The sequence below is a fragment of the Acomys minous genome (assembly GCF_964271855.1).
Source record: "Acomys minous genome assembly, chromosome: 9".
Lineage (NCBI taxonomy): Eukaryota > Metazoa > Chordata > Mammalia > Rodentia > Muridae > Acomys > Acomys minous.
Genome location: NC_140490.1, coordinates 21,953,295 through 22,097,473, shown reverse-complemented (window position 1 = coordinate 22,097,473; position 144,179 = coordinate 21,953,295). Strand labels below are relative to the sequence as shown.

At 41.2% G+C, this 144,179-nt stretch overlaps 3 protein-coding genes and 1 long non-coding RNA gene across 18 annotated transcripts in view; 2 read left to right on the top strand and 2 right to left on the bottom strand.

The window, feature by feature from the left end:
• ARHGEF3 (Rho guanine nucleotide exchange factor 3) overlaps nt 1–22,381 on the top strand; it is a 274,736-nt gene extending 252,355 nt beyond the window's left edge. For 3 of the 4 annotated variants that reach the window (XM_084794850.1, XM_084794851.1, XM_084794852.1), the window contains 6 exons: nt 1,684–1,780; nt 1,947–2,023; nt 10,047–10,304; nt 15,461–15,631; nt 18,222–18,408; nt 20,100–22,381. In XM_084794850.1, coding sequence (XP_084650976.1) covers nt 1,684–1,780; nt 1,947–2,023; nt 10,047–10,304; nt 15,461–15,631; nt 18,222–18,408; nt 20,100–20,449 — 1,140 coding nt within the window. In that variant the 3' untranslated portion in view covers nt 20,450–22,381. The remainder of the gene's footprint in view (nt 1–1,683; nt 1,781–1,946; nt 2,024–10,046; nt 10,305–15,460; nt 15,632–18,221; nt 18,409–20,099) is intronic. The other variant, XM_084794853.1, reaches the window with a different exon arrangement.
• Nucleotides 22,382–40,371: 17,990 nt separating this feature from the next.
• LOC311604780 lies at nt 40,372–47,941 on the bottom strand. 3 transcript variants are annotated; one of them, XR_014781672.1, is made up of 4 exons: nt 46,665–47,941; nt 45,549–45,681; nt 44,560–44,745; nt 40,372–40,614 (listed from the first exon to the last, which is right to left on the bottom strand). It is a non-coding gene; the product is annotated as an uncharacterized lncRNA (long non-coding RNA). The 3 variants fall into 3 exon arrangements; XR_014781673.1 differs by lacking the exon at nt 40,372–40,614 and having other exon boundaries at nt 44,418–44,745; nt 46,665–46,884; nt 47,482–47,941; XR_014781674.1 differs by lacking the exon at nt 40,372–40,614 and having other exon boundaries at nt 44,420–44,745.
• A 188-nt stretch (nt 47,942–48,129) lies between these two features.
• Nucleotides 48,130–110,113, top strand: TASOR (transcription activation suppressor). 8 transcript variants are annotated; one of them, XR_014781661.1, is made up of 26 exons: nt 48,130–48,714; nt 59,377–59,522; nt 61,570–61,662; nt 63,089–63,161; nt 63,966–64,057; nt 64,596–64,757; nt 68,705–68,829; nt 70,850–70,881; nt 71,543–71,648; nt 73,657–73,760; nt 73,842–73,945; nt 81,088–81,160; nt 81,253–81,324; nt 82,609–83,310; nt 85,489–85,853; nt 87,977–88,121; nt 89,287–89,346; nt 93,598–94,520; nt 96,706–96,828; nt 97,703–97,862; nt 98,476–98,584; nt 99,794–99,972; nt 100,104–100,268; nt 100,842–101,042; nt 102,843–102,919; nt 107,791–110,113. XR_014781661.1 is itself a non-coding variant. In XM_084794826.1 (24 exons), the coding sequence occupies exons 1-24, from the start codon at nt 48,372–48,374 to the stop codon at nt 101,599–101,601; spliced, it is 4,938 nt and encodes a 1,645-aa protein (XP_084650952.1). In that variant the 5' UTR covers nt 48,130–48,371; the 3' UTR covers nt 101,602–103,785. The 8 variants fall into 8 exon arrangements, 3 of the variants coding, with proteins under 3 accessions (XP_084650952.1, XP_084650954.1, XP_084650953.1); XR_014781663.1 differs by lacking the exons at nt 100,842–101,042; nt 107,791–110,113 and adding an exon at nt 101,120–102,650 and having other exon boundaries at nt 102,843–103,785; XR_014781664.1 differs by lacking the exon at nt 107,791–110,113 and having other exon boundaries at nt 102,843–103,785.
• Nucleotides 102,756–134,822, bottom strand: CCDC66 (coiled-coil domain containing 66). Of its 3 annotated transcripts, XM_084794847.1 has the most exons (17): nt 134,745–134,820; nt 133,703–133,767; nt 133,046–133,071; nt 127,281–127,734; nt 124,036–124,201; nt 123,696–123,799; nt 122,608–122,720; nt 114,539–114,789; nt 114,275–114,359; nt 112,952–113,113; nt 111,501–111,645; nt 110,888–111,016; nt 106,972–107,453; nt 105,716–105,756; nt 104,440–104,687; nt 104,039–104,163; nt 102,756–102,891 (listed from the first exon to the last, which is right to left on the bottom strand). In XM_084794847.1, exons 1-17 carry the CDS (start codon nt 134,753–134,755, stop codon nt 102,805–102,807), a joined length of 2,694 nt encoding a protein of 897 aa, XP_084650973.1. In that variant the 5' UTR covers nt 134,756–134,820; the 3' UTR covers nt 102,756–102,804. The 3 variants fall into 3 exon arrangements, with proteins under 3 accessions (XP_084650973.1, XP_084650975.1, XP_084650974.1); XM_084794849.1 differs by lacking the exon at nt 112,952–113,113 and having other exon boundaries at nt 134,745–134,822; XM_084794848.1 differs by lacking the exons at nt 133,046–133,071; nt 134,745–134,820 and having other exon boundaries at nt 133,703–133,756.
• Nucleotides 134,823–144,179: the final 9,357 nt, after the last annotated feature.

Genomic DNA, 144,179 nt, shown 5'->3' with positions numbered 1-144,179 from the left:
CTCTGACTCACAAACCCTCCTCTTTCCTCTCATGCATACACTTCTACCTGTTGCACAGGCATCAGGTCCTCTCTGCTGGGGTATTTCCTGCCTCCTCTGTGACACACGGCTCATCTCCAGAACCTTCCTTGGATAGCTTACCTTTAATTTTCTGACCTGTTAGAACACTTTTTATGATTTGACCAATTTTTTGTTTTGTTTTTGTTTTGGGGTTTTTAGAGACAGGGTTTCTCTGTGTGATAGCCCTGGCTGTCCTGGACTCACTTTATAGACCAGGCTGGCCTTGAACTCACAGTGATTTGCCTGCCTCTGCCTCCCGAGTGCTGGGATTAAAGGTGTGTGCCACCACACCTGGCAGTTTTTAACTGTTTTTAAAACTTGCCTTAAGTTCCCATGTATTTTTTTTTTATCTCAATTAGCGTTATACAACTCCTTGAAGGCAAGAATTGCCATCTGTGTCTTATTTCACATTTGTCTTAATGTGTAGTATACAGCTATGTATGCATGTTCATGTGTGTGTGATCACTTCTGTGCTTGTGGGTGCCAGAGGTTAACGTCATGAGTCTTTTTCATTGGGTCTTATTAAGGCATTTTTCTCCAAAGCCCAATAGCATGGCCTGTCTACTTTGCTCAAGGACTCTCCTGTCTCTCCACCTTCCAAGTTCTGGGATCATAGATAGGCAAACATACCCACTAGCTTTTATGTGGAGATCTGAACTAACTAGGATTAGCAAATGTTTTTCTGTCTGTACTTAACATCAATAGTGAAAGGGTTCGACCACTTTTCTTTTAAGTATATACTTTGTTGAAAAGGCCTGCTAATTAGCAAATTTTGAATAAAGGGGGAGTTTTTCAAAGTGTAGGATCGTGTTTACTATTTTGTATTTTTTATTATAATTTATTCAGATTGCATTCCGATTGTTATCCCCTCAGTTGTATCTTCCCGTTCCTCCGTCCCTCCCTCTTCCACCCTATTCCCCTCCCCTAGACCTCTGACAGAAGGGGACCTCCTCCCCCACCATATGACCACAGCCTATCAGGTCTCATCTAGATAGCCTGCTTCTTTTTCCTCTGGGTGCTGCCAGCCCTCCCCCCCCCACCACCACCAAGGGGAAGTAATCAAATTGGGGCCATCAGAGTTCATGTCAGAGGCAGTCCCTGCTCTCCCCACAACCGTGGAAGATGAGCTGTCCATTGGCTAGATCTGAACAGGGGGTCTAGGTTAACTGCATGCATTGTCCTTGGTGGGTACAGCAATTTGTGCAGGCTGCCCTCCCCCCACCCCTCCCTGTCCAGATCTGGCAGCTTTGATGGTCTCCTTGTGGAGCTCCTGAATCCTCTGGGTCCTTCCATCCCTCCATTCTTCCATACCGCTCTCACCTGGAGTCCAGCAGTGAGTCCCAGCATCCCCTGCTGAATGGATATTTTAAAACCCTGTAACAATCAAGAGTGCTCTCCATATAGGATTTTTGCTTCTTCCTAGATGCATGGTAGACTAAAGTGCAGAAGGGTTTATCAGTAGCCACAAAAGGCTGAAGACAGGACTGGATCCTCTGTTCCTCCAGCCACACCTGTCTGCTGTTTCCACAGCACTGTGGGAGAGATTGTAGGAAGCCAGTCTTTATTTATACAGAGTTCTCTGAATTTCACTGTTTCTGTCCATCCATTGCCGGACTTTTACAGGCCTACCATGACCCCATGCTGAAGCTCTCGATAATGACAGAACAAGACCTGAATCAAATTTTTGGAACCCTGGACTCTCTCATTCCTCTACATGAAGGTACGGTCTTGGTCCCAGACGAGCCATGCCTTAACACCTTAACTGAGCTGTCTTATAGCACATCTGTGGTTATGTAACAACGTGAGTGCCCCAGACCCTCCCCCACCCCTGCTCCTATTTGAATGCCTAGCAAAATAAACATTCAATTTGTTTTTGTTTTTTCCAGAGCTCCTTAGTCAGCTTCGAGATGTTCGGAAACCCGATGGTTCAACTGAGCATGTTGGTCCCATCCTCGTGGGCTGGGTAAGCAATGTTCTCTGCTCTTGTTTGAGATAGATTTCACTTTACCTCACTTCTTCTCTGTTGGCAAATACTGGTTATCACATCAGATAAAAACTGAAACTTTTTTTTTCTTTTTCTTTTTCTTTTTGAGACAGGGTTTCTCTGTGTAGCCTTGGCTGTCCTAGACTCGCTATATAAACCAGGCTGGCCTCAGACTCAGAGAGATCTCCCTGCCTCTGCCTCCTGAATGCTGGGATTAAAGGAGTGTGCCATGGCACCCTGCTAAAAGTTAAACTCTTCGGTTTTTCAAGACAGGGTCTCTCTGTGTAGTCTTGGCTATCCTGGACTCGCTTTGTAGACCAGGCTGGCCTCGAACTCACAGTGATCCACCTGCCTCGGCCTCCCAGGTGCTGGGATTAAAGGTGTGTGCCACAACACCTGGCACTTAAATTCTTAATATATTGAAGCTTTATGTCTTCAAAGCATGAACATATTTCTTCTTATTGCAGATTTATTGCATTTAAAGACAACATGGCATTTTTGCAATAAAATAAAAGTATATTATTAGTTTCACATGAGATAAAATGACATTAGATTATATTGGATCTAGGCCAGTTAAATTTTTACCACTTCTCAGTTTAGAAGTAACATTTTTTTTCAGTGCATGCTATGTAAAAACTTTGCCACTGAGCTGTATCTTGTCACCCCAAACCCCTTTCTTTCTCCTTTTATTTTGAGGCACATTCTTAGTAAATTCGCCCACACTGTCCTTGAACTCACTTTGTAGCCCAGGTAGGTATTGGATTTGGGATACCTCTGCCTCAGCCTTCCAAGTTGCTGGGATTTATAGGCCTGTGCCACTAGGCCTGGTTTGACATTCTTCTTTATTCTCAAAAGTAACTTTTTGGGCTATTAAAAAAAAATAACTGGCTGTGGTATAACTTATGATGGTTTAGCTCTTGCTTAGAATGCACAAGGCCTTGGGTTTGAACTCCAGTACTGAGTTGGGGATGGAAGAGGATCCTATGGTCTAAATGTAGTTTCAAAAACAAGGAAATGAGTGCACATGACTTGTATTTTGAACCCTACATTTCTGGTCTTGCATACCTGCCGAGTATACAGACTTTCATCAGATATAACTTATTCCCTTTCTTAAGTACAAAGATGTGACCTTAGGTTGGGGCTCATAAATGTGTGGGCTCATACTGAGTTGTTGTTCAGTTGTGTCATTTGCTTAGACAAAGCATATGCTATTTCCAGCCACTCCCTGGTGTACACCTGTCTTTTCCTTCTGAGTCCTTGGATGCTCCGTTCCAATTCCAGATGATTGTATTTGTTATGAAACAGGCAGTGAACACAGGTAACTTTAGTGACTTCTGCCAGGCAAAATTAGATCTCCCGATCCCTCTGACTCACCCAGTTTTCCGGGAAGATAGGCCGGGAGTGTAGTGTTGCAGATGGTGTTGCAGAGCTTTAATTCTCCCAGCCACAAGCGTTCTCTCTTTCCAGGTAAATTGGCTTCTAACCTTCCTAAAGCCATCAGGTTGTCACGTGGATGTGTAAAAAAAAAAGTCTTAACCTTGGTGTCTGACCTGATGCCTCTCGGTTACTGCCTCGATCTGGGACCTTTGGAGGGCCCCATGACTTGGCTCTGGTTCGGAAGTCAATTTTAGTACTGAGGCTGAAAGATCTCAAGACTGTCTGAGAGACAAAGTAATGTTCTAAGCTGAATAATTCAGGCACTGTGCTTTCATATTTCAGGAGAGACCATTTATCTCAAAGTTCTGACTTTGTATTATAAGTCACGGTATCGCTTCTTCAGCCCGCAAAGACGTTCCTCTGAAGACAGTGGGTCCATTGCAGTCAGAAGCGGTTTAAGGAGAAGGTCGACATCAGTGTTCTTTAAACTTCCTCAGTCTGTGGACTTCTTCCTCCGCAGGGAGTGAGAGCGCTTGACAGTTAGCTAGGCTCCGGCTCTATTTTCTGTGACACAGCAATACAGAACGGCTCTGTGCCTTTAAGCACTGTGTGCAGATTACGACATTGTTTCAGACTTTGGCTTGAGGATTCTGACTTAGTCACTACTCTTTCCCCCCCCCCCCTTTTCCTGAAGTACACTTTTGTCACTTGTGTTACGAGGTTAGTTGTATCTGGGTGAGGCTTTAACAGTCATGTTCTATATACATAAGGAAAGGAAGTGTGACCATGCCGGTCAGTTGCTGTCTGGACCCTCCAGGCATCAGACGGAGACTGGAAGCCTGAAGCGCTGCCTGAAAGGAAACAAGAGGCCCCTTGTTGCCAGGTTTCAGGAGAAACGGCCCTTATTTTTCAGCCAAAATGCTGTTCCGTGGTTTTCCTCTTTGTAACTGCAGGTGTGTGGGTATGAGTGGGAACTGCAAACCGAGGGGTGAATCTGTTTGACTTCCACTCCTCTTAACAGAACAAAATAAACATCTTACTGGGCGCTGAAAGAGGAGAGTCAGAGCCCCATTCAATCCATAGAAAATTGATTTATTTTCCTGCAAAGGGGAAGGAAACCTTTTGAACGAGTGAGCTGTCCCCCAGGACAGCATCAGCTGGGCCTTTGACCCGCAAGTGAATCCATGACTTGTGCTTTGAAGACGTTAAACAGAGGACTTGCTTTTCTTCGGGGCGCAGCCCTGGTTACAGATGAGGGGAGTCCCCTTCCTAGTGGGTCATTCCTGTTTGAGCAAGCCTTCCCTGTCACAAAGAAACAATGTTCCACGTGACTGTTCTCAGTAACAAAATGGTTTATAAGCTCTCCAAGGCAGACAGTGAGTGCTCCTGTTAATTTAGGTCCTGGTTAATTTTTAATTCCAAAGAGAGAGGCAGGGTGCGCATAAGTAAAAATCCAGATTTGTTTTGACATGTTTCATGTTAAGGTGATAAACTTTCTAAAACAAAATATTAAAAAAAGAAAAAGTGTTTCCATATGTACTTATATACATATGGGCCTTTTTAATTTTTCATTTTTTATTCTTTGACGGTTTCATACATATAATGAATTTTGGTGGGTTTTACCCCATGTTCCTCTCTCTTATCCACCACCCTCTTCCTCTGAAACCCTCCTGCTTCCCAGCAAGTCCTCTCCTACTCTTGTGTCTCCTTTTTTTTAATGACCCACTGAATGTAATTATAGTTGCTTACACAAGTATGAGTGAGAGTTATTTACAAGAGCATGGCGATTTACCAATGCCTACACCATTAAAGAAAGTAGCACCCCACCCCCACCCCCACCCCCACCCCCCAACAGCCATTAACTGCCAATAGGCCCTCAGGGAGGGGCGGAGCCTCACGGCCCTCTTGGTCCATGGTGAAAGCTGATGGGCTCAGTCTTATGTAGATCTTGTATAGTCAGCCACACCTGCAGTGAGCTACTTGCTCATCTGTAGTCTAAGACCTGTTTTGGTCAGTTCCTCCTGGTAACTGTTAGATGACTTAACATCTCTTTAAACAAACTATCAAGAATTTATATGGTGTACGGAGGGCAATGGAAAGATGATCTGGCCGCCATGGGCACCAGCACGCATGTGCACATAGCCCCTCACATATGCATAATTAAAAGAATAAAATAAATCTTTCAACAAGGAATCTGTAAGGGAGAACCTCCCAAGATCAGGCTGGGCTACAAGATACCATTTCAAGAGACCCCCAGATACACAATGTATTTCACCTGCTCAAGGCTCAGGCAACATCACAAAAGGAGAAGAAGAGATGGAAGAGTAAGTGATGGAAGGATAGGAAACAAAATGACATCTTCTGACCATGGCACTCCTGTTTGCTCTGAGTTCCAAGTAGGCCTGAGCTACAGAGTGAGACTGTACCTTAAACAACAACACACAAAACAAACAAGAAAACGATTAATAATAATAATAATAATAATAATAATAATAATAATAATAATAATAATAATAATAATAGCTAGGAGTTAATGCTTCTTAACCAAAGGATAACCTCAGTGCTGTGTATTTTAGATGCCTCGACTCATAAAGGGGGGAAGGCCTTCATTATGCACATTTTGTGAGTGGAGTACCCAAGAGTCGCCCATAAACAGCTGCCCAAGTTTGTTTTTGAAACAGATACTGGATTTCCAGAGTCTTTTGGTTTTTGTTTGTTGTTTTCTTAAACCTCTGAGAGCTCTTACCTTGTTTTTTAAAGAGCGTGGCATAAGTATTTGGGAATCAGATTGTATACATTTTGAGTCCCGCCTAGGAAATGAGCACCCTGTCAGGTGTGAACAAAGGAGCAGGAGCTTAATTTGGTTGCCATGGTAGCAGGTGGCAGGATCAGAGGAAGCAATGGTCCATTGGATGCTGTGGCCAGAGTTCCTTGCTAGTTTGTATCTGATTGTTACTGGGGGCTTCCTTGTACTTAATGCAAACATGGGTCATTTCCAGGTCGTTAAAAAGGCGAGGAAGTGGAAACGAAATTAAGTGAGCCTGAGGTGCTTTTGAACTCACTCCGAAAATCTAAATTGCAAGCGTCACCGCTTGGGAAGGCGTATGCCAGTTATCATTACTTCAAATCATAAGGTTGAGAAGAGGATTTCTGCAGCTGCTTTTTTAACACTAGTCAAAAGGTTACTTTGTGTGCACGCTTGTTTTTAAGTGGAAGGAAGGAAGACATTTCCAAGGAACGTTAAACTCCCTAATGAATCTTTAAATACTACTTCTCTGGCAACTTTTTAAACCCATAAGGAAATAGTTTCAGTAAGAAGCGTAAAAGTAGCAGCAGAACATTTAAAATCCTCAAATGCTACCACTCATATTTTTATTGATTTTGTTCCTTTGGGTTTTTGTGGTGGTTGTTTTTACGTGTATTTGTGTTTGCATATGAGTGTGGACACACAAGGCGGCAGCTTGCAGGAGTCTGTTCTCCTGTGTGTGGGACTCAGAGCTTCACTCCTGAGAGGGGTTTCCTTCTTACCATCCGGGTCAGACTCAGGCCCTCGGCCTTGGCAGGAAGTGCTTTTTCTGCTTCTTTTGGTTTGTCTTTTGAGACAGGATCACATTGGGTAGTCCAGGCTGGTCTTGAACTCACTCAGAACCCGCTTGAACTTTTCTCAGTTCCTGCCTCAGCTTCCTGGGTGCTAAGATCATAGGTGTGAGCCACCACACTCAGCATTTTGTTTTGTTTTGGGCTTTTATGAGTGTTTGATTCTGCCATTCTCTTCGTGAAGCGCTGCTCCCAAACCATCAACTACTCTCTACTCTTATAATCCATCATCCTTTCATTTATTTGTTCATCTGGAGTATAGACCTTGTTGTTTAATGGGGACAACGTAAAAGCCTGAGGATGCAGAAACAAAAGACACCTTTGTCGCTGCCTCACGTTGAGCACTGCAGAGGGAATGTCGTGGTGAACAGTCTCCTCCTTGGTTTCCACTGGCTGTGTGTTACCACTGTGGGCAGCTTTGCACTAGCATGTCGGTCTAAGGCGCTGTTAAGAGGGAGGAGTAGCAGAAGGAGATGAAAGCTCTTTACTTGAGTCTCTGATGTGGTATTTACACAATGTGACTGATGGGCATGTCAGGGAAATTAGCATCTTGCTGGAGTGAAGGCAGCAGTATAGTTAGCATGCTCCAGCCTTTAAGCTGAAACTATTCTTGCACAGTAGTGCGATGTGATCCAGAAGGTAGTGCCAGAAACCTTTCCTGGCCTGTCAGAGCTCATTTAGAAGATTTTAATAAATAATTCTACAACTGTTTTTTTTCCCTAATCATACTGTTGCTTGAACTTCTTGAAGCCTTTGATAATTGGGCCACCTTGGAATCATGATTTTTGTTTTGTTTTGTGAGACAGTGTTTCTCTGTGTAACAGCCTTGGCTGTCCAGGACTTGATTTGTAGACCAGGCTGGCCTACCTCTGCCTCCACCTCCCAAGTGCTAGGATTAAAGGTATGCACCACCAAGCCCAACATCTGGAATCATGTATTGTTAAACAGTTGTGGAAATGCTTGCACTGAGCCACACAAAGCCTAGATTGTGAGTTTGATCCTTGCTTTCTATGTATGCCACCAAGCCCTCTAGATACCTGTTTCTTTAAGATAATCTTAAATTCTGCTTTCAAAAATAATAATAGGAGGTGGGCCGGAGATGTGGCAAAGCCATCAGGAGTGCTTCTTACTCTTCCAGAGGGCACAGTATAGGGGGTGGTTCACAACTGCATGTAACTACTCCAGTTCCAGGGGATCTGACGCCCTCTTCAGGCATCAGTGGGTTCCTACACATATATGATACACGTAGAAACAAGCAAACGCACACACATACACAAAAATAAACATTCTTAAAATTAAATCAACTTTTAAAAATGAAAAGGGGAAGCTGGGCGTGGTGGCACAGGCCTTTAATTCCAGCACTTGGGAGGCAGAGGCAGGAGGATCACTGTGAGTTCAAGGCCAGCCTGGTCTACAAAGAGTCCAGGACATCCATGGCTACACAGAGAAACCCTGTCTTGAAAAACCAAAAAAAAAAAGAAGGAAGGAAGGAAGAAAAAGAAAGAAAGAAATGAAAAGGGCTCTGAGGAGATGGTTCAGAAGGCAGGTGCTTGTGTAGCAGGATGAGGATCTGGGTTTAAATTCTTAGGATTCACGCAAAGCCACTCACAGTCTCCCGTGACCATAAATCCAGTGCTTTTAAAAAAAAAAAAAGGATGGGAGGTGGAGGTAGGAGGAGCCCCAGAGACTTCCAGACTAGCCAGTCTGGGGTTTTTCAGAACAGTAGCAATCAACAAAGAGCCCCTGTCTGAGATGAGGACCAATACCTCTGGTCTCTGTTACAGTTACTTTATAAAACTGTGTTTGTTTCTCAGTTTCTCTCTTAACCTGGCTATCACACAAATAACTGAGCTCTATTATATTTGCTTAATAATAAGCTTCACAACACAATAACTGAGCAGTTATTACTCTTTTTTGTTTCTGTTTTTTATTTTCTTCTAGGCAGGGTTTCTCTCTGTAGCCTTGGTTGTCCTGGACTCACTTTGTAGACCAGGCTGGCCTCGAACTCACATAGATCCACCTTCCTCTGCCTCTCGAGTCCTGGGATTAAAGGAATGTGCCACCATCACCTGGCTTTACTCTGTTCTTAACCCTCAAGCTAATCTGGTTTCCTCCCAGAGATACTTGCACTTTGCAGTTTTCCTTCTCTTGTACATCTCCTGTGGCTGAATCCCCTCTTTCCTCCCACTCCTCCTCCCCTACCTGGCAGGAAGTCCAGGCCTATTCTCTCCCCTGCTCAGCAATGGGCTTTAAGCTGTTTTATTGGGATATCAGGGGACAATTGGGGAGCAGTGTTTATACAACATTGAGATTGGAGATGCTTAGAACAAGGATGGCAAGGAGACATAGGGGGTACAGAAATCAGCATTTGAATTACTCAATAACCTTATGCCTACAGGTCTCCACATGTATGCTGTGACCCACATGCACACATTATCTACACACAGAGACATATATAGCATACAAAGAACTTAAAAACAAGGTGCACTGCACCTGAGGAATGACAGCCAAGGTTGCCTCTTGTCCTCCAAACATATGAACACCAAAAAATATACATGAAATGAAATTGGTGGGTAGCTTCTGCCTTACTGAGTACTTGGAAAGGGTTAAGAAAATTCTAAGACTGGGGTATAGCTCAGTGGTAGAACATCAAGCATGCATGCAGCCCTGGGTTCAATCCCCAGAACTAACACACACACACACACACACACACACACACACACACACACACCTGTTCTATATGCATCTGCAATCCAGATTCTTCTGTGTCCGTCTTAAGTCGCTAGAAAAAGCTAACGAGTTTTGATGGGGATCTTTAAAAAGTGAATATACAACTAATAAAGTTAAAATTTTGTGTCTTGTCTGTCATTTTGAAGATTCTAATAGTTTCCATCAGCCTCACAGATAAAAAACATTGGCTGAGTCTGGAGCCCAGTTTGATGTTTGCTCATCCCTGAGTGATGCCAACATATGGACCTTCAGAGCAATGCCACTGACACCCAGCCTTCTCTCTCTGTTTCCTTCCCAGCTGCCTTGTCTCAGCTCCTACGACAGCTACTGCAGCAATCAAGTTGCTGCCAAAGCCCTGCTGGACCACAAAAAGCAAGACCACAGAGTGCAGGATTTCCTCCAGCGCTGCTTAGAGTCCCCCTTCAGCCGCAAACTCGATCTCTGGAACTTCCTCGATATTCCCAGGAGCCGTCTAGTAAAATACCCTCTGCTCCTTCGAGAAATCTTGAGGCACACGCCAAATGACAATCCAGATCAGCAGCACTTGGAAGAAGCTGTGAGTTTGCCTGTTCCTTCCTGTGTCATTCTCCATAACGGCTAGGCTTGGGACAGTGGGTGCTGTGTGTGTGTGTGTGTGTGTGTGTGTGTGTGTGTGTGTGTGTGTGTGTCTGCCTGCCATTCTCAACCCTCCCAAATGCTAGGGTTTTAGGTGTGTGCCGCTACACCCAGCTCAGGTTTTTACATTTTTCTTGATGTTTTCTAGACCATTCTAGTCTCGTATTAGAACTGCTGACTGTGAGAACTGAGACCTTTGTGGAGATTTTTAAATGGAAACATCTTATTTAGTAAGAAAATGGGAAGTGGCATCTAGCTAGCCCATGCTCACTTGTGAAGAAGGGGCATCTGTTTAAGATCTAGCTCCCGTCTGTACCCAATGCGGCAGGGAGCCTGGTCAAACCTCTTAATGCCACACCCTCACTCAGCAGATGTTTATTGAGCATGGGCTGGGTGAGTGCCTGTACTCTCAGCACCTGAGAGGCAGGAGGATTCCAACTTTGAGGGCACTCTGCGACACACAGCTTTTCATGGCATCACAGGATCGCTGTACAGGGCTTACCAGCACCCCTCCTTGATTGGGTGTTTACAACTTCACACCTGGACATTTTCCCACCAGCTCCCCATCCCCTGAGTCTCTAGCCCGGTGGTTCTCAACCCTCCTGACGCCGTGACCCTTTAATATAGTTTCGCATATGTTGTGGAGAACCCCAACCATAAAGTTACTTTTATTGCTACTTCATAACTGTAATTTTGCTACTGTTATGAGCCATAATGCAAATATCCAGTGGGCAGCCTCTGTGAAAGGACCTGCCGACCTCCAAAGGGGTCGAGACCCCCAGGTTGAGAACTGCCCTTCTAGACCATCTCGGTCCTGTGTTTAGCAGAGAGCAATGTGTTCAAGATTATATAGCTTGTAAGTGATAGAGCTGGGACTGAACCCTGAATCCTATTTAGAAAACCTTAATTAGTTAACACATGAAAATGTTCTCGAGTTGATTTGAACCCAGGTCTGAAGCTGACCTGAACCCTGCCTCAAAAACATACAAAACGATACAGAAAAAAAAAAACCCAACAGCAAAAAGAGGGGCAGTAAAGTGGCCATATGAACCTGATGACCTACTTTAGGAGAAGAGACTCAACTCCTGAAAATTGTCCTCTGGCCTTCACTTGGGTACCATAGGCACACATGCACCTATCTACACACACACACATTTTTTAAAGAAAAGATAAGAAGTGGTGGTAGACTAATGGACTAATGAAGACTTAAGAGACCAACTGAAAAGGCTCATTTCTGACCTGGCACAATACTAGGAGCATTTATAAAGGTGATGTGGGAATCAGAAGCACAAACCTGCTTAATAAGCCAATTGCCTGTCATCTCCCAGAGAAGAGTTTAATTACTATTGGTAGCAACAGTAATAATAATCATCATCGGTATTTATGAAATAATCAGTAAATTGACTATATAATTACAGTCCTGTTCAGTGAAGTGGAAAGCTAGTCTTTGAACCCCTCTTAACCATGGGAATTACAGAGAGCTGTCTTGTTATGAATGAGCTTGCACAGCTGGCCCAGGAGCCTCCGCGTAAGTAAGGATGGAGAAGAATGAGGGCAGACTCCTGACTCAGGAGGCATGCAGTGTCTGGCAAGCCCGTCATTCAGAGACCAGGCCCTGTCCCCACCACAGAGAGGGATCACAGGCGCCAGGGATGAGGCCCATCGCGCTTTGCCATGTCTGTTTTTATCGCTGGCAAGAGTGTGATCTGGTTGGTTCCTCTCCGTATCTTTTCCCAGTGAGTGCAGTCTGCAAGCTTACAAACAGCAGGGAGCCCCGGCCACTGTAAATCATTACTCCTGTGAATCCTGTGAGCCTGCTGCGGTCAGTTTCAATGTGAAGATTTCTTCTTTTAAAAACACATCCTCTTTCATGTGAGCTGGCTTGAATTAAAAAAACAAATGGATGAGAATGATTGTGCCAGGCCAGGCGTGGTGGCTCATGCCTTTAATCCCAGCACTTGGGAAGCAGGGGCAGGTGGATCAACGTGAGTTCGAAGCCAGCCTGGTCTACAAAGCAAGTGCAGGAGAGCCAAGGCTAACACAGAGAAACCCTGTCTCAAAAAACAAAACAAAAGCAAAACCAAAAAAGAGAACGATTGTGCCAGTTACCCATCTCCTTGTGCATAAAGTGTGAAGCTTTCAAAAGTTGCACCGTGAAGCATGGTACACTTGCATTTGGAAGTGTCTGCGAAAGCAAGTCCTCTACACTTTCATTTACACAGTTGAGTGTGCATTTTGCCCTCTCCTTTTCACAACCCATGTAGCATAGCCCAGATGGAATTTCTTTGGCCCTGTGCAGTTGAGCAGGTTATGGATGTGTTTTATGAACACAAAAATCCAAAGCACCAGAGTGGCTTGGCCACACATTCCTGAATGAATTCCCCATCTATGCAGTGGGGGTTGGGGGCAGGGCAGACTACTGAGTAAGTCTCTTCTACACCAAGGAAGTTGACTCCATCCACAGCTGTGACTAGATCTAATAAGAGGGCTTGCTTTTAATGCAGGTAGAAACTACCTCCGCATTACTAGACTTTTCTTAATGGTGTTTTGATGAGGCGATGGGACTTTCCCTCAAGAAGAATGTTCTTATTTTATTGATTAATCGAGACCGGGCCTTGTGTGGCTGAGTATAGCTTTCAACTTCTGACCCTCCTGCCTTTGCCTCCCAAGTACTGGGATTAGAAATACACACTACCAAAGAGAATTTAAGATAGAAATTTGACCATCCACATATTAAAATGATTTAAAATCTAGGGATTGTCCCACCCAGAGAATGACCCTGCCAACCATGCCCTCATCAAACAGCCTTGCCTTTGACGCAGCTGCAGTGAGCACTGCTGTGCTTGCTTCGTGTAAGGAGCTGATGAGTGGGTGGCGTTGTCCCACAGGGGCCGAGATGGGCAGGTGGATTCCAGGCTGTGTTGGCTTCTTGCTGTTGTAATTCTCATTGTCTCCCTTTTCCAGAAATTTCCAGAAAGCTTTTGCCTTCAGTTTGAACCCTAGCAAGACATGCAACAACATGTTTAATTGAAATGCACAACTGCTGGGCAGTCTGCTTTATGTGCCATATTTTTCAGATCATAAGACGCACTCTTTCCCCTAAAAGGGGGGTGGGGTGGGGGAGGGGAGAAGCTAGGCGCACCTTATGGTCCAATGGCTGTTTTCACTGGTTTTCTTGTTTTACTGCTCTAAAACTGCTCTATCTCATGGTCAGGTGCATTTTACAGTTCCAAGGAATACAGTAGCTAGAACTCTCTAAAGTCATGCAGACTACATCTCCCTCAAGAATTGAGCCTGGGGTGCTGGTGTTTAGTAGGTTAAAGCAGACCCAGAGTGTGGGATGAAGACGTTGGTTTGTTTGCATTGTTTTGCCTGTCCATATTTTTTTTTCACATACCGGAGAAAGAAGCTGTGTGTGAAAGTAGTCGGGGCTGCCTGAGGAACCACTGTAGCATTTGTGTTTGTAACTCTGCATGACATGCGAGCTGTTGAGTTCCCTAGCGAGTTAGGAAGTGAGAACGTTATATCTGTGCTCCACCTGAGACTACTAAGAGGCTCAATTAAGCAGCCCTAAGTAGTTTCAAACCAGGGTGAGTCAAGCCATGCTCCTGCCTCAGCCTCCTCAGCAGCTAGGATTATGGGCATATACTACTGCATCCGGCTCTATGTGCCTCCTTGACTCCAGAGTGAGCCATACCAACACCTTTCTGGCTTTCTTGAGCACTCTCAAGAAACTCTGAAAACTAGCTCCAAGGGTTGATGTGTTCCCCTGTGCAGGTGCAACTAGTAAATAGTTCCTTGGTAAGAAGCCATTCCTGCTAAGGTCTTTTTTTTTTTTTTTTTTAAGGGATGCAAATATTCTACTGTCTGCTAAAAGTGTGGGAAGGTAAAGGAGTTAGGCATTAATTAAACAGCTGGTCGTCAGGTGCCTCTCATGTGATTTGGATCCACTCAGTTCTGCTCCATTTAGTTCGGTTCATTTTGCTTTTGGTGGGGAGTGAGTGTTTGCTTGGCACTGGTTTCTTGAAACAGAGTCTCATTGTAGACTGGCCTAGGAACTTGCCATGTAACCGAAGGTGGCCCCAAATGATTTATTTTCTCATTGTCCTTCTTCCTCAACATCCCAAGTGTTAGGATTATAGGCACTTGCTTTAGTATAAGTAAATTCTTAATCATACAAGACCAGCTTGTATTTCTCCCATTCAGGTAATGCTGTGCATCACTTTTAGATTTGTTTATGTCTTATTTGGGGTTTCTATTGCTGTGATAAAACACCATGACCAAAACCAACTTGGGAAGGGAAGGGTTTATTTGACCTTACAGCTTGTAAGTCTGTAACTGAGGAAAGCCAGGGTAGGAATCTGGAGGCAGGGACTGGAACAGAAGCCTTGGAGGGGTGCTGCTTACTGGCTTGCTCCCCATGGCTTGCTCAGCCTGCTTTCTTACACAACCCAAGACCTCCTGCCCCAAGGCGGCACCACCACAATGATCTAGGCTTTCTCATGTCAATCATTAATCAAGAAAGTGTCCCATAGGCTTGACCACAAGCCAGTCTAGCAAGGACATATATCCATTGAGGTTTCCTCTTCCCAAGGGACCTTAGCTTGTGTCAAATTGACAAAACACTATAGTATAAACTATAAATATATGTGTATATTTATACACACATGTGTGTGTGTGTAAACAAATCTGGTAACAGTATAGTAAACTTAGCTGGATACCGTGGTGCACAGTAAGCTGGTAGATCTCTGTGAGTTTGAGGCCAGCCTGGTCTACATAGTGAGTTTGAGGCCAGTCTGGTCTACATAGTGAGTTTGAGGCCAGTCTGGTCTACATAGTGAGTTTGGGGCCAGCCTGGTCTACATAGTGAGTTCCAGGTCAGCCAGGGCTACATAGTGTGAGAGACTCTGCCTCAGGAAAAAAAAAAAGTATATTAAAAGCTTTATTTTTTCCCCCTTTTTCCACAGTGGTCACATAGATCTCAGCTCTGAGCAGTAGATGCAGTAGATGTCTGGGTAGCCTAGAGGCTGGCTTCAAGCCTGTTGTGGGTGGTTGGCTTACTTCCTCCATTTATACTATTCTTCTTTGTTTCCATAGATAAACATCATTCAGGGAATTGTGGCAGAAATCAACACCAAGACTGGGGAGTCGGAATGCCGTTATTACAAAGAGCGTCTTCTTTACTTGGAAGAAGGCCAGAAGGATTCCCTGATTGACAGCTCAAGAGTCCTGTGTTGTCATGGAGAACTGAAAAATAACCGGGGTGTGGTAAGTAGTTACTTTCCTCAGGGCCTCACCCTGGTACTTCCCTGTCCCCAGTCTCTGCCCCCCAGCGTGGCTTGCGTTGGCTTTGTTTTGCTTTGCTAGTTACTGCCACCAGGCAAGCGCCCTACCACTGAATACATTCCTAGCCTTCTCTTTATTTTATTTTATTTATTTTTTTTTTTTAATTTTGAGACGGAGTCTCAATTAAGTTGCCCCAGTAAGTTTCAAACTAGGGTGAGTCAAACCATGCTCCTGCCTTAGCCTCCCTAGCAGCTGGGATTGTGGGCATATACCACTGCATCCAGCTGTAGGTCCCATTTTGACTCCAGAAAATGGTGAGCCAGACCTAATGGCACAGATCCAGAATCCTAGCTACTTGGGAGGCTGAAACAAGTTCAAGGCCTGTCAAGGCTTCAGAGAGAGCATGGAACCAGCCTGATCCGAACAATGGGTTGGGTCCAGGTCAGCCAGAGCTACAGAGTGAAAACCTGCCTCCAAAAAGGATTTAATTTAGAAGAGCTTGATTAAATTTAATAATTTAAGAGACGCCCTTCCAGCTTATGCGAGCAGGTCTGGGGACATCTCATTTTACGGAGTGTACTGCATAGCTTGTTATCAGGGCTACTGTTGATTCTGCCATACCATTTGTGAAGGGGTCACTGAGGCCGCCCAAAGCTGCTACCTGCATCTCTGTGACAGCTGACTGCCGTTAAGTTGTTTTCTGCTTCTTATTGATTTCCAGAAAGCCATAGGGGACTTACATGATGTAACTCTCAGTTCCTTGAAAGGTCTTTCTAGGTAGTCTTGAGGAACAGAAAGAGCCATTGCTTCCCGGGAGGTGGCCCCCTTCTTTCCTCATGCACCAGGCAAGGCCAGAGGCCTCTCTGATAGGATGTATCTATGTATCTATGGCAGAAAGATGAACTCTATAGGCAGCAGAGTTTTGAAAATAATGACAGTGGTTGGGGTGGGGAGGGTGTTGGGTTTGGCTCTTGCTGGAGGTGTGAACATTATTATGAACAAAGTTCTATGTGGGGAGGTGCAAGGGGGAGGGGGAGGGGGAGGATAGAAAGTGTAGCACCGGTGAGCAAAGTGGCTATTTTTAAAACATTGCCCAGACAATCCCAATTCAAACTGCCTGCCTCTACTAGAAGATTGATTGGCATAGAAATGAAAGTCCCTGATCATTTTAAGTTCTGAATACAATGGCCTGCCCCTCTTTCCCCCTTCCCCTAAAGGAATATTTTTAACACATTTCTACACCACTACCCTCTGGTTGGGAGAGCCTTTAACTTGGTTATTTTTTGCTTTGCTGTTTTATCATCTTGGAGCATTTATTTTTTTAAGTAAGTGTGTGTTTCTCTATTTTGAAACGGTCATCCCAGGCAGCCCAGGTTCAAGAACTCACTGTATAGCCCAAGCTAGCAGAGAACTTGCAGTTATCTTACCTGCACCTCCCACCTGGCAGCATTACGGCAGTGTAGCCAGCGATCTTCTAAGATAATGCCTTCTCAGCACCCAAGGTCTGATAGTTTCTGCTTCTGTGGTATGTTGAACATGTGTGGTAGCAGTCCTCCACAGTTCTGTTCTCTCACTTACAAACCACTGATAATGTGGAATGCGCTTCCTCTGCTCAAATCAAGATTCCGATCTTGAATTCCTCCCCCATCCCCTGCTAGCGGTCTCTTTTGAGAGTCCTGCCTTGGCAGCCCCACACGTTCCCACCACGAAGCCAGAACCAAGCATCAGCGCTGCAGTTGTTCCGCCTTAACTTCCTGAGCGTTTCCACGAGAGGGATCTGGGTCTCTGAGCTGAACGCCGTGGATATGCCTGAACTCTATATAGGAAGCCTGCTCTCGTGTGATTTGAGACATGCCTTCATTTCCTGAGATTTTCCTGCCCCAGCGCCACACTGACAGCTTGCTGGCATGATGTGGTTTGGGACATGCCTTCATCTTTTGAGATTTTCTTTTGGCCCATAACATGTGTCAGTGAGCTACCCTGTAAGCGCAAGCTCTCCAGAGGACCCAGGCGCTAATGAAAAGGACATGAGAGCCTTTCTCTGGCTCCAGCAGTGTGCCCAGGTTCCTCTCGGGCGAGCAGGGTCCCAGACAGAGTCGCTGGCTAAAGTTGATGATAAAAATGTTTATGGGTTTGGGAAGCCAGAGTTCTTTTTAGGCTAAGATGTACAGTCTCGTCTTTCGTAGGCTATTATTAGCGTGATCTCTTAGAATTGTGTTGAAGCCAGGAGAGTACTAATTCCTTTTCACTATCCTCTTCGTTCTATTCCCTTATTTTTTCTCTTAGTCAAGCTGGAGGTCGTTATGTATATGAACAGGTTGTAAACTGTAATGTAAGTAGGGTTCTGGCTAAGGAGGAACCTAAATAAAGGCAGTGGATATGTGGATATATGGATATATGGATATATGTATCAGGTCTGCCCAACTTCTATTTTCCCCAGAAACAGATTTGAGCATGCACTCATAATCCATCTTGAACCCAGGTCCTAGAGACTTCTTGCCACAGAGGGTCACAAATCCACCCCTTACTAGATTGCTGCTCAGGACAATCCTGTTGGGCTCTTTTCTTTTAGAAACTACATGTTTTCCTGTTCCAAGAAGTGCTCGTGATCACGCGCGCTGTCACTCACAATGAGCAGCTCTGCTACCAGCTGTACCGGCAGCCCATCCCCGTGAAGGACCTCATGCTGGAAGACCTGCAGGACGGAGAAGTGCGGCTGGGCGGCTCCCTGCGCGGGGCCTTCAGCAACAACGAGAGAAGTATGTGTGGGCAGCAGACCGCAGTGACGCATTGAACCATTTGATCATAGAAATATGGAAGCCGAGTGTGGTGGCGCACGCCTTTAATCCCAGCACTTGGGAGGCAGAGGCAGGCAGATTGCTGTGAGTTTGAGGCCAGCCTGGTCTACAAAGCCAGTCCAGGACAGCCAAGGCTGCACAGAGAGACCCTGTCTCGAAAAACAAAACAAAACAAAACCAAAAACAAACAAAAAATAAATATGGAAGGAGTGGCTGGCTGGGGAGGAGAGAAAAGCCCCAGCATTGAAGCCAAACTGTTCAGTCTCTGACTCTTCACTTACTGATGTACAATCAGGTTTGACCTCTATGAGCCTCAGTTTCCCTTTGAGAGCGCCGTGAGCATTAAGTAGCATAAAGTACCTAAGCTTGTCCACGTGCAACGGCAGACGGTGCACCTTTTGCTCCATGGCTCTCTTCTACTGCTACATGAACGTAGGCTTAAGTGCTAGCTTCGGTAGCACATACACTAAAATTGGAATGATACAGAAAAGATTAGCATGGCCCCTGCACAAGGATGACATGCAAATTCGTGAAGCGTTCCATATTTAAAAAGAAAGAAAGTAGGTTTAATACCATGTAGTCTCTGTGTGGGTATAGTTACTAGTATAAAGTTTTGTCGTTGTTGTGATAAGGCTGCTGAAGAAACTTAAGAAGGATCCACTTGAGCCAAGCTGCTATGGCTCAACATGGGGTTATGAGTTTGAGACCAACCTGGGCTACCTAGGGAAAGCCTACTTCAGAAGCAAACAGAAGCAAAGTGAACAGTGAACTGGGTGCATGCTTGCCTGCAGCATGACTTGGTGGGCACCTCTGACTCAAGACCTAGCTAACTAATGGAAGTAAGCATCACGAGAAGCCAGGACGGCAGTCTCTGTCGGGGATTGTTATGAGTGAGCCCCGTTTCAGGTGCCAAGGATCAGCCCAGGCACTACAGTTCTGTACGCTGGGCGGAACATTCCTAATGCTGGCTAGAAAACTAAAGCTCAGTCTGCTGCATGCCTAGGATCTTCGTCCCAGCACTTGGGAGGCAGAGGTTGGTGGATTTCTGGGACTTTGAGGGTAGATTGAACTACATAAGTGAGTTCAAGGGCAGCCAAAGCTACATAGTGAGACCCTGTCTCCAAACAACAACAACCATAATAGCAACCATAAAGGAACAGACAGATTGGCAGGCTTATTTCTCTTTGTTTCTAAGATAGGGTCTATATTTTTTATTAAGATATATTAAGATATAATTGCATCACTTCTCCCCTTCAATGTCCTCCCCCCATCCCTCTCGTGTGTCTTCCCTCCAACTCCTCTCCAAGGGCTTCTAATATTCAGGCAGGTGTAAGACCCAGTCTTTCAGAAAAACTGAGCTAGGACCATGTCACTCCAGTCAGTTAAGAGTGGCATGGAGTGGGGGTGGGGGGGCGCTAAGGGGGAAGTTGGTGGAGAGATGGCTCAGAGGTTAAAAGCAATGGCTATTCTTCCAAAGGTCCTGAGTTCAATTCCCAGGGACCACAGGGTGGCTCATAACCATCTATAACAGGCATTCTTTAATCAGCACTATCTGGTGTGGGCCCTGGGGCTTAGTGCCACCATGTGTGGCTTTGTCTCCTTTGGCAAATACCTACCTACTGACTCTCTTTTCATGTGTTCTTCACTTATAGTTAGAAACTTCTTCAGAGTCAGTTTCAAAAATGGATCCCAAAGTCAGACGCACTCCCTACAAGCCAATGACACCTTCAACAAACAGCAGTGGCTCAACTGTATCCGTCAAGCCAAGGAAACAGTTCTGTCCGCTGCTGGGCACGCTGGACTGCTTGACTCTGAGGGACTGTTCCTGGGTCCTGCCACTGAGAACAAAGAGCCACAGGGAGAAACAAAACTTGAGCAGATGGACCAATCGGACAGTGACTCGGACTGCAGTATGGACACCAGTGAGGTCAGCGTCGACTGTGAACGGATGGAACAGACAGACTCCTCCTGTACAAACAACAGGCCAGAGGAAAGCGTCTGACAGAAGCCGCTGACCGTGCCAGCAGCAGGCCCATGTCTTACCTGTACAGTATTCGCATTCCACACACCAACAGTCTGGAGAGGCACTTTGTGATACTTCTGTGCCCGTGTTGGCCTAGTCCCCCGTGTCTGTTCCTTGTCCCTAGTGCTGGACCTGCCAGCCGATCTGTGTCACCTGGAATTCTGCGGCAGCCCTTACCCCATTGCTGTATCTCACAGGTGTCTCGATGCGTGCGGAGGTAATCAACCACGTTACTTTGAGTTGTCCTACTTTCAAAACAGGAAGGATCTCTGAATTACTGCTCTTCGTGGGCTGCGTTGGCAAGTCCTTTGTCCCGTGCTTCTCTAGTGTCCTTCCGGCTCTTTGACATAGTAGCTGAAGTCCTGGAACTGAAAGTGCTTCCCGGAGTATTGAGATGGCGTTCAAGCGGAAGCCAGGGAAGTCCAGCCCTTGAAGTGAACTCAGGTTCCGTGTTCTTCAACCAGAAAACACGAAAACATCCCTGGGGGTTTCTGAGGTTTAATTTTGCGAACGATGAAGCCTTGTTTGAAGCCTGTGGTTTTCATCCAGTGCTAGAGTTGAATGTAACCATCTACGAAGATGTAAATCCGAGGGTGGCTTTCGAGGGGGCCAAGACTGGCCTGGCTGGTGGCCCGGGCCTACGGTCCCCGCACTTGGCTACATCCCAAGTTTCTAGGTCAAACCGAGTTCCGTAGTAAAAACAAAACAAAATAAAACAAAAGCTGAAAGTACCTGCCAGTTCTGAATATTCACCTGAAGTGGGGGAGGGGGTGGGTGTGGGAGGTATTTGTCCTGGCCAGTTAAGAGCCAGACAAATCTGTCTTGCCAGAAAGAGCCATTTCTGGCCCACACCAGAGATTCCCAAGGGCCAGGGAGGAACTGGCAGGATTGCGGGACCCCATCTGCATGTGTTCCATCGTGCCTCAGCCACTCCTATTTAGAGTGGTGCCGAGGGGACACGGAGACTGTGGCTGCATCAGTGACTGTTGACAAGCATGAGGGGAGGCCTTGGGGGTGAGAAACGTGTCACCATCACAGAAGCCTCCTGTGGGAAGCACGGAAGTTGAGGTTACTTTGGTGGGGTCTTGCTTCTGGACCTTGTATCTGCATCCCTGGCTCCTGGGCTGTAATCAGAATGGTCATTAACTCCCCTTGAGGCCAATCCCATTAGCTCCGGCGAACTAGGATCAGCTGGCCAAACTGGAAAGTTCTGTGCTCCAGTCCTGATTTCACAGAGCAAGGAGGGTACAAAGACCTTGGAGGGAAAAATGTTCACAAACTACATGGAGCAGCTCCTTGCAAGTGTAAATACTTAGGGGACTTGTACAAACTTATGCCCACACCAGCACTAGTAGTAGTGAGTCTAAATTATTGCCAAAAAGGTCTTTTTTGTTGTTAATTTCTGCATCTATCAAGTTTACGGAAAAGAAAGTAGCAAAATACAAAGGCATCCCTTTATCATGCACATGTGCCATGTGCACTAAAAGAAGCTGTGTGACAAGACTTCAGTAGAAAAGCAAGCTATATTACATTACTATTTTTCAAAAAAAAAAAAAAATGTGGTCAGCTCTACCCTGTAAGACATATTTCTGTATTTATAGAGTATAACCATGGTGATTTTTTTTTCTATAACAATTTTATTTAAAACCACTTTTCAAGTTGCTAATTAAGCAAATGTCCACTGCTGCAGACAGATGCAGTGGAAAGCTGAGACAGGACACTGGATGATGGAGAAAAGCCTGAACTGTTTTCTGTAGAGCCGCTGGCCACTCTAGCCACTGAGTTGAGAAAAGGTCTCTGTCAGGGTCAGCCTGTGGGAAAAGAGTGGACAAATGTTCTGGTGAAATGATACTTTTGTATAATGGCCTTAAACTTTTCTGGAAGCATTTCAAATAAATTGCATTAAAAATACCTTCTTCCCTTTTATACAGTGTGTGCTCAACCATCATTAGACCTCAGGTTGTCCTCTTGAAGGGCAAAAGTTTCTTTATGAAATTTTACCTGTGGTCCCCAACTACAACTTGGGGTCATAGAGCACAGGCTACAATAAATGGTGTGATTGATTGATTGATTGATTGATTGATTGATTGAAACTGTAATAGAACATTTCTAAAGCCTGTTTTCTCAAGCACACATATATATATTACATGTAATATATAATATTTTTATTATATGTATATATGTATGTATCTATTATGTGTAATATATAATCATATACTAATATATAAATATATACATGTTAGTGTGTGTGTGTGTGAGTGACATACACAAGTGCACAGGTACTACCACACCTGAGTGGAGATCTGAGGACAACTTGAAGTAGTCAGTTTTTTCCTTTCACTTTGTGGGTTCTGAACTCAGGCCATCAGGCTTGGCAATAAGCACCTTTACCCATTTTAGGCACCTTGCCACACACCCCATTTACTCATCTTTAGTAACAACCGTGACACACACCCTGTACAAAGCTGAGTACTAAGTCAGAGTTGTTACAGAAAAGAAGAGGTAACGCTTACTACTCATACAAGTGACTGGCGGTGACTGGCGGAGCTAACAGGTGTAGTGGTGGACTCCTGTTAGTCCAGCACGTAGGAAGCAGAGGCAGGAGGATCACCACAAGTTCAAGGCCAGTCTGGTCTATATGACTACATAGTGAAGCCATGTCTCATAACAGTAAAGAGAAGGAAGGGAAGAAGGAACATTTCATTTTTAAATTGTACTTGAATTTCAGTCTACTTGTTCATTAAATTGTTTTATTTTTTTTATTTTTATTTAATTTAATTAATTAATTTATTTATTTTTTGGTTTTTCGAGACAGAGTCTCTCTGTGTAGCCTTGGCTGTCCTGGACTCACTTTGTAGACCAGGCTGGCCTAGAACTCACAGTGATCCACCTGCCTCTGCCTCCCGAGTGCTGGGATTAAAGGCGTGCGCCACCACGCTTTTATTTTTAAGAAAGAATAATTGTTTATGAAAAGGCCGAACAGCTCTTAGCAACCAGTTCCAACCACTTGTTAGTCCCATAAAGCTAGTGGTTAGTTAGTTAGTTTGATTGTTTGTCTGTTTATTTATTTATTTATTATTTTGGTTTTTCAAGACAGGGTTTCTCTGTGACGTCTTGATTGTTCTGGACTCACTCTTTAAGTGAGGCTGACCTTGAACTCATAGCTTCTGCCTCCCTGAGCACTGGGATCAAAGGTATGTGCCACCACGCCAGGCTAGTTTTTTGTTTGTTTGTTTTTTTGTTTTTTTGTTTTTTGTTTTTTTGTCCTTATGATATGCTTCCTCTATGCTCTTTTTTTTTTAACTTTTCCTCATTTTAAATTTTATTATTATTTTTTGTTTTGTTTTGTTTTTGAGGCAGGGTTTCTCTGTGTAACCTTGGCTATCCTGAACTCGCTTTGTAGACCAGGCTGGCCTGAGATCCACCTGCCTCTGCCTCCCAAGTGCAGGGATTAAAAGCGTGCGCCACCACACCCAGCCATCTGTGTTCTTTAAGACAGTTAATTCCTAGATTTGGCATGACATTCACATAAATGGTAAATACCAATTCTTTTTCCTCAAGGGAAAACTCACGTTCTCTGCCTGTGATCCCTGCAACTCTAGAAGTTGAAGCAAGAGAATTGCTGTGATTTGAAGGCCATCCTGGGCTAGATAGTACCAGGTCAATCAGCTATATAGTCGAACATCACACACACATGCACACACCACACACGTGTGCACGCACACGAGAACACATGAGAGAGAGAGAGATGAAAGAATGAAAAGAGAGAGAGAAAAGAAAGGACACAGTCCCCTTTGTTCTCTGGTCTTCCTTCCTCCTGTCCTTCAGAGCACTTCAGATAGTCCCTCCATTTGCGTTCCTAGAGTGGCACTGGCTTGTTCACCTTAGGGGCTGTGTCTTTACTAGGACCTTACTTGTTTGTGCTGACATTTTGAGAGTTAGGACAAGTGACAGAGGCTACACGGCTTCCAGTCTGTTCTGAAGATGATATGGTACACACAACTCAATGTAATCCTTGTAGTCAGACACAATGAGATCAGCCAGATTTCGTGCAAAATTAGAATGTGGTTTCAGTTTCTGGGCTGTGGTCACTGTCACGGGCTGCTTCGGTTTCCATTCCCAGAAGCCTCCAGCAGCTAAGAACGCAAACTTCTCATAAGGACACTCTTGTTTCAGCGAAGGCTGCCTGGTTACAGGAAGCTACAGCCCGTCTCGGTGAGTAGCTGGCTCACCTTTACGTCCTCTCCGCATCCGTTTTTTGTTTTTGTTTTTGTTTTTGTTTTAATTTAATTTTTCCAAAGCCAGAGCGCCACCTGGAAGACTTGATTCTAGAAAATGGCCATGCAGAATTAGAAGAGGGTTCCCAAACCCAAAGCTATCTGTGGGAATCTTAAAGTAATGTATAACTCTGCACATGAGCAAGTACACAATGAGAAATGGTAATGGTATCCTTCAAGTCTATGTAGGCAGACAGTTTTAAAAGCAGCACAGGCCATTACGTCACACCTCTTTTCTTGAGGAGCGGTGCTTCTCCCAGCCAGCCACACAGGCCTACCTAGACAGAGGAAGGGATGCCCTAGCTTCTTTTGTTGCTTTGATAAATACCATGACCAAAAGCAACTTGGGGGAGCAAAGGGTTTGTTTCAACTTATAGTTCAGGTCACAGACCATCGCTGAGGGAAGTCAAGGCAGGAACTGAAACAGAAACTACGGAGGGATGCTGTTTACTGGCTCACTCCCCGACTCATGCTCAGCTGGCTTTCTATACAGCTGGGACCCATCTGTCAGAGGGGCATAGTGCTACCCGTACTGTAGTGGGCTGGGTCCCCTGCCCCCCTCTCCCGCCACATCAATTGCCAATGAAGACAGTCTATCATTCATATGGCCACAGACCAATCTGATGAAAGCTGTTCTTTAACTAAGGTTCCCTCTTCCCAGACAACTCTACAATATAAAGTTGCTGCATGGGAACACACACACACACACACACACACACACACACACACACACATAGGGGAAGGGGAAACAAAAGGGTAATAAAGTATGAGATGGTTAAAGTACATATCTATATCTATCTATAGATATATCTATATATATATATCTATAGATAGATATAGATATATAAATATAGATATAGTTTTGTTTTGTTTTTTCAAGACAGGGTTTCTCTGTGTAGCCTTGGCTGTTCTGGAGTCACTTTGTAGACCAGGCTGGCCTCGAACTCACAAAGATCCGCCTGCCTCTTGCGGTGGCCAGGAAGAAAAGAGAGGAGACAGGAAAAACCAGAGACAAAATACAGCCTTCAAAAGCATACACTCCCAGTGACCTGCTTCTGTCTCCCAAAGTGTCCCCCCGCTCTGATAGCATACTAGGGTCAGAATCTAAATATTTGTGGTAGAAGTGCATAAAAAGATCGGGGAAGGAGGCAAGTAAGAGGGTATGTGAAGAGAATGTAACCTTGCCTTAGTCTGAGCCCAAGGTGGAAACAGTCTTGGGATGCTTGGTCCCACTGAGACTTTGATAGACTCAGAAGAAGGAAGTATTAGCCCAAGACAAAAAAGACAGGGGCAGCGAAAACTACTATAGATTTGGAGGATGAAGGGGCGGGGGTTGAGGAACCAGAGAGGGACATCGGAGGGTCCTGTCCACGGGCACCCAGAGTTTCAAGGTTGGCAGTGGCGATCTCCGTGGAGACCTCCAAGTTCGGTCCATGGATGATGCAGCTTCTTCTGTCAGATAGATGATCTGCTAGACTCCTGAGAAAGATGCCATGGGAATCGCCCCACGGAACTGATAGAAGGTTCCACTCTTGTTCCCCTTCATCTCCTTTCCCTCCTAATTAGGGTTGTCGGGTTGTAAGGGAGGTATATGCCTTTATTGAACCCCTAATAAAATTCACAGGTGTGAAAGTGTCAGTACCCTGTATGCTAACTTAACAACAACAACAACAAAAAAAAATTCTGAATCCAAGCCAGGGTGATAGCAAAAGCCTGTGATCATGAAACCCTTAGGAGGTGGAGGCAGGAGAACTTCTGCGAGTTCAGGGCCAGCCTGGAATACATTTCAAGCCCCAAGTAAGCCAAGGCTATACAGAAAGAGCTTGCCTTGAGCAGGTGGAGACATGCCTCAGCAGTTAAGAGCACTTGCTGTGTTTGTTGTGTGATCACAAGGACTCAAGTTCAAATCCCAGCACCACATAACAAGCCAGGCATCCCACAAATGCTTGTAATTCCAGCTCTTGAGATTCAGTATCCTCTTCTGGCCTCTGTGTACTGATAGGAGCGTGCGCGGTGCACAGGCACAGGAGCTTAGCTACACACACAGGAGCATAGCTGCATACACACAGGAGCATGCATGTGCACAAACACAGGAACATGCACCTGCACACAGGACATATTCACACAGACACATACATACACGTAAGTAAATATATTTTAAAATTCTGAATCTATAAACCCATTCATGAGATCAGACCCCTTCCTTGTCCAGTCAAACTTCCCAAGACCTCACCTCTGAACAATACTGCATTGTAAACCAAACCTTTCACATAGGAGCTCTGAGCACCGTGTGGAGAGAGAACCTCCAAGGTCTCCCTCATAGACTCAGAAGAACATCGGCCAATGCAGTCATGTGCATAGACTCAATGCCGGAGAAAAACCACCAAAAAGGATTAGAAAGAACTCACAGTTCTGGAGTCATGTCTGTCCCCATAAACCAACCTAGAAACCCATCGTAGCCCAGAAGGCACTGTGCCGATTACTCAGAAGGCTTTCGGGTTTCAGAAGTAGAGGAATAATTAGCTCTAAATACTACTCTGATTCTGCTGTACCAGTCTTAAAGACCAAAAAGACTTTAACTGTTTCCAAGTTACTGCACCGCAAAGGAAGGCGTAAGAATATAAAAGTACAAAAGTGCCCAGCATCCCTCATTAAAATCCACAATGTCACCGATTCGCTCAGACTCCCAGGCACAGTGAGAAAAATACAAATACACCAGCAGATAAAGAGCATTAAAACAGCATAAAAAGCATTTGAAACACCTGAGCCCAGTCTCCAGCACCCACAATGGAAGGAGAAAACCGATTTGCACACCCCGTGCCCATAATAGTTTTTTAAAACTAGCTATTCCATATTTTTTGAGGAAGGTTATGATTCAAGACAGGGTTTCTCTGTGTAGCCCTGGCTGTCCTCGACTCGCTTTGTAGACCAGGCTGGCCTCAAACTCACAGCAATCCTCCTGCCTCTGCCTCCCAAGTGCTGGGATTAAAAGAAGAAGATATTGCAGAAGAAAATGTTAGTAGACAAGGCAACATAAACTATCAAAATACACAAGACAGGATTTCCATTTGTTTTTAATGAAAAGAGCTGAGTCACGGGCCAACTTTAAGTACCATAGTATGCATATGGAAAGAGTCTTCTCCAGGCATGGTGGCTATAGAGAAATTGTAGTCTGCGGGTTGTTCCTGGCAATGGTGTGGTCAGAGTAAGAAGATACAGATACTGTCTGCATCCAGGGACTAAGCTGACTGGAGTGGCAAGAGAATAAAGACAAGACACATGTACAGAGAAGCTGGGATCAGTGGGTCTGAAGTCTCTGATGGTGAAACTCAACTCCACCCCGCCCCGCCCCCACCCGAGGAGCTCAGCATACCTGCTACATACAGTTGAAAAGAGGGGCAGGACTATGACATCCAGCTTGACCAAGAAGGCAAGGTTATCACACAGAGACAAGCAAGGAAACAGGGTTTATAGGGTACAGCTGAACAAAGAGACAGGTTAGCTAATCTCAGTAGGAGCCATCTTTGGGGAGCGCTCTTCAGATTGTAAATACATAGGGTGAAAAGCTTTGGCCAATATGCTCTGCACACACTTGTCAATTTCCACATGTGGTCCAAGGGAAAGCTTTGGCACCCCTCTGAGCCCCAACTCTAGTGGAGGTTTTGCCATTTCTCTATGGGTCTGAAGTTAGACATGTCAATCAACTGCACACATCCACCCAGGACTTCATTCCCTCAGGTTCTCCACAGAAATTCCTCAAACAAACTAAAAATAGAGCCACCATTGTGCCCAACAAGCTCAATTCTGGGGATATAGCCAAAAGACTTGAAAGCAAGATTTCTTTTTCTTTTCTTTTTCTTTTTCTTTCTTTTTGTAGTTTTTTGAGACAGGGTCTCTGTGTTTCCTTGACTGTCCTGGACTTGCTTTGTAGACCAGGCTGGCCTCGAACTCACAGCAATCCACCTGCCTCTGCCTCTGCCTCTGCCTCTGCCTCCCAAATTCTGGGATCAAAGGCAAGCACCACCACCACCCCCAGAGACGGGTTTCTCTGTGTAGCTCTGTGTAGCTCTGTGTAACTCACAGAGAAAACTCACCTGCCTCTGCCTCCCAAGTGCTGGGATTAAAGTCATGAGCCAATACACCCCTGTGAAAGCAAGATTTCAAAAAGATATTTTGTACATTCCTGTTCATTGTAGCATTTTTCACAATGGAGAAGGGATAAAAACCCAGGTATTGCCGGGCAGTGGGTGGTGGTGGCACACGCCTTTAATCCCAGCACTCAGGAGGCAGAGGCAGGTGAATTGCTGTGAGTTTGAGGCCAGTGTGGTCTACAAAGTGAGTCCAGGACAGCCAAGGCTACACAAAGAAACCCTGTCTCAAAAAACAACAACAATAACAGCAACAACAAAACGATTGGATTAGACAGTAACTGTTAGGTGTTTATTGCCACAAGTAAAAATAAAATAGAAATAAAGCAGACTCCATTTCAGATATGATAGTGTGGACCCATTCTTCCCTGTCCACGAACCTTGAGAATAACACAAGATGCAACCACAGGAGGATTCTGGTGGTAGTGATAGAAGATGAGCTATTTGAGATCCCCGGATTAGAGAAACAACACAGTAACAGGGTACCTGACTGCCCTCCTGCCTAATGGAAGGTGGGCAGGCTCAGCATGGCCTGAGCTGGCAGCAGTCACCAGTCCAGCAGACCCCAAAGAGCAGTACAGGGATGCTAGTGGGACCCTCGACACAACAAACCTCTACCCTTCCCAGAAAAAGCAGGGACCTTCTATAAGAACTGAAGTCTGGAAGCACTTTTTGTCACCCAAAAGCAAGGCGATTCTGCTACAGCAAACACATCCAGGAAGCCTCTTACTGTCAACAGGCCTGACCCCAGCCCTCATCTCTCAGGCACTTGATGGTCAAGCCAGGGAAACCCACTCTGCTTTCTCAGGCAGCACCAGCAAGGACAGGCTGGGGGCCCCCAACAGTATCACTTAAACACTGATGGCACTCTGAAGAATGATCCAGAATATTTTTTATAAATCAGCTTTGTGTGGTGCTACATGCCTGTTGTCCAGCACTTGGAAGGCAGAAGCAGGAGGATGGGGAGTTCGAGGCCATCCTTGGCTATGTGGCAAGTTCAAAGTCAGCCTGAGCTACATAAGACCCTGTTTCAAACACCATTTAAAAAATTTTTAATTAAAAAAATCATACTGGGCTGGGTGTGGTGGCACATGCTTTTAATCCCAGCACTTGGGAGGCAGAGATAGCGGCTCACTATGAGTTTGAGGCCAGCCTGGTTTAAAACAAGTAAGTCTAGTACAGCCAAGGTAACACACAGAGAAACCTTGTCTCAAAAAACTAAAAAAAAAAAAAAAAATAATAATAATAATAAAAATCATACCTTAACCCTCAAAAATTACTTGAGTGAAAAAAGATGGTCAGTAATGCCAATGCCAAGATAAGTTCATAAACTAAACAAGATTTTAAGTCATGTCTTGTCCTAAAAATGCTATAAAATCCATAATAGCCTCTTTATGTTGTTGGCTCTAGGAACTGATTAGCTTCAGACCTTTGTACATGCTAGACAAGTGCTCTGAGCTATATTGACCTCCCATCTTATTTTATATTGATTTTAGAGACAGGGTCTTACTTATATAGCCCAGGCTATCCTCCATTTTGTGGTCCTGCTGATTCTGCGTCCTAGTAATGAGATTAAGGTAGTAATACACAATGCCCATACAAATTCTCTTGAAACAAAACCCAGAAATGTCCACTGGGCAATGAGTGGTGGTGCACGCCTTTAATCCCAGAGTCAGGTGGATCTCTGTGAGCTGGAGACCAGCCTGGTCTACAGAAAGAGTTCCCAGACAGCTAGGGCTACACAAAGAAACTCTGTCTTGAAAAACAAAAACAAAACAAAACAAAACAAAAAGTCAGTCAGTCAGTAAGACTTAAGTGCTGAATGGAAAGTGTGAGAAAAGGGCTGCTATAATAACTCAATGGTGGAGCACATGGGCAAGGCCCTAAATTCAATCCCAGTCACCATAAGAAAAACTAATAATAAACATGGACACAAAGGCAAGATTATTTGTGTAGACTCAATATTAAGGAATGATGAGAGGACAGAGAAACAGGGAATGTGATGACAGATCAACAGATTGAGCTGGGCATGGTGAGAGCAGACCTGTAACCCTAGTACTGGAGAAACTGAGGCAGGGGTATCATAAGTTAGTGACCAGCCTGGGTTGCATAAAGAGACCCCCTCACCTCAATAGGCACAGAGTCTGAACTACAAAGATAAAATAAACAAAGGGGGCGGGGAAACTCAGAACACTAAAGGAACCTTAATGTTGTTTTAAAAAAAAACAATATTCTTACAACAGTTCATCATTAAGGTGACACGCACTGCACCCAAAAATGTGTAAATGAGAGTGAAGGAATTGGAATAAGACTGGCAGATTACATCTCCGTTAACATTTGGATGTGATGTTTTGCAGATTGTTACCATTGGGAGAGATGGAGTGAAGGGCTTATAGGATCTGGATTTCTTTATGTTAATTATCACAGCTACCTGTTTACAACTATCTCAATAAAGTTATAGCAGGAGGACCCCAGGGCTCTGTATGGATGCTGGAATGTTGGATCAAGGGGAAGTTTGCTCTTGTCATACATGGAAGGCTATCCTCAGACATCAAGTTGAGTACGGGCTGTCCTAGGTGCCTACTCAATATTTGGTTTGTCAAACACTACAGAAGGCAAATATTTACTTTTAATTTTAAATAGTATAGAGGTATAATTCACACATGATTAAAGGAACTCTTATTAAATGACTACCCAGGAGCTTCGGAGAGATGTTTGGAATCGTGTGACTGTAACCACAGTCAAGACACTGAATGCTGCCATGGCATTGCCCTGCCCAATGCCCCCACTTACTCTTTCACTCCCACTCACTGCTGACACTGTAAGTTAGGATTGTTCTAGAGTTTAAAGAAATTGAAACAATCCAGTAAATAAACTCAATGCCTGGTCGTTCTCCCTCATCACATTTTTAGTATTTTTGGGAGTTGTCACCCGCATCAGCACTTATTGATAAATAACAGAGCACTGACTGCCTGTGGTACATGTTTGATCATTCCCTGTTGGGTGACTGACAAGTAAAACTGTCAAGAACATTTATAAGCAAATATTATCATAGACCTGCATTTTCACTCTCCTTGGGAAAACAGTCAGGAGTACAGTGGGTGGATTAGGTGAGCCAAGTGTGTGTTTGACAAGAAGTGTCTCTGAACTATTTCTAAGTGGCTATATCATTTTACACTTCCAACAGTACATCAAGCTGACCCCACTTTCGGCCTCCTTCCCTCCTCCCTCTATTCTGATGGACACGTAATCCTATCTCATAGGGTTTGTCTTTTGGCTAATGATGCTGAGAATGGCCTCACATACTTTTTGCCCATTTTATTTAGTGTTTGTTTGCTTGTTTTGTTTTTCCAGACAGGGTTTCTCTGTGTAGCCTTGGCTGTCCTGGACTCCCTTTGTAGACCAGGCTGGCCTTGAACTCACATCAATCCGCCCGCCTCTGCCTTCAAAGTGCTGGGTTAAAGGCATGCGCCACCACGCCCAGCTGCCCATTGTACTTACATTTATGGAATGTTCAAATATTTTACCATCTTTCTAGTGTTGTCCTCATCAGATTTTTATAAACAAGTGAAAATAGGGCTGTGGATACAGCACATGATAGAGTCGTAGCCTAGCACGCACAGGCCTTGTGTTCAGTCCTCAATACCACAAGACAACAAGAATCCTTGGGTCGGCCGGGCGTGGTGGCACACGCCTTTAATCCCAGCACTCGGGAGGCAGAGACAGGTGGATCACTGTGAGTTTGAGGCCAGCCTGGTCTACAAAGTGAGTCCAGGACAGCCAAGGCTACACAGAGAGACTCTGTCTTGAAAAACAAACAAACAAACAAACAAACAAACAAACAAAAAGACTCCTTGGGTCAGTGAGATGGCTCATTCGGTCAAGATGCTTGCTGCCAAGGCTGACAACCTTGGTTTGAACTTTGGAACACATGCGGTGGAAAGAGAGAATATACTCCTGCAAGTTGTCCTCTGAAGTCCACACACATATATACTCAAATAAATTTAATTTTTTAATTTTTAAAAGATTTATTATTTATTTGTATAGTATTCAGCTTACATGTATATGTGCACACCAGAAGAAGGCACCAGATCTCATTATAGCTGGTTATGAGCCATCCTGTGGTTGCTGGGAATTGAACTGAGGACCATTTGGAAGAACAGCCAGTGCTCTTAACCTCTGAGCCATCTCTCCAGCCCCACAAATGAGTTTTAAAAATAATTCCTTTGAGCCAGGCAGTAGTGGCACACGCCTTTAATCCCAGCACTGAGGAGGCAGAAGCAGGTGGATCATGAATTCGAGGCCAGCCTGGTCTACAAAGTGAGTCCAGGACAGCCGAGGATACACAAAGAAACCCTGTCTCAAAATATATATATATATATATATATATATATTTTACTTTGGACTCATTGTAAATATACAGATCATAAACAGCAGGCAAATGATTGTATGGAGATGCTGGGACTTAACATGTTTCCTTGCCATTGTTTCAGGTTCTATGCAAGAATTGCCTGCAACTCAGACCTCTGGGAAGAATTCTGCTCTAACTAAATGCAAGTGTTGTGATGGTAATAGCGAAATTACTATCATAAAAACATTACACACACATAGACACAAGTATGTGTACATACATTTATCATATGACTCTTCTGATGAATTTTTTTTTTGAAAAGGATTTCAGTATTTAGTCCTGGCTGGCCTATAACTCATTATGTAAATCAGGCTGTCTTTAAACTCCTACAGATCCGCCTGCCTCTACCTTCTGTGTACACTGGGATTAGAGTGTGCCACCGCAGCTGCCTTCCTGGGATATTTAAAAATGCTGTCCGCCAAGGGTGTATGAGACTCTGCTTCAAAAATATCACATATATTGTATATAATATATCATTATATAATATGTATCCCTTTATTGTGTATGTATATGCGCACTTGAAAAGCTAGTGTTTGAACCTGCTTGGTGACATGTTGCTGCCCTCTGCTGGAATATTTGTGCATGTGTTCTTGGGGATCCCTTAAGTATCAAAAGCCTCAAGTTTAGTGTGGACCACTCTAGTATTATTAGTGTCTCTTCTCAGACCCTAGGGCTTCAAGGAGTAGCTGGGGCGTTCTACAAGTGGCTATTTGTATTTTATTTTGGGGGGCGTTTAAACGATCTCTTCATAAACACAGGAGTGTGTGTCTAAAAGGTATATGGGTTAGAGGTGTAGCTCAGTGCCAGAGTAATGTACCACAAAACAAACAAATGTTAGGTAGGTAATTATGACCTAGTGTGATCCGGCAATTAAGAGCTCTTGCTGCTCGGTCAGAGAACCCAAGTTCAATTCGTGGAGCACACACTAAGTGGCTTACAAAGCACCTCGGGGATATCCTGGCCTCTTCAGGCCTCCACAGGCACCCACACTCACACAAACATATTTTTTAAAAACTCAAATACATTGGTTCATATGTAATGTAATTTATTTTTTAACCTTGAAAGCTGTAAACTAGGGATTTGAGATGTAGCTCATTGGTGGACTACTTAGATATCATGTGCACCAACGCTTCCGGTTCTAGCTGAAGAGCCTGTAATTGTGGGCACCTGTGCATGTGTGTGTGCATGGGCGCACGTGCATACACACACACACACACACACACACACACACACACACACACACACACTGGAAGGCAAGTAAGTAGTAAACGTCTATAATTCAAATACTCAGAAGGCAGAGGCAGGAGGACTGCCTGAGCTATCTAGGAAGTTCCAGACCAGCAAGGACTACATATTGAAACCCTGCCTCAACACTATTGCAGTGCTTTGTTTGCTTTCTTTTTCTTTTCTTTCCCTTTTTGGTTTTTCGAGACAGGGTCTCTCTGTGTAGCCCTGGCTGTCCTGGACTCGCATTGTAGACTAGGCTGGCCTCGAACTCACAGAGATCCCCTTGTCTCTGCCTCCCTGAGTGCTGAGAGCGCAGGTCTCAGCCCAGCTTATTGTTGTGTCTTTATAGCCAGAATTTGTTTGTTTTGTGTGTGGGGGGGAGGGTGGCTGTGTGTGTGTGGGGGGAGGGCGGCTGTGTGTGTGTGGGGGTGGGGGTAGGGCGGCTGTTGGGGGGCAGGTGGCAGCTGTGAGGGATGGAGAGATGGGTGCTCTTGTTTTGCTGAGCTGGAAAAGAAGTTTAGGGTCTTGCTCACACAAGGTAAGCATACAACTTCTGTTGACCCTGAAAGGATTTTTGGCTTATTTTAAAAATTATCTAACAGCCTTATTTTATGGTTTACTAAATAATGCTTTCAGAAAATTCTAAATTGCAGAAAGGAGGGTGGGGGAGACCAGCAATAGCTAAACTTCTCTTAGTAACATTTCCCCTGAGCTAGAGATCGACCCCAAGAACTCCAAGTCAGAGCTCTACCATTAATCTGTCCCCAGGCCATTAACTTTTTTGACCTCTTATCTTTTCCTTTTGTGGCTCAGCCCTAACACACACCTTTAATCCAAGAGCTTTCTGCTTGAATATTGTAAATAGGGTTAAATAAAGTCAATTGTAAATTAAGAGGCAGAGCAAGCTGCCTGTTGACAGGAAGTGAACGTAGAAAAAAGAACCATAGAGAGTGAGAAGAAATCAGGAGGTCAGATAGAGAGACACACAGGAAGTAGAAGGGAGGGACATTCAGCTTGAGGTTTTTTGAGAGGCCGGTGGAGGAGGAAGATCAGCTGGGTGCTTTTTCTGTCTCTCTGAGCTAAGCGGTTTTCACCCTAGCAACTAGCTCCTGAGTCTTTATTGGTAAAATCAAACAATTGAGATTTTGTTAAAAAACAACACACCTCTAAATAGCATAGCATCTGAGATTAAGTTGCAGCATATGAATTTTGAGGAGACAAAACATTCAGTGTCTGCCAATAGAAGAGTGAAATTTTTCTTGAATCATTTCTGAAGCTTAAATATTTAAATTACCTGTGTGCTGGCTAATTTTATGTCTATTTGACACAAGCTGTAGTCATGGGAAAGGAGGAAACCCGATTGATACAAAGAGCGGGTTGTAGACAAGCCTGAAGGTCGATTTCTTAATTAGTGACTGATGGAAGGCAGCCTGGCCCATTGTGGGTGGTGCCGTGCCTGAGCTGATGGTCCTGGGTTCTAGAAGAAATCAGGCTCAGGGCTGGAGAGATGGTCAGTGGCTAAGAGCACTGGTTTCTCTCCCAGAGGTCCTACGTTCAGTTCCCACAACCCATTGCGGCAGCTCACAACTGTTTATAACTCCAGATCTAGAGGGTCTGACACCCTCACACACAGCCTCGCCATGGCCTCTGCATCAGCTCCTGCCTCCAGGGTCGTGCCCTGCTTGAGTTCCTGCCCTGACTTCCTTCAATAATGGACTAGGATGTGGAAGTATAAGCCGAATAAACCCTTTCCTTCCCAACTTGCTTTTGGTCTTGATGTTTTATCATAATAAAAGTAACCTTGACTTACACACTTTATATGCAGTTCTATGAGGATCTGTCAGGTGTAGGCAACCAACCAGTTCGTGGCCTGCATATGACTGAGGAAAACTGAATTTTGCCCAATATAAACTCATGAACTTACTTGAAATACTGTGAGGCTTGTTTTGTTTTGTTTTGTTTTTTTATTTTTTGAAACAGGGTTTCTCTGTGTAGCCTTGACTGTCCTGCACTCACTTGTAGACCAGACTGGCCTCAAACTCACAAAGATCCACCTGCCTCTGCCTCCTGAGTGTTGGGATTAAAGGTGTGCGCCACCACTGCCTGGCTTTGTTTTGAATTATTATTATTATTATTATTATTATTATTATTAGTTTTTTTGAGACAGGGTCTCTCTGTGTAGCCTTGGCTGTCCTAGACTCACTTTGTAGACCAGGCTGGCCTTGAACTCACAGGGATCTGCCTGCCTCTGCTTGTCAAGTGCTGGAATTAAAGGCCTGAGCCACCACGCCTGGCCTTGAATTTTTAAAAAATAATTCCTTTGTGGGGTTTTCAAGCATTTGCCTTGTATAAAAAAAAAAAAATCTGTCGTAATTTTGGCAAAAGGTTGGTGTATCTGACTCTAGAGGTTCTCTAATGTATTTCTAGGAATACTATTATAGTTGGTACAATAAATTTTGGAACAAATTTTTATAATCTTCAGGGTCTTACATTGTATTTATAAGAAACTTATATTACTATATAGGCCATATGGTCTGTGACACCAATCCAGTTAAGACAGTGAATGACTCATTTGCACTGATGTGTGACTTACCCTGAGGGCATAGGAACAAACATTTATTTTTTTTATTCTCTCAGATTCTCTCTGCAGTTGCCCTCCCTCCCCTCCCCTCTCTCCCAATTCTACCTCCCCTCTCTGCCTCTTCTCAGAAAAAAGAAGTAAGCCTCCCAGGGACTTCAACCAAACGTGAACTGACAAGCTACTATAAAGCCAGGCACATACCATCACATCAAGGCTGGACAAGGCAGCCCAGTAGGAGGAAAAGAGTCCTACAGGCAGGCAAGAGAGTCGGGAACCTCCCCAGGTCACTGTTAGGAGTCCCACAAGAACACCAAGCTACTCAGCCATCACATATATTCAGAGGACCTCGGTCTATGAGCCCCTATGAGTCCTGGTCAGATGACTCTGTGTCAAGGGAAAGATCTTTTTATTGTAGATAGGGCACGGATAGAGCAAAGAAGCATTCTACTTAAGTTTAGCCTGGGGCACCAATAAGTTCATTGGGGTTACTTATGGGACCATGGGTGACTCAATGACAGCTGCATCATGGGAAAGCTGCGTCCCTGGAGCTCCCTGCTGACTTGCAGAGACAGCTCCTTGGAAGTTTCCTCTCTCTGAGCAGTCGCTTCCTGCTTAGATAACCTCAGGGAGGGCTGATGAGTCTTGTAAGACTTCTGAGCTTCCTGAGTCTTGGGCGCTTCCTTCCTCCCAATAGGAGGGAGTGTTTCAGCTCAGAGGAAATAGCTGTACAAGAAGCAGGGAGAAGGGTGGGACATCCTAGTGAGTCTACTCCGCACTGTTAGCAGGAATATGAGCAAGCGTCTAAAGGAAGGATAGGTTTGTGCGATGTTAACACCACCTATAACATATATGGATAGTATTTTGTATTTTTTGGTTTTAGCTTTTGCAAAGTAAAGCAAAACTGATTCTTCAAGCATTATTATCGTGTATTTCATCCCCAGAGGAACTCAGATTCTCCAGAGAGTGAATAACCACCAAATGGCACCAACCACAAATAGAATTCCTCAAGATAAGTAACTGAAAACCTCATTTTCCTCAATTAGAGAAATACCTGGTGTTAGGTTTCTATAATTTATGTAAATTGAAACCATAGACCTAACAACCACCTGATTTAAACTTGGCTAGCTCCCCAAAGACATCTTAGGAGGGAATTTATCATAATTAATTGTCTATATTTCCAAAACTTTGGGGAATACTAAAACTTGAGGTGATCTATCTAGCTACATGTCTCTTTTCTTTTTTAAAAAAATCTCTTTTTAAAAAACAGGACTTTTATATTACACTGAATGGAAAATAAACTGCTAATTTGTTTTTCACTTGGGAGTATTTTGGAAGCAGGCATTTGAAAACCAGATAACTTGGGCTGGACGTGTAGAGACCCTAGATTTGGTTCCCAGCACTGTATAACCCAGGCATAGTGACATATGCCTGTAATCTTGGCACTCAAATGAACATAGAGGCAGGAGCATTTGGAGTTTAAGGTCACTCTTGGATACATAGCAACTTTGAGGCTCTATCTCAGAAAAACCAAATCAGCTACAATTTTTGTTTTGTTTTGTTTTGTTTTTTCAAGACAGGGTTTCTCTGTGTAACAACTCTAGCTGTCCTGGAACTTGCTCTGTAGACCAGGATGGCCTCGAACTCACAGAGATCCACCTGCCTCTGCCTCCCAAGTGCTAAGATTAAAGGCCACCACCGCCCAGCCTAAAACTTTGTTTTTAAAAGTTTAAATGTTAGTACTTTGCGGGGGGGGGGGGGGGCGGGGGAATCTAGAATGTTTTAATTGTTAACTCACTGGATTTTACGTTCCATAGTATGTGTAGAAGAATTTTAATTCAGGACATGGCTGCTCTGGATAGAGATCACATCCAAAGATTTTCTCGGTCTATATGATCCAGCTGGAATACAAACACGCCTTTAATCCCAGGACACAGAGGCAAACAGATATCTAAATTCAAGGCCAGCCTGGTTATAAAGCAAGTTTTAGGTAAAGAAAAGCTTAAGTCCAAGCATGGTCGTGCATGCCTTTAATCCCAGCATTCAAGAGACAGAGGCATTCAGATCTCTGAGTTCTAATCAGTTCTGTTCAGGCAGTTTGGTTGAGTCAGTAAAAGGAGAAAGCAGCACAGAGGGAGAAAGAGAGAGAGAGAGAGAGAGAGAGAGAGAGAGAGAGAGAGAGAGAGAGGAGTTAGTTTTACCTGGACAGTTATACAGAGACCGGTTGTAGGGTAAGAACAAGCTACACACATTGCCAAAGCTAGTATGAAGCTAAGTAGAGCAATCCAGTCAGAAGCAGAAACAAACCAGTTTGAATCAGTTAGCTTGGAGAAGAGGTAGAGCCAGAACAGCTGAATTGAACCAGCCACTCGGAGCTCAGAAAGAACTAGAAAGGGGCTGGAGAGACAGCTCAGAGGTTAAGAGCATTGGCTGTTCTTCCAAAGATTCTGAGTTCAATTCCCAGTAACCACATGGTGACTCATAGCCATCTGTAATGAGAGCTAGTGCCCTCTTCTGGTGTATAGGCACACATGCAGGCAGATATTGTATAAATAATAAATAATTTTTTAAAAAGAGCTAGAAAGGATGAGCTTATTAGCAGTAAATCTCAGAGGCTGAATGTCGGGCAGTGGTGGCGCACACCTTTAATCCCAGTACTCAGGAGGCAGAGGCAGATGGATCGCTGTGAGTTTGAGGCCAGCCTGGTCTACAAAGCAAGTCCAGGACAGCCAAGGCTATACAGAGAAACCCTGTCTCGAAAAACAAAAATAAAACAAACAAACAAAAAAACCCTCAGAGGCTGGAAACATTTTAGGTCTAATTTAGATTGTATAGAGGCTGGGAGCTTCCAGGACTAGGCCAAGGTTAGCAGAAGGACGCAGTAAGCTGAATGAAAGTGACTTTTACTAGTATGTGCTTATTTGGTTTTTGTTTTGTTTTGTTTTGTAGCTCAAGCTGGCCTGGACCTCACAGCCATCTTCTTGTCTGGGCTGCCTGAGAGCTGACATTATATGCAGAAACTACCATGCCTGGTTTATAGACTGTTTTTGTTTTTGTTTTTGTTTTTGAGGCAGGGTTTCTCTGTGTATCTCTGGCTGTTCTGGAACTTGTTTTGTAAACCAGGCTGGCCTCTGTCTCCCGAGTGTTTGGATTAAAGTTATTGTAATAAACATGTAAGGGCTTGATTCAAAGCCCAGTGTAGAAAGCAGCTGACGTGTGACCAGATGTGTGAGTGATAGATAAAACCTTAGTAGTAAATTCTGACCTAAGAGCAGCCACGACTGCAAGTTGGTGATAAGAGTGACGCAGAAAGCTAGATGTGTGAATTAGAGATGATAAGGTTAAGTTAAGTATAAAAACCCTGAGAAGAAGCAGCCAGTTCCCTCGCTGTCACCATGACTGCCTGAAATGCTGTCAGACAACGAGGCGCTCTTCCCGGACGGAGCAGACAGACACGCTGTCAGATAACAACCCGAGAACTCAATCAAGTCGCAGCAGCGAACCTGTTCGACAGAACATCGCGATATCAGGTCATATACCCTAATGGCATAAGCTCCTAGAACATTGATATTATAAGATGCTAAATGCTACTCCTATTGGAATTAAGATAGTTTTAAGAGTATAATGGAATGGTATTGGTGGCTTGGCCTTGGAGCCTTAGCCGCCGCCTTTTGCTGTAGTTGTCTTTGTATTGCTAATAAATCTCTCTTGCTAAAACGTACCACTTGCACTTGGCCCGCCTCCTTTGTTCCGGATCCTGAGTGTAAACTCTCTGCTTGCGACAGTTATGCACCACCATGCCCAGCTGGTTTTTAAAAGAAGGCTAATATTAATTAACTTTTGCACAAAACATCTGTATTTGATAATCAAGAAAAGCTAAATACAGAAGTGGTAGTACACACCTGTACTCCTAGCACTTCAAAAGCTGAGGCAGGAGAATTGTCAAACTGAACTACATAGGAAGACCTTAAATGTGAAAATTAAACCAAACCAGCTGGGCGTAGTGGCGCAAACTGGGGAGGCAGAGGCAGGCGTATCTCTGTGAGTTTGAGGCCAGCCTGGTCTACAGAGCAAGTTTCAGGACAGCTAGCGCTACACAGAGAAACCCTGTCTCGAAAAACAAAAAACAAAACCAAACAACAAAACCCTCACAGAACAATCAACCGAACAAATTAAACAAAAACAAAAATAAATGAAGGAAACATAGTTGGCATTCTTACAGAGGGTGTAGCTGTCTGAAATGACCTAAGCTACTTCTAGCTTACTTATTGTGTTTGCTTTATGTTACAGCTATGTTAGTAGAACAGCGTGGGCTTTTGTTTTATTTTATTTTGGGGGGAGGTATGGGAGACTTTTATTGTTAGCTCTGTGTAATCAATAGAAATGTAAGCAGTAGCCGCAAGTCAAACACCTTCCTGCATCATATACCTGAAAAGGCGTTTTCTCTACTTATTTGTGGAAACTAATATCAAATTTTCTTGGAAAAATGTTTTATTGGTTTAATTTGTGCACCACATAGTTCAGTAATTTAGAGATCCACTCACTCGCATCCACTTACACAGTTGTTGGTAGTGTTTTCAGAGTTAAGCAATCATCACTGCAATTATTTACTTATTTGCAAAACCTGACCTAAGAAATGCAGGCTGGTGTTAAGCTCACAGATCCTCCTGTGTTGGCCTCCTAAATGCTGAGAGTACAGGAAAGTCATGTTATATTAGTTTTAGAATCTTTTCATCGGGGCTGGAGAGATGGCTCAGCGGTTAAGAGCACTGGCTGCTCTTCTAGAGGTCCTGAGTTCAATTCCCAGCAACCACATGGTGGCTCACAACCATCTGTAATGAGATCTAGTGCCCTCTTCTGGTGTGCAGGTGTACATGCAGACAGAACATTGTATACATAATAAAATCTTAAAAACAAAACAAAACCATGTAGCTGGGCATGGTGGCATACACCTTTAATCCCAGCACTTAGGAGGCAGAAGCAGGCGGATCTCTGTGAGTTCGAGGCCAGCCTGGTCTACAAAGTGAGTCCAGGACAGCCAAGGCTACACAGAGACCCTGTCTCGAAAAACAAAAACAAAAACAAACAAAAAAAAATAGAATCTTTTCATCGCCTCCCCCAACCCTACTCTTCTAATAACCAACCTAACCTCTCTATGACTTTCCCTCTTCTGGACATTCCACTCATGTTGCAGCATCAGCACTTTATATTTTTTATGGCCAGATAATGTTCCGTGTTATGATTATACTATGTTTTTTCTTCTATTCATTTATAAGTTAATGGAGACTTTCCAGTATTCTTTTAAAATCGTTGCTTTATAGCATTTATGGTGTACACAAAGGTAATGCTACATGCCTTTTACTGCTAGGCTTTTGTAAATTGGAAAGGACATGTACAAAATTAAAGCCCCAGTACCCTTTCGGTACTATAAGCCGCAAAATAGTGAAGCACTGCTGAATCTGGTAAACAAAGTCTGGCTGGAAACTCAGTAATTGGTCCAAGAAACCAGATGATTGGTGATGTTTGTTTGTTTGTTTTTCTTTTTCTTTGAGACAGGGTTTCTCTGTGTAGCCTTGCCTGTCCTAGACTTGCTTTGTAGACCAGGCTAGCCTCAAACTCACATCGATCTGCCTGCCTCTGCCACCTGAGTGCTGGCATTAAAAGCACGCACCACTACACCCAGCCTGATTGGTGATGTCTTTTTGCCCCCCAAGTCATCTATAAATTTGCAGAAACCACTATTTTATTAAAAATTAGGGGCTAGAGAGATGTCTCAGGGGTTAAGAGCACTGTCTGCTCTTCCAGAGGTCCTGAGTTAAATTCCCAGTAACCATAGGGTGGCTCACAACCATCTATAATGAGATCTAATGCCCTCTTCTGGCATACAGGCATACATGCAGATAGAATACATAATAAATACATAAGTCTTAAAAACAAACAAACAAACAAACAAACAAAAACCCAAAGCCAGGTGGTGGTAGTGGCACATGCCTTTTATCCTAGCACTTGGGAGGCAGAGGCAGGCAGATCTCTGGGAGTTCGAGGCCAGCTTGGTCTACAAAGTGAGCCCAGGACAACCAAAGCTACACAGAGAAACCCTGTCTTGGAAAACCAAAACAAACAAACAAACAATAAATTAATTAAGCTGGGCGTGATGGTGCATGTCTTTAATCCCAGCACTTGGGAGGCAGAGGCACGCGCGCACGCACACACAAAGTTGTCCTTTGACTTCCACATGCATTCCACAGCATGCACACACCCACACACAAATAATGTAATTTTTTACAAAGCCAAAACAAGGGAGATAAATGGTGTATAAGGAGACAGAACAATTGAAATGCATTGTGGTATAATTTTGTTTCATTTGGCATTCTAGGGGCGAGGCATAACTTAATGTTAGACAGTGAACCCTGGGGGGTGGGGATTGTGTGTGTGTTCAGTTTTCACCCCCAAAATATTTAGGAATTTAGATTAACTATTTAGAAAGGAAAGTGCTGGAGGTCAGCCTATAGCAACATTAAGCAGTCTTGAGGCAAAATCCCTGGGGCTCTGCCTAAACCAGGGGCACACCCATTCGTCAGCCACGCATGGCAGAAAAGAGTGGGCTGCCTCCAGGAAGCTCGCTCCCTTGCTTGCTTCTGCAAATCCAGCATGAGATTGGCCCAGGAGGACAGGGCATGAAAGATGGAAGAAGGAAGAAGAGGAGGAGGCAGTGGCATGAACCCCCAGAGCTAACGCTGGCCGGCCTGGAACCACAGAGCTAACGCTGGCCGGCCTGGAACCACAGAGCTAACGCTGGCCGGCCTGGAACCACAGAGCTAACGCTGGCCGGCCTGGAACCACAGAGCTAACGCTGGCCGGCCTGGAACCACAGAGCTAACGCTGGCCGGCCTGGAACCACAGAGCTAACGCTGGCATTAGAACATGCAAACCTATCCCTCCACTCAGTAGCAGTGTGTGCTTAGACAATGTCTATTTAATCCTCTGCCCCAAATGACAATGCTTGTCTGGCAAGTGTCGTGACAATTAAATGAAGTGAGGATGTCAGAGTCAGGATGGGTCTGCTTTATTTACAGGTACATCCTCAGAAACCCAGCTTGGGGGCTTGGTAGCAGGTGGGTTTCAGGAAATATTTGTTCAGGAGAGTGAATGATGCGTTTGCTGACAGTAAGGCATGTTTCAAATGCTCTTTCTGAATATCTATTCCCATTCCTCTTACTTACTCTCCCTCTTCCAAGTTGAGTGGTGAGATGGTTATCCATTCCTAAACATGGAGCACCATACAATTTTTTGTCCTCCTTTATTATAAAAAAAAGTACACATTTTTTCTTACCACCTTTTGCACCTTTGTAGTGGTACCACGTTGCCTTGAGTATCCCCCTCCCTTAACACTTTGTATAACTCTTCTACTTGACACCAGGCTCCCGAGTTAGAGAAATCCTCCAAACCTGGGTCTTTCTTCAGATGGAAAGGCAGTGCTGGAAATGACTGCAGCTGGTCCTGGCCTGATGAAAGCCGGCTGCCGCAGCTCAGTCGCTCCTCATGGTTAAGTCCTTTTGATCTCAGCAAGCTTTGGGTTTATTTAGCAAATGATTTCACCTCTCTTCTCAGATGCAATAAACAGCATTTCGAATCTGTGTAAATCATGTAAAAACATTTGAATAGATACTTCCTAGTTTATTTGTTTGTTTTTATTTTTTGAGAAAGGGTTTCCCTGAGTAGCCTTGGCTGTTCTGGACTCGCTTTGTAAACCAGGCTGGCTTTGAACTCCCAGAGATCTGCCTGCCTCTGCCTCCTGAGTGCTGGGATCTCAGGAGTGCGCCACCCCGGCTGGCTCACATCCTATTTTATATTGGGGGTAAAGCTAGATTTCTTACCTATTAGGTCCAGTTTACTTAAGTAAGACATGCAAGATAAGGAAGAAATTACTAAGAATGAACCCAAATCATGTTGCATGAGATACCAAGAGTGTTTTTCTGCCAAAGAAAACAAGATACAGCATTTAGGAGGCAGAGGCAAGAAGATTGCTTTAAGTTAGAGGCAGCTGGCCTGGGCTATGACAGAGTGAGGCTCTGTATCAAAACAAACAACTGGCCCAGTGGGTGAAGATACTGGCCACCAAGCAGGAGCCTGACACATAGTGGAAGGAGAGAACCTTCCTGTTCCTGCAAGGTGGCCTCAGAGCTCCACACTTGTGAACACTATATAAATAAACAAATGTGAAAAAAGGAAGGAAGAGACAGAGACAGTGGTAAGAAAAAGAAAAATGGAGTAGGTATAAGTACCTACCCTACTTCACAAGGTTACTGTGAAAAATAAATGAGTTGCAATATACGAAGCACTTAGGAAATGCCAGGGAAATTATAACCTTTATATTAGTTCTATATTATTGCTTAACAATGACCATAAAACTAGTGGGTAGGGATAAGGCTTGTACCTGTACTCCTGGTTTCTCTGGGTTGGAAGCCTGGGCCTGACTTAGCAGAATAGTGTGCTGAAGGGGCTAGACTCAGCCAGGTAAGGAGTTCCTTCTGCTCCTTCACCTTTGCATTGGCAGAACTCATGGTGATCTGTTTATAAAAGCCAGTGGTTAGGCAGGTGTGCTGGTCCACACCTGTAATCTCAGCATCCAGAGGGTAAGGCAGAAGAATCTAGAGCTCTGGGTAAGCCTGAGTTACACAGAGAGAGCCTATCTCAAAACAATAACAGCAACCCCCAAAACAAACAAACAAATGTTGAAAAACCAAGCAACAAACACCACAAAAATAGCCCCAGGATAGAGATGACTTCTCTGTTCTTGTCTTTGGCCTCAAAAAAGTTTACTCTGTTGATATATAACAAAATGCACTGTTCTCTCTCTCTCTCTCTCTCTCTCTCTCTCTCTCTCTCTCTCTCTCTCTCTCTCTCTCTCTCTCTTTGTGTGTGTGTATGGTGTGTGTGTGCAGGAGGATGTATGTGCATGTGCAGGTTAGAAGACAAACCTTGCTGTCATTCTTCATTGCTGTCTACCTGGTTTGAGACAGGGTCTCTGATTGGCCTCACCAAGCAGGCTAAGCTGTCTGGCATGATGACCAATTTATCTCTATTTCCTCCACAGCACTGGGATTATAAACTCAGGCCAACATGTCTGCCTTTAAAATAACAACTCAGGTCCTTTAGCTTGCAATACAAACATTTTACTGAATCAGCCCTGAAATTCTTTTTTTTTCTTTTTCTTTTTCTTTTTTTTTTTTTAAATTCTTTACAAGATGTATAACTCAGTGAGTTTTAGTGTGTTGTGCAATTAATTATACTATTGCCAGTAATTCCAGAATATTTATTTATTTATTTATTTATTTATTTCCCAAGACAGAGTTTCTCTTGTAGTCCTGGCTGTCCTGGATTCACTTTGTAGGCCAGGCTATCCTCAAACTCACCTCTGCCTCCGCCTTGGGTGCTGGGATTAAAGGTGTGCACCACCACACCTGGCTTCCAGAATATTTTTATCACCAAAACCAAACCTTGTATTTAGTAGCACCCTTCTCCCTCTTCCAAACCCTTGCAAACCACCAACCTTCCTCTGCTGTGGGCTTCCTTTTTCTGTTTTGGTTTTGTCGAGGTAGGGTTACTCTGTGAGTCCTGGTTGTCCTGGAACTCACTCTGCAGACCAGGCTGGCCTCGAACTCAGCGATCCACCTTCCTGAGTGCTGGGAGTAAAGGCAGGTGCCACCACATTGGATTTTCTGGCCTTTCATATGAAGATCATACAACATATGGCAATTCTGTCTGGCTTTCTAAATTTAACATAATATCGTACTGTTTTATCCATGTTGTAACATATGTTAGTATTCTATTTTTATGCCCAAAGATTCCATTGTATGGCTAGATAGTGTTAGTAGGTATTTAGGCTGCTTCCAATTCTTTGCTATCACAAGTATCACCTATAATGGATATTCTTAAACATTTATAACACAAATGAGTAGATTTTTAGCTTAGATTTATAGAAGTAAAAACTGTTGGGTTCATACATCTGTAACATAACCCTGTTACTGCTCAGTTATTATCACTGATAGTTGTTGTTGTTGTTGGTGGTGGTGTGTGCGTGTGCGTGTGCGTGTGTGTGTGTGTGTTACAGGGGAAAAAACCCAAGGGGGAAAATCTAAAAGCTACCAGCCTTTCTCCCCTTGTTAGGCTGTAAATTATGTGGAAGAATCCCAAATACTGGGCGTTTGCTTATGTTGTGCTTGGGGCTGGAGGAAGCCTGGGAAGGAAGCAGGTCTGGAGGGAATAGGACGCTGCATTAGGCTGATCACTGGAGGCCATTTTCTTTTCTTTCTTTCTTGTTTTGTTTGTTTTTCGAGACATGGTTTTTCTGTTTAGCCTTGGCTGACCTGGCCTCTCTTCGTAGACCAGATTGCTCTCGGACTGTGAAAGATCCACCTGCCTCTGCCTCCTTGAGTGCTGGGATTACAGGCCTGAGGCATCGCATGGAGGCCATTTTATTATTTATTCAGAAGCTTTAGGAGTAAAGGTGTTTTCTCCATAGCATGTCAGAGCACCACAGGTATGCCTGGTGCCCCCAGAGACCAACTGACTCAGAGCTGGTTCAGTCGCCATGTGGATGCTGGGAATGGAACCCTGGTTCTTTGGAAGAGCAGCTCAGAGCCGAGTACGTCACAAAATCTGCACCAGCCGGTTTGGGCTCACAGAACTCAGGAGGCGAGAAGACGCTAGCCTCAAAACGGGACACCTAGAGTCCGGAAGACCCCACTGGGCTTGCCTCCGTCAATCTCAGAGCGGAAGGGGCAGGGCCCAGGAATTCGCGGAGCAAAGCGGGTCCTAGGCCCTCAGCCTGAGGCTACGGCTTCGACGCTCTCGCAGGGCGTGACTGTCGCCCCTTTTGGCGGGCTCGGCCTTGCAAGGCTCCACCCCCGCACGGTCTATCTGCATTCTCGGAGGCGGGCACTGCATTTCTATTGGCTGAGCCGGCCCGCTGGGGTCCCGCCCCCTCCCGGGCCCGACGCGAGCACGTTGGGTCGCCGGAGCCGGTGGAGAAGCCGCCCGAGTCGGGAGCGGCTCTCGGTGGGGAGAGGAACTCTCGGTCCTGCGCGGAAGTCTGAGCGGCGTCCCTGAGGCTGGAGAGCGGCTCCCGGGGCGGAAGAAGGGCTGCGTGGGTTGAGAAGAACTCGGACGCGGGCCAGCCCGCCGTCCTTTCCCCCCCCCCCCCACGCCCGTCGCCCTTGTGGGCGGAAGCTTCCCGGAGCTCCTCAACGCCCGCGCGATGGCGACTGCCGCGGAGACCGAGGCCTCTTCGACGGACGCGAGCTGGGAAAGCCGTGGCGGCGGCGGCGGCGGAGACGACGGGATGAAGCCAGCGTTTCCGGAGCTTGAGTCCTCCCCACAAAATGGCGGCGGCGGCGACGGCGGCGGCTTCTCCACCACCGCGGAGCTCGGCGGCGGCGCGGGGCCTGAGGAGACCGCGGCAGCCGAAGCCGCCCGGAGCCACAGCCACGAGCTACCTCAGCACACCTCCGAGGTGGCCGCTCTGCCCAAAGACGCCGAAGAGCCCGAAAGGCCTGTTAGGCGGAGTTTTCAGATCCCCAGGAAGAGCAGAGAAAAGAAAGGTGGTGCCTCCCCTCCTTCCCAATCTCTCTCTCTCTCTCCTCTCTCCCCCTCCATCTTTTCATTAGGACCTCTCTGTCTTCTCTTCCCACACCCATCCGAGACACGTAAACACGCACGCGAGTGCCAGCCGCCTCCTTCCCTCACTGCCACGGCCGCCCAGCTGCGTTTGGTGCGAGAGGACAGGGTGGAACCACGCTCCGCCGCTCCCCCTCTCCCCGTGGAAGTTGGAATTAGCTCAGGTTTGAAGCGTATCCGTAAGGCTGCGGCGCCCAGAGGAAAGATGGTACTTGGTGCCCCTCCTTCCCAACCCCTGAAGGCAGAGAAGCTGATGTGGCCTCCTCCTAAAGATGCTTCTGAGAAGTCTCCTTGTGGAAATAGCCGGTGGCCATGGATTCTGAGGCTTTCTCCAAGGCCGTTGCGTTCTGAGGACAAGTTTCTTACTATGGAAATCTTCAGCTATGAGTGTTCTTGAAATGTGCTCGATGTCAGCGTCTTCTCTTATTTAGGAAACTCCATTAGTATATGCGCTCCATGCACAGTTTTCCATCACACCTCATTTCCATATAGTTTCTTTCTTTCTTTCTTTTTTTAAGCATTAGATTAAATAGGTTTCTTCTGTCCTGACTCCAAACTTAGTATGGCTTTTGTATTTTAAAAGGATGGGAAGGTAGGTTCTTGGTGCGTTAATTTGCCCATGAGAAAAAGAAGTTCGATTATGACCAAGAATCTCCAACTTGAACTACAGATTAGTTTCTTAAATCGATAAAGGAACAGTTGTGCTAGTCGCTTACAGTTTGAAATCGTAGTACCATATTGTGAACCGCACAACACTGTTTTCCTTAGTGTAGGTTTTGGCCACTAATTTGGAATTTTCTGGATTTTATTTAAATCTTTCCTTCTTTCTTTACTGCGAGCTTTAGTATTTTAATGGTTTATTTCCCAAAGCTTTTTTTTTTTTTTTTTTTTTGGTCATTTGACTCTGACTAGAGTCTTGATTCAAACAATGTGCATCTGGGTAGCATCTGAAATTCTGGACATACAAAGAAAGTTTCTATTTGGATGACAAAGCCAAGGAAATATAATGAGAAGCCATGCAGAAAAGGATGAAGTTGACCTTTGCCCACGGATTTGCCCTTGAATTTTTCTAGAAATACTCCTTAAATGAGTTAATGTACTTTATAGAGTGTAGGGCAAGATAGTGAATTATTTTTGATGTAGTTAAGGCGTGTATGGCAGTGTTGATTTAAGGAAAGTTAAGATACTCTTCCCCAGTGGCCAGTTGGTAGAATAGGTTGGAAGTACTGTGAAAAAGGATCTGATTATGAGAATAGGGGGCTTAATGTTGCAACCTGTATCAAGCATTTCCTGTTTTTTTAGAGACAGGGTCTCTGTACAGCCTTGGCTGTCCTGAAATTTCATCTGTAGACCAGGCTGGCCTCGAACTCACAGAGATCCCCCTGCTTCTGCCTCCCAAGTGCTAGGATTAAAGGCTTTGTATTACCGACAAGTTTCTCAAGCTGTTTAAACATCTATTTTAGATTTTAAATGACTAAGGCTGTGAACAAAACCACCGTTAAAACACCTTTTTTTCAAGGACCAGAACACTGGCTTAGAATCCTTTAGGATTTGATTTTATTTGAAATATGGTAAAATGTCATGTGCTTCTTAAATTTCATAAGTTAAATCTCGAAGTTGCTCTAAAATGACTACCCTTGAATATACTAAAAGTAGCACGGGGAATTAGGGACTATAAACCTCAGTTGCAGTCTCTGTGGAGTCTGACATATTCCTTGCAGGAAGTGCTTACATTTTCCATTTTGCCTAGGGATACAATTTTTACTCTTATCTGTAAGGGAAGTTGTGGAGGGAGCACTGTAGATTTTCTTTAATGTTTACTAAAAATAATTATTAACATCTATACCAGGCATCAGTTGTTCAAATAGTATATAGTATGGCTATATCAAAACGTTTTTGGTGTTTTCAAGACAAGGTTTCTCTGTGTAGCCATGGTTGTCCTGGACTCTCTTTATAGACCAGGCTGGCCTCCAACTCACAGACATCCACCTGCCTCTGCCTCCCAGAGTGCTGGGATTAAAGGTGCACACCACCTCAACCTGGCCTATATCTTTAAAAAAGAAAACAAAAGCTGGGTGCAGTGGTGCACTCCTGTAGTCCCCAGCACTCTGGGAGGCAGAGGCAGGGGTATGTCTGAGTTTGAGGCCAGCCTGGTCTACAAAGTGAGTCCAGAACAGCTAAGGCTACACAGAGAAACCTGTATGGGAAAACAAGAACAAAGCCCAAAAAAACCAAACAAATAATAGAGATAGGATCTCCCTAAGTTGCTCTGGTCTTGACTTTGAAATGCTCCTGCCTCAGCTTCTCTAGTAGCTGGAAGAATTACAGGTGATATCTTGGTCTAGCTTGTTGAAGCACCTATTTTGCCAACTCAGATTTTATCCTAAATTGGGAGTTTGTCTTTGAATATTAACTTTGTATGTTTTTGTTTTTTGAGACAGGGTTTCTCTGTGTAACAGCTCTGGGTGTCCTGGAACTCACTCTATAGACCAGGCTGGCCTCAAACTCATAGAGATCTGCCTGCCTCTGCCTCCCAAGAACTTTTTACTATAAAAGCATACTTTATCACTTTATTTTCTTTGCTATATTTTTGAGACAGGGTCTTTTATGTAGTCTTGGCTGTCCTGGAACTCAGAGATCCACCTACCCTGCCTTCCGAGTGCTGGGATTAAAATTTAGCACCATCACACTGAAGCCTGTTTTTCATTTTTCTTAACATCACATTATTATCTTAGGCTAAGCAATAGAGAACAAGTGACTGGAAGGAAAATGAAACAAAATGAACAACAACAACAAAAACCAAAACAGTACAGGTACTGTTAGTTTCCAACCAATGTCATTGATTGGAATGTTTGTAAAGTATGTTTAGGATTTGGCTTGGTACTAACGGTCATCTGATTTACTATAATACGACATTTTACAATATTTAGGTCTTGAATTTTTCAGTGTCAAAAGTTTTTCTTTGTTCATATTCTATTCTAGTAGATTTGACTGCTTTCTGGTGAAATTTAAAGTTGAGATGTTAATTTAAAAAAAATTATTAAATACCAATCAGTTTGACTTTCAAAGTTATATTTGAGACAGGTATTACTACATAGCCCATACTGGCATCAAACATGCAGCAACCCCTCTTGCCTCTAGTCTCCTAAGTGCTGTAGTTTCACTGTAGCAGTTTGTCTAGCTCTTGAAAGTTTACTTGTGATGATAATAGCATAACATCTAAATACTCCATTTTGGTGGCACAATAATACTGGCAAGCAGTATTGTACTTGATAGGTGGTAGACATTTCTCTAAACTTTGTATATAATTTCAAGAATCCTTTGTGGTAGGAATTATGTCCATTTTACAGGAAAACAACTACTGAGAAGTAACTTGTCCCTTAACTAGTAAATAGTGCAGGTGGAATTTGAACATATGTATAGATTTGGAACTACTCAGCTGTAGCAAGTTTATTCTTTTTTTTTTTTTTTTTTGGTTTTTTGAGACAGAGTCTCTCTGTGTAGCCTTGACTGTCCTGGACTCGCTTTGTAGACTAGGCTGGCCTCGAACTCACAGCGATCCGCCTGCCTCTGCCTCCCGAGTGCTGGGATTAAAGGCGGGCACCACTAAATTTTATTTTTACTTATTTAGGGGAGGTGGGGCTTATTTTGGCTCACAGTTTCAGAGTATAGTCCGTCATGGGGAGAAATCAGAACAGCAGAAGGCTGGCAGTTAAGCACATGACCTACATCTGCAGCCAGGAAGCAGAGAAAGATGAATCCCCACCCTGGGATAGGATCCTCCCTATGTATTCTAGGCTGGCCTCAAACTTAAAACTTGGATACTACTACCTTAGCCTCTTTAGTGTTGGGCTTATGGGCTAACACCACCATCTTCCATGGCTTTATAATCTAGAATTTAAGTTAGCTTTTGATTTGACCAGTTGTGTAATTGCAATAGTTTAGCATATATTCAACCTTGGGGAGAATTTTGAGATGGAAAGATAATGTTCACTGTAAATACTGGGAGACTCTCTATGCTCCAAAAGGTTTTGTATTTTAATGTCCCCTGCCCCCCAGAGCAAGTACAGATTTATTAAGAAATTGTGAGAACTCCGAGGAGTGGAAGGGAGTCCAAGGGATGAATGACCGTATTTAACTGTTTTTGATGTGTCTTGTAGTATTTATTGGTTGGACTATCTTCTATAGTTCAGAGAGCCACAGAAATTGCATTGGCCTATAGTTGGATTGCTATGTTTTATTCTACATCTAGTATGTTATGAAAAATAAAATTAATAATTGAATTCTAAAGTATTTCTCTCCCACAGTTCTTGGAATAGACTAGTGATACAGTTTTTAAAAGATATTCATCTTTTCTAGGAATTTACAGTTGTCTTCATCTTCTCTTTTTCTAAAGACCAGGTCTTAATATAACCCAGGATAGATTTACTTCCTGTCTCCAACTCACCAGTTTCTGGGATCAGAACTAGCTCTGCAGTTGTCATTTTGAGCCACAGTGTTTTAGTAGTTGGATATGGGTGTCTGGGTTTTGAAAACAATGACTTTTTCTACATAGACATAAACCTGGGTCAGAAGATTTATATTTATTGGTTTACTTTGACTCATACCAGTGTATTATTTGTTACTAACAGAACTGTGTTCATTCAACGTTGATGTTGAGCTAAAGCACTTTCTTAAAGTATTGTCAGGTAGTACATTTTTAGATAGAAAAGCGATTTACAAATCAGTTGTAAACAAATGGAGTTATATTGGATGATGGTAATTAAGACCAGTAGATACCAGCCTTGGACTCAGAATCACAGAACAACTTTGGTCACTAGCTCTTTTGCTAATTATTTCCTTTTCTCCCTTGGAGTTCAGGCTGGTTTTGCACTTTTTTAAAAACTTAAATTTTTTACTAGCTTATATGCAATAGTGGGTTATGAGTTTCATTATGACATTTTCATATATGTATATGATGTCATATCATAACCCTATTACCCTCTTTTGTGCCCCATCCAAACACTTAAATTTTTGGCTGTGAGCCTAGCTGTTAACTGAGCCATCTCTCCAGCCCCTTTTTAATTTTTAAAAATTATATGTGTATAGGTTGTTTTGTTTGTTTGTTTGGTTTTGTTTTTTTTTTTGAGACAGGGTTTCTCTGGCTGTCCTCGACTCACTTTGTAGACCAGGTTGGCCTTGAACTTACAGTGATCTCCCTTCCTCTGTCTCCCAAGTGCTAGGATTAAAGGCATACACCACCTCACTCAGCAGTGTATAGATGCTGTCTGCTCTATAGGTGTTGTCTGCACTACAAGCCTGCCAATCAATCCCCTGGAACTGGAGTTAGACAGTTGTGGGCTGCCATGTGGGTGCTGTGGACTAAACTAAACTGATGTTTTCTGGAAGAGTGGCCAGTGCTCTTAATCATTTGAGCCATCTTTCCAGCCCTTCCACTTGCCAATCCCAGCTATGGCCCTTCCCAACTTTTTTCCCCTTGGAGTGGTTAGGGTTGGGCTTGTTTACAAAGCACAGGTACCCCAGTCTATACCACAAAAAGAGAACTTTCCCCCTGCATCAACTATTAATGGTAGAAATGTTCAGAGAGGGATGGAGATCTGTCATCCCTTCTTAATGTTGTCTAGATTGTACATAGGTAGTCACAACTGCTGAGTTAGTAGCCATGCCTTGTCTGGAAGTTAGCATTCCACTTAAACACTCTTACCAGCTTGTACAATCTAGATGTCCCTTCTTACCCAGTGTTGGTAGACCTTGGAGGGAGTGACATGTTCCATTTATGGTTAGCACTCAGCAGTGCTTTATCACAGCAACCCACTACAAAATGAAGGTTCTCTGACCAGAGCTGACAGCATCACTATTCTGTGGGCTTTCCTTGAATTCTTGATGTTCCTTTCTCAGCCCACTAAATGCCATAGATACATAGATGGATGTCACCACATTCAGTTGGCATTATCTTGTGGTTCTGGGACAGAACTTATGACTTGCTTGTCAGCCAAATGCTGTACTATTGAGAAACATCAAAGTTTCATCCATTGACTAACTTTAGTTATAATTACTTTTAAATCAGAACACTTACATTCTTGTTTATATGTTTTGATAGCCATACTCCAAGTTTTCTAAAGTTTTGCAGATAATGTATATACAACACAAGAAGGATGGCCGGGAGTGGTGGTGCACGCCTTTAATCGCAGCACTTGGGAGGCAGAGGCAGGCGGATTGGTGAGTTTGAGGCCAGCCTGGTCTACCAAGTGTCCAGGACAGCCAAGGCTACACAGAGAAACTGTCTCAAAAAAGATAAGTTTCTCTCTATTAGTGATTCTTGACATGACTGTATAAGACATTGTGGGGCTGGAGAGATGGCTTGGTGCTTAAGAGCACTAGCTGTTGTTCCAAAAGTCCTGAGTTCAATTCCCAGCAACCACATGCGGCTTACAGGCCTCTATAATGAGATTTAGGCCGAATACTGTATAAATAATAAGATTTTTCTCCCCGAGGCAGGATTTCTTTTTGTAGCCTCAGCTGTCCTGGATTCTCTTTGTAGACCAGGCTGGCCTTGAATTTATAGTGATCCACCTGCCTCTGCCTCCCAGAGTGCTAGGATTACAGACCTGTACCACTGAGCCTGCCTAAATAAGTAGATCTTAAAAAAAAAAAAAAAAAAAGTATGGGGAGATAGTTCAGTGTTAAGAGCACTATCTGTTCTTCCAGCGGTCCTGAGTTCAATTCCCAGCAACCACATGGTGGTTCATAACCATCTATAACAAGATCTGGTGCCCTCTTCTGGTGTACATGCAAGCAGAACATTGTATATATAATAAATAAGTAAATCTTTGGGGCAAAAAAAAGATACCAGAGATCTACATAGATGGAAAAAAACCTTTTTTTAAAAAAAGACATTGCTTTGGATTGAATTGGAAATAGTTTGTACTTTGCAAGGAGGTAGTTTGTGCAAATTTGTGTTTGACTCATTTGTGTGTATCTATTTGTGTAATTTATATTTATGTGTGTATGGAATAGTGTGGTGTGTGCATCAAATCCCCTGGAGCTGGAATTACAGACAGGCTTAGACTTGCCAATACGGGTACTGAGAATCACACTTTCTGTAACTTTTGAAAGCAAAACAAAAAAAACAAAACAAAAAATGTCTTTATATGAACTGTTCTTTTGTTGTTGTTTTGTTTGCTTTTAAGTAATGCCTATGTGTTTTTTAACAATTAGATTTACTTGAGACTAGTACTCATTTCTACCTACGGGAATATTAGAAAGATGAAATGAACAAGGCAGTTGTAATTTCTTGAGTGGACAATTTATTACTGGATACATATACAAATTTGATTACAAGATATTTTAGTGGTCTTTGTTTTCTTTCCTTAGTTCTCTTCTTGCTTCCATACTCAAGAGTAGCTGGCCTGTGAGCTTCCTGGGAACAGTTCTGTCTTTGCCTCTTATTTCATTACATTATCAGCAACTATCTGGCTTTTTATGTGGCTTCTGAGGATCCAAACTCAGATTATCATGCTTGCATAGCCAGCTGATCCATCTCATCAGCCATTTTTTTTTTCTCCAGTTGCATTATTGTACTGTGTCGACTTCCTTCCCCAGGATCCTTGCATATGTCCAGTTTAAACTAGGTACACATTGGCTTTTCCCTAGCACACTTTGTTATGACAGTCTGTAACCAAAACAACTATTTTTAGAGCTACTATTGTGATATATGCCTAGTTGGTTAAAGAATGGATATGTCACCAGGTGGCAGTATGCACACCTTTTTTAAAAAAATATTTATTTATTTATCTATTTATTACATATACAATGTTCTGCCTCCACATACACCTGCACGCCAGAAGAGGGCACCAGATCTCATTATAGATGATCGTGTGCCACCATGTGGTTGCTGGGAATTGAACTCAGGACCCCTGGAAGAACAGTCAGTGCTCTTAACCTCTGAGCCATCTCTCCAGCCCCAGTATTGCACACCTTTAATCTGAGCACTCAGGAGGCAGAGCAAGACCAATCTGGTTTAGAGTTTGAGGACAGCCAGGGCTACACAGAGATACCCCATCTTGGACCTCCCTCCCTCCCCATTAAAAAAATGTATGCCATTTGACATTGTATCCTAATAAAAATGAATTGAAACTGTAGTAAAACAGCTTATTTATAGTTAGCTTTTAAGTGGCATACTTTTTTTTTTAAGTGGTATACTTCTAAGAGTATGTATAAAGCTGAGCGTGATTGCACATGTTTGTAATCCCAGTACTTGGGAAGCTGAAGCTGGAAGATGACATGTTTAAGGTCAACCCAGGCTACAAAGTGAATGTCAGACTATTAAGGACTTTTTGTTGAGACCTTGCATCAAAATAAATAAATATACACACAGTATTTTCGGTAGAACCCAAGAGTTACTTTTAATACCTGTTGACCTTGAAATTGTGTCTTGAAAAAATATAGACAATGACTATAACTGTTTCTGCAAATAACTCTACAGTGAAAAATATACTTTTTTTTAATTTGGGGAAGATTTATATATAGATTTGGTATTTGAAATTTATCAAATGAAAAATTTCATGTATACATTAGAAATGTAAGATTATTGGGCCAAATTGTTTCTTGGCTTTTTTTGTTTTATGTAGCCCTGGCTGGCCTGGAATTCAATTTGTAGACCAAACTTGCTTCAAACTCACAGAGATCTGCATACCTCTGCGTCCTGAATGCTGTGATTAAAGGCATGCTCCACCATGATTGGTTATTAAACCAACTAGTTTAAATGATTTAGTTTTATAAAAATTCCAGTGCCAGAGAGCTTGAGTTTGATTCCTGGAACCACACTAGGAGGAGAGAACCAGTCTGGAAAGATGTTTTCTGACCTCTACATCTTGGCATGAGTATACCCATGTTCATGTATGCACACACAAATTTGAGCCAGATGCAATGGTATAGCCTTGTATTTCTAGTACTTGAGAGGCTAAAGAAGGATTTGAGGTTAGCCTGTCCATTGAGAACTTGTGTTAAAAATTAAAAAAAAAAAAATGCAATGTAGAATGGTGAAAACCCCAGGGACACAAACTTAGTTTTGTTAACTTTGCACAGCTGCTCTATTTTGCTTAGTACTTTGTGTACTGCCTTATATAATGTATTTGGCATGTAATGGTTATTAGGAGACCTGGAGTTTTCCATTTTACAGTGAGAGAATTGGGCTATTTATATATCATCTGCTACAAAGTAAGTGACAAATCTGATGTTTCAATTTTTACTCTAAAACTCTACCTCTTGCTGTTTTCTGGTATTATGCATTGCATCTAGAAAAATGTTCTAGTATTTTTACTTTTTGTTTGAGTATTTTTACGTTTTGTTTGGAAGTCTCACTAAGTTTTTAGGCCATCCTTTAACTCGATCTGTACTTAGCCACCAAGTAGGTAGGATAAGGACTGCCCACCTTTAATCCTAGCACTTAGAAACCAGAAGCAGGTGGATCTCTTTGAGTTCAAGGCCAACTTGGTCTACAGAGAGTTCCAGGACTACACAAAAAAACCGTGTCTCAGGGTAGGGGGTAGGTGTGCACGAGCATGTGTATGTGTGTGTGTGTTATCGTTATCTGGCTTGGTTCAAAGCCTTGCATCTTTACAGTTGGTATTTAAATGTCCTATTTTAAATTGATTTAATGCTGTTTGAGTACTGCATATTACTAAAAGCAAACAAACATTTTATTTTATAGGTACATTGTCTAAAGTTGAAATTTTCTCTTTTTTGGGGGGGGGGGGGATAGGCTCTTGCCATAATGCCCTGGCTGGCCTGTACCTCATTCTCTAAACCAGGCTACCTCAAACTTGATTATCCTCTTATTTCTGCCTTTGAAGTGTAGTAATTACAAACACGAGCCATTATGTTGGGTTTGCGCTTTCATTTACAATAATAGTTTCTAGACTAACATAGTCACAGACATACTTTCTTAATGCAATGTAAATAGGAACTGAGACAAGTTGAGCACATGCATGAGTTCTTCTGAGGCTTGAAGCAATTTAGATTGCCTTAATGTACCATCCTGGAGGTTTATAAAATTGCAGCCGTTTTTTGTATGTGAGGTTAGATCCTCATTTCTGAAGGAACTAATTAGTCTAGGTTAAGTCCTAATTCTTCAATGAGTTAAAAAAATTATTTGTACATGCACATCTTTACATGAATATGCAAATGGAGGCAGAGAACAACTTTTTTACGAGATTTTAGAAATCTAACTCAGTTGTCAGGTCTGTGCAGCAAGCACCTTTACCTGTTGTGCCATCTAGTTGGTTGTCTTCATTGAGTTCTCATAATTCTCATGTCATAAAATAAAGTAACTTTTGGTGCCTTTTGTTGATTTGAAGTTATATTTAAAAACCTGAAAAACCTGCATTTATGATAAAAAAAATTTTTTTTTTGAGGCAGGGTTTCTCTGTGTAGCCTTGGCTGTCCTGGACTGGCTTTGTAGACCAGGCTGACCTCAAACTCACAGAGATCAGCTGCCTCTGCCTCCCTGAGTGCTGGAATTAAAGGTGTGGGCCACCATGCCTAGCCCAATAAAATAATCTTAAAATATGCTTTTTTTCCCCCAGCACTTTTCCAGCCATTAACTCCAGGGTCTCGAGAATTTGAAGATGTTTTAAATATTCTCCATTCATCTTATCTTGAGCCATCCTCAGTAACAAATTTTAACTATAGAAGAGCTTGCTTGATACATAATGAAGTTTTGGAAAAAGAGGTATGTAATTAGCCTGGGAAAGAATTTGTTTTTATTTTTAAAAATAAGCTAATTATTTTTCAGGAAGGCAACTTAAAGAACAGTGAAAATATTTTAAACAATTTCTTTGTAGTGCTGGAAATTACACTCAAGATTCTGACTCAAGCTAAGCAAGTGCTCTACCCCTGAAATACATCCCCACACCTATGTATATCTTTTATTGCTGTACTGTGTTTATCTGCTGTGATAATTGTTACTAATGTGTAGTTATACAGAATTCTGAAATTATATCATCCACATAGAAATAGCTTACTAAAGAGTACTTAATTGTAAATTCACAATGAAGTTTTTCCTTTTTTGTTTTTTAAAGATTTGTTTATTTATTTATTATACAGTATTATGCCTGAATGTGTGCCTGCACACCAGAAGAGGGCACCAAATCTCATTGTAGATGGTTGTGAGCCACCATGTGGGAACTCGGGACATTTGGAAGAACACCTTTTGTTTTCGTTTGTTTGTTGTCACTTTGTAGACCAGGCTGGCCTCGAATTCAGTGATGTGCCTGCCGCCTCTGCCTCCCAAATGCTGAGATTAAAGGTGTGTGTCACTGCACCTGGCTTTTTTTCTTTTTCTTTTTTTTTTTTAAATTGCCCCCTCATAAAAATTCTACTGGAAAAGTATGTACAAAAGGTAAAAGTTGACAGTGAATCCTAATTTCATATGCAAATTCGGTGTTCTTTGAATTTAATATAGGAAAAGCCAGCATGTATGAGGTAACATACAAATGGAGTGGTTTTCTGTTTTGTTTTGTTTTTTAACGAGACAAGGTTCCTTGCATATCCTTGGCTGTCTTGGGTTTGCTCTGTAGACCAGGCTGGCCTTGAACACACATCAGTTTGCCTGTCTCTGCCTCTGAAGTGCTGAGATTAAAGGCGTGTGCCACCATGCCTGGCTTACAAATGGAGTTTTAGAATGTTAACTATTGTTTTCTAATCGATATGAAATATTACAAAGTTTAGTTTCATACCAATTGGTTAGTGATATATTACCAAAATTTAACTTTGAAAAATCTTTCTCAAGGGCACTGTTACTAGTTTTGTGTTGTTTTTCTTTTTCTTTTTTTGTTTTTTTTAGAGACAGTTTCCTCTGTGTAGCACTGGCTGTCCTGGACGCAGTTTGTATACCAGGCTGGCCTTGAGCTCACATTGATCTGTCTACCTCTACCTCTGGAGTGCTGTGATTAATGGCGTGCGCCACCACGCCCAGCTCTGTTACCAGTTTTTAGAGAAAATAAAATTTTGATAGTTTGATGTGGTTTCATGCTATAGTAGGGATTATTTGTTAATTGTGAATAAGAATTTTATCTGAAGTTATATTACATGCTTGAGGTAGTCTGAATACAAATAAAAAATGTTAGCTATTCTATAGTTTAAATAGATGCATATTGTTAGGCAGCATTCTTTTCTGTAACAGTCTGGCCTTGAACTCAAAGGGATCTTCCTGCTTCAGCCTCCATGCCGGTGCCTTTAAGTGCCATTGTATCTGGCTTAAATACATTAAACCACCTATTATATTCAGTGTACTGTAATAAGTGGAAGATAAAAATGAAAAAAAATCAATTTATAATCTTTGAGGAGATTGAGGATACAGTAAATTTTTAATAGAAAATTGGTAAGTACTAGAAACTTTTTTCTTTTCTTTCTTTTTTTTTTTGAGACAGGGCTTCTCTGTGTAGCCCCGGCTGACTTTTTCCTTTTTGAGTCAGTTTCTCTGTGTAGCCCTGACTGGCTGGGATTCTTCGTTTTGCATCAAGCTGGCTTTAGAGATCTGCTTGCTGCTGCCTCTGAAGCGCTGAGGTTAGAGGCCCATGCCACCATGTGGGGGCTTAAGAACTAAATACTTTTGACTAATATGGGGAGTTAAAATGAGAAGAAATAAAATTGAAGATTTGAATAGCAGAAAGCATAGAAAGATTTTTGATAGTTTTGTGATTTCTTAGAAAATTTTAACTCTAAGCTTAATCGATGAAACATTCATGCTAAGTAGTTACAGATTTAATTTCTTTTAGTTTACAGAAAAGAGAAGAGAACTGAAGTTTGATGGTCGTTTGGATAAGGAACTTTCAGAATCTTACGCATTTCTCATGGTTGATCGATACCAGGTGGGATAATTTGTTTCTATTGTAAGTCTATTGTAGGTTAACAATTAATTATTCAACAACACATTGGAAAGTATAAGGTAACTTTTTTCCTGTTTTTTTTCATGGGGGTGTGGAGAGTGAGAATGTTGAGTTGAAGTTGCAAGTCTTGATGGTAGGATCTTTACCTAATAAACTTCTTAGGAGTCCTTGTTTATTTTTTAAGAATTATCTTTATTTTTAATAAAGTGTGTGGTGTGAGCACATCAGTTTGGGTATGTATTTGATCTCCTGGAGCTAGAGTTAACAAGCAGTAATTGCATGACATGAATGCTGGGAATTCAATATGCGTTTTCTAGAAGAGCAGTGTGAGCTGTTAACCACTCTTCACCCTTTGTCTGTTTTTTTGAGGCAAAGTCTTGCTCTGTGTGTCAGGTTGTCCTACCTTGAGCTGAGAGGCATCTTGCTGCCAGTCATCTAGAGCTAAAGGCACTCACTGTAACCTAACATTTTTACTGACATATAAGTAGAAATAATTCAGAGAGGCAAAGTATATGTTTAGTAGTTTCTTTTTCAAATATAATCATTGCTTCTTTGATCAGGTCTGTTTTCTTCCCTTAGAACATGCTTGGTTAAACGTTTTCTTTTATAAAAACAAGATTATCTTAAATAATGCTGATTCTATGTTCTTATAGCCATTTTTTCCCCTTTAATTAAAAACATTGGTTAATTTTTTCTTTAAATATTTGGATTGGGGCTAGAGAGTTGGTTCCAAGGTTAAGAACAAATACTTGCTGCTCTTCAGGAGGACCTGTGTTGAGTTCCTAGCAGCCATATTGGTCTACTCACAAGTTCCTGTAACTCCAGCTCCAGAGAATCCACTGCCCTCTTCTGGTGTTTGTGGGCACTACCACACACAAGTACATATCACACATAAATAAAAACACTAAAAGTAAACCTTAAAAATATGTTATATGAGTCAGGCATGGTAGTGCATGCCTTTAATCCCCAGTACATGAGAATCAGAGAGTCAGGTGGATCTCTGTGAGTTCAAGGCCAGCCTGGTCTACAAAATGTGTCCAGGACAGCCAGGGCTATCACACAGAGAAACCCTGTCTCCCTTTAATCCTAGTACTTGGGAGGCAAAGGCAGGCAGATCAATCTGAATTTGAGGCCAGGCCAGTCTACAGAATGAGTCCACAACAGCCAAGGTTATACAGAGAAACTCTGTCTCAAAAAACCATAAATAATCTCCATTCTCTGTCATTTGCCATAAGCAGCATAAAAATGAATTTCTGATAGGACTGTCCTAGAAATTTAAGCCAATTTTACATAGCTGAATTTTATATGTGAAATTTTTGTAATGTATAGTTTAGAAGATTATATTTTGAAATCTTAAATTAATTTTTCTTGTTTTGTGATTTCAAACTGAAGTGTTTTGTTTACATAGGTTCAAAGCATATGTGAAAAAGGATTGCATGTGGGCCAATCCAAAATAACTATTCTTGGCAGTCCTTCCATGGGTAATGCTTTTTTATTTTTTATTTTTCATTTATACTTAACAATTACTAAGTTGCCATTTAAAATTCTTAATATAATCTGCCTGTAGTCACTAATTAAATGTTTTTTGTTTGTTTTTAAACAAAGAGACTAGTATTAAGTTCTGAAGTGTATCACTGGTTTTCTTTCTTTCTGATTTTGCATACTTGTAATTGATCAAATGTATATTTAAAATATTTTGTTCTGGTCAAAATGATTTTGAATAATATGATTAATTTTATGCTTTACTCTGGCTAAACATCAGCCATCTCCAGTTCACTGTGGTGGCGCCTGCCTTTAATTCCATATGCTCAGGGCCCAGAGGCAGGTGGGTTCCTCTGAGCTGGAGGCCAGCCTGGTCTGCAAAGCCAGTCCAGGACAGCCAAGGCTACACAAAAAAACCCTGTCTGGAAAAACAAAAACAAACAAAGAAAAATCAGCTTAATCAGTTTATATTTACTGTCTTTAGTATTGCTTTTAAAAAGTTGTCATGGGCTTAAGAGATGACTCAGAGATTAAGAGCACTGACGGCTCTTCCAGAGTTCTTGAGTTCAATTCCTGCCAATTACATGGTAGCTCACAACCATCTATACTGTGATTTGATGCCCTCTTCTGGCATGTGGGTGTACATGCAGGCAGAGCACTGTATACATAATTAATAAATATTTTTAAAAAGATATTCAAAAGTTGTCATATCTCCTATCACTTTTGTTATTGGTTAAATATTTTTATTTTTTTTAAAAATTTAAGCCTACTTTAAATTCAGATTATTTTTCTCTTTCTATTAGGTGTCTATCTTTGTAGGTATGCAGATCTCTTACAGGCTAATCCTTTGGAAGCTGGAGCAGTAGGCGATGTTGTTATTTTTAAAATAATGAAGGTAATTTTAACTTTTATTTGTACCTATCAAAGACATTTAACTTGAATTTTAATTTTAAGTGATTTCACACTTTCGGAGTTTTAATAAAAGTATATTTGATAGTATATGAAGATACTTTTGACTCTTTTAAGAGTTGCTATCTTAAAAGACTGTTAAATGAGTAGCAGTTGGTTTGCTATCTTTTTTAGATTATGTTCATTAATGAATTTAATATATATGTATATGGCACACATGTCATAAGATAAATGTGAAAACAAGAGGAAGACTTGAGGGACTTGGTTCTTCTTTCAACGTTGGGGATCTTGAGACTCAAACTCAGGTTAGCAGGCTTGGTGTTTTTACCTGCTGAACTAAATGCCCTCAATCTTCATCTATTTTCCAAAGAAAAGAATGAAAAAAAGGGAGGGGGGAGAGAGTGTGTGTCTAACATGTTGGTAATGTAAGTAGGTGAACAGTTTAATGGCACTTAGAGTTCTTCATTATAGTATATAGTAAAAATTAGGTTGAACAGACACTTAAAATGCTTTCTTTATTGTAGGGTAAAATAAAGAGTATTTATGATCCTCTGAGTGTAAAAAGCTTGGAACCTCTGATAAGTAAAAATGCTTTGGATCCTACACCAAAGCATGAATGTCACGTGTCTAAAAATGCCAGTAGAATTACATCCCTTTTGGCTTACAGAGCCTATGAGCTTACTCAGGTATGTACTTGGATCCATTTTAATGTGAAAGATGTATTTATGTGTGTCTGTCTGTTTTCCTGTGTGTGCATACAGATGCTTGCACTTGTAGTATTGCAGGCTGGAAGAAATGGGGATCAGATCAGAGCTGGAGTTAACAGAATATCCACCTGGTTTGCTAAGAGGGTACTGGGATCCAAACTCTGGTCCTCATAGGCAAGCAAGCAAGCATTTTTAACTATGAACTATCTCTCCACCATCTTCTTTTTACATCTTGAAATGACTGCCTTTCAGAGCTCTAGAAAAATCTTGTTGGTGAATAAAATACCACTTGTTTTTCAAAGTAAAGGTCAAGCCCCTTGACTATCTTAATTCATAGCGCTTTGTTCTATTGATTTATTAGAATACAGACTTAAGAGTATATTTTAAGCCTTACCAGATATATAGATAACTATACGTAATTCTCTTCCTTTTCTAGAAAAAAATATTTTTTTAAACAAATTTTTAAAGATTTTATTTATTTTAGGAGTGTGACTATTTTATTTGCATGTACACTTGCAGGTCAGAAGAGGGCATGAGATCTCATTATAGATGGTTGTGAGCCACCACATGGTTGCCAGGAATTGAACTCAGGACATCTGGAAGAGCAGTCAGTACTCATAACCACTGAGCCATCTCTCCAGCCATTTTGTATTTTTGAGATAGAGTTTCTCTGTGTAGTCTTGGCTCTCCTAAATTTGCTTTGTAGACCAGGCTGGCCTCCAACTCACAGTGATCCATCTACCTCTGCCTCCCTGAGTGTTGGGATTAAAGGTATGTGCCACCATGTCCAGCTCTAAAAATTTTTTTAAGACAAGGTCTTAGTATCTGTCTCAGAACTCTTTATGTAGATCAGGCTGACTTTGAACTCAAAAGCATCTGCCTGCCTCTGCCTATCTAGTGCTGGTATTAAAGGAGTGTACTGACATACTCAGCTTTTTGCTGATGTTTGTTTCTGGTTTGTTTATTTTTGCTTTGTTTTTGAGACAAGGTTTCAGTATGTAGTCTTGGCTGCCTTAAAGCTCACTGTGTAGACTGGGCTGGTCTATCCTGAGGGTTCCTCTTTTGCTTTGGCCTCCTAAGTGCTGAGATTAAAAGTGTGAGTTACCACACAAGGCTACTTTTTGATACAGGGTTTCAAGCTGGTCTCAAAATTGCTATGTGCTGGAGGCTGGCTTTATGCTACTTTGTGATATTCCTGTTTGGCTTTGTAGTTGTTAATACTGAGTCGTCTTACATAGCTTAAGCTGACCTCAAACTCATGATCTTTTTGTCTCAACCTTGTAAGTCCTGGGAAAATCATGAGTTCTAGGAAAGACTATTTTTCTTGCTTTCAACATTCCTTAGTTGCTTATAGTGTTATCTAGGGTTGAGGCTTTGTGAACTTCCCCCTTAACAAGCATATAAAAGATGTATAGTCCAGTGGATTGTATATGAAAAGTAGTGATTTAACCTACTTTAATATATGTTAAAATGTTATTTTAAAATTTTTTGTACAATATATTTCAATCATTCTTTCCTTTCCCCCAATTCCTCCTAGATCTTTCCTTCTCCCTAACCACCCAACTCCCATTTAAAAAAAAAAAAAACCCCTAAGTAAGAAAATACCAAGCCTGTACAAAAAGCATGGAGTCTGTCTTGTGTTGGACAGCTGTTCTTAGTCATGGGACTTGCCCTGAAGTGTGGTTGATATAACACACAGGGTGGCTCTGTTGGAGAAAGTAGGTCTCCCCTTTCCTAGCACGTATCATTTGTAAATAGTTTCTTAGCTAGTTGTGGTACTTTGTGTCTACTTCTCTTTCTTCATGTTGGGATTTTGTCTGGGTTGACCTTGTGTAGGTCTTAGGCATGCTGTCACAGTCTCTGTGAGTTCATATGTTTATCAGTCCTGCGATGACTAGCTAATACTGTTTGAAAGATCTACCATCTCTGTCTCTTAGAATCTTTCCTCCTTCTCTTCTCATAGATTCCTGAGCCGTGAGGTGGGAGAGCTTTGATAAAGACATCTCATTTAGGACTGAGTGCCACAGAGTCACTCACATTGTCCAGTTGTGGGTCTATGTTAATTAAGCTGTTGCCTACTGCAAGAAGCTTCTCTTGTGAGGATTAACTGATGCGTTGATCTTTGGGTATAGCAGTATGTGAAGTCATTAATGTGTTTATTTAGCAGACTAATAGTAGTAGGTTTTCCACCTGGGCCCATTATGTAGTCCCAGATTCTTGGCCACTTTAGCAGTGACAGGCTCCATTTCATAGAGTGTACCTTAAAGCCAATCGAAAGATGTTTGTTTACACCCATAACATTTGTATTACTGTTACACTATTATATCTTGTAGGCAGGTTGCTGTTGTAGGTCAAAGAGTTTATAGCTGGGCAAAACTAATGATTATTTCTCTTTCTGTTAGTGTGCATAGTACCTTCCAGCACCATGAATGTTAGCAGGGGTGAAGCTCTTAGTTGGGCACTACCTCAGTTTCTCCAGTTTTGATGACATTATATAGTGAACCTAGAAATAAATACTCTTTAAAAATTTGGGGGCGGGGGGGAGGCTGGACAATAGCAAATCAGTTAAAAGCACTGGCTGTTCTTCCAGAGGGCCTGACTTTGTCAGCACTACATGGCAGTACACAGATGTCTAATTCTAGTTCCAAGGAATCAGATACCCTCTTCTGGCCTCCCCAGGCACCAGGCAGGCAAGTGGTGTGCAGACAGACATATGTAGGTAAATGCTCTAAACAGTAACACTTTTTGCCAGACGTGGTGGTGCACACCTTTAATCCCAGCATTTGGGAGGCAGAGGCAGATGGATCGCTGTGAGTTTGAGGCCAGCCTGGTCAACAACATGAGTCCAGGACAGACAAGGCTACACAGAGAAACCCTATCTCAAAAAACCAAAACACACAAAACAACAAGAAAAACTAGTTTGAAGGCTCCTGTTGAAGTGTCTCAGTAGAGAAGACTATGCCTGGAGATTTTAACAAAAATTGTATTCTTACAAGACATCAGGAGCTTACTCAATTAACTACTTTTATTTTTTATTTTTAAAATTTATGTGCACTGGTGTTTATCTCCATATGTGTTTGTGAGAATGTTGGTTCTCCTGAAACTGGAGTTACAGACAATTGTGAGCTGCCATGTGGGTGCTGGCAATTAATCCAGGCTCTCTGGAAGATCATCCAGTGCTCTTACCTACTGAGCCATCTCTCCAGTCCCAGCTCACTACTTTTAGATAATAGTGTTGTTAGACTTGAAGTGTAGTTACTAGGTTCTCTAGAACTTGTAAGCCCGAGCTTTATATGTCTCAAATATTTTGGAAGAAGTTTGAGAGAAACAACATTGTTGAAATCAGTAATCTCCCAGGGAAACTTGATTATAGACTCAGACATTCCTTTACAATAAAACTCAGTTTTCTGTCAGTCAACCAAACTCCAGCATGACGGCTGTCATGAACAGGAGAAGAGAAGAGGCTTGTGAGTAATAAGATGCCCCTGGACATTTACCTTTGCAGTCTTATCTTGCACACCTCCTGTGCTTCATTCTTTGCAGTTGAGTTCCAGTTTTGTTTTCTTTTCACTAACACAGACAATGATACTGATTTTGGTTGAAGTTTTGTCCTTAATATTTTACTGTTTTATCAAGTTGGCTTTTGTGGGCTGACCTAGCTGAGGCTTCATTTTACAGTATTTTCATTAAGAAGTTAATTACACAAGTTAGTTGTCACTCTTCAGAAGTAAACTTCTGGGATACGTTGGTGTCTGGTACATAAAATGCACAGAAAGCATGTTTCATTTTGGCTAAGTGGACAATCTCAAGGAAAATTTCTTTTCTGCCAGAGCTGTTTAAATGGTGCTAGGTTATTTAAAAAAAAACATATCTTCTCTTTCCTTGCCTATTTATAATACTAATTTTGTGCTTTTTCTTATTTTTAGTATTATTTTTACGAGTATGGCTTTGATGAACTAAGACGAAGACCAAGACACGTTTGTCCATATGCAGTTGTGTCTTTTATTTACAAAGATGATATACAAACTCCAAAGTTTGTGTCTTCACTGAGGTAAGATAGTTTGACACAGAGAAATGGTTCAGAAGCTACCATTGCCCTCTTCAGCTTTTTTTTCTTTTTTTCTTTTTTTTTGGCATTAACTAGGTGTTTTCATAGTCATGATAAGTAGGATAGACCATTATGTGGATATAGGAACTGAAATTCATTTTGATTCACCTAGCTAAGTTGTGGGTCTTTTTTTCTTTTTAAGATTTATATGTACTTAATAAATAGCTGCTTATAAAAGTGTAATTTCAGCTGGTTGTCACATATGCCTGTACTCCCAGCACTTGGGACAGAGAGGCCAGCCTTGGCTACTCAGTCAGTTTGAAGCCATCTTCGCTACATGAGTCCTTGACTTCCTCAAACAGAAAATTTGTGGTTTTAGCTGTCTATAAAACTCTATCCCAAACCAATGACATATTTAGTGGAATGCCTAGACATTCCTAATTTTAAGAATCAGGTGATAATTATTTTCTTTTTGAGTTCATAAACTTACTTAAAAGTAATTTTTCAAACTACTGTTTTGTTTTTTTAACATTTTTAAAGATAATACACATCTTCTTTAGGGTGACCTATTGGATTTTAAAGAAGTCAAAGTCAAATGTACCTGATAAAGAGTGCTTTGGGGTTTTTTTTGTTTGTTTTTTTTTTGTTTTGTTTTGTTTTGGAGGTAAAGTTTATTCTGTACTATAGCCCAGGCTGGCCTGGAACTAACTGTAAATAGCTCAAGCTTCAGATTAAGATGATCCTACCTTAGCCTCCTGAGTGTTGGTATGAGCCACCAAGCCCTCCTGATACTGTAATTTTTTTCATGTTAATTAATAAGCCCTCAGAACTTCCACAAGTACCAATTCATGTAATGCAGAGATGAGTGTTTCTCGTTTTTGCTTTGTATTTACGGGAAGCAAATGTGCTGACATACGCATTTACTATAGCTTTTTTTTTCCATAAGTGTTTTTTAAAAGACAGAGCACTTTTAACTGAGGACAATATCCCTGAAAATAGTGGCTATTGATTTTCTTTGTTTTCCTATCTCTCATTTCTCTGTCAGTCTCTGTCTCTTGTCTCTTTGTGTCTGTCTGTCTGTCTCTATGTAGCCACGGCTGTCTTGGAGCTTGCTATATAGACCACACTGGTCTCAAACTCACAGAGATCCACCTTCTTTTGTCTCCTGAACGTTGGGAATATCTGGCTCCTTTCCTACTTTTTGAATTCCTTTTGTTGACCCAATATTGTTTGAAACATTAACAAAGCATCCATCCTCTATTATGAGTGTGCCATGAGGACGTTTGCCTTGGGATCCCACTTTTACTGGCTTTTCCTTTTCCCCGGTTACTGCATAGCGTTTCTTAAATTAACCTCTAGCCTCTCCTATCATTGGGTGTCCTCTGATGTTTGTTTTCTTTTTAAACTCTTGTACTTGATCTTTTTCTGTATAGCTCTTGAAACCATCATCATCTAATACACTGCACTTGGTGACAATTTCCTTTCTTCATCATTAGATTGTAAATTCTTTAAAGTAAGGGACTGTGTTCTGTTTATATTTAGAATTCTGTTACCTAGAAATGTGCTGGTCGCTAATAAGAGCTTGAAGTTAAATATTTATCAAATGGCTAATGGATGAATTTACATAGAGACTTTTTCCTAATCTTATTTCCAAGGTACAGTCTACAGAGATATTAATACTCTTATGTCTATTAATGAATACTTTTTAAAATATAAAACAGCTTTTGTCAAATTTGGCAAATACAGAAATAGAACAGTAAGTAGTTTTCTAAGAAGCTTTTCTTATTTGGAAGAATTTTGTTCTCTTTTGTAGTACCAGTGAAAATAGCACTTATAGGTTGATGCTTTAGTTCAGTTTACATTGTTTGCTGTGCATATGTGAGGTGATGGGTTCCATCCCCAGCACTAGAAAATACACAGCAACAACAAAACCATAGAAGGTATGTCAGGCTCCTAAATGTTAACTTTCATGTTGTTTCCAATCAGTAATAATTTTCCTTTCTTTTTAAAAAATTATTTGTAGATCTAACAGCTTTAATGCAGATAGAAACATAGGTAAGAGTCTTACTTTTTTTTACTTTTATAAGTTGAAAGTATAAATAGTGAAAGATTAAGTTAAGTGTTTTGTCTTACTTTCATAATAAAAATATGAAACATAAAGCAGGTGAGGTCATGTAGCATCAGTACTTGGTTATTCAAACATAAAAATTTCTTTTAGAAGATGCTACTACTTCAGAATGGACCAGACTTTCTAGCGCTTGAATTGAAAAAAAGATAAATTGGGCTTTACAATTGAACACTTTAAAAGCATTATATTCACTAGAGATTTTTTTATTTCAAGAAAGAATATTTTTAAAACTATTTTTAAAGTTTCTTAATCGCAAAGATAAACACACAGAAGATAGGAGACATTAACCAGGTTTAATATAGTCTCCTTTGGGATAGTGACTGTACTGCTTTCTAATGAGGGCACTTAGATAGATTAGCTGCTCTTTGAAGTTGGAATGTGTTTTTTCCTTTGTTGTTGTTGATGTTGTTAAAGGGAAAAGATACCTGAAGCTAAAATCTTAAACATTTTGAACCTTTCCCTGAAGGGCATGCCAGTCACTTCTGTGTTTATTTTGTACTTAAAACCTTATTTCTAGATACTTTTCAGTTATAGTAAATATTACCATCTGGGCTATCAGGCTACTAGACTCTTATTTCTTTTGTTTAGATAAGCTTAACTACACCTTGTGGAAAGGACAACTTTTAAATAAAGGGAAGCTTCTATGTTATATTTCTTTGAGGTCAGCCACTCGTGCCTTTTTGCCTGTCAAGCTGTAAGTATATTGCATTAAGAGAATATAGTGGGAGGTGGCAGAGGGCGGGTCATAGGGAAGGGGAATAAATGAGAACAAAGTATATGTCATATATAAGACCTTAATTTCATATGTTAACCTAAAAAATTAATTAATTAATTTTTTTTTTGTTTTTTGTTTTTTTGTTTTTTTGTTTTTCGAGACAGAGTCTCTCTGTGTAGCCTTGGCTGTCCTGGACTCACTTTGTAGACCAGGCTGGCCTCGAACTCACAGCGATCCGCCTGCCTCTGCCTCCCGAGTGCTGGGATTAAAGGCATGCGCCACCAAGCCCGGCCTAAAAAATTAATTTAAAAAATTAAAAAAAATAGTAATTGTTAAGGGACAGTTGGTTTCTTCCTTAGTTATTTATTTGTTTCTTTTTAAAAAATCTTGTTTGAGATTATCATACTGGATTGGAACTCACTATATAGCCAAGGCAGTCTGCTTTATGTATGACAGGATTATAAGTCTATACCACCATTCTTGGCTTGCTTGCTGTTTATCGTTTTTTCAATTTTCAATTTTACAATGCTTCATAAAAACTTAATGTGCTTCTAAATGGTTGATTTTGTAACTTCAAAAGGTAGTTGGCACTCAGGAGACAGAGGCAGATGGATTGCCGTGAGTTTGAGGCCAGGCTGGTCTACAAATTGAGTCCAGGACAGCTAAGGCTACACAGAGAAACTCTGTCTTGAAAAACTGAAACAAACAAAACAAAACAAAACGAAAAAGTAATTAGCAAACAAGCTCAGGTTCTCTGCTTTGAAGATGGCTAGTCAGATGTATGGTGTATTCTGAGTTGTTTTAAGTCTGAAAGATGAATTAGAATTTTTATTCTGGGGGCTGGCTAGATAGCTCAAAGGTTAAGAGCACTGGCTGCACTTCCAGAGGTCCAGAGTTCAATTCTCAGCAACCACATGGTGGCTCACAATCATCTATAATGTGATCTGGTGGACTCTTTTGGCCTGCAGGTGTACATGCAGACACAATGTTGTATACAAAGTAAATACATAAATAAACCTTTAACAATTTTTTTTATTCTACTTAGATTTAGTTAGCAGTTTGTATATAATAGACATAAAAGCAGACAAATTTTAGCTATGTATGGTGTTACATACTTGTAACCTCAGTACTTAGAAGACTCAGACAGGATCTTTTGTTCAAAGACAGTCTTGGCTGCATAGTAAGTTCTAGACCTTTGTGTTGCAGACTATAGTGAAGTCCTGCTTTAAAACATAAAAGAGTTGTTGATGTTGGTGGTTAAACATTTCTTTGTTGAAAAGAGCTTTGATGTGGTTAAGCTAATGTATATGCACTATTTACAATTCATGTAACATATATTAAAACTAAAAATGTATTGCTAATATCACAGAAAATGGTGTAGATGCTTGAAGATGTAGGTCAGTGGTGGAATGCTTGCCTGCTATGCAACCCTTGGGTTTGATCCTCAGCATCTCCAAAAGAAAGAAAAACTATAGTAGCTTATACTTTAACTGTAAATAACAACTATTACTCTTTTTGTTAGTAAAATTGGCATTGTAGGGTTAGCTTCTGATTTAAGAATGTAAGATTGGCAATATTGCCAGTTGCTACTTACCTGTATGTAGATATGTTTCCTGTGTCGGGTCCTCTTTAGAATAAGGTGAGTTATTAATAAGTACATATATTTTCCCATCACGTATATTTTATTTTGTTTACCTGGAGGCAAGGTTTCAGGTTGCAGCTGGTCACAATTCACTGTGTCCTTGAACCTGTGATCCTCCTACCTTCTCCACCTCCCAACTGTTGGCATTACAGAAATGTGCCACCACACCTGATGTATACAGTACTGGAGACTGAGCCCAGGTCCTTCTGTATGCTAGGCAAGCACTGAACCAGCTGAGCTGTGTCTCCAGGCCCCACCCTCATTAATTATATTTTAATGTGTCTGATAACATTGCTAGAGTTAAAAATATAGGCATGCCAAACATGTTTTTATATTTTCTTTCAGTCCTGAGAAGTTAGATGTTGAAACAGTTATGAGTATTGATTATTTAAAACAGAAAATCCCTCCTGCATTGTTTTATAAAGACACATACGTGGGTCCTAATGAAGGTACAGTAATTTCATTTTACTAAAATATGTAAGAAGTAGACCTGATTTGATATTTTACTGTGTATTTTTTCTTTTTCTCAGTTTTAAAGAATGGGATGTATTGTAGCCTTTATGAAGTTGTAGAAAAGACAAAAATTGGAAGTAACATGGAATGTTTACTGCAAAAGCTGGAGAAAGAAAAGCTTGTAAGTGAAAAGCTTTAAATATTCCCATATCCTTTGAAAATATAAGTAGTTATTAATACTTCAATTTATTTTTGCTTCTGGGAGTCCTACAAAGTCTCTGTTGGGTGCTCTCATTTAATTAATAGTATTTTACTATTAGTAGTCCTATTTTATTTTGGAGATCAGTTCTTGCTATGTACTCTTAGCTGGCCTGGAGCTTGCCATGTAAAGCAGATAAGTACTCTTTATCCATGACAATAGGCTTTGTGTAGATCTATTTTTATTATGCGTTGGGATTATAAATGTTGTGTGATTATCAAAAATATTTATGGAATACTGAATGAGACTTCTGAACAAAGTTATTTAAATGTAGTTTGGTTGAGGAGAGGCAGTAGCATTTGTTTTTATTTTGTGTGTTTGCATAAGTATATGGATGTGCACTGTGTTCATCATTGATGCCTGTGGATGCCAGAAAAAGGCATCAGATCCTATGAAACTGGAGTTACAGGTGGTTGTGAACCTCCATGTGGGTGCTGAGAATTAAACCCAAGTCCCCTGCAAGAGCAGGTGTTCCTAATTGATGAGCCATCTCTCTATGTCTGTCATAGATTTATTTAAAGTTTCAAAAATAATACACTTGGTGAATGTTTAGGAGATACGACAACATTGATCTATCTGGGAGATATGTCTCAGTGTCTTTGAGCAGTATTGGCATGAGAATTTGGGTTTTGTCTTGAGAACAGTAGATTTTGAAGGAGATCAGGCCTTCATTAAAAATAGGATGAGAATAAAAATAGACTGAAAGAGGTATTTACTAGGTAGTATCCATGTAATAGATACTGAGAACAGATGTCAGATTGTGATCGAAGAAAGTATGTGGTGCCAATAGGTGTGGTTTATCAGAGAAGTGTAAATGTAACTTTTATTCAGCTTAGGGACTTAGCACCTCTGCTAACCTAGACCTAATCCTGGAAGCTTCTAGCCTTCATACAATCTAATTTAGGCCTAGAATGTTTTCAGTCTCTGAGATGTACTGCTGAATAAGCTCATCCATACTTGTTCTTTCTGAACTCAGGCTGGCTGGTTCAACTCAGCTGTTTTGGCTCCAAGTCCTCTTCAAAGTGACTGATTCAAACTGGCTTCTCTCATCTTCTCTGGGCTTTGCTTGGCCTCATACTAACGTTGGCAATCTGTTTTGTTTGTATAGCCTTGCCTGTCCTGGACTCACTTTGTAGACTAGGCTGGCCTCAAACTCTGGCTGTCTGTTGTAATCTTCTGGCTCTTTCTGTCTTTCTTTACCTGTATCTAGCTTGTTCTCTTTTCAACCTGTCAATAAAACTGCCTCTTTTGTTTTCTCTGAGAGTTGGGCATATCCCATTCTGTCAGATCTTCCTCTGATTTGTCATTGTCTAACACTCAACTAACATCACTTTCAAACATGGGTGCTTCCTTCTACAAACTAACTTTACCTTCATTGTGTGGGATTAAAGCCATGTACTACTGTACCTGGACCTATACCAGGCTGGACTTGAACTCAGAGATCTGCTTGCCCCTCTCCTGTAATTACAGATGTGTGCCACCACCACCCAACTTGTCTGCATTCCAGCCAGATCAGAAAGACCTAGAAGGTCTTTGGATATGAGCTCTTGCCAGAGCAGCCACATCTGAATTAAAATTCCTCTACAACTTCCCCCTTTCTGTTTAAGCTAAAAATTGTACATCTTTTAACTTAAGATAGAAACAATTATCAATCCCACAAATTTAACAGTTCTTATGAGAAGCCACTGATGTGGTGATCCTTCATACCTGTGGCCCAGATCATTTGTCTACAGCAACAGAGAAGAGGTTAGTTTCAGAGAAGAAAATTGTTTCTTTTATGAGAAATGAGTGTAGTCAGCTATCAAGTTTCTGTAGAGATGTAGAATGTTTTTGTATAGTGTGCTATTTAATACAAGTTTTTCAACAGTTAATTTTTTATTCCTCACATTATGTCTCCATTTCTAGGGAATCAAATGGAGATTTATGTCAGTAATTTTTAGAGCTTGCAACTTAAATGGGTACATAGAGTTTGATCATGTGTATAAATGTGAATTTAATCAGTGTCTGGTATAATAATAGGTGTCTTTATTATTATCAAAGTCCCTTCTTCCTTGTAAATACCTTTTTTGGTATTTACTCAGGCTACTATATAGCAAGGATAGCCTTGAACTTCTGATCCTCTTGCCTATACCTCCTGAGTGCTGGGGTTGCAGTCACCTACCACCACCCCTGGCTTTTTTTTTTTTTTTCCTGAGACAGGGTTTCTCTATGTAGCCTTGGCTGTCCTGAACTCACTTTGTAGACCAGGCTGGCCTCGAACTCACAGCGATCCGCCTGCCTCTGCCTCCCGAGTTCTGGGAATAAAGGCGTGCGCCACCACACCCAGCGCACTACCCCTGGCGTTTATTGTGAATATACTTTTATATTTAGATTTTTTAGTTGGCTCTGAATGCCTGACACTGCTGTAATTATTTCTTATAATGAGAATTCTATTCTAAGTTGAGAAAATGAAATTTTAAAACAGTACACTTGATATGTAGAGATACTAAGTTATCCATATCTGTTTTGTTACTCTGTTTCAGAAGCTACCTATTAAGAGTTTGTATAGAAGGAGGTTTTGGTATTTGTTCAGTTCCTTAAAAAAACACAAACAAATCAGGATAGGAAAGATGCTGATATTTGGGGCTTCAACTAACCAAATATGTTAGGGTTTAAAAGATAGGGTCTTCCTAAAAAAAAATCTTAAAAGGACACTGGCATTTCACAAGGACATGATTCATTGATTGCTGTACTCAAAGTCATTCTTTTACAGTCATTTACCAAGCAAAATAGTATTTTACTGTGATTTTTTTTTTTTCTAGACAGGGTTTCTCTGTGTATCCCTGGCTGTCCTGGAACTTACTCTGTAGACCAGGTTAGCCTCAACACAGAGATCCTCCTGCCTCTGCCTCCCATGTGCCATCACACCTGGTCATTTGAGTCATTTTAAAAAATTACTTTATGTGCATTGGTGTTTTAAAGTGGAGTTACAGACAATTGTAAGCTGACATATGGGTGCTGGGAATTGAACCAGGTCCTTTGGAAGAGTAACCAGTGCTTTTAACCACTGAGCCATCTTTCCAGCCCCCAATTTGAGTCTTTGGTTTTTCAAGACAGGGTTTCTCTGTGTAACAGCCCTGGCTATCCTGGACTCGCTTTTGTAGACCAGGCTGCCTTCGAACTTAAAGTGATCTGCCTGCCTCTGCCTCCCAAGTGCTGGGATTAAAGGCGCACGCCACCATGCCTGGCTTGAGTCATTTTTAAAGAGGGTAGTAATTAAATATTGTTCAGTAGACAATTATTTTCTGACCATTATTACTATTTAATTCTGTAATGTTTTGTAACCTAGTAGGGTACCTTGTAAACCATTAAACATTGACTCTACTTTCTTCCTCCAAATCACTCATAGCCATTAATTTATTTATTTATATATGATGGGCATTCTGTGCTCATAAAATCACCCACTATATGTCCTGTGTACTCTTAATGAGTATATATTCATGTTATGTATCTGTACTTTGTTCTCTTTTATGGCTGAATAGTAGTTCATTGTATGGATAATGCCACATTCTGTGTGTCTCGTGAGGTTTTTTGTTTGTTTTTCACTTCTTGAATATTCAAGAAAATGTTTTAAACATTTGTTTATAAGGGGTTATGTAAATAAATTTTCAGTTAAAATACTTTATAATGTTACTGTTTACATCTTTAAATTATCTTTTTCCTACTGAATCTCATTTATTATAGCTTATCTCTTTCTAGGATAGGTGATGCAAGATGTGAACTAAATTGCATGTAGTATTTTTTTCCTTTATTTTCATGTATATGTGTGTTTTGCCTGAATGCATGTGTGTTCACCACATGAGTGCCTGGTGCCTGTGGAAGCGAGAAAATGATGTTGGATCTCATATAAGTCTGGATTTACTAATAGTTATAAACAATCATCTGAGTGCCAAGAATCAAACCTGGGTTCTCTGGAAGAGCACGTAGGTGGTGCTTTTAACCACTGAGCCATCTCCCCATCACCTCTAATAATTTGTTATTGTTCCACATGGCCTTGAAATCCTGATTCTACCTTCTAGGTACTGAAAGTGTCTGTTTATGCCACCATGCTGGGCACCTGTAATGTTACCTGAAAAGTCAAAACAGTAGAATAAAGTAGAAAAAAAAAGTATAAATTATATTAAATATAATTTTAAAAGGAGAACACAGTAGTCAACATATAGTGTCTAGAGGCAACAAAAGCATATAGAACTTTAAGAATTTTTCTTTCTTTTCTTTTCTTTTTTTTTTCAAGACAGGGTATCTCTGTGTAGCCATGGCTGACTCACTTGTAGACCAGGCTGGCCTCGAAATCACAGATCTGCCTGCCTCTGCCTCCCCAAGTGCTGGGATTAAGGACATGCACCACCACGCCTGGCTGAATTTTTCTTTCTTGTAGGGCTGAAATGTTTCTCTTTAGGTTTATGCTACAAATAGGACTTACAGGGCCTTTGGTTGTCTTAGTGTTGTTTCTGATTATAGACTGCTCAAACTCCATGGCGTCTGGATGCAGTGGTTCTTTACACTAGTGTGTAAATCATTAAGTCTGTGGGATTTTAAAATATGGTGTTACATTTGGAGTTAGTGTGAAGTTAAAGGCAAGTAGCTAATGTCCCTCAGTAAGCAGACTCATTATGCTGTTCTAACACCTAGGACTTGATTACAATATTAAGAAAAGGCATACATAACATGTTTGGAACATTTTGGATTAGGGTATTTAGGTTTGAAATAATTATACAGGTGCATTATTTATGTGTATACTGTGAGATATCTGTGTCTGTGTCTGTAAGATTCATGGTAATCATAAGGTCAACTTAAGCATCTTTTTAATTCATACTTCATGCCACTTAGCAGTATGATGTAGCCTGGCCTGGACGTTTCCAGAAGACTAGGAAAGACCACCTTAGTGTGTATATGTATATAACTTTTATAAACCTTAAAACAAAAATCTTATCCTTGGCTTAAGCTCCCTATATATCAGAAACACCTGGCAACTGACCTACACTAAGTATAATTATTTTTTTTAAAAGATCGGGGCAAGGCTCCCCTAAGTTTTATGAAAGATATCTAGATTGAGATCTTTTGGGCTCCCACCCTTGCCACCCTTGCCCCTGTTTTGACTCATGCTACCAGCCAGCCTACTTAACTTGTTGGTCTAAAGAGTCTTGCTAGATCACCAGGCAGTTATTTTTAAATAGATTGAATTAAAGGAGAGAAATTACTCCTGGGAATAGGCTGGCTAGCTGGAAGCACCTTGAAACCCAACCATGACACCACTGTACTTTGAATGTTTTTATTAGGGCAGCTACTTTTTATCTTTAAATTACAAGTCCATATGCTGACTGTTGTTTGTATTGTTAATAGCAATTCAAGTAGCACGATTTTCACAGTACAAATACCCTTTTCTGTTCAGCTCATCTCATCCTTTAATCTAGAAGCTATTTTAGTAGGTCTTAAATGCTTTACATTAGCTTGTTGTCTTTTCCTCTGACACTGTGCTCTCAGATCTTTTCTGTTACTGTTTATGAAGGAAGTAGTTAAGAATGTACACACTCAAAGATGTTCTAGTTAAATTGGGGTTCTTCTTTTCTTTGCCTCTCTTCCTCCTTTATTCCCTTCCTCCTGCCCTCCTTTCCTTCTTTCCCTCCTTTCCTTCTTTCCTTTCTCTAGTTGATCTTTGCATCTTGGTGTCTATTCAACATTTGCCTTGCTCTGTTCTTGACACTCAGCCAGTCATGAGTACCAAAATGCTTGCAAACTGTCTCTTGTGTTATAATTTGCTCTGCCTTACAGTGTTGCCTATTCTGCAGCCTTGGTGATCTTGTCAATATCCTCGTTATTCAAAGTACAACTTCAGTGCATACACTCTGTCTTTCTTGTCTGCCCTTTGCTAGCATAAATGAGCTGTGCTTTTTCATTCTTACTACTCTGTAAATTTTTCTTAAAATACATTTTATGTGCATACTTTTTTTTTTTTTGGCGTGTGTGTGTGTGTGTGTGTGTGTGTGTGTGTGTGTGTGTGCGCGCGCGCGCCTGATGGCTATAGAGAGCAGAAAAGGGGCATTGGAATCTCAAGAATTGGACTTATGTTTTGAGTACTAGGAACCAAACCCTGGCCCTCTGCAAAAGAAGCAAGTACTTTAGCTGGGCAGTGGTGGTGCAGGCCAAAGGCAGGTGGCCCTCTGAGTTCAAGAACAGCCTGACCAACAGAGTGAGTTCTGTAACAGCCTGGGTTAAACAGAGAAAACCCTGTCTGGAAAGCCAAAAAAGAGCCAGGGGTGAGGTGGGGTGGTGGTGGGGGCTTAGAGAAGAAAGTACTCTGTTGAGCCATCTCTCCTGCTCCTGCTTTTTAAATTTTGGGGTAAACTTCTTTGTCCTTTGTAGTTATAGTTAAGAAACTTATGATTAAGGACCTTACTGTTTATCTTTCAGGGCATCTTGGGCAGGTAAAATTATGTAATGAATGGTATTTATTAAATAACTGTTAAGATTTAGATTCTGGCAGCATAATTGAACATTATCTTGAATTTTCATAGGCAGTGCTTTTCTTTTTCTTTTTTTTTTCAAGGCAGTGTTTCTCTATGTAGCCTTGGCCATCCTGAACTTGCTTTGTAGACCAGGCTGGCCTCGAACTTCTCTCCCTGCCTCTGCCTCCCAGAGTGCTGGGATTATAGGCACGCACCACCACGCCCAGCTTATATATGCCCAGTGTCTAGCATACTGCCTGGCAATTAATATCTTTTGCACTGATAAGAAATATTGGGAGTCTGTATTTTAGCATCAAGTTATTTTTCACAGATACTTGTAATTATTTCAAGAATATTCTCAGTATAAGTAAAAGTTTTCCCTTGATTGGAATTTTAACAGTTAGCTCAATGGTTTTAATGTTAGTTGTTTTGCAATAGTGAAGTTTTAACCTAATTTATTAGCATGATTTTCTTTAAAGAACTGATTATAGTTCTTTATACTTAGTAGAAAGAGTTGTGCCTACTTTAAAGTGGTAGTAATAATAAGGCGTATACAATTTCTATCTCCCCAAAATGCAGGTTCTTGTTAAACCTTTAGGAGACCGAGGATACCTTTTTCTTCTCTCTCCTTACCAGATGACTTCTCCATATGGTAGGTAGTCTGGCTTTACTTTTTATAATTAGAAAAAAAAAGTTAAAATATTTTGCTAATCAATCTAGCTTTTTTTTTTTTTTTTAAATTAGAACATCAGACTGTGAAGTCTCGAATCCTACATGCTTTGTTTATGTTTCAAGAACCTAGATGCCTAATTATCGGTAAGTTATTTTTTTAGTGTTGAAGTAGAATTATACTTACTGGTAGATAATACTGAAATCTTTTCAGTAAGCTTGCATTCTATCTTTTCTACATCCTACTTCTGGAAATATTGGAATTATTCTGTGGACTTAGCAATATAAAGCATGTCTTTGTGTTGTCTATTTTTGTTTATGCTATGAAATTTTTTCAATGCTTTTTTTTTTTTTTAGATTTTATTTATTTTATGTATATGAGTTTTCTATCTGCTTGTACACCTGTATGCCAGGAGAGGGCATTAGAGAGTGTACACATGGTTGTGAGCCACCATGTGGTTGTTGGGCATTGAACTCAGGACCTCTGGAAGAGCAGAGAGTGCTCTTAACTGCTGAGAGCCATCTCTCCAGCCCTCAGTACTTTCACTAATGTAGTTTTATACTTGTCTTAGTACTATAGCTCATTAAGAGTTTTTTGTTTTGCTGCTGTTGTTTGTTTGTCTGTTTTTGGTTTTTTGTTTTGTTTATGTTGGTTTTTCGAAACAGGGTTTCTCTGTGTAATCTTAGCTGTCCTAGAATTGCTTTGTAGACCAGGCTGGCCTCAAACTCTCACCAATCCTCCTGCCTCTATTAAAGGTGTGCGTCACCATGCCTGGCTCATTAAGAGTTTTCTGTGACAGATTTTTCTTTAATTCATTTGTGCATTCAAATTTTAGTGATTTTAAAGTGTTGTATGACATATTAAACTGTAAACCTTTCAAAGTTAATGAAAATTTGGGGTGTTTATGGTAGAAAACATTTTACAGTTTGCCTTTTCTAACAATAGACTCGAATACTATATTAAGGAATTTCCACCAATGGGCTTACTTTTGAATTAAGCCTGGATTTTTCAGTTATGGCTACTCAGTGCATGGGTGCTTATGGGGAAATATATTTATATAAGTAAAACTTTAAAGTTACTTTATGAATAAAAGAAGCGATATCATTTACAGACTGACACTACTTAGAATCTCAAATCTTGCTTCCTGCCTGCCCCCTGGAATTTTCTTGCCACCATTTGTGTTGCCTGTGGGGGAATGAAGTGAAGAGCGTTATTGAAGGGATTTCTTTCCATTAAAAATCCGATCTCCCTTTTTATTTGTTTTGGGTCCTGACTCATTTTAAGGAGAAGCATACTGCTTGTCAGTTTGCTGTACTGCGTGTGTGGCTCAGCCTTAATGTTCAAATCTTGTTATACTTGTGTAGTATGGAGATTTGTATTTGATTAGTTTCCTTATTGCTAATAACACTTAACTTCTTGTTTATTTGCAGCACAAAAAGGTGCAACGAATACAGCACCACAGGAGAAGCATGAGAACATACCAGACATGTTAAAAATAACTCAGTTTTTACAGTATGCTTTGATTCAATGTAGAAAAGAATTCAAAAATATAAATACTATAAATTTTCATTCTGTTGTTGAAAAGTATGTAAGTGAATTTTTTAACCGAGGTTTTGGTTCAGGTAAGCGAGAGTTTTTCATGTTTTCATATGACTCACGATTAGATGATAGAAAATTCCTGTACTCGGCACCAAGAAATAAATCCCATATTGATGATTGCTTACATACCTACATTTTTCAGCCAGAAATGTATCAGTTACCTATTTTTAAACTAAAAGAGTTATTTGAAGAAAATCTAAAACGTCAACAGTTTAGTCCACTTTCAGATTATGAAGGTCAAGAAGAAGATCTGAATAGTTCAAAAATGAAATTTGGAAAATGGAGTAACTCACAGAGTGAAACTACTGAGCCTGGACAACAGAAGTCATCTCATTCTTTGGATTATGATAAGGATAGAGTCAAAGAATTGATTAATTTAATCCAGTGTAAGAAAAAAAATGTGGGTGGGGACCCAGATACAGAAGATACAAAAAGCAAAAATGTCTTGAAGAGGAAACTTGAGGATCTACCTGAAAATATGAGAAAGTTTGCCAAAACCAGTAATTCATCTGAAAATTACCATCAATATGAAGGTAAAATAGCACACTACTTTTATGATAATAGTCAAAATATATAACCTTGGTTCTGTTCTTCATGTGTTACAGAGATCCTCAGATTACTAAGACTAAGAGCCAAATACAAAATGTCCTGGGTACTTAGATGGGTTCAGGTTTTGTTTTTGTCCCCATCCTCTCCCCCCCCCCCCCCCCCCCAATCTTTTTTGAGGCAGGTTGTCACACTGGAGCTCTGGCTTGCTTGGAATTCTCACCAGTCTTCCTGCCTCAGCTAACCAGAATGTGTAGTCACAGGCATGAGCATGCCTGCTTGGCTTGTTCAGAATTGGTTGGCTGACGTTTAAAGCTTTTACAGTTCTCCAGCTTTGTTTTTGCCAGTGCAGTCCACTGACTTTCTTCATTCCATTCATGTGTTCCTTTTGCTTTTTGTTGTGGTGCTTTTCTTCCTCAACAAGCTGTGTTCTTCAAGTGTGTAATAGGGCTCAATTTTTCTTTGTACAATCCAAGAAAACACAAACCATCCTGAATCAGTTACCTTGCCACCATCAAAATGGGTTCTGAATACAAACACAAGGATCTAGTTTGGTTTTGTATATTTCATGTTTCCTGAATTTCTTCTGTTGCCTTCTTCCTATGGTAACAAATTTAATGATCACTGATGTATTTCGGTATTTGGTTGGTTATGAACTTTCTGGTCTAGATAGTTAGATAAAGTGTACTCAACACTTTTAATCAGAACTTGAAGTTAACTCCTACACTTCTATATTTTGTTTTTGCAAATGAGAGATGCTTTCTGGGTTATTTTAGGCTATTGCTTAATGAATGGACCCTTTATGGATTTTAATGGACCCTTAAGTGGAGTTATAAAATTAGACTTCTTAGATTCAGGTATACAATTACTGTTTTGCTGTTTCATTGTATCTTTTTCAGTTGATAAAAAAAGAGAGATTCCTATCATAATGTGTTTAAGTATTACAAGTAAGTTAAATATTTATACGGTGTTTTAAAATTTTTATACTGGCTAGCCCAGAAGTATGCAGTGTGACATTTGCATTTTTGTTTTGTGCTCAGGAATCTTTGATGTAGTAACTCACATTTTGTGCTGTTTTTAATGTGATGACGGTCTCAGAATTCTTCCATTGTTTTTTCAGATGTTTGTCTCTGACTAAGTTGGGCAGATTAATGCCCTGTCTATATTTACTCGTACACTTTGATCAAACCAAAAGCCTTGTTCATGCTAGATAAGCGCTCAACCAGTGAACTGCATCTCAAATCTCTTTTTTTTTGAAGCAACATTACACTAAGTTGCCCAGATTGGCTTTTAACTTAATTCTTTAGGCCAGGATAGGCATGTGTCACCAGACCTGAAGCCTTTACTTTTATTCTTGAATTATCCATTGTGATAATCATTACACACATATCTTTAATTTAAATGAAATAAAAATACATTTCATCAGCCATACAACCGTATTAGATCATATTTATAGGAACATTTCGATCATTGCAGAAAATTATATTTGACAGTGATGTTGTTTTATATTACTTTGAAGGCTTTTTCTTTACTCAGGTATTTCTTTACTTTCAGTGTCTATGTCTTATCTCCTTTGTGGCTTTCCTGGTTTTTAAATTTCCTTGATTCATTTCAGTATCCTCCCTGTATTGTTTCCTTAACTTAATTAAGATCAATTTCATCTTCAAGACTTTGTTTCAGACTAACCAGGGTCTGGCCATGCTTATATTACTCTTCCCTGTGCTCTTCAAATTTTCAAAAACAGTTACAGTAAAGGGCACACATATTTGTAATTTCTAAGCCTGAAATATTTTAGTCCCTGCCCATAAATGTCTTACATGTGACTTTCAAGTAACATTTAATGTTCTTGTTTTGTTTTTTAAAGATGTATTTATTTATTTATTTATTTATTTATTTCACACACAGTGCTCTACCTGCATGCGTGCCTGCATGCCAGAAGAGAGCACCAGATCTCATTATAGATGGTTATGAGCCACCATGTGGTTGCTATGAATTGAACTCAGGACCTCTGGAAGTACAGCCAGTGCTCTTAACCTCTGAGCCATCTCTCCAGCCTCCTGTTATATTTGATTTTTTAAAAAATATATTAAATTTTGTCATCTTGTAATATAAACTGAGTATACTGGCTTTTAAAATATAAGAGATGACTTTTTTCTTTTTCTCAGAATCTCCGCAGTCCATTGGCTTACTTGGACATGACCCTAACTTGAGACTGCAGCAGGAAGATACATGTAACACTGGAGACACCCACAACTTTTATAATTGGCTATCAGAAACACTAGCAAATGCACGACGGTCAGATGCATTCCTTACAGATACAGTCAACAAGGCCTTAGGATTGAGTAGCAGTGCTAACTATGAAGAGCTAAAACAAAAGTCTGAATATGAGCTAAACCCTACTTCAGATAAGAAAGACTGTGAACAGCCTGCTTGTACAAAAATTGAAAATGTGCATTTTAAGGGTGCTCAGAGCCCATTGCTAGAAGTTGAAGCAGCTTCTGTAAAGTATCCTACTCTTTCTACCAATGAGGTAGGCATTGGCTATAAGCTACATTTGAAAGTAAACATGTCCTTCTGATTATCTGAGTTTGCTTTTGTATGTGTCCTCAAAAGAGTGTGAGTATATTTCAAGGAGTTGTTTTTCTTTTCTGAGAGAACTAAGACATACTCTTAAGTAAAAGTGGTGGTGGGTGCTGGGCTGGTGGGTTGGCGTGATTCTAAGCTGTTCTTGTTGAAAAAAAGGTAAATGCTGAAGTAATTGTTTTCTATATGCTTATTGCTTTATATAAAGTTTACCTATTATGATAAAACTAGAGCTAGATAGTTTATCAGATTGGCATAGCAGGAGTCAGTTTCATACTGTTTCATAATGAGATGAGTCCTTGAAAGTGTCTGTTTTCTGGCTGAAACAGAATCAAAGTGAGGTAGATGAAGCTTCTGAATGTAGTAACATAATGTCCTAAGTTAGGTGTCCTATATTGTGCACATACCAATGGGTAGCCTTTGGTATTATCTCTAAGGTGTTTATCAGCTTTGCTTATTAAGGAATCCAGTTTATGTGTAATTCGTGCTTAGTAAACAAGTGACTTCCTGTACTAGTGTTTTCCTAAAAGAGTAGCTGAATCATTGTAGGATAATAATGAATGGCTTATGGCTATGCATGTCTCAGCCTTTCTGTTTGTAGTTTTGGAATATTTATGGAGAAGATAGTGATAGGTTTCTAGGGTAGGCATTAAGATATTAACCTGTATTGTTAATGTTTCTCAGTATGTTTAACAAGAGTGTGGGCTGAACATAGCCTGCTTTCTTTCTTTCTTTTTTTTTTCAAACTTTTATTCCTGCTTATTTAAGTATTGTCGGTATTGTCAAATTATAGTGACAGAGTTGAATATATGGTATATAAAATTTAAAATATAAAAGTATACCAGTCACTACTTTAAATCAACACCAGTTTTGTATGTGTGATGTATGTATTACCTGTTTTTAAAGTTTTGTTTGTGTGTGAATATCTTCCCTGCATGTTTAAATATGTAGGACATACACACCCATGGTGCGCTCTGAGAGTAGTATAGGTCAGATCTCTTGGAAAAACTGGAATTAAGATATTGTGAGCTGCTAGGTGGGTGCTGGGAATTGAACCCTGCTCCTCTGTAAGAGCAGTCAATGTTCTTTATTGCTGAGCCATCTCTTCTGCTCTGTTTTTTTTTTTAAATGAAAACATAACGACTATAATTTTGTGTACATGTGTAAAGAACAGGGGATAACCTCTAAAAGTTCATTCTCTTTCCACCATGTGGACCCTGAAGAGAGCTGCTACCTCAGGTTATCAGGCTTGGTGGCAAGTACTTTTACTCACCAAGCCATCTTGCCAGTCTCCAGATAACCTTTAAGAACAGTATATATTGCTTATTTTGTTTGTTTATTGGGAGGAGGTTTGTGTTTATGACAGAGTTTTACTCTGACCCTGTGGCTGGCCTGTAACTCACTGTATAAACCTGGTTGGCAGCACTCGGGAGGCAGAGCCAGGTAGATTGCTGTGAGTTCGAGGCCGGCCTGGTCTACAAAGCGAGTCTAGGACAGCCAAGACTACACAGAGAAACCCTATCTCAAAAAAAAAAAAAAAAAAAAAAAAAAAAAAAAACACCACCACACACAAACAAACAAAAACAAACCCAAGAAACCATACCAGAATAACAGCAGCAAGATTTCATTTGGGGCTGGAGAGATGGCTCAGTGGTTAAGAGCATTGCCTGTTTTTCCAGAGGACCAAGGTTCAATTCCCAGTACCCCACATGGCAGCTCGAAACTGTAACTCAAAGATCTGACAGACTCACATAGACATGCATGCGAGCAAAACACCAATGCACATAAAATGAAAATAAATAATTGTAAAAAAACAAAACCAAACCAGGTTGGCTTCATACTTTTGGTCTTCCTGCCTCTGCCTCCTGAACTTGATTATAGACAAGCACTATTATTCCTAGCCTTGGCAAAATGTGTTTTAACTTTGAAGCTAGAGTACTGTAACTTTACCATGTTGGTTTTACTCATTTGTAACGTTTAGGCTGAAATTTTTGCATTTGCTTTGAGGAAGTAATATAGTCTGACATAATTAAAAGGAAGGCTATTGAATGCATGTACTTTTATTTTTAGGATCCAAGTTCAATTAAAGTCAATAATTTTGAAGAGTGCAGTCTCTGTCCCACAGTTTCCATTGAGCATGGACTCCTTAGACAACATTCTAAGCCAAATGATGATGAAGAGACAGAAATACATTGGAAATTGATTCCAATTACAGGTGAGGACTGGTATATTCACTCAGTCATAGGTTTGCTTCTTTTTACTTAGCCAACCAGTTTCTTGGAGAGTTTCATCTTTGCTAGATTTCAGTCTTGTGTCATCTTTACTTGGCTCTGCTATGAGTCTTTATTTTGAACAGTGTATTATTTATCACTATTCTTGGTTGACATCAGCAAGTGTCTGCAAAAGGGCCTATTGATATAGGCATTTAGGGCATAGTTACTCTTCTTGAGTTCAGTGTGCTTATTGTCAATTGAAAACTGTTGACAGAAACTGAACTTGGAGAAGTAGATCTTGGAATGAAATAATGCTCTTGGGTTGGCCGTTACTTTTCAACTTACTAATAACTAAACTTCACTATAACAAGCTGTCTGTCATCTAGCAAATGGTCGTGTTGAGGCTCATCTGTGTGATTTTCTAATGATTGATTCTGGAGTTAAATGACCACATGCAAATAACTCATGAAAGCTTGTTGAACCACTGGCGTTCGACAGTTGTTGAAAGATTGTCATTTATAATATTCTTAACTTGTCCATGAACACACTACATGCTCTTAATATTTCAAGTTCTTATTCATCTCTGTTAGCTAAATATGTTTGGGATTGTTTTCTGGCCACATCTTTCCCATTACTATACCTTTATTTAGCCTTTGGAAAGAAATCGAAGAAAGAATTACTTTTGCTAAAAAGTAGACTATCTTGTGACCTACAACCTATGAGATCTATAGGGACTTTGAGAATTTCTCAAACTTGATGAGTTTCAATGGGCTCCAGCACTCTTTTCTATTTCACATCTTACTAGAGAAGGCAAAAGACTCCAGATCTGATCCTAGAGAGGAAGCGATACTCTTTTATGAAATGGAGGCATAGTAGAACTTTGAAATAAAATAGGAAAGTAGTTCGGAGATGGTGGTTATCTTAACCTTTATTCGTTTAAACACCTTCATAATTGCTGTTGAGTCATTTAAAGAAGTAATATAGGTGTTGTTTTTTCATCGCCTAAATGGAAAGGGAAACAACTTCCCATTTCCAAATGATCTTTCAAGAATGTTTAGGCAAAAGAAGGGATATTCCTTTGTTAGCATTGTGGTTGTCTGAAAGGTGCCTGATAGGCGTCACTGGTGTCTGAAGAGAGTCAACAAATCTAATGGATGCTTTCCTCAGGAGGGAATGCAAGAAGCCCAGAAGACCAGCATGGGAAACATGGTGAGAAACAAGTATCAGGTGAGAAGGCTCACTTTGCTTTTCTTCCCAATGTGCCCTTCTTCAGAATTGCTACTTGCATTCTGGTTCTTCATCAATAGGGCATGAGTTTTACTTTGTGCTTCGTCCAGAGAAGTCTACACAATCTCGCTCTCTTTTTTTAATTGTCATTTTTAAATTATTTATTTATATCGGATGTTTTTGTAACAAATATAATCTGTGTTCTAGACTAATTTAAATTTAGGAGGATGAAAATATTTTCTTATTGTGTTTCTTCAGTTACTCTGTAAGAACCAATCTTTTTTTTAAAATACCAGAAGGTAAAAACCATTTTTTAAAACTTTTCGTACTCTGTTCATAATCTTGGAAAGTTTTTGGCCTACTTTTTAAGTGTAAAACTAACTTCTGCTGATGGTTTTAAGAGACTGGAAAAACTATTTCCAGAAATAAAAATAGTTACAGTGGATACATAGAAGAAAGTCTTAACTTGTCTGACTGGGCTCAGTCAAAGTCAACTTCTCTGCACATGCTTGTGGGCATTTTTATTTTTTTATTTTTTTATTTTTATTTTTTGGCCTGAGTTTGATAATGTTTCCATTTGTTTTTAATAACCTTATTCTTTAAGAAAGCTTGTGGGCCTTTTGGTTGTTTTCATTTAGGTGGAAAGATAGATGACTTTTTTAGTATACTTGGAGAAGTCTGAGGTTATTTTTAATAGAAGTAAAGCTAAATGGCTTTCTTAGTAAATTAGCCCTTCTCATAATATTCTTGAAGATCTTTACTTCCTTGGAAAAATAAAAATGCATGATAGGAGAATGTACACAAATTTTAGTGTACAGCTTAGTAATGTTCACATATGTATCTGTTTGACTAATACCCAATCAAGATTAGAACAGTCCCAACACCTTAGCTTCTCATCTGTATTTTCCTGGTTCATGATCTCTCCACTTACACTAATCTCACTCTCTTTACCATATTTTTAATTTTATTGATAAATTGAATCCAGTCATGTCTGTCTGTTTGGCCCTTTTACTTAACTTTATGTCAAGGTTTCATCTATGTTGTATATTGTCAGTAATTCTTTCTAGGAGAAACAGTTACCTTGTTTGAACTTCCTAATGTTCCATAGGCATACATCTTTCTCTTCCTTGAGATGCTGTATTCATATTTTGTGTATGAAAGTTAGGTCTAAATGACATGATTGTCTGAGAAATAGTACATTCTCTTCACATGTTAAAAGTCAACTGACTGGTACTTCGTCAGCAACTAGTAAAACATGTATTATAGATATTGACATGTATCTCTTATTTATCTATTGATGAAGATGTGCTTTTTCAAAAGTGTTAATCCCAGCACTCGGGAGGCAGAGTTTCGAGGCCAGCCTGGTCTACAAAGCAAGTCCAGGACAGCCAAGGCTACACAGAGAAACCCTGTGTCATAAAAACAAAACAGACAAAAACGTTGATTTTTAAGTAATCTTGAGTAATTCATGCAAAATAAAATTAAATGGTGTTTGTTTACAATTTTAAAGAGATTTACTTGGGGCTGGAGATAGCTCAGCAATTAAGAGCACAGGCTGCTTTTCCAGAGGTCCTGAGTTCAATTCCCAGCAACCACATGGTAGCTCAAACCATCTGTAAGGAGATCTGGGAGCTGGAGAGGTGGCTCAAAGTTTAAGAGCACTTGCTGTTCTTCCAAAGGTCCTGAGTTCAATTCCCAGCAACCACATGGTGGCTCACAGCCATCTGTAATGAAATGTAGTACTTCCTTCTGGCCTGCAGTTTTTATATGCAGGAGAATATTGTATATTTAATAAATAAGTCTTTTAAAAAAAAAGAGAGATCTGGTGTCCTCTTCTGGCTTGCTGGCACTCATGCAGACACAATACTGTATACATAATAAATCTTTATTTGGCTTATAAGTGACAAGTGTGAGTGTGTATTAGGTATGAGGAGTACATTTGAGTATGTAGATGTGAATAAGTATATATGGAGGCCAGAAGAGACCCTTGGTTTCTTCCTTTTTTGCTGTTTGCCTTACTGCTTTGAGACAGGGTCTTCACTGAACCAGAAGCTTGCCCTAATGTTTTGCCAGCAAGTTTCTAAGGTCCACCTCTCCCAACTCCACAATGTTATAGGCATGTGCATCCAAGCCTGACTTTTCACATATACCCTAGAGTCCTAGACTTTGTATAGTAAATGCTTTTACGTCTAGAATTATCATCATCACCATTGAAACAGGATTTCCCTGGCATAGCCCTGATTGTCCTTGAGCTAGGTCTGTAGACCAGGCTGGCCTCAAACTCAGAGATGCGCCTGTCTCTGCCTCCCAAGTGCTGAGATTTAAGGTGTGTACCCCATTCCTGGCTTGCCCCTAGAAATTTTTAATATGGAAAAAATCTACATGAGGATTTAAGATACACTTAATTAAAAAAAATATTTATTTATTATGTATTCAATGTTCTGCTTGCTTTGAATCTGCCCGCATCCTTATCTTGATGTCTTTCCCTCGTGTTATGGTGGCTTAAACCTAGTACTTATTTCAAACATCTGTTAAAGACAGACAACTATATTGTCATAAAATAAATACTGAAAACTACCTATATTTTCAGAACTTTTATTACTGTAATCAAAATAGTTGCTCTCAGTTATCTAGTACTTAAGATGCTGGGGCAGGAAGATTTATGAGTTCAAATCCACCGTGACCCTGTCTCATAAAAAGGGAATAGGGGTTAAAAAGAAAAAGTATTACTTTTATTTTGCCCTCAGTAGGTCAGTTATGATTACCAATTTCTTATATAGCCATCTATATATTTTATATGTATCTTAAACTACATTTTTAATGTCATAAATTTAAGGGTAGAACATTGAGAATTCCTCATTCTTAAAGAACTTGAACTTTATATTTCATACAGATTTAGTTGTTGACAAATTGAATGTTTTGCTTTCTTGTTTTTGACCTTTGTGCCTGTTCTTACTGTATAAATGTTTTTGCAGTAATTGAATGAAGTGGTCATGACATTGAAAAAAGAGTGAGTGTGGGGAAAATAAAAATGGAATGTTTTTTGGTAGATGGAATGCAGTTATATTTGAGCATAAACTTTAATTTTTAAGTTCACTGTAGGTACCATAGTTTTAAAAATTTATAAGTGGATTTTCTATATTACAGTAGTGATGTTAGGGAATCATGTTGGCTAAGTCTTAAGAAAACTTTCTCGTCTTTTAGCCTAAAATTGTGATAGTTTTTAAGCAAAAATTTTGACTTTATTATTTTAAAAATACAAGACTATAAATGATAGATATATTTTCCTCTTATTTAAAAATAAGTAGACTTACGGTGCTTGTTTTGAAAAGTAGTTTAACAAAATTATACTGTTAGTATAGATATAGTATAGATATGGTATAGATAGCATAGAGTATGTGTATACACACACACACACACACACACACACACACACACACATCACAAGCCAAATGTTGTAGTCTCATTAGCACTAGATTACACAAGGACCTTGTAATCCAAAATGTGTAGTGGCTGTCCTATTTCTTCTGGAATTATTTACAAATTAAATGAGAATACTAGGAGAGCATTATCAAATATATTACTCAATGAAGCTATGAAATATTTTCAACTCTTATTTTGTTGAGCCTTTCTTTCCTGACAGAACGAGTCTATTATGCTGTAGGTAATCCATCAACAACCTTCATGTAAGAGCCAGCCTAAGTTTTTTCTAAGATCTTAAGCATACAGTATTTCTGTTGGGCCTTCTTTCATTGCCTTCTATTCCAGTCTTAAACTAATATGGTATTTGTCACTTGACCATTGAATACAGTATTATAAGTCTGTTAACGACAGATGTAATGTGGTATTATTGTCACTTGGCCTTTGAATACGGTATTCTAAGTCTGTTAACATTAGATGTACAAAATGGTAGGAAAGCAAACATAGAGAGCTGCTTTAACATTTGTTTATGCCAAATACATACTTTTTTTAAAAAAAAAATCTTTTTCCAAAGAGACACTTTTGAACACTTGGAAAGAATCAAAAGAAACCTTTCAGTGTTGTTACTCTGTCTACTGAAATCCAAAGCCTAGCCTATGAGTACAACAGATAGGAGATAGGGTACACACAGTTTTTTGAGGTTTTTAATTTACTTTGCAATGCATATTTTTGAATATATGCCTGAGCTGGTGTATTTTTAACTGAGTTTTTGTTTGTTTTTAATGCTACCCATTTGGATTGCTCTTATAATAATAAACTCTTTTTGTATAGGAATGAAATCACCAGGAGAACAACTGGTGTGTCTACCACCACTGGAGGCCTTTCCTAATGATCCCCGGGTAATAAATAGAGAAAGAAGCTCTGACTACCACTTTCCACCCTCTCCGCTAACAGACTCTGTAAAGGGCACCACTGAGCAGGACCTGGTAACAGGCCAGGTGGTAACAGTGGAAGAGCAGTGTGTGCCTGCAGCAGAGCCTCCTACAGTGAGCGAAACTACAGAGAATACAGTGTTAGGAGAGTTCCATCTCTTTTCCAGAAAGATAGAAGAGATTTTGAAGCAAAAGAATGTTTCATATGTTAGTACAATTTCCACACCCATCTTTTCAGCACAAGAGAAGATGAATCGCCTTTCTGAGTTCATATATTCTAAGACTTCTAAAGCTGGTGTACAAGAATTTGTAGATGGTTTACATGAAAAACTAAATACTATTATTATTAAAGCATCAGCGAAGGGTGGGGATTTGCCACCACTAAGTCCTAACCATTCTCATACTACCACGACACTGAATCCTATGGGGAGGCATGTCATATCAATTTCCTCAAGTGACTTCAACAGTAAAGACCTTTTTGAGCCACTCTGTTCTGAACCTTTAAAAGCTAGCAGCTCTAATGAGCAGTATTCCTCTTCAATTGAAGTAGAAATGAACCAGCCACACCACCGCAAAGAGTTAATGGTGACTTCTGATCACACTGTACCTGGTGATACTGCCCTGGAACCCGCAGAAAAAGAAATAACAAAATCACCCAGCGATATAACGATTTCTGCACAACCAGCTCTTTCGAATTTTATAAGCCAGTTAGAACCTGAGGTATTTAATAGTTTGGTTAAAATCATGAAAGATGTCCAGAAAAATACTGTGAAATTTTACATTCATGAAGAAGAGGAGAGTGTGCTTTGCAAAGAAATAAAGGTAACTAATGAGAAGGCAATCATAGTACCATATAAGCTCAATGGTCTGAACTCTGTAAAACTGAGTATTAAAATTGGCCATAATATATTATCTGAATTTGGTAATTCATAATTGAATGGAATGGGAATGCATTGAACTAAATGTAGAACTTACGATCTCAATATCATGGCTATCAGAATCTCTCTTGTTGAATGCAAAGTGTTTGTATGTGTAACTATAAGGCTCAGGGCCTGGAGTTGGAGCTCTGTAGTAGGATACTTTACTTGAGTAGCCTGTTCTAAGCGTGGGGATAGGAAGACGCCTCTGGGCACAGTGCAGATTTACTTAAAACTTGATCCTGAGACTTAAAAAGATTTAAGTATTTATTATTATGGGAGGGTACTATGGTGCATGTATGGAGGTCCTAGGACAATTTGTGAGAATTAGGTCTCATTACTACGTGGGCCATGGGGATCAAACTTGGGTAGTTAGGCTTGGCCATCTTGCCAGCCTTTGATTGAGAGATTTTAAATACAGCGTGCTTACTTGGTTTTTAATGAATGAGAAGGAAAATTACAGAGAGGTAATTTAAGTTCTCATGTTCATCTCCATAGGGGGTTTTATCAGTCAAATGAAATCAACTGTCCAGAAATGGCATAATATATATTCATTTGCCATTTCTTGATGTACTGACTGTGTCAAAGCTCTTTTTTGTTGTTTTTGCTTTTTGAGACAGGGTTTCTCTGTGTAGCCTTGGCTGTCCTGGACTGGCTTTGTAGACCAGGCCTGCCTCAAACTTACAAAGATCTGCCTGCCCCTGCCTCCCAGAGTGCTGAGTTTACAGGTGTGCCACTGCGCTTGGCTGTGTCAAAGCTTTTAATTATCAAAAAACTTGACGCTCCCAAAGGACTCCAAGAGCTATAGAATACCATTTCAGGTATTTGATCTTGGGGTTTTGAAGTAACTGCTTGTTCCCATTTATGGAACTTATTTGCTATAAAGCGTTTCTGCCTGCTTTGCTGGAGGAAGCAGAGGAATTAAAAATGGCAAAACATGGTAGCTGAGAAATTCAGTATCGATAACAAATGTTTAATCTTTTTATCTTTATAAGGTTTCTCATGCTAACTTGTTTGATGTAGTATCTCAAGTAATACACAAAAAGCATTAAACTGGAAAAGGGTACATAGCACTAATGTGCTTTCCTTATGCTTTCTTAGGAAGATGAAAAAAGACTTGGTTACATTTTTGTCCTATGTGAGTGAATTTAGAGCTTCTTTTCCCCACACTCTAGAAACACATTTCTAATAGAACTCTATACATAACTGCATGTTGGTGTAATGCTAGGCAAAAGTTGAACACCTTTCTTAATGTCTTCAGTGTAATTCTCCCTTTTTAAAATAGATTGCTAAACACCCATGTGACACCTATATTAAAGAGATAGGCAATACAATTTCCTTTGAATTAACTTTGAATTATAGCATCTTATTACCATTATTTATGTTTGTCATTATTTACATAGATTAGCTCTTACAAATTTTGTAAAAAAAAATTAGATTGGAAGTAGGGTGCAGTGGCCCACACCTGTAATCCCAGCACTCTGAGAGGGAGAGGTAGGCAGAGCTCTGAGTTTAAGACCAGCCTGGTCTACAAGGCAAGTCCAGGACAGCTAAAGCTACACAGAGAAGGAAACCCTGTGAGTATGTGTGTATGGGGCGGCAGGGGGTGGGGACGGAGATTAGATTGGAATATTATTTTTTGTTATTTTAAATAAGGTTTCACCATGGCTATTCTGGAACTTATATATCGACCAGGCTAGCCTCAAGCTCAGTGATCTCCCCGACCCTGATTTATGAGTGCTGCTCCTGGCTGGGTATCCACAGGAAGTTTTCTTCCAGGTGTTAGGGTAAAAGATTAATAATTTAAACTTACCAGCTAAACAGTCGTATCCAGAATAACTTGAATTTTGAAGCTTCTTAAAGTAAAAAGATCACAGTTGCCAGCAGTCCTTTCTAACAGCAGTTTAGCTTTATTATCCTTTCTAACATTGTGAAAATGTCTGTTCAAACAGAGTGGATATGATGAGCTCTCTGATCTTCTAAAGTGAAAGTTCAGTGTTCTAGTTAAAGCTTATCACCTTGTGTTGCATTTTTCATGTTAAATTGACGTTTGCTAGAAAGTTAATGTTGACTTAGTTTTTCTTTGACAGGAGTATCTTACCAAATTAGGCAATACAGAATGTCATCCAGACCAGTTTTTGGAAAGAAGATCAAACTTGGATAAACTATTGATTATTATTCAAAATGAAGACATTGCAGGTTTCATTCACAAGGTAAAGTCCAGTTCACTATTTTGCTTTCTAAGACCTACTTCATTAAGTCTTATTCTGAGAACAAAGATTTTGTTTTAAAAATAAAGATAAAAGCTAAGTACCTGTCCAGGAGCTGGCCTGTGAGAATTGTGCATTTGCTGTATGTTAGGAATCATCCCTGTCATTCAGATTAGTTCTTTTTTTTTTTTCCTCCTATCCTTTTTGTTGTTGTTGTTGTTTTGTTTGTTTTTTATTTTGATTTTCAAGACAGGGTCTCTCTGTGTAGCCTTGGCTGTCCTTTGTAGGCCAGGCTGGCCTCTAATTCACAGTGATGTGCCTGTCTCTGCCTCTAGAGTGCTGGCATTAAAGGCGTGCACCACCACGTCCATTTGATGTGCTGGATTCTTAAACTCTTCATACTGCTACTATATTTGAACGCCCTCCTGATTTTTGGAACCTGCCTCAAATTGACCATTACTATTCTTACACCATAGCCTCTCTTCCTGCCCCATCTTTTGGAGACAGTATCCTATGTACCCTGGTCTGGCTCCAACTTTGTAGCTTAGGCTATCCTCCTAATATTGCTTCCATAACTCAAATGGTAGAACAAATATGTACCTGGCTCCTTGTCTTGAATGCTGGCTGTTTACAGGTTAGCAATACATTAGCATTTTATCCATTTTGTGTTTTCAGCCTAAGGTAAACTCCTTTTCCTTAGTGTTTGTTCATAGATGTTGGTTTATACTACTGGGAAGTAATACTTAAAATATTATGTGACTTTCCAATACCGAACAATACTGTATTTTAAAAAACTTTATTCTTAGGAAATTCTATACTTAACATATTATTAGTTCATTTATCCATCCTGTTTCTGATTTTGTTTGGTATTTAACAGGTACCTGGCTTGGTGACTTTGAAGAAGCTCCCATGTGTTAGTTTTGCTGGTGTTGATAGCCTGGATGATGTTAAAAACCATACATACAATGAGTTATTTGTGTCTGGCGGCTTTATTGTGTCTGATGAATCAATTCTAAATCCAGAGGTCATCACAATTGGTAAGGATGAGTGCTATTTTCAGCATTTGATTTGTGGGGTGTGGTTGCCTTAGGTTTTCATGAAAAATTAAAACTAAGGGCTTAAAAAAATGTTATCTACTTACTGCACCATTCATGGCAAACTGGCGTATTTCTATATTTTCCTTAGCTTTTGACACCTCAAACTTCTCTATTCTGTCCTTTTTTGGTTTTTCGAGACAGGGTTTCTCTATGTAGCCTTGGCTGTCCTGGACTCGCTTTGTAGACCAGGCTGGCCTCGAACTCACAGCTATCCGCCTGCCTCTGCCTCCCGAGTGCTGGGATTAAAGGCGTGCGTCACCACGCCCGGCTATTCTGTCTTGATATATAAATGTTTTCAATTTTCATGTAAGTCTGGCCTACACTACCTGCTGCTACACTTGGATCCCTCTGGTATTGTTACTGGGTGGTTTGTAGGTGTTATATTAGAGTTCTAATGATATAATGAGTTCTCTTTACCCTCAGAGCACAATGAATATATGGTACATATGAAAATAGATAGGTTTATAATAAACAAGCATTTCTTCCAAAACTTAGGCATGGCATAGACGGTTTAATACTGGTTTTTAAAACTGAATTTCATTGTCTTTAACAGAGAGCCTTAAAATTTTTTTGACATTCCTTGAAGAACTCAGTACTCCAGAAGGGAAATGGCAATGGAAAATCCACTGTAAATTTCAGAAGAAACTAAAGGAACTGGGCAGGTAAGAAAATACTGAATAATTGTTGGTTTTTAGCATTGTGGTCATACAACTTTTCTTTTCCTGAGTTTGTGGATTATGAAATTTTCACATGTCAACAGACCATAAATGGATGTAGATATTGAATTAGTTCATTCTCTTTAAGAAACAGAATTCTTAGCTGGTGATGGTAGCACTATCACTTGGGAGGCAAAGGCAAGCAGATCACTGAGTTTAAGGCCAGCCTGCTCTACAAAGAGTCCAGAACAATCAAGGCTACAGAGAGAAACTCTGTCTCGAAAAACCAAACCAAAACAAACAAAGTAGTATTCTTGTTGATATAGACAATTTGGTGAAATTCTCATAGTATATATAGTTAGAATTGCTTGTAGATCTGCATAGTCAAAAGGATCAGAAATTTTTCTACTTATTTGCGGTGCTAGATTGGAAACACACTGTGAGCTATATTTCAAGCCTTTAAAAATAATAATTGACTGATAATATTTACATACAGGAATGTATTTTGGTCATATCCACTCCTCAACCAATTCTTCCTCGCTGCTCCCTCCATCCCCCTTGCCATATCCAGGTCCATGTCCTTTTCTCTTCCCACTGGAGCACAGGCATACTACCAGGGCCAACACTTAATTGGCACTTCTTTACCAGACCTCTATCAGCTGCCAGTAGTTCCTTAGCTAGGGATGGTGCCTCACAAGCATCTTTCCCATCCATGCTGGCTTGGTTTTGGGTAAGTAACCCAAGCTGTTATACATTCTTGAGTACAACAGCCCAGAAGATAGTTTTTCTACGACATCTGGCTCTTAGGGTATTTCTGCTCCCTATTTTATATAGTTCTCCGAGCCTTGGGGAGACTTACTCATTTTCATAGCCAATGAAATAAAAGAAAGGGCAAGTTTTGCCTTCATATATAGTATAGAACATAACACTGAAACTCAAAGTCATTAAAGTTTAAAGTTACTAAAACTAAGAATAATTTATTTAGTAAAAAGAATGACTGTTTCAGGTGTTAACCTAACTGAATTACAAGACCCTCCCAAAAAACAGGCTTGTCAGATGCACAATATTACTTTGTCTTCAAACAGTAAGCAAAACAGCTTGTAATGGTTATTAGTTTCCTCAGTTGAAAAATGCTTTTAATTAACTGAAGCAGAAATTTCCAAACTGAATTTAAGATGCCAGTATTGAGGTATTGAACTCTGCTTAATCTCACAGAATGAACACTAAAGCTCTGAGCCTGCTGACTCTTCTGAATGTGTATCAGAAGAAACATCTGGTTGAGATTTTGTCTTATCACAGTTGTGATTCACAAAGTCGAAATGCTCCAGAAATGGACTGCCTCATCAGGCTCCAGGCTCAGAACATACAGCAGCGCCACATAGTCTTTCTAACAGGTAGGTGTATGCTCTTGCTGATACAGGAAAGGGGCTGGAGTTGGGGTTACGTCGTCTCTATTCTGACCATGTGGTGAAAAGGAATTTGTTGAGAGCAGCTATCAGTTTATATACATATTTTTTTAATTTAGAGAAGAATATCAAGGTGGCTTCCAGTTATACAGATAATGGAATTATAGTTGCAACTGCTGAAGACTTTATGCAGAACTTTAAAAGTCTTGTGGGCTATCACAACTCAGTCACAGAAGAAAATCTTCCGCTGCTTGGTGCTAATGAGAATCTTGAGTCACAGTCAGGTAACTTTAGTAGTTTTCATTTTCTTTAGGTGAGGCAGAATGAGGAATGGTTTTGTGTTTCCAATAATGAAATGGTTCTTTGAAACCTATTACCTCAGTGTCAACAGTAGACATCATTGTAGGACTTAGTATGTACAAGATCTGCTCATTTATTATACCAGAGTACAAGTTGTTCATTACTATATGGGATATATATATATTCATTATTCTGTACTGTGGACAGCACATACTTAGAGGATTATTTTTCCCTCTGAGCTATATTAAGCTTTATTGCCTGCTGGTTGCTGGCAGTTTTTCTTAAAGCCAGATAGAGGGATTGTTGGGCTACGAAAGCTCTTTAGATGTGCTAGTTTAACTACAAGATAATAAGAATATCTTACCTTCAGTCTTCTGTGAGATGGCCTCTGCTTGGTTCCAGACTTTTAAATTAAAAATGGTCTTAAATTATTTTTTGGTGAAAAGCAGAGATGACTGAGCATAGAGCTAACCAGTTTAGTAATTCAGTGCAGCTACATGTCAGAAGTTTTATTTTATATTTGCCTTATGAAATACTGAATTACCGTATAACTTTAGATGCTGTTTTGACATTAACCCCTTTGGAGCTGGGAGTTGGGATTTCCCAACATTAAACGTGAACACATTTCGCAGAAGCTTTTAGCATCGGATTATCTGGACACTCACACCTAGTGTGAGTGTTGTGACTAAGTGAACTTGTGGCAGAAGACCAAGCTTTAAGGGATTGTGGACTTTGCAGATCCTGACGCACTATATTGTGTGAGTAGTGTATAATTGTAAAAACTAAACAAATTGTATATTTCAATAGAGGAGGGCTTTTTGTTTTTTAAATGTAGCTCTTTTAGAAAACGATGAAAAGGATGAAGAGGATATGTCTCTGGATTCAGGGGATGAAATCTCACATATAGAAGTATTCAGCAGTTTTCATTCAGAAATATTGGCGAGAGAGACCAAAGGATCAAGTGGAACAGATCAAAAAAAGAATATTCAAATTGAATTGCAGTCATCTCTTGACGTGCAAAACGGTCTATTAGAAGATAAGACTTACCAAATTGATTGTGAAGAGAGAGCTCCTATTGATAGAGTATGCGCTGAAGGAGAGAACAGCAATTCAGCAGAACAAGATTCGTATAGCAACTTTCAGGCAAACCAAAATCAATTAAAAATGTCCCATCAGTGTAGTCATTTTAATGTTCTCACTCATCAGACATTTCTGGGAACACCATATGCCCTTTCATCAACTCAGTCTCAAGAAAATGAAAATTGCTTTTTATTTGCTTACAAAAACTTGGATAGAGAGAAATCGCCACTAATTTAAGGATGTGTTCAAAGAGAAATTACAGTAACTCAAAAAAAGGGGGGGGGGGAGTTTCATGGACTTTTTTCAGTTTCTCAAAAGTGAATTGATTTATAAACAAGTTTCTTGGCCTTTCTGAAATGTTTTTTTTTCCCTCTCGTATGTAAATCATGATGGCATTTGAAGCATCTGAAAGTTGAAATAAATGTATTTTTTGGACATATTGTAATCAAATTATCTCGTGTTGGCACCTTTGAGTTTTACATGTTACCTGTACTTGGGCTTCAAATTGAAGTCTGTTTTATATGTAAATTTTGATGTTTATAAAATGGTAAATAGTAATGACTTTAGAGTCAGATAACTAATTTTGCTGAAATGTCAACTATTTATTTTGATGAAAGCTTTTATACAGTGTTTTTACATAGGTATAAGCCAGTAGTGTAAATATTTATAAGATTTTGGCTCAGTACCTCAAGCTATACCTAACAGTACAGTTGCATTTCAGGTAGTAAACCTATGTACATAATACCAAGTAGCATTTTCTCAGTCTTTAGATTTAGCTATGGGAAAATTTACTTCACCTAAAATTTTGGTCAAGTTTTTTGAGATCTTTGACAAATACTGTTTTATTTATCCTTTAGTTAAATAAACTTTTTAAAAATGGGGCTTCTGTTTTCAATGGTATTAGATAATTTGAAACAGATCTTTGAGGTGGCTGTAATTAGAACTAGTTAGGCACTTGAGTGCTATACTAAGTCTATACAAAAAGTATATGTTGGAGATAGATTTTAAGACCTCATCACTTACATCTCTTGCCTAATACTAATGCTAACTTCAACACTGTAAAAACTGAAATCTCCACATTAATATGATGAAAACAAGATTTACAGATAAGGAAAAGCACAGAGTTCTAAAATGAGTTTGTGTTATTTCAGTAAGAGTCTATCTCAGTATGTTAAGAGAACTTCGCATGCTCTAAAAGAACCTTTCACAGAACAAATGAGCAACATAGTTAAGTCTAAAGGAAAGGAACACTGTTAGCAAGTCAGGAATCTCACCATTCTACTATGGTAAGTAGAACATACTTTTACACCCTAGTATGACAGAGATCATTTTTTTTTAAACTATAAGCTGTTTTATTGTATCTTTAAAAATACATCATTTCACTATATAATGTAGTCTTTCATTGAGTGCTTGAAAAATGCAGTTGTGTGGTGAGCATATTTAAAACGAAGAACTAAAATTATCTTCTTGATTTGCAGTTAAAGGTATGAGATTCGTTTCCAACTCCTTTTGTTTCTGGAGAAGACCCTGCAATCACATTGATATTTTAGTGAAGGTATATATAGCCAACTTAAATGTTTTTTTCTATTTTATATTCCTCTTAATCCATGATAGAGAAAAATTAATGAGCTCAGGATAGGATTGTTATTGGATATAGCTCAAGTTTCATCTTATTTAGTAATTCTTATAGTAGACCTCTTTTCTCATTTGGGTGTTGTCTAGCCAGCTAGAGTATTTTCTACTATAAAAACAACAGGGATAATTTCTTGTATCTTACTGCAACTGTGGATTTCTAAAATGAAATCCACTCTCAAGTGCTCTTAAGTTCATGAGAAGACAGAGTGAGAGTCTTAACATTCCCAGTGTTTATTTTGGCGCTCTGCTGAAATAGCATTAAGGTTATAGCGAAGTGAAACATGAACCACATTCCTTTCTCTTGCTCTTTCCTGTATGCTACCCAGGTTGAGATACGAGCTCAAGCTTGTGTACGTAAGCAGCTCAGCTATGTAAGCCGAGGCAACCCTTAAAGGACACAGGTTGAATCTCAAGTCTAAGCAGGGGTTGTTTGTAGCTTTAGGAAGAGTGATAAACGGTAAGCAACACACAAGCACATTTCCCCCAAATACAATGTAATAGGCCTCTGATAGGTTTTCAGCACATCACCAGCTTTTATTTTTGCCTGTGTAAAGGGTAGTAAAAGTTTACGTAAAATCACAGGAATGGGTCTAGGAGGGACAATCTGGTGAACAATTACATGTACAATTTTGTTTTTTGAACAGATCTGTCCTAAGCTCTAAAAAAAAAAAAAAAAAAAGAAAGGACCATACCGGTTAAAATTCATTGAAGCATAATTGTGTATTTGTTGGTTTTAGCACTATTGTTTATGTACATATTTTTAAATAAAAGCCGTCTTAATATCCAGACTGTCTCAGGATTTTCATTCTCAGGACTACTTTATATAGCCTAGACTGGGATCCCCCTGTTTCTCAAATGTTGAGCTCATACAGGTGGAAAATGGTAATCTGAGAGCAAATGGAAGGAAAAAGGTTCTTCTGATTTCTGTCTAAGATTAATATATGGGAATCAAAAAATTAACTATTATAAACTGGGATGCAAACACCGCTATGATATAAAGAGAACAAACATCTAAACAGTTATTTGGTGAAGAGCTTACCCGTCTTAGTTCTGAAAGCCCCTTAAGGATAGCTTGCTGTCGATCCCTGTTTTTCACCAATTTAGGATTAAGAAGTGGATCCCTGATTTGGTCAGAGTCAAACAGCTGTTGTTCTTGGTCATGATCTGAAGGACAGATAAGTTTTACAACAGTCAAGGAAATTACTAGTAGTTAGCTGTACTGGGTTAAAGCATTGACTAACATCGAAGCAAATTTAGGGTTGGGAGTTCGCTCAGTTTTGTTTGAAAGTTACTGAGTACTGAATCCAGTGTAAGTATTGGGAATTAAACTCTGGAAGAGCAATAGGCATCTCTGTAGGCCTTCATCTTTAATTCTTATAGTAATTAGTAATAACTATAATTATAGTAATTAGTAATGTAGTAATTCTTATAGTAACTTACCATGAGATTTTTGGTATTGGTTGTCCTGGGTTGAAGGCCTAGACAGCGGTGCATCTGGATCAAGGTAATATATCTCATTTGTTCGAATGTAGGGAATAAAATGAGATGGCTCAGACACCTCACCTAATAATTTGGTATGACCATCTCCTAAGGTCAGAGCCTGTTTCTCATAGTCAGTGGTTTTTAGTTGTAAATGTAATGTCTGAGTTTGCTGAGTTCTACTTTTTACTGCTGGTGATGGCTGTAACCTATTAAACAAACAAAAAAACTTTAATAAGAAATAGCATGTTTAAAACTGGAGTCATAGCTGGTTGTGATCCACCGTATGGGTGCTGGGAAGGGAACTCAGGTCCTTTGGAAGAGCAACCAACTCTTGGCTGCTGAACTCTTACCTCTCTGGCCCCTAGATACTGCATGTTTTAAATACAGCTAATCAGCTGGTGGCGGGTGGTGGTGGTAGTACATGCCTTTAATCCTTGCACTCAAGGAGGAAGAGGCAGGAGGATCTCTGAGTTCAAGGCCAACCTGGTCTACAAAGAGAGTTCCAGGATAGCTAGAGCTACACAGAGAAAAACCCTGTCTCAATAAATAAATCTAATCACATTACAGTTCATTCAAGATGTGCCTGATCTACCTTAAAGAATATAGCAGTCTAAGTTCTATAACTTTTCATAAAGCAGGACAATAGAATGTGGTTCATTTGAAATTTTAATAAAGGATATACTAATACACTCCAGTGGGCAGGGGGTAAATTGCTAGATTCTAAGAGTTGCCAATGTTGGGTGGTGGCTGGTTCAGCCTCATTCCTCTATATGATTTACCTAATCAATCGGCATATGGAACTGTCACCCAGATTTTGAAAGGGTCTTGTGTTTTTATCCAAGACAGGGTTTCTCTGTGTAGCCTTGGCTGTTCTGGACTCACTTTACAGACTAGGTTGGCCTCAACCTGATAGTGATGCGCCTACCTCTGCTTCCCAAGTGCTGGGATTAAAGGCGTGCGCCACCTCGCCTGGCTTGAAAGTTTTTGGGTTTTTTGTTGTTGTTTTTGTTTTGTTTTGTTTTGTTTTGTTTGAGACAGGGTTTCTCTCTGTAACAGCTCTGGCTGTGCTGGAACATGCTCAGTAGTCCAGGCTGGTCTCAAACTCAAGGAGATCCTCCTGCCTCTGCCTCCCAAGTGCTGGGATTAAAAGCATGCACCACCACTGCCTAGTTTGAAAGGGTATTTTGTATCCCACAAAAGCACCACTAAGTAGCTAAGGAAGTAATGTACATACCTTTCTTTACTAACTGAAGGAGTTTTCAGAGGTTCTTCTACCTAAAAGTAAAAATGGGGTAAGTATCATTTTCACACACCCCCAAATACTTCTAAAACTTGTGTATGTGTGTGTGCATATGTACAGTGTATATGTGGAAGTCAGAAGAGTTGCTTCTGTCCCTAGTAACCATGTCTCAGACTCAGGTCATCAGCTCTGGTGGGCATGCTCACTGGCTGAACCATCTCACCAACTTCTCAGACATGCTCAAATAATCTAAGCATATCTAAGTAAGAGAGATTGTATAGGATACAGTGTCTCCTTTCTACATGGACAATATATGAGTTAAAATAAAGTCACAGTATTCTAATTAATTGACAAAAACTTCATACAGCTACTTTAAAGAAGGGACTCAACTCTTGACCAGTCCAAAAGTTTGTCACAGTGAACTAAGTTAGGATGACCATTCTGGAACTTTGGGGTTTGTTGTTGTTGCATTGTTTTTCAAGACAAGATTTCTAGAGCTTCCAGACTGGCTTCAGACTCCCTAACTGCCTCCTGAGTGCTGGGATTAAAGACATGCCCCACTACACCTAAAGCCGTTTAGGGTTTTATACTTTACCACATTATTAATTAATTGTCAGCCACCAAAACAACAAAAACAAAACCCCCTTTATTTTATCTTCTTTCAGAGTTCGTGGGGTCTTTTGTCTATATTTCATCATTCCACCATCTATTGGTCTCCTTTCTAAATTCTTATACTCTTACATATTAATTTATATGTCAAATTATAAGCTAGGGCCCTCATAAAAGTATGAGCCTAATGTTTTCCATTTCTGAGTTGGATACCTTAATATATACTCCACCAATATCTCTACAAATTTGATTTCATTTTTGGGTTTTTGTTTGTGTGTGTGTGTGTGTGTGTGTGTGTGTGTGTTCAAGATGGTAGATTTCATTTTTCTTTACATATGAGTAGTATTTCATTTTATATATGTATAATGATTTCATATGCATCTGAGTACAGAAAGCATTCGTCTACGTAAGGATTTTTTTTGGCTTTGGGGCTACACAGTCTGATGCAGCCACTCAGGTGCTATATACAGCACAGTCACACAGTTCATACAGCAGGCACAGCTGTCTTCTTCTTTGACCCCTGGCATAATATTCTATAACCTACTTTAGATGAACCTTGGCCTTCTGGAAACATGGACTTGGGTGACTACTTTGATTTCAGGACCATCTAGCATTTTAGCAGTAGAATGAAAGAGCCCTACCTTTTTGGTGCTCTGTGATTCAGTTTCGTGATGAGATGAAGTAAGAACTTCTGGTGAAGTGCCTCTATTCTGGGAGAGGTTCTCGGGATTGTTTCTCTCTACTAAGTGAAGCAGCTCCATCTGCCTTCGTGCTCTTTTTTCTTCTTTCTCCTTCTGGAGATGTATAGGGTACTTCGCTGATGCAGGAACATACCTTTTGAGAGGCTTGTTTATATTCCAAGCAGGTTTTTTAGGACATTTCTTCATGAGTTTTGTTTGTTTCTCTGTTCTTCTGTACTGATTACACTGGTCATTACACCAGCTGTTTTCTTTGTCAAAATTAGTGCCTTTATCCATACTTAGTTCTTGCTTTTCTTGTTTAATGCTAATCTGTCCACTGAATTCTGCAGAACTCTCCTGAGAAGAAAAGTTTCTAATGCCACTCTCTGTTGCCAATCCACAGTGTGGTAGTGCATCACTGAAAATTCCTAAGTTTATGTCATCTAAATAAAAATTTACAAATGGTTAATTTTAAAAACACAAGGTGAAAATAAAAAATTCTGATCACTTTTTCTCGGATATTTAATGACTTTATTCGTTGCAGTTATTTATTTATTTATTTGGAGTAGTGGGGCATGCCACATGGGAGTCAAAGGACAACTGGTGGAAGTTCCATGTGGGTTCCAAGAATGGATCTCAGATCCTTGGCCTTGGTGGCAGTCACTTTTACCTGCTGAGCCATTCTTCTGTCTCCTCAAGATGAAACTATACCCATTCAAGAACTGCTAATTATCCCCTTTAAAAGAAGTTTGTAACCACTATTCTGCTTTGATGTTCTAGAAATCACTACTCAAAATCACTACCCTGGGCTACACACCTATCATCCCAGCAATTAGGAAGCAGAGGCAAGTGGACTGGATCAAGTTCAACGCCAGCCTGGCCTACAAAGTTTCAGGAGACAAGTTCCACATCAACCCAGACACCATATCAAAAAAATAAAAAGAATTTAAAAGTGATAAACATGAAGTTCTCAAAGTGTGTAACCATGTTAGGTACATGTCAGAGTTTTCTTATGCCACATCCACTGTTATTCCTAGTTTTGTTTATCTGCATAGACACTTAAGTTGGAGGCAACCTAAGTAATGCTGCTGTGAACCCAAGTTTCTATTTCAGGAAGACCTGGGGTCTTTTGTTTTTAATTATTGTAGGTGTGAACCCCAAAATGGAATTCCATTAATTTTTTAAGCAACTGTACTCAGGGAGGTGGAGGCAGAGGCAGGTGGATCTCTGAGTTCGAGTCCAGCCTGGTCTACAAAGCAAGTCTACACAGATCCTGCCTCAAAAAAACCAAAAAAAAAAAAAAAAAAAAACGCATTTCAGTAGCACCACAAATACCACAATACCCTATTACCACTTAAACCATCTCTGCATATGAGCTGTAGCTATTCTGTTGTACTGAACAAAAATCTCAAGTAACTGGCAGAAAATAGTGATGTATTTATGGCTGTTTCCTCCAGGAGAGAGGCCCTTGAGTCTCAGATTAAGAAAAATGGACACATGTTTGAGAGAAGTTTCTTGGAAGATCCTTTGGGTTTTTTGTTTGTTTTATTGTTGTCGGGTTTTTTGTTGTTGTTGTTGGTTTTGTTTTTTTTTTTTTTTTTTTTTCCTCGGTGTAGCCTTGGGCTGTCCTAGACTCACTTTGTAGACCAGGCTGGTCTCGAACTCATAGAGATTGATCTACTTGCTCTGCCTCCCCCAAGTGTTGGGGTTACAGGCATGTGCCACCGCACCAGGCTATCTTGGAATATTCTTGAGAGTCCCTTCCCAGCACTATTTAAAAAAGAAAGAAAGAAATACTTGGTGTAGGAGACTGGCCAGCAGATCCACAGAGAGAGCTCCACTGTGGAGCTGTCTGCAAGCAGTACAGAGCTCCAGGTTGAAGCTTTCAGAGTGGGCTCTTTGGTGAGGCGGCTGCTTTTGAGTTATCCCTGATGCTCAACATTGACCCCAACAAAAATAAGACTGGCTCACCAGGAGAATATTGGTGCAGTTGTTACTCTGATCTCCTGAGCTTCCTTCCCAAGGGGAGAGAAGTTGCATCTCCCCAGGAAATGTTTGTCATAAAACCATGTTATATGGGTATTCTGAGTTTGCACCTATCCAACTCCAGAGTGGCGTGGGTATTATGACCCCTTGGCTTAGGATTGTAGTTACTGTAAGGGTCATCAGGAGCCATAAATACTAAACAGGAAGAACCACTGGTAACTCATTTTAAGTGGGAAAAGATAAAAATGACTTGACAGAACTGAAAAAATTAGATGAAGAGTTAAAGGCTCCTCTGGGCCACTGGTCACAAAAATCTTCAAACCCCGGGGCCAAAGAGCAGACCCAAGCAGTTAATAGTAGTACTGCCCTTAAAGTCTGGTTCCCAGTACTTACTCACCTGTAGCTCCAGCTCGAGGGAAATGGACAGACCTCTTCTGGTCTCCACAAGCACTGTGCTCATTTACACATGCCCACCCACCCCTACCCAGACACCAAATTTTAAAAAAGTAAAGAAAAAGGTTCAAGGGTATCAAACATCGATATTGACTTATCATTTAAATTTTAAAAGCCACCACATGAAAACATGCAATATCAGTCACTGGGGTAATGCAGATCAGAGTCCACGAGTTGGCGAGTGCATGAGAGGGTCAGAGCACCTTTACACTGCTGTTAGGTGCTTTGGATGACAGTTCAACAGCTCCCCAAAATGCTTAATACATCTATCACATAGGTCACAAATCCTAACTCCTCTCTCCTAAAAGAATAGAAAATGTGTAACTATTCACAGTGGTACTATTTACAATAGTCCTAAGTAGAAATAACCAAAATGTTGATAGACTTGGAATATCCAGTGTAATTCACAGTGGAGTCTAAGGAATAAATGGAATTTTATCATATCTACAAATGGATACACCCATATATCACACTGAAAGTCTCTTGGGCTGGAGAGATGGCTTAGTGGTTATGAGCACTGTCTGCTCTTTCAAAGGACCTGGGTTCAATTCCCAGCACCCACAGAGCACCTCACACCTGTCTGTAACACCAGTACCAAGGGATCTGACACATTCATACTAATACACTTAAAAAAAAAAAGAGAGAGTAAGCCAGACATGACTGCTTACAGCAATATTCCAGTTACATGAAAAGTACAAACTAGGTAAATAGTCTAAGACAAAATGAAGTGGAGAGTGAAGAGTATTTGTACACTGAAACCAGGGTGAGAGTAGCATGGCCCTGTGCAAGGATGATGTGCAAATTGGTTAAGTGTCCCATATTTTAAAAAAAGCATCTTCCATAGAAAATAAATTTGAATAACTTTAAAGGTTCTAGAAGGTGATGGTAACTGCACAGGTATGTGCATGTTACAGAACACAAAACAGCTGGGCATGGTGGTGCATCCTTTTACAGGAGAATTTGGAAGGCAGTTTTCTGAGAGTTCCAGGCCAGCCTGGTCTACACAGTGCACTAGTGTCCCTTAAAAGGGTAGGCTCTGGGCTAGGCATTTTGCCTAGAAAGTGTAAGGTCCTAACTCCTCTGAACTATAAAAGAAAATAGGGAAAACTTAAAGTTTCTGTCATGTGAGTTGGATCTCAAAATAAATCCAAAACTAAAAGCAAGAGATCCCTTTATTTTGCTAAAAACCTCACATTTCTGAGCTAGAGACAACTAATTTTGGTAGCACTTGCCTAGCATGCATTACATCCTGGGTTCAGTCTCTAGTACCACATAAAGGGTGTGGTGCTATATGCCTTTAATCTCAATGTTCATCAAGCGGAGGCAGGAAGATTAGTTCTAGGTCATGAGACCTGGTCACAGACCCAAAATAAAATCGGTCAGATGTCTTCATTTTAAACATGAAACAGAATTTAACAAAAACGCTTTGCATGAATACCTGTCTGCACGCCAGTGTCCTTTTTGGGAGAGTCTGTAGAAGTGGCAGCTACACTTGTTTCATCAGCAGCAGCCTCAGTGTCACTTCTTGAACTGGAAATGTTAGTGGATGCCTTATAATCCACTTGTGCTGCATTAAAAGGCAATGAGAAACAGACCTTAAAATGACATGTAAGAGTACTAACACACTCCATGTGGGGGCTAGGGATGGAGCTGAGTGACTGTTTGCCTAGCATACAAGGCCCTGGGGTTAAGCCCTTCCTCTGAAAGACCAAAGTAGAGCTAAAGTCTTTCTGACTTAGTCACTCACCACAAACTGTAGTAACATTTTTGAAAAGCTAGACTTTAGTGTGTAGCCTAAATTTATGACTAAAAGTGTATTCTTAGCACTTGCTTAATTTAAAATTTTTAAGAATGAATATTAAAGTACATATTTTACCTGGAATGTCAGGATTACTGAAAATTTCTGCAAAAAAGATACTATATAATGTTTCAAGGCAGCTTTCTAAATGATTATACATGGCTTAGTTAATGTGTGTTTTTAAGGAATTAAAGCAGACACTTAAAATCATCTTCAAAACCAAAACTAAATAGAATTCTCATTAGTCACTTACCACCAAGATTTTTAATCAGCCTGGATGCATCATGTCCTTTCTGTGTTAGGTCTCGGATCCTCTGCTCCTGTTTGAGTCTCTGTGCCAACTCCTGAGCTCGCTGCATTGTGTGGAATAGCTCATTTGTCTTCAGAGTCATGATTTCCTATCACGATTGGCAAGCACAGTAAAAAATTACCAAGTGCATTCAATGAAGTGACTGTTACCATGCTGCATAAACGCTCATGCTTTCCTGACAGACGCTGGCTTAGCTATCAGCTGGAGAACAGTCAACAGGGCAAAGTGCTTGCCTTGAAGAGATTACAATTCTAACATGCTATTAGAAAGGGTCTCACTGTGTAGACCAGGCTGCCCTTGAACTCCCAAATACTGGATTACAGGTGTACATCACCTGTCTCAGCCTACTTAATGAAACTGGACTGCAAATCTGTTGTCCACATCCCATTTTTGAAAGTTACCAAGTCAAAACCAGGGCTGGAGAGATGGCTCAGCTGTTAAAGGCTAGGCTCACAACCAAGTGAAAACCCAGCAAGCAAGTGCAGACTGTGTATGTGTGGTTTTTGTTTTTTTTCTGAGATAGAGTTTTTCTGTGTAGCCTTGGCTGTCCTGGAGTCACTTTGTAGACCAGGCTGTCCTGGAACTCACAGCAATCCACTTGCTTCTGCCTCCTCCCTAGTGCTGGGATTAAAGGAATGCACCACCAGACTTTGTGGGTCTTTTGTTTGTTTGTTTTTTCAAGATAGGGTTTCTCTGTGTATCCTTGGCTGACCTGGAATCACTTTGTAGACCAGGCTGGCCTCAAACTCAGTGATCCGCCTGCCTTCCGAGTGCTGGGCACCACGACTGCCCAGAAGACTTTGTGTTTTTAAAGCTGACAACTGAATTACATTGGATGATCTCAGTCAGGTCAGGTCAAGTCAGATACAGCACTTAGACCACCCTACCTACCCTGTCGGAATCAGTAATGGTTTTGCTAGACAATAAGATATATCTCTCTGAAAAGGCTATTAAAGAGCCCAAAGGAAGCCAATTGTTACTTTTTAAAAATATCTACAATCATTATTTATTCCAAGTTATTTAGGAGGTAGGGAAGTGGTAATGGTTGTACCACAGTGTGTATGTGGAGTTAGAAGCCAGCCTTTAGAGTCCTCTTCTGGAACACGGGTTCTGGACACTGGTGGGTGGCCAAGAGCCCTTACTGCTGAGCCATACTTCAGGCCCAACACTTATTTGTAGGTTATATGTACCATCCAAATCACAGTAAAGCTTGGTGTTGCATTTGCCCCAACCACCTCCCTTAACAGGCCAAACATCTGAAATGTGGACCATGTGAAGATGACCTTGCCAAAGCCTCCCTTTCCTTACTCAGCCATAGTGTCTCCACACGTAGCTGCATAACGGGAAAGGCATGCAGCCCCTCAGCCCCACGACTTCCTCGCTAGGACTCCTACTTCTTTCAGTTTCCGCTCCAGCATGTCCTCTTCATACTGCCTCTGCATCGCCTCCCGCTCCCGGGCCAAGCGCCGCTCCTCTTCCTGCTCTTCTTTCTTTCTCTGTTCTTCTTCCAGCTGCTTCTTCCTGCGGTTCTCTTCTACCTGAGCCGTGATTGCTTTCTAGTCATAAATAATTACATTACTGTCACAAATAAAACCTCCTGTGCAGCACTGGCTTTGATAACGAGCATACCATTTATGAGTTACACACGCAGTAGGGTGGGGAGAGAATTGTGTTTACTTAGCCTGTGGATCACAAAAACCATCACTAAAGAAATAACCTCAGTGCTCATGACACTGCCTGAGAAATGAGAGATGCTCTCAGCTTTCACTGAGTTCAAGAAAGAAAATTAAAACAAAACAAAGAAAGTTAACTGGTGCTGGGTGGTGGCGCGGCCTGTGATTTCAACACTCGGGGAGGCAGAGGCAGGAGGATCTCTGAGTTCTAAGCCAGCCTAGCCTACAAAGTGAGTCCAGGACAGTGAAGCCTATACAGAGAAACCCTGCCTCAAAAAAACAAACAAACGATAAAAGAAAATTACTCACATAAAATGTTTAAAATGAATTTCTGGTACAGTGCTGCTTGCTGAGCGCCCATCTGTGGCTCCTGCTACTTAGGAGACTTAAGATTCTAAGAAATGTTTGAGCTACATCTGAGCAACATGGTGGGAGCTCATTTCAACACACAAACACACCCACACACACTCTCCAGAGGAAAATGAACCACCAAAGTCACTCAGACCAGTAAGTCCCTCTAACGTCAGCCTGAAATGAGTTTTAATCTCAGCTGAGTCAACAGTCTACTTTTTTTTTTTAATGTGTTTTCTTTCAAAGACCTGAAAAGAACTCTGAGGAACTAGCTAACACTTAATGATAGTACAAAATCCCATATACAACACATTCATTTAAAGGCTCCACCAGAAAGCAGGCAGCATGGTAATAATACTGTCTGGTCCTCAGCCCAAGCTTAATTCTACTATGATGCCAACAGTGTTAAGAGGCTGGATTTATAGCAGGATATAACCGGGCCCAAGGTGAAAATTTATATCAGAATTTCCAGCTGGGTGTAGTGGTATATGCCTGTAATTCTGGAACTTGGGAGGTAGAGACAAGATCAAGAGTTCAAGGTCACCCTGGCTACATAGCAAGTTCGAGACCAGCCTAAAATACATGAAGGTTTGTCTCAGGGGAAAAAAATTCAATTTTCATTTCCTTAGGTGTATGTTAGCCATGATCATGACTTAATATGGAAACAACACCAACTGTCTTACAGTACAATACCTGATGTTCTAATTGCTTTTGTCGGCGTCTTTCCCGCTCCTCAATCTGTGCTGGGTCCAAGAGTGCAGTCATAGAACGGAGAAAGCTGGGAAGATATATACATTTGCTAATTCAAAACTGCAGAATGGTTACGCATCCTTTGCTTAATCTACATCTGCTAATCATTTCTATTAAAGACGAATGCCACACTGAAACTAAGTGGACAATGATAGTTCTATTCAAATATACTTTCTTAAAGGATTCAACACTAAAAAACAAACTTACTTTGTTTTCTGACCATGTGACACAGCCATATCCATAACAGGTCTGGCTCTTTGTTCGTCCTCTGAAGGCTCCACCTGGATTCCAGGTGGCGGTGTGTAAACAGCGTTGACATCAGCCAGCTCCTGAGTGTCAGGAGACACACACACCGACTCCAGGCATTGGTGGGTCAACTGAGAGGACAGTCGAGACTGAGAACCAGGATGACTCCTTAATGAGTCAGAATGCACTGCCCATCTGTCTTGTTCCTCACCCTAACAGTGACAAATAGGAAATGCTCAGAACTTGTTCACCTATTCCCTTACAAAATTATAAATGACAAACACAATCTATAAGCCAGCACTGATGGGCTGGAAGCAGCTCACTGATTAGGTGCGCTGACTGCTCTTTACAAAGAGACCTGGCATGAGTTCCCAGCGCCCACATGGTGGCCAGCACCTGCCTGTTACTCTACTTCCAGGAGATCCTCTGCCCTCTTCCGGCCTCCTTGGGCACTATACACATCCAGGCAAAACACCCATACAAATAAAAAGTACATAAAATCTCAAGAAATAATTTAAAAGAAATTTAGTAATATACACATCATAAAGACTAACAAACATATTTTTGGATTCCTTGTATAATTGGATATCTTGGGAAATTTTAAAAAATGCATTTCTAAACTTTTTAAAAGCTATGTAAAAACATACTAAATACATTCAGTGTAAACAGTTTCATAAGGATAAATGTATAATTTGCCAAGTAATTTTAGAATGTAAGTGTATCTGAGTAAAGACTTGGAATTTATTTCCCTTAAAGCCATAAACTTCCTCGATTAACTTTGAATATATCATTTTTTCCCTCTGTTTTCCTCTGCCAGTCATCTTCTGCTTGTTTACTATCCACTTTCTCTGCTGCTCCTGTTTGGCAGCTCTGCAAGGGCCCTCCAACTGAAGTCAGGCCCCTGTACTGTCGACCTTACCAAGGTACTCACAGACCTAACCCAGGCGGCATCTGCCCCTAGGAAAGAATCTGACCACACTACTAAGCAGACATGCTCTGACCCTCAGAATGGTGTTTTAAATGTATACTGGTAGAGGATGTAAGACATCTCAGTACACAGAAAGAAAATGTTTTATCTATTGATTCTTTACTTAAAGCAGTCTATAAAACTACAATCTTGGGAAGGAATACTCTGATGACTACATCTATCTTCCAAGAATAAAAACAGCAAAACAAGGACAAGTACACCCAACTTCACAGTACTTATTCAGCAGTGTTCACAGGAGCTGGGAAATGGCCTCTGATTGATGGAGCATGAAATGTGGTACCTAGACACAATGCTATACTACTATGCTGGAAAGGAAAAGAAGGAAAGGGAAAGGAAGGAAGGAAGGAAGAAGGAAGGAAGGAAAAGGAAGAGAGGGGAATCTTGAATCATGACATGTGCAGGTAAATGGATGGACTAGAAAACTGGACGCAGACAGACAAATGATGAATGCTGTCTCACTCGTGGCTCCCAGCTCCCAATCTTCAGGTGTGAATATATAACTTAGAGCAGCAATTCTCAACCTGTGAGTTCTGACTCCCACAGAGGTCACATGTCAAATATCCAGGCTATCAGATATTTATGCTATGATTAACAATAGTAGCAAAATTATAGTCATGAAGTAGCAACAAAATGATTTTATGGTTGGAGGGACTTCATTACAGGGTCACATTAGGAAGGTTGAGAACCACTGACCTAGAGAAACTGCAGAAACTAGGAAAGTAAACAGGACTGGGGGGTGGGGTGAGGGGAACTCAGTGAGAGGAAGGCAGGTAATAAGGGAAACGAAGAAGGGGCTTGCATAGGGGAGGAAGGAGGGAAAATGATACAGGAGATGGAAGGAGGAGGCAAAAGTAGTGACGCTTCAAAGTGATAGGGAGTTATCATTTAATAATAAACACGTTATTTTATTTACCAAAAATATATCTAAGTGTATGTGTATACAAATTTATATAGTTTAAATGAAGTTATACCACTTGAGGTCATAGTACCCCCAACAAGAGGAACCTTAGATTATCTAACTAAACTCCTAATACTAAGCATGAGAAACCTTTCATGTTGCTGGTCAGGGCAGTCCAAGAGACTCCCAGAACAATACAGGGTATTTCTACTTGGTTGCCTCCTAAAAGTTAAGTCTATATTGGTGAAGACACCACAGCCCTGGAGGATTTGAGCTGGAACCGACCCAAAAGCATCCTCCCTGAAGACTAACTTTCATAACACAGGAGGGTAATACATAAGCTACTAAGGGAGGAAGCAAACAAAAGTCCTATACAGCTGTAATGCCAAAACAATGGCCAGCATAGCCAAATATTCCTAAAGGTACAATAGTGGCACTAACATCTTGGTGGTAACCAACAACTGTTTAATTGGACTCATGGCCCACTTAACAGGAAAGAAATTATGCTTGCTACTGTAAACCTAGTCAACTACATATGGCTAATGAGATCATGGATGTAAGAGCATCTACAACTGCCACTTTCTTAAACCAATGTAGTCCTGATTGTATTCTAAATACTTATCCTTACACCCACAGGTCAGTGTAGATCTCACCTCTCATCAAAGCAGCAGCAGCAGCAGCAGCAGCAAATCATTATAGAAAGGCACAACTTGTCAAAGGTCCAACTGATACATTTACAACACAAACTCCACATCTACAACACAGCATCTGTAACACGGCACCCACATCTGTAATGTAACACTCATCTAAGGCTCAGGGAGCATCACAGAAGGGGGTGGAAAGATTTTTAAGAGCCAGAGGAATAGAAAAAAGTCAGTTGTGTGTCTTCTAGCTGTGACAGGGAAGCTACACCCATGAAATCGCAACATGAGTGCTTAAAGACATGAACAATTCCAACAGTGGACATCCCAACCAAGAAGAGAAAATCTCTAGGCCTCACCCACAGGTGAAAACCTACAGGGGAGGAAATTAGTTTCCCCCAGAGACAAGCCCCCTGGTTATTTAATACCAAGTGGTCAGTCCTAGAAGCATGTACATGCAGGCAACACTTAACTGACTCAGCAGGTTATATGTGTGTGTGTGTGTGTGTGTGTGTGTGTGTGTGTGTGTGTGTGTGTGTGTGTGACAACAATAGTTAAAGAAGAGAAAGCTGTGAGCTTGGTAGAGGGAAGCACAGGAGAGGAAAATGATGTAATTATATTTTTAAAGTTTTAAAAATTACTTCCAATATAAAATTACATAAGGCCTCTCTGAAACCAAATGACTTGTAAAAGTTTAGCATACGGTTCAAAGTCTCAGTTTCTCACATGTTTACTTACCATGCTTGGAGTTATAGCTATTCAGAATCTCTTGCCCGATTTAAAAAAAAAACAAACATATATGCTAGATTCAAGTCCTTCAAGACATCATTTGTTTCTTCTGTGTGTGGATATGTGATGTAAAGAGCAGAGGTCACCCAGAAGCATTATTTCTTCCTTAGGAGCCATCCACCTTGCTTTTGTACACAGGGTTTCTCACTGGGACCTAAGACAGGCTGAAGTGGATGACCAGCAAGTGGATGACCTGCATGTCTCCACATGCCCAGCCCTGAACCGCACCACCATTTAGGTCCTCCTGACTGTGCTATCTTCCCATCATTTTGCTTTTGTAGGTCATCTTTTTAATGCTGTGTTAGGGACTTTTTAAATATTAATCTTTTTTATGTTTTTTCAAGACAGCGTCTCCCTGTGTCGCCTTAGCTGTCCTAGACTCGCTTTGTAGACCAGGCTGGCCCCAAACTCACAGTGATCCACCTACCCCTTCCTCCTGAGTGCTGGGATTAAAGGCATGCACCACCATGCCCAGCCTGTAAATACTAATCTTAATCTAGCCTTCTTATTGTTGTTTTGAGTCAGAGTTTTTTGGTGTAGCATTGGCTGTCCTGGAGCTAGACCAGGCTGACCTTGAACTCACAGAGACCCACCTGCCTGTGCCTCCCAAGTACTGGGATAAAAGGCATGCACTACCACCAACCAGCTTAATCTAGCCTTTTTGATTAAGTTTATCCTATGGGTATCACTAGTGTGTATTTATTTTTTATAATTTTTCTAATGTTTCTAGTCGTTTTAAGCATCAAAGATGCTTTGTCAGTCTTATTATCAGGCTCACTAGTCAACATCACACTGCAAACCTTCCTATTGTAAAGACATCTGGGCCTGGAGTTTACTTTGCTGGGGCTCCCTACCTTCCCTTCTTCAACTTTGGTTTGAGATAAGGGCTCACTACATGGTAGCCCAGGCTAGCCTCAAACTGATGATCCCAGAGCCTCAGCTTTCTGAGTGTAGACACTTTAATGAAAATTTCAATTTCTCCAGGAATACAGTACCATTTAATCACTGTTTCATTTGCCCATTTTACATTAAAATTCTATTATGTCGGCATAAGGTTTTAAGATTTTAAAATATTTTTATGTGCAGCAGTGTTTTGTCTGCATGTATGTCTGGGTGAACGTGTCAAGATCTTGGAAGTTACACACAGTTGTGAGCTCCCATTTGTGTGCTGGGAATTGAACCCAGGTCCTCTAGAAGAACATTCAGTGCTTTTAACCACTGAGCTATCTCTCCAGCCCTGGTTTTTATTATTTTTAATTACGTGTATGTGTAGCTCTGTGCAGGTTCCCACAGAATCCAGAACACTATGTCAGATGCCCTGGAGCTCGAGTTACAAGCATTCATGAAGTACATGGGTGCCGGGAACTGAACTCAGTCCAGTATAAGAGCAGCCTGCATTCTTAACCACTGGGCTCTCTCTAGTACCAACTGTTCTAAATGTCCTCTTTTTGAAAAATGTTCATAAGCTGTACGTGCTTTTTAATTCATGCTAGTCTTCTGAGGAGCTTACATGTTGTAACGGACAGTGTTATGTCAACTTGACACAAGAGTCATCAGAAAGGAGGGAACCTCAATTGAGAGGCCTCCGTAAGATCCAGCTGTAGGGCATTTTCTTAATTCGTGACAGATGTAGGAGGGCTCAGCCCATTGTGGGTGGTACCACCCCTGGGCTGGTGGTCCTGGGCTCTGTAAGAAAGCAGGCTGAACAAGCCATGAGGAGCAAGGCAGTAAGCAGCATGCCTCCATGGCCTCTGCGTCAGCTCCTGACTCCAGGTTCCTGCCCAGCTTGGGTTCCTGTCTGCCTTCTGTCAATGATGAACAGCAATGTGGAAGTGTAAGTCAAATAAACCCTTTCCTCCCCATGCTTTTTGATCACGGTGTTTTATTTTCATTGTAGCAACAGAAACCCTAAATAAGTCACATAATTATTGACTTTTTAATAACATAGCTTTACTTATTCCCAGTGTACAAGTTGACCTTGAGGCCCAGTGAGATGTCGCAGCACGGACATTTGTCTAGCATGATGAGTTAAGTCCTGAACCCACTGACTCTTAAATGTTGTCTACTGACCTCCACCCAGGCTGTGGTGTGTGTGCACTACCACATACACACCCAAACACAGACACACACACACACAGACACACACACACACACAGGCACACATAAAATAAACAAGTGTAAAAAACATTTTAAAGAATGGTGTATGTGGGGAAATAGAAGGATCCAGAGGGTCCTAGAAACCTACAAGAACATTATGATGGGTGGATCTGGGCCCAGAGGTCCTGCTCAAACTATGGCACCAGCCAAGGACAATACATGCAGTAAATTTCGAACCCCTACCCAGATCTAGCCAATGGACAGGACATTCTTCACAGTTGAGGGGAGAGTGGGTACTGACTTTCACACGAACTCTGGTGTCCCATATTTGACCGCGTGCCCTGGATGGGGAGGCCTGGTGGCACTCAGAGGAAGGATAGCAGGCTACCGAGAACAGACTTGATACCCTATGAGCATATACAGGGGGAAGAGTTCCCCTCATACACAGTCCTAGGAGAGGGGAGTAGGGGAAAATGGGAGGGAGGGAGGAATGGGAGGATACAAGGGATGGGATAACAATTGAGATGTAATATGAATAAATTAATAAAAGATTAAAAATGGTGTATGTTAGGCTGTATGTATTTTATTTCAAAATATGGGGGTTTTGTTTGCTTTTAATTAGGTAATGTACAAAATAACTTTCTGTTGGCCAACTGCAGAACTATGGTCTGAAAATGGTAAGCAGTGGGCGTGTGGTCAGAGATGGTGTGTTAGGACACACCCTCCTTACTTCACAAGGGTCTAGGGTCACCAGTCCTGAGGAAAGCTAAGAGGTCAATTAGGGAGGCAAGCTCAAAAACACTGATGCTAAGTTAACTCAGACACACAAAAGCAGTTTGAAAACACAGTGTAAAGGGATGGGGTTCTGTATTACACACTTCGGTTTTTCCCCAATAAAATAGTATTCCTCCAAGGGCTGAAGATGTACTTCTTACCTAGCATGTACAAAAAGAAAGGGCAATAACAAAAACTTCCCCAAAGGCCTATCACACGCACAATGCATAAAGCCACCCTTCAAAACCTTTGAATGGACAAGCAGCTCATTTCACTTCTTGCTTATCCAGTGTTAGAGCTTGTGTATGTTAGTGTTCAGACTTCCACTACTGCGCCACAGATAAAAACCCTTGACTAAGTGTGAGGATGTCTGGACCACTGGGGGTTGATCTGGTGATATGTATTCTAATACTAACTACTGTACCCCAAGATCTGGTTGCTGCCCAGCCTCATGTACAATGGTTTTTGTTGTGTAAACCTTCTCTCTACCTAATTTAAAGTTGATTAGTTAATAAAGTTGCTGAAGCCTGTAACTGGGCAGAGAAGAGGAGGAGCTGAGGCTACAGGGGTGGGAGTCTGAGAGGGAGCACAAGCTGGGAGGAGGAGGAGAGAGAAAGAGAAGACGGAGCAGGAGGAGAGGAAGCTGGAGAGAAGGAAGCTGCCATGTGGCAGGATGGACCATGAGCATGATGGAACAGCAGCAGCCCAGACAGGGACGAAGTAGGCAAGTAACATGGGTGTATAGCTGGGAAATAGCAAAACAGCTTAGAGGGTTGATACCTGCTCAGTTACTCTGATATAAAGCTTTTATAAATTCAAGAGGTCTCTGTCCCAGGAACTAGTTGAGGTAGAGAAGCCCTCAAGGGTTCTACAACACTGGACACCCCCATATAAATGCCAGGCAGTTGAGGGGCCTGTCAACTCCAGCATGTGAGCTCAATTCCCAGCCTAACTGAACTGGGAGCTCCAGGTTCAAGTGAAAAACTTTGCCTCAACATACAAGGTGAAGAGTGATCTAGGGAGACCTGGAGAAATGCCTAGCACTTGGCAGACTGCCCTGCAGACTGATGCAAGGGTGAGGGGGCCACCTTGGCCAGATGCCTAGTTGTGCCTACCTCACCTTAATCTGTACTTTCCCACCAAGACCCTGCAGATGGATCTGGGGAGATGCTGGATCTCTCTGTTGCTCTTCCCAACATGGCAACACTGAAAGAGTCTCCTCTTCTGCTTTTCAGTATGAGTTTGGCTCTTTTAATGAGCTTTCCAAGAACATGGCCAAAGCTGCCTTGTTGGGGCACAGGCTGTGACTCCTGAGACCACTAACAACAGAGCTGGAGAGATGGCGGCCAAAACTGAAGGCCTGAGCTCAATGCCCCAATCCACTCAGGTGGCATACACAAGCCCACATGCATACGCGTACACTAACACACGAAGGTAAGTGTAAACAGAAATGCCACACTTACAGATTAGGGGAGGTTGCTGTGGTCGCAACATGTAACCTAGCAATACAGCAAGGCAACTTAGAAAACTAGTTTGGATCATGATTAAATTAAGTACCATGTCAACCCTAAGAAAAGTACAGTTTTTCATTTTTAGTCAATAAGCACTAAAAATAAAATTGATAGTGCTGGGCATAATGACATATGCCTGGAATCCTAGCACAAAGCAGCTAAGGCAGGAGGACTGCCATTAGTTTGAGGCCAGCCAGGTCTACATAGAGTTCCAGGACAGCTAGAGCTTTTGAGAGCTTGTCTCAAAAAAAAAAAAAAAAGCAATAAAGACGTCTTTTCCTAAGATGCATAAAGACACAAGCAGGAAGCTTGTTTGACCTTGATATACTTACCTTAGATTGGTCAAAGACTTGAAGTTTCTCACATTCTATTTCAGATTTTTTCCAAGGATTATTCCATCTTTGAGAAGCTTCTTTTTCTTTCTTCTTTAAAGCAACCTGTTCATCTGTAAATAATGTGGTTTTTTAAAAAAATGTAAAAAAACTGTAAAAAAAAAAAAGGAATCCTGTAAATGAATCATGACTGTCTTAAAGAAAACAAACTGAAACACAGAGTTAATCATAGTTGTCCGTTTGGGAGGAGATGCCTGACAAGGCGGAAAGGAACTCTGAAGGATATGGTGTAAAAGAAAATATTGAATCAGACCCAGACTCAAGTACTTTTATTTATTTATTTATTTTTAAGTACTTTCATTTTTATTACAGCTATCAGTAGCATGGAACAGTTTCTCAGTATACCATCATGCTAACAGCTGCTTGGCTCTACCTTCCTATATTGTTTTTACTAATAGACTTAAAAGGTATGAGGGCAAGCTTCAGGGTCCAGCTCTAGCTCAGCCACGTCCTACCTATGGCACAGGCAAGCTGCTACTGTGCCTGTCCCCTTTGGCGGCTTCTGTAAAGTGCAGCGATAGTACTGTTCCCTCAGTGTAGGGTCAGCACTACACTAGTCATTCCTCATTAAGGCTGGAAGCGAACTAGGAACTAAAGCTATAGGCTGGTGAGATGGCTCAGTGAATAAAGATGCTTGCCACAAGTCTGACAACTTAAATTCAATCCCAAGACCCACACAGTGGAAGAAGGAAGGAACTGACCCTTACAAATTGTTTCCGGACCCCCCACCCCCACCCCAGACGCCACACATAATTTTAATTTCAAGCTACAGGATTTATATAACAGAAACACACACATAGAAAAGGTTTAGGAGTGTTTGCAGGGCTTCAAAAGGATGCTAGTGGCACGTTGCTTTGGCACACACTGCACAGCACCAAAGACACAGGGCAATGGAAAACTCCGAAGCTGCTTAGGAGTTTGCAGAGAACTACAGATGTCAAATGTTATCAAACAAGACGATAGTACACTGAAAGGTAACGAAATAGTCCACAAGCCAACAAAAGTATTATAAAAGATCCAAAAATTACCTAGCTCTTTTCTCCACTGGGCTCTTTTTGCTTCCAACAAAGCTCTATCACGTTCCCTTTCCCCCAGGGTACTGAAGATGTCAGCTGGTCTCCATCCATTCTCTCTAAGGTAAAACACACACATGAAAACCCAGGAACCTCAGTATGCTTCTACGTGACTGATTGCATAAATATTAAGTGATAAGCTCTTAAATAGCTAAGTCTTCAAACATTTCACATGCACTGGACAAGCAAGCACATACTCTACAGACACCCCAGCCAAGTCTCCAGAAACTTCACATGCAATGGACAAGTAAGCACATACTCTACAGACACCCCAGGAACACACAATGTCACCTACATGGCAACACTCTGCTCGCACTGCTGAACCGCCTCTTGAGCTGCACTGAAGGTGTGCTCACGTTCACTTGGGTCAGGCGAAGCAGCCTCTGCTCTTTGCAGAACTCCTGTAACATTCGTCTCCTTTGGCTGACTAGGAATTTTGACTAAATGTAAACTATCTTGGCCTAGGAATAAAATGCATGTTTTAAAATCATGCCAGTTGTAATATTTATCCTAACATTCTACCAAACAGTTGTAAGGAAAGCCTTGACAGGCATGATGGCTCACACTTACAGCCCTCAGGTATGACTCAGGATGGTGGGGCAGGAGGATCACTCTGAATTTGAGGCCAGTCTGGACATCACACCAAGTCCTAGGCCAGCCTCAGATGCGGAGTGAGACCTTGCCTCAAAATAAACAAACAAGTGTGGAGACTTTAGGCCCAGCACTAAGGAAGCAGAGGCAGGACAATCTCTGTGATTGGCCTGGGCTACACAATGAGATCCTGTTTCAAACAACAACAAACTCTTAAAACAGTCCTTGAAGTATCTGAAAAACAAAACAAAACAAAACAAAACAAAAAAACAAACAACCTGTGGGCGTGATGGCATATACTGGCAATCTTGGCCCTCAGCAGGTAGAAGCAAGAGGATCAGGAGTTCAAGGCCAGCCTGGGCTATGTGGGAGCATTTCAAAAGCAAGACCCCAAAAGGCTAGAGTGTGGCTTGGTCGGCAGAGGGCCTGCCTTATAGAAACAGAACCCTAGGTTTGTGCCCCAGGACCATGTAGTGCATACCTATGGTCTCAAAGGCATTTGGGAGGTGAGGACAGGAAGATAGGGAGGAGGAGTTCAAGGCCAGCCTGAAAACAGCAGCAGCAGCAGCAGCAAGGTCACGTAACTTTTTGCTATGAGACAGAGTACTAGTAGACTGAGGCCAGCCTGCCCTACATGAGACTTTACCCTAAATAGACAAATAATCAAGAGAAAAGAGTAAAATTGGGGGCCCAAGATTAAAGAGCTGACTCGTGGCCACAGGCATACAACTTTTTACATCAAATAGAAAAGAAAGCACTGGGCAGTGGTGGCCTTTAATCCCAGCACTCAGGAGGCAGAGGAAGGTGGATGTCTAAGGTCAAGGCCAGCCTGGTCTACAGAGCGGGTTCCAGGACAGCCAAGGCTTGCCTACTATGCCCAATCAGCGTATTCCATCCCTAGCACGACATACACCAGCAGGTAGTGCCTACCTGTATCAGCACACAGGAGGTGGAGGCAGGAAGGCAGAAGTTCAGTTTTCAGCTACATACTGTTTGAAGCCAGCCTGGTTACATAAGGTCTACTTGACAAAACAAAAATCGCCATTCACTCTTACCAAAATAATTTATATTTATTAATATAAACTTATATAATTCATCATATAAATTTTTGCTTATGTAAGTTAAAATTACATCTAGTTTGTAATTATATAAATAACTATATTATTATATAAATCACAATAAAAAGAGAGGCTGGATGTGGCGTTGCACGCCTTTAATTCCAGCACTCAGGAGGCAGAGGCAGGTGGATCTCTGTGAGTTTGAGGCCAGCCTGGTCTACAAAGCCAGTTCAGGAAAGCCAAGGCTACACAGAGAAACCCTGTCTCAAGAAAGAGAGGGGGGGGGAGGAGAGAGAGACGCAAATGAAAATAGTTTAATAAAAACTCATGACCTTGTTTCCTTATTTACCTGTGGACAATTTCTGTGAACTGTGGTCTATGCGCCCCAGCTACCGTAACTACACCCAGGGTTCTAGAGAAGGCTCATACTCTAGCGTGATTCTAGGGTGTTGTGACTCCTCCTGAACATGTTATTTCTTTCAGAAAAGAGAGAGCACATAAAATGAAAGTTACCTCGGGGTTAAGTAAAATGTCTTAACTGTACTGATACTAACTCAAAGTATATCTAACAATGAGGTATAATTCTGAGCAACAATTCCAGCCTAAAAAAAGCACCTTCTTTTATTTTACAAATAGCACAGACTGGGAGATGAGTCCCCACTGTGAACATGTGGGAGCATACAGAGGTTACTGTGTGCGCCCTTCCCTGCTCATGGCCAATTTTACTGTCACCTCACTATACTCATTCAAATTTTGGCATTTTGAGTACTTTCATAGTCACCAATTCCTTAGCTCAAGGCTGAAACTAGGTTTCTAAAACATAACCTTGGTTGGTAAAACAGAAAGCCTACAGTATTTTACTATCTCTATGGATAATCTGACTTACATTGGTGAAAGAACATTTACAGTCCCTTAGGAAGACTGAAGGGACAGGAAGGACCAACAGCAGCCAGAGCAATGTATTTCTGTAACTCCTATCCTCACAGAAGGGTTTTCTTAACTCACTTCAAATGCTAGAGGCTTACTGTTTTAAACACTTGAACGCATTCTGTTTGTTTGTTTTCTTTTTGAAACGCGATCCCACTATGCAGCCCGTGCTTGCCTTCAGTTTGCAGTGCTCCTCCTGCCTCTGTCTGCTGAGTACAGGAACCCCAGGTTCGAAACCCGTATCTGCCTTAGATTAGTATTTTAACTGCTGAGCTATCTCTCCAGGACTCAAACCAGGTATCTTAAGATTACTTTGAGGCCTTGAACTCACAGCGATCCGCCTGCCTCTGCCTCCCTGAGTGCTAGGATTAAAGGCGTGCTCCACCACAGCCGGCTGAGCATTAATTTTAAAACATGGCAACACTATAAATCAGTTTTACATATTTTATGTGTAAGAAAAAGACTAAGCTGGGCCTGGTGGCGTACACTTGTGATCTCAGCACTCAGGGGGGTTGAGCAGGCAGATCACTGTGAGTTCGAGGCCAGCCTGGTCTACAAAGTGAGTCCAGGGGAAAAAAAAAATAGCCGGGCATGGTGGCGCACATCTTTAATCCCAGCACTTGGGAGGCAGAGGCAGGCGGATCGCTGTGAGTTCGAGGCCAGCCTGGTCTACAAAGCAAGTCCAGGACAGCCAGGGCGACACAGAGAAACCCTGTCTTGAAAAAAACCAAAAAAACAAAACAAAACAAAACAAAAAGTGAGTCCAGGACAGCCAAGGCCACACTGAGAAACCCTGTCTTGAAAAACAAAAGCAAACAAAAAAGACTAATGTGAACAATAACAATATTACTGCATTTTAAATCAGATTTTTAAGAGGCACAGTTACAAAAAAGCCAATGAATCTGAACTTCCAAAGCATATACTGGGAAAAATAACAGTCAACGAAGCGTAAGGAAGATCTTACTTGTCCTCTCCGCTTTCCCATGTTCAGTTAGGGACGCAGAGCCGCTGCCTGGGTTCACACTCAGCATCAAAATTTGTCGCAGCTGTTCTTGTGTTAGACACACCAAACTGCTGTCCATGTTTTCGGCTGTGGTGTGCTTTTTGCAAGGCTTCTGTTTGGCCACGAGACGAGTATCTGTGCTGTTTATAATCTTCTGTATGTTACAGGTTGTAGGCGAGATCGCCCTTTGGGAACGAAGACTGTCTTTTTCTGCATACTGCTTACATAAGTCCTTAGTGGGTGAAAACGTCGATCTACTTTTTTCAGGTTTTGCCTGCGAAGTGTCTGAAGTAAGTATCTTCTTTTGAAAAAGGTTTTCACTCCCAATGTAGGTATTTTGTGCTGATTTTAGAATGTGTCCAGTCTGTTTTGTTCTTAAAGGAGGACACTTTGCAATCTTGATCTTATTTCCCATCTGTTAAAACACAATTTTATTCTTTATGACGGTGCCTGAAAGAACCCTGACACAATCATTTTGTCTGGAGACACAGTACTGCTCTGTCGCCTAAGCTGGCCTTGTTCCTCCCATAGCCTCTGAGATTGCAGGTGTGAACCACTGCAGCCAGCTAACAATCACCATTCTTAAAATCTGTGATAGACCAGGCCTCTAAGCTTTTCATTTTGCTCAATTAGATACTACAGCCATAAGATGCTGTTCACCTTGGCAGACTTTCTCCTGAGAGAGTCAACAATGATAAATGATTTTAATTCCAGATAATAAAGAATACAAATAAGATTGTACGTTACAGGTCAATTCCATTCTACACCAGCTTTGAACTGTGTATCAGTAAGTTATGTAACTCCCGCTACCTGCTCTAGGTCACCAGTCGACTATCTTAGCTCCTGGCTCACCCTCTCTCCAATCCCGGCCGTGTTAATTACTGCTCTGTTCACAGCCACACAGGCCATCCACTTCCTCACTCTCTCCTCCATATGGCCTCACTCATCCCCACAGCGACCGTACGGTGGCCCTGTAAGGACCCACAACTGCAAGCTCTAGACAGACCATCCTCCTGTGTCCCGGCCCATTCCCTCCCACATCCAACTCCATGCACTGTTTCCCCGTGCTGGGATCCATCACGCGCCCATGCTGACACCTCCCCGCCTGCTCTCATTTCCCTTCTTAACATTTCTTTTTCATTCTTTATCCTGCAGCCCGTCTCATGTACTAATCAAATCCCAACTCTAGAAGAGTCCAATTCTCCACAGCCTGTAAATATAGTGGAGAAAGGACGGTAACTGGTTCTATTATACTCATAAGTGAGACTGTCCAACAGGCTACCCAGCAGCCCCACACACACCACGTCCATCACACGCACCACGTCCATGCGTTCCCTCACTGTTAGTAACTGCTGCTCCTTCACAAAAGCCCTCACATTTCCCTCATTCGATTCTTGGCAAGGGTTCTGCCTGCTTGTACGTATGCAGCATGTGTGCCTGGGGCCAGCAGTTAAACGCCACCATGTGGGTACTGGGAAGTGAACCCGGGTCCTCTGCAGGAGGACTATCAAGTGCTCTGAACTGCGGAGCCGTGTCTCCAGCTGGTAGATACCATCTGTCAAAGGCTGCTTGCTGTATTCTGGATGACCGCCCCCAGCATCGCTCCTTACTTCTCTGCCCCAGGGTAGCAGCTCTCACTTGACCTACGATCCCCTTTTCCACCCCTTGCTTCCCAGCCTACTCTCCCCACACCGTTTCACAGCATGTAACTCAGATCACGCGGTTATCCTTTAAGAGCCTCCCGCGGCCTCTCATGCTTGGAGCCAGAGCTGAACTTCTCACTGTAATCTCTCTTGCCTCTTCTGTCTCTACTGTCTATTTAGGTCTAACCTTATTTGTTTGTTTGTTTTACTGGGAGGAGCTACAGGAGAATTTGTGGGAGCTGTTTCTCTCCTTCCACCATATAGGCTCTGGGGATCAGACTTGGAGACAAGCACCTTTACCCCTGAACCAGTCCCTGACCTCATTTTCTATCTTAGTCGCCAGCCACGTGAGCTTCTTAACGTTCCTTGGCCTCGACAAGGCTGCGGCCCTAGGCAGTGTGTCTTGCTAGAACACTGTCACTTCAGACTCTACAAAGCTCCTTCCCTGCCAGCTTCCAACCACCGCTAGGGTCCTTCCCTGAGGCCCTGTTCCGCCCTCCTCTGGTACTTCCCACCCCTCCCCAGTGCTGCTGGGCTCCGTCCTGATCTTGCCTTCCCCCTCTTTTTTCTCCACAGCATCTTTGTTTTGTATTTATTTTCTTTTCTTAGTTCTGTCCATTCTGTACCATCCTAATATAGACTCCATAGAACAGACTTTGTTTCTTTTGCAAACCTCCCTATCCCCTGTACCTACAGCATGAGTGTAACAGGGCAGGTGATTAAAAAAAAAATTTTTTTTTTTATAAAAACATTTTGACTGAACATCCTTAACTACACCTCATGTGCCACTGAATTCATCCTAGCTTCCAAATTAGCTTCTTTTTCAAAAATACTCACATTTCTAGGACACCACTGTTTTATTTGAGATCAGTAGCCAAGGGATCATATTTGACTGTCTTCCTTCAGGGTCTCCCTAAGCGAATTAGCATATATATAGCACATGTTTTGAAATATATTCATATGATGACAAGTCTAAGTTCAGTTTTCATTACTAAATTACACCTTATCTATTTCATCTATCCTTCATTTAATCCATCAAACACCACTTGCTTTCTATGTGCACTATGAAAAGTGTGAGAAATGCAAGAAAATTATTAAGAAAAGATCCTTGCTGTCAGAGTGGAGCAGATGCCCCGAGAGCTCTCATCACCCAAACTTCCCTTCTCGTCCAACAAGCTGCAAACAGACAAGCATGCTGACCACGTGTTCAAGCTCCTCCTATACCACGTTCCAAAATACACCCCAGCTCCAGCCCCAAGAGTTCTTTATTACCTGTATCTCTTCACCTGTTTATTCCTAGCTTTAGGTTTTTTGTTCTAAAAATAATGTGTGTGTGTGTGTGTGTGTGTGTGTGTGTGTGTGTGTGTGTGCGCACGCGCACCTGAGTATATGTCTATGCACCACAGGCCACTTTCCGTGGAACTGGAGTCAGAGATGGCTGTGTGCTGCCATGTTGCAGAAGCAGTCGGGGCTCTTTGCCCCTGAGCCACCTCTCCAGCAGCTGGCTTCAGGTTTTGATAATACCAACATCTAGGGGCACCTTTTGCCCTTGCATCCCTGGATTATTTTCAATATAACTACCCAAATGACAGCTGACACATTAAAACATGTGCCATGTTAGATCAGAGAGAAGCTGGCATTCTTCTCATCTAATGGGTACTACCGTATTTCCCAGGAATGCCGCACTGTTGTACTGAAATAAGTTGCAAGATCCTCCACTATTTCAAGATAATTAAGAACGCCAGATTTTACCTTCTCATTTTTAGGCATAAATAAGTCATTTTAGAGCCAGTCGCACACACCTTTACCTCCAGCACTCACGAGGCAGAGGCAGGCGGATCTCTGTGAGTTTGAGGCCAGCCTGGTCTACATAGCAAGTTTCAGCATCATCTCAACCACACCAAACCAATCAAACAAACAAGTGCTTTAGTTTTTCAAAAGTTACTTTATCAAATTATCAACATATTGCACATGGCTCAACTCAGCTAGCACCTCAGCCCATCTCCAGCCACTGGACGGCTCCTTTCTCGCTGTCTTGACTCTTGAGCCTCCGCTGTCATGGTTGGGCACGTCAGCTCTCTAAACAGATCGTCTCATTCAACCTACTAAGTGTGGCGCACTCCAGTAACAGGCATTCAGAGTCATTTCTGGATGTTTCCTCCACCATGTAAGCTCCTTAGACTGCTGTGACTGACAAGTAACTGGCCATCCTGTAATGATAATCTGCCTTACACAGAGCTACCTGCTGTGATTTCCTCCAAAGAAAACTTAAGATTATAGCTACTTCCCTTATCAAAAAATCCTACACTGAGCTGAGCTTGGTAGTGCATGCCTGAAAACCCCAGCACTGGGAGGCTGAGGGAGGAAGACAATGGAGTTCTATGCTAGCCTGAGTTACACAGTGAAATTTCATCTAAAATAGTAGTAGTAGTAATAATAATAATAATAATAATAATAATAATAATAATAATAATAATAATAATAGGACTCTAGATGAGAGAAGCATGGGAGAATGGCAAAGTAGAAGGATCCAGAGGGCCCTAGAAACCTACAAGTAGAACATTATGATAGGCAGATTTGGACCCAGGGGTCCTGCTCAAACTAAGGCACCAGCCAAGGACAATACAAGCCGTAAAACTTTAAACCCCTACCCAGATCTAGCCAATGGTCAGAACATTCTCCACAGTAGAGTGGAGAGTGGGATATGACTTTCTCACATACTCTGGTGCCTCACCTTTGACCATGTCCCCTGGAGGGGGAGATCTGGTGGCACTCAGAGGAAGGACAGCAGGTTACCAAGAAGAGACTTGATACCCTATGAGCATATGCAGGGGGAGGTAATCCCCCTCAGGAACAGTCATAGGGGAGGGGAATAAGGGGAAAATGGGAGGGAGGGAAGAATGGGAGGATACAAGGGATGGGATAACCATTGAAATGTAACAAGAATAAATTAATAAAAAAAGGAAAATAATAATAATAATAATAATAATAATAATAATAATAATAATAATAATAATGGTGGTGCGTGTCGTTAGTGCCAGCACTTAAGGGAGGCAGAGGTAGGTGGATCTCTATAAGTTCGAGGCCAGCCTCTCTACCAAGAGAGCATCCAGGACAGCCAACACTACATAGAGAAATCCTGTCTTGAAAAAACAAACTAAAAACCCCAACTAACCAACCAACCAACCAAAAAAAGTCTTTAATGGATTCCCCTATAGTAAGTCACACCATTTTCTAGGACCTTGAGCATAAATTCAAACTCTCCTCCTAAGCTTCCTGTCCTACATGCCCTCAAAGTACACCATTTTTCACAAGCAACTTATTTCTCATAACTTGGCATTTCGTACTACTTCCTGTAAGCCTGGAATATACTTCCTACTTCTCTAACTAGTAACTAGCTCCCTCAGCTCTAAGCTTCTAATTACAGAGTTGCCATGTATGAGCTTGGTCTCCTACACGGGCAGAAGGTCCTCTCCCTTCTAGGGATCTCTAGCACCCATCGAACGTCCATTACAGCCACACCTGACCTGGCTCTTGTAGACAACAAGGGTGGATCTTACTGTTTCCCTTTCCTGAAGAAGACATATGAAGCCAGAGCAGAGGAGCTCCAGGCCACGCTGGAGGTTCACAGCTGCTGGACACAAACCTACCAAATGGAGTGAAACAACTAGGATTCTTTTGTCATATTCCTGTTGTTCCAGAGGCACTATGCAGAAAAGGGTCTTCTATAGTGTGCTGCTCTCCTACCAAGCTCACCAATACGTCTCACACTAAAAAGACAAAGTCCAGGTTAGAGAGATGACCCAGTGGTTAAAGTGCTGCCATGGAATTGTGAGGACCAGCCAAGGTACCCTAGCAAGGTACCCAGCATCTGGATGCTCAGAGCACACATAAATGCTGGGTACATGTCAAGGCCCATCTCTAATTCCAGCACTTAGAAAGCAGAGGCAGAAACTCCTTTGGAGAAGGAGTTGTCCTGGCAAGTTCTGGGTCCAGCTGAAAGGCCATACCTCAACAAACAGAACCAGTGAAAATATGCATTTTACATGTGGAAACAGGTAGGGTCAAAATCACTTGGCTTACCTTCACAGAAACTTTTGACTTATGCTCTACAAAAGAAAATAAAATTACTAAACTATAAACCCAAAACATATTAAGGCAGTGACAAAAGAAAATATTAAGTACTGATTAAGATGTTAGGATAAAAATATTATCCCGAAAGCATTAATCTTAAGCCCCACCCAAATATTCCAACTTTTACGATGTGGTGGTTCAAGTATTAACTCCCATCTCATCTTTATTTCAGTTATCTTTCCAAGGTATGACTATAAACAGATGGTACTGGGGAGAAGACCGAGGAACTATACTGAGTTAAAAACTAATAAGTAGTAGTAGTAGCAGCAGTAGTAGTAATAATAATAATAGACTTTAGCAGTGTGGTTATACTGTATAAATTTAACTTTCTCACATAACAGTGTGTTTACATGCAAAAGTACATAATTATCTGAACTCTACCCGCATTAGATTACACATGAACTATATTCTATGAGCCCATACTGACAATAGTGATCACTGTCACAATCTGATTTTATTTGGATAAATATCAATTTAAAGACATAAGGAAAACATTGTTTTGAAGTGTCATTCAACTATCTCTATTGCAAGCAAAACATCTGCTAAGCTACTACATATTCTACATGCAAACTTAAAACACTTTAGACTTCCAATAACTCATCATACCGTATGGAGACAGAATCAGCTTGGGTTTTCCATCCAATAATTCAGTTTCAAGCTTTAAGCCATCTCTGCAATATAAAAGAAAATTATTTCGACAATTTTAATTAGACAATTTTGAACTAAATAGCAACCAGAAATATTTATACGAACCTTAAAATCTATGCCTTTGAATGTGTGTGTCTGTGTGTGTGTGTGACCATCAAAGAAGGGTGTTTTTTTGTTTAAGTCATATAGCCCAGGCTGCCCTCCAATTCTCTATGTAGGCCAGGCTGGCTTTGAATTCCTGATCCTCCTGCCTGAACCTCCCTCAAAGTATAGTCTTTACATGACAAAAACACCAGCATTAAAAAAAAAACAAAAAACAAAACAGCAAAACTTATGTTGTCTATTAAAGTCATCAAAACTCTACTAATGGGATTCCAAAATATTTCATTGTTTTAAGGGGGTGAGGGTGGGGTGGGGTGGGGTTATGGATCAATGAACAGCAAAGTAATGAAGACAATGTTAAAAAGAAAACATTAAGCCAAGAAATTAAAAGGGCGAGCAGATAGACTCTCTAGCAAAGCAAAAACCCAGTGTTGCTTCGGTAGAGGAAATCAAAGTGCCTCCGTTTGTTAAAGGAAACAACCTGTGAGAAATAGGTTGTTAAAGGCTTCCCGGTTGCGGGGATTACAAACAGTTTTACGTTACAAGGCAACATCTTCAATGAAACTGAAGTTGCTAAGTCCCTAGTCAATGGCCCCGTAAGCTCACAGGACGGGCTGCCTCATTTATTTCCAAACTCCCGGATGAGAACCTAACACTCAGCTGCTGGATGCGTGGTTAAGTCTAGGTTTGGTGGCTGGTCTTCTTCCAAAACTGAACTTTTGAAATGAAGACCGCACCCCACACTCGGTCAAGCCCCAGCTCAGGATGCTCAGCTCGGTGCGGAGCAGCTGTAGCGACTCAGTGTCTCGCCCTCTGGGACTCCGTGTTTGAACCCCGCCCGCCGCCACGCGCCCGCCGAAGGTCAGCCCCGCACCCCAGGAAGTCCCGGCCAGCTTACCCCAGGTTCATGGCCCCGCCGGCCACCCGCAGCTCGCTCAGGCCACTTGTGTACCCAGGTTGCCGCCGCTGCTCAACAAACGCTGCGCCGATTGGATGCCGGGGGCCAGCCGAACCAATCAGAGTGGCGCATGCTGGCGGGTGCATTTGGCTAATGTCTATATCCCCAGACTGTGAGCCTTTGGGGGGCGTCTGTCATTTCCCCAGGGTCACCGCTAGCGTCATGGAGCCGCCTAGGCGCAGGTGGAGGTTTCCGAATAGGCAGAGGCAACAGATGTAACCATCCTAGCTCATATTTGGTGGAGAGATTTATTTTAGCCCAGAAAAGTTGAGGGACTAGGGACGCCTAGGGTACATAAGTATGTGTCGCTTCCCATGACCCGCATCATTGATGCCTTACATACTGAAGTTCTTTAAATACTGCAGCAACAATCACAATGTAGACCGTACCTGTCATTAGCAGTGCTTTCTCAGGGGCACGAAGAGGCTTTGCCTGGGTCATTGACCACTAAAAAACAACATATCTAATGTGTGAATAACCCCTGTTGATGCTTTAAGACTCAATCAAATTGTCATTTGTGGCTCTTCCAGAGGTGCCGAGTTCGTATCCCAGCACCCAAATCAGGTGTGTAAGCTACCTGTAGCTATGTCAATCCCTGGTACCAGAAGTTTGGGGGCGTGTGCTAGCACACACAGCTTTAAAAATAAAACAAAATAAAAAATTCTGAGTTCGAGGCCAGCCTGGTCTGCAGATTGAGTAGCAGAAAAGCTAGGACTATACAGAAAAACCCTTTCTCAAAACCACCACCACCCCAAAATTCATACATACATACATACATACATACATACATACATACATACATACAAATAAATGTCACTTCCTCAAGGAAACTGATGGGGGTAAGAATAACTAGGCAACGTCTACCTCCTCTGAGGATCTCAACAACAAAACAAGGTCATTAGCGTTACCTACAGTGCTATGGGTGAGGGGTTTCAGGCCGGAGCTTGGGTAATGTGTAACCCAAAAGTAACGACACCAGAAGGTCTACACCCAACAAGGGTGATTACTTCCCAATGGCTGTGCTTACCCTTGTCTCCCTGGAGCCTACGGGTGTAATTACAGATGCACTGCATATAATTGGCTGAGAGGGGCACCTGGATACTCAGGCAAGGTTCCCTCAACTTCCCTTACCCACTCTTTCTATGAGGGAGGGCTATCTCATGCAAACAGGGCCATCTAAACATCCTGAAGATGACGGTAGTCAGGCTTGGAGGACAGTCCTGTGCAGCAGATGCCCTCCTGGAAGATCAGGGGACTTCGCTACCACGTCACACAAGCATTTGGGACCCTGTACCAAAGGGAGCAGCAGAAAAACAGCTGGTGTCGTGGAAACGTCTGTAACCACAGCTGGAGCCACTTAGGAGGTGGAGGTAGGCAGTCGGCCACAGTTTGAGGCCAGCCTGAACTACACAGGGCAATCAATCTTTCTTTAGAAAACCAAACAACAGCCAGTCATGGAAACATGCACCTGGAGTGCCAGCACTCGGGAGTCTAAGACAGAAGACTAAAGAGTTCAAGGCCACCCTCTCCTACACGAGACTCTGTTTCAAAAATGGACCTAGAGAAAAAGAAACAAACAAATAGAAAATGAAACAACAAATAAAGGAAGGAAGCCTGAAAGGAGAGTACATTTATACATTTGACTATTTTGTTTTCTTTTAGCTGTTTGTGGTGGCACACGTCTTTAACTCCAGCACTCAGGAGGCTAAGGCAGGGGAATTCTGTGAGATCAAGGCCACTATAGTGTAAATAGTAAATTCCAGGTCAGCAAGAGCTACATATTAAGCAGCTTTCTTAAAAACAAGACAAAACAAAACACATAAAAGGATACTTTTAAACTTAAGTTTTTTAAAAGGGCTAAAATCAGCAGGTGAGGAGTAATTATTTTCTGGGAGGTGAAGTGGTATGAATTTGAAAGTGTTACGTCTTTCTTTGAGTTTGTGTGGTATGTATTCATGCAAGGTATGTGTTTCCATGTGTGCTCAAGTGGGTACACAAGTGTGAGACCAGAGGTTGTAGAGTGTTTTGTTTGGTTTTGCTTTTCTGATTTACCTTCACATTGTATGTTGATGCAGAGTCTCTCACTTGGAGCCAGAATTTGCTAACTCAGCTAGTCTATCTAGCCGGCTCAACCTCGCCTATCTCTGCTGTGGGGGGGGGGGGGGGTGTCAACCTCGCCTATCTCTGCTGTGTGTGTGGGGGGGGGGTCTCTGCAAACACCAGCAGAGAGTGTCGATTTGCAAGAGGCAAGAAGGAAGTCCAGTTCAACATGACTCAGCAGCTGGTGTTGGTTCAAACTTCAACAGTCTGACACTGGGAGGTTTATTTCAGACCTATTTAAGCACAGCACGATTTTGGGGAGAAAAGTTTACTGGTGATAAATAACCGTCCAGTGTGTACAACAAAGCCTAAGACACAATTTCACCAAAAGTCTAGTAAAGTCTAGTAAAGTAACATCTTCCGTAAGGATCCGTTCTATGGATCAACTAGAGAAGCAGGCTCGAGGTAAACAGTGCTCACAAAGGTCTGGGGGGCGGTGGATAGCAATATGGACGGACTGGGATAAACATAAGAATTTTGGGGAGCTGATGTAGCCTGGTCATACAGGTAACATAACACAGAAGTCACCAATCTATTAAGCACATCCATTTTCAGCTTTCTGGCAGAACACAGGTTACACACCTCTCCTTTTGAAGGGACAGCCATGTGTGTTTAACATTCCTGTTTCCCTGGTGCTTGTCTCTGAGCACAAGGATCCTGTGCCTCCTACACTCTGCAATGTCTAGCATAAGAGTACTGGTGGAGACACCGTAACCACACATATGAATGTGAACTCCAGCCCTAACGCTTAGGCGGCAATCACTTTCCCTGCTGAATATCTTTCCAGCCCACTGAGAATATTGTTTTGGGAAAAAAATAAAAGCCAATCAAGAACTGCACATTATATGGCAAGCCCTTTTCCTTTTGTCTTCTCTTTACCTCCTTTCTTTCTTTCTTTTGTATTTTTTTTAAAGATTTATCTATTTATATGTGTGAGTATTTCACTTGCATGGATGTGTGCGCTGTGTGTACCTGCTGCCTATAGAGATCAGAAGAAGGTGTCAGATCCCCTGGGACTGAAGTTTCAGGTGGCTGTGAGCCTCCATGTAAAGTGGGAAATGTACCCTGATCCACTGCAAGAACAACAGGACTCTTAACCACTGACCCATCTCTCCAGCCCCTAATTTATTTATTTTTTTTGTTTGTTTGTTTTTGTTTTTGTTTTTTGATACAGGCTTTCTCTCTGTAGCCCTGGCTGTCCTGGACTCACTTTGTAGACCAGGCTGGCCTCGAACTCACACCTATCCGCCTGCCTCTGCCTCCCGAGCGCTTTCTTATTATTTTTTAATGGGTATGGGTGTTTTATCCCTATGTATGTCTGTGTACCACATGCATGACTAGTGCCAGCAGAGGTCAAAAGAGGGTGTTAGAATCCAGCTTGGTGCTAAGAATTGGATCTGGGACCTGTAGAAGAATAGCCAGTGCTAGTAACCAACAATCCATCTCTCTCTCCAGCTCCACTTCTTCACCTCCTTTATCTCTCCCTCTCCAGGAAAGTAAGAGGAAGTACGTGTTATTAAACACTTGACAAACCTTTAAGTTTAAAATAAAATTTATTTTTTTAGTATATAGTAAAAAGTTGCATGGTAACCGTTGTCAAGCATTGTCAGTGGGTGGCAGTGTTGTGAGACTATCATCCGAAATTCCTCACCACTCCAGACAGTTCTGAAGTAATGTTTCTCTCTTCTCCAAATTCATAGAGACTTCTAATTTCATATCTGTCAGGGGTGTTTTGGTTTGGTTTTTGTTTTTATTTTGTTTGGTTTGGTTTTGGTTTTTCTAGACAGGGTTTCTCTGTGTAGTCTTGGCTGTCCTGGACTCACTTTGTAGACCAGGTTGGTCTCAAACTCAGAGATCCACCTGTCTCTGCCTCCCCAGTGCTGGGATTACAGGTGTGCACCACCACACCCAGCTATATCTGTCAGTCTGAACGTGTCTACCCTTGATATTTTGTATAAGTACAATCATACAATATTTGTTCTTTTGTGTCTGGCTTCGCTCATTAACATGATTGTTTAGTTTCAGATATCCCTTGATCCCTACTTGCTACAGTGTGTGGCCCTACCTGCTATAGGATGTGGCCCTACCTGCTACAGGGTGTGGCTAGCATACTCCACCCCCTACTGAGAACTCTCCAGCCCAGGGACAGGGTTTCCCCCACCACTCTGGCTCTACCCACCCCAATGAAAACTCAGGAACCAGATACTGGGGTGAAAACTAACTAGTTCAGAGAGGCAGAGAAAGAACCCAGCTAACCTTCCTACTTAGGTGACATCCCAGAAGGGAAAAGCTTTTCCTATTCATCATATATCCCATAAAGAAAAGGCCCTTTCTCCTTCTTCACACTGTCTTATATACCCTTTTAAACTAAATGTCCTTCCTTTCTACTTCCTGTGCATCTATCTGTCTTCCTCTCCCTCTGGTTTTTATTTTTTCCCTATGTTCACTCCCTGTCAGTTGGTTGCTTACCCCTACAACTTGACCTAGGGTTAACTTTATTTAATCTTGTTTAGAGAAAGCTTTTGGATTAAAGGTGTGTGCTGGGGCTAAACCACACCTCAACCACCTGTTTATAATAATCAGAAAGCTCTTGGTTAAAGGTGTGTGCTAGGGCTGAGCCACACCACAACAAGAAACATGTTTTTCCAGTTCACAATCTCAGGGTTCACAATGGCATTAAATATCCTGCAGCATTCCTGTCCCTGTGACTTCCTCATCATGATGGAATGTATCCCTCAAACTGTGAGCCAAAATAAGCCCTTCCATCTTTAAATTGTCTTTATTGAGTATTCCATTGCAGCAATGAAAAAAAGTAATGCAGTGATAGCACGTCTGTTAGTGCACACACGGCCCTGGCTTTGATAACAGCCCTACAATACACAAAACAACGCTTTTTACCTTCTAAGCTTCCTGTGAAAGAGGAACTAAAAAGTTCTTAGAAGTAACATTATTTAGCTGCCCATGCATCTTTCTGTTCTGTCCTGGTTTTTGTTTTTTGTTTTTGTTTTTGTTTTCCCTTCAGAAACATGCTGGACATCTTTGTTATTTGGGTGCAAGGGCAGTTTAGAGATTCCACAAGCACAACTTTCATATAAGTAACTACATGGACAGTCATGTGGACAGTAATCTTGCTACAGAGTGTTTCTGGGGGTTATTAGCTCATGCCAAACACTTCTATAGCTTGTAAAAGCCTCTGGGGTCACAATTGCGAGTCCTTTACAGATAAAGAGAAAAGCATGACCTTGGAGTTCTATTTCATTGGGAGTCAAGTGTGATGTAGGAAGGCACTGGAAAGTGCCTGAGTTCAGACTCCATTTCTGCTGCTGCCCAGTTATGTGAACTTGGTAGGTTACCTTCTCTGCTCCAGTTTGTTCTTTACTATACTAGACATGAATACTAGTGCCCCTTTCAGAAGGTTATGTGAAGATTAAATAAGCTTAATATACAAAAAAATCCTTAAAATGGCACTGTGTGTGTATATGTGTGCGATAATCATCATTACTACTATGACTACTCCTGTTTTATCAAAGATGTATTGTGTAAGTCCTATAATTTACACATTTTTAGATCATTTGAATTTTTTTTCCTCATTAAAAGAAGAATACCAGTATGAGCTGGAGAGATGGCTCACCAGTTAAGAGTGTTTGCTGCTACTGCCGAAGAACTGGGTTCAGATCCCAGCACCCATATCACAACCATCTGTAACTCCATTCCAGGGCATATGACACCCTCTTCTGGCCTTCTTGGTCACTGCACACACATTGTGCAATACACAAATGTGGATATATACTCATACACATAAAAAAATACAACTAAATATGTCTTTAATTTTTATTTATTTATTCATTTTATTAATTCATTCATTTTACATCTCAATAGTTATCCCATCCCTTGTATCCTTCCATTCCTCCCTCCCTCCCATGTCTTAACGATATACAAATATAATCATTTGAGAATTTTTGGTAAAGGTAAACACTCCTTTTAGTTCCACTTTAAAAAAAAACAAACATATTTGTGACTTCAGAAAGTTCCCTTGTCCCTCTTTTTATCAACCCCTGCAGGTAACTATTCTGATTTCTATCAACATAGACTACCTTAGACTGTGCTATAGCATCATTTCAATGAGCTCATGTAGGGTATAAGCTTTTGAGCCAGGACTTTTATCTAACCCAATAGTTGTGACTTCATTGTGTGTGAGTAAAGTACCATTTCAACAGTCTATCAGACAAAGAGAGCCATCTGTCTCTCTCTTTAGAATATTTTTGCTCCTTCCAACAGTTATCCTTTCCACTGGCATCCGTAAGGATGTTAACTTGGCCTCTATGGTGGTTTGAAGGAAAATGGGACCCCTAGGCGCATAGAGAGTGGCACTATTAGGAGGTGTGGCCTCATTGGAGGAAGTGTGTCATTGTGGGTGGGCTTTGAGGTCTCGGATGTTCAAGGCAGGCCCAGTGTAGCATTGTCTCTCCCTGCTGCCCGTGGATCTAGATGTAGAATTCTTAGCACTTGGTTTGCCATGATAACAATAGATTGAACCTGTGAAAATGTAAACCAGTCCTAATAACTGCTTTCCTTTATAAGAGTTTATGTGGCCATGGTGTCTCTTCACAGCAATAGAAACCCTAACTAAAAATAGCCTCTGTGGCTTTCTTTCTAGGATTTTTGACAGACTCAACTTTATATTATACAATAAATAATTAAGACTCAGTCTTGGAGAGCTGCATTTGAGAATGGAAAGAGAATGTGGTCAAAATTAGCATATGTGCTGGCTAGTTTTCTCAACTTGACACAAGCTATAGTCATCTGAAAGGAGGGAGTCTCAACTGAAAAAATGCCTCTACAAGATCAGGCTGTAGGTAAGCATTTTTCTTTTTTCTTTTTCTTTCTTCTTTTGGTTTTTCGAGACAGGGTTTCTCTGTGTAGCCTTGACTGTCTTGGACTCTCTTTGTTGACCAGGCTGGCCTTGACCTCACAGTGATCTGCCTGCCTCTGCCTCCCAAATGCTGGCCTTAAAGATGTGCGGCGCCGCCGCCGCCACTACCACCACTGCCGCCGCCCCCCACCCCCCACCCCCACTCCCTGGCAGCATTTTTCTTAATCAATAATTAATAGGAGACAGTCCAGCCCGTTGTGAGTGCTCCACTCCTGGGTCGGTGGTCTTGGGTTCTATAAGAAAGCAGACTGAGCAAGCCATGAGGAGCAAGGTGTTACTCCAAAGTAGATTCTGCATCAGCTTCTTCCTCAGATTCCCACCATACTGTTTTGGATGATGAATTGTAGCATAGAACTATAAGCAAAATAAACCCTCTCTTCCCCAAGTCGCTTTTGGTCACAGTGTTTCCTCCCATCAGTGGAAATCCCAAGTAAGACAGCATATACCATAAATCAGACTAGAAACTCCTCCCCACCAAGGCTGATGTTGGACAGAGCAGGAGCAGAAAAAGAAAAACCATCCACTTCGCAGATAATGTGTAAAGGTCCCAATTTCCCCAAATTTAGGTGCCACTGAGATTCTAATTTTCCTCCTAGCTCTGGCCCTCTTCCTTCCTTGGAAGTGCCCTCTTTCTTAGAAGACTGTTTCTTTATCTACCAACACCTGTGTGCCCCTGTCCAATTTCTCGTTCTGTGATACAAGACCCTGCAAAGTCCACGGGTGCCAACTGGACTCCATTGTCGCCCCTGCAACACTGGGTCTATGGTTCTGTGCTTTCTGAAGCTTTGTTTGGAACTGTTCAAAACCCTTCCCTCGTTGGTGTGCTGGTGAACACCTTGTAATTGCTGTAAATCTGGTGTCAGTCTGGTGACCACATTAAAACAAAACAAAACAAAACAGAAAAACAGAGCTGTCACCTCAAGAGAGAGAAGAGATAGTTAATTCTGGAGTCAGATATGAGTGACCATGGCCTGGGAACAGAATTTCATGTTTCATTGTGGTAATTGTTTCTTGATGTTTTATAGTACAGAAAAAAGAAAGTTATAAATCAAAACTTTTCAAGTACATTGGTGGGCACAGTAGATAGGCAGTGTAAGAAAAGCTAGGAAGTCGCTGCTATTGGCTACAGATGCTATCTGATGACATTCTTAGCTTTTCGGTTGGTAGGAGGTAGTGATCTGCTAAGTTACCTTTCAAAGATTTCACCTGATAGTCACAAGGATATTAAGTTGGGCAGTGAATAGATATTAAGTAGGCTAAAGATAGTCCAACAGAGGCTGGAGAGATGGCTCAGTGTTTAAGAGCACTTACTGCTCTCCCAGAGGACCCAGGTTTGAGTCCCGTCATCCACATGGCAGCTCCCAACTGTCTTTAACTGTAATCCCAAGAGATCTGATGCCTTTTTGTGAGAGGCAGGGACACACATGTGCACACAGACATAAATGAAGGCAGACCATTCATACACATAAAAAGTAATAAGAAAAAGAAAGAAAAGATAACCCAAAAGAAGGGGGGAAAGAGAGAAATGTCTCAGCAGGTATGAGCATTTTTTATTTCTACAGAAGACCTGGGATGTTTCCCAGCATCCATATGGTGGCTCATACCCATCTGTAACTAATCCAGTTCTAGGGGCCCCAGTGCCCTCTTCAGGCATGCAAGTGGTACACAAACCTATGCAGGCAAAACACTTATACACAATAAAATAAAATAAATAAATTTAGGGGAAGCAAACAAACAAACAAAAAAGCCAAGATAAACTGTTATTAGTTCCTCGACTTGCAACATTCCAACCTCTTTATGATTGTTAAAGTTCTAACCTGTCAACCAATCTATATAGAAGGTTCAAAGTAAGCTTGGGAACTCAAGTCTGGGAACTTGAGTCCACACTGGTCTAAGTAGCGATGAGACCCAATAACCAAACAACCAAAGATCCCCCAGAAGCCCACAGCTGGGAAAGCCTGCAGCTGTATCTGTGGAGTCCTCTTCGCCTCCTTACCTGGAAGCAGTGTTAGGAATTCATTTGTGAGCACAGCTTCACAAAATAAGTTAATTAGATTCCTCTCTGTCTGCAGGACCAGACAGTAGAAACCAAAGGAGATATGCATTCTGTGAAAGCAAAGTTAAATTACGTAAATTGTTCGGGTGTGAAGAGGTGCAGGTATTAATTGGGACATTCTGACAATTGGCTCCAGAAATATGCAAATGGGGGGGACTGGGGGCAGTAGTCAGTACATTAACCCTTCTGACCTTAGTTTCTTCTAATGAACGATTAAGAGAGCCGTCTGAAGCTGGCTGAAACTGTGCTCAGCTTGTCCTCACACTGCCTCCACCCCTGGTCTCCA

Coding starts and splice junctions, on each gene's coding strand:
- TASOR (XM_084794826.1), top strand. CDS start 48,372: ATGGCGACTGCCGCGGAGACCGAGGCCTCTTCGACGGACGCGAGCTGG. Junction 64,058..64,595: donor TTATTTTTAAAATAATGAAG/GTAATTTTAACT, acceptor TCTTTATTGTAG/GGTAAAATAAAGAGTATTTA. Junction 83,311..85,488: donor AAATTACCATCAATATGAAG/GTAAAATAGCAC, acceptor TCTTTTTCTCAG/AATCTCCGCAGTCCATTGGC.
- CCDC66 (XM_084794847.1), bottom strand. Junction 105,757..106,971: donor AATCACAGAGCACCAAAAAG/GTAGGGCTCTTT, acceptor TTTTACTTTTAG/GTAGAAGAACCTCTGAAAAC. Junction 104,164..104,439: donor CCAATACCAAAAATCTCATG/GTAAGTTACTAT, acceptor TCTGTCCTTCAG/ATCATGACCAAGAACAACAG.